The sequence below is a fragment of the Argopecten irradians genome, chromosome 1 (assembly GCF_041381155.1).
Source record: "Argopecten irradians isolate NY chromosome 1, Ai_NY, whole genome shotgun sequence".
Classification (NCBI taxonomy): Eukaryota; Metazoa; Mollusca; class Bivalvia; order Pectinida; family Pectinidae; genus Argopecten; species Argopecten irradians.
The window spans coordinates 12,059,886-12,182,271 of NC_091134.1; the positions used below are offsets into that span (position 1 = coordinate 12,059,886).

The window sequence follows — 122,386 nt, forward strand, 5'->3', positions numbered from 1 at the left end:
ATAACGTTTACTAAATAGCAGAAATACATCAATGATATTTCTGATATAAGTTTTTAAATTACAGTATAAGTGTAGATTTAAATTCATTATTTAAAAATGTTACTAAATCGATCCTTTTGTATGACCTACCGAGATTTAAATAGTGTGATATATGAACATACTTCGGATATTTAAATAAGTATATTTAGTGTGGTAATGCTGTAACCTTTCTTGTATGACTATACATGTAGTTTTGAAACGGTGAAAATACATGCTCAGATTTTTTTACTAATACTTTATAAATTACGGGAGATTGCTATATGCCACGATTTTGTTATTGCAGTACTTGACTGGAATATTTTTAAGGTTAAACCTTTAGTTGAAATAGTTCTTAGAACCATTTTTGTTTCTGAATAAGTACACCTTCCATTTTTGTTTTACCTGTGTACCACACATATATATGTGTATGTAATATATATTCCTAGGTATGATCAGGTATATTTTATTTCCTTTTGCTTTTTACATCTTGGAGGTGACAATAAAACCTAGAGCATAGATGTACGGGGTTTACATAATTCAAATCACAACCCAATTAACGGATGTCCTGACCTGATTGACAGTAAGACAATACCAAATACCCGATATAGTCCACCGAATAGCAAATTGCCCGCGGCCAAGTAATTACAGGTGAGTTCGATGGATGGCTTTGTGTACGGGTAAACAACATCCTGGTCCAGGTATAACATAACCATCAAACCGAAGGCATGGCTAATTATATATCTATATCGGTGTATCCATTCGCATATCGATTAAAAATTGGAAGCGACCGCATTGTCTAAAACTAGTTTGTTTTGCTTAATATCTCAATATTTTGACATGTGATAGAAAGAATTTATTTTTGATATTATAAAATATCAAAAATGAATTCTTTCTACCACATGTTGAAACGTATTACGGTATTGTAATAAGTGCATCCCAATTTATTTGGTTAGCAACACAAAACACAATGATTGTAATGATCAATCAAGGATTTCTTTAATTGTTACGTAAAAATTTCATTTTACAGTCACAAACTTTGTAATTCACAATGAATTAAAGATACAGCTACAGGAAAATATTATCTAATTAAAGCTTATTCGTTGCTGAACTCCTCGACAAAACAAAAATCCGAAACTTTTATTTCTGAGTGGATTTTCTTTCATAATTACACGAAGATACCTGCTATTAGAGCATAAATTAGAGTATTTGAAACATCGATTTTCACTCTTTTAGTTATTTACATTCGAGCCAAAGTTATAGTACGATTAACTTCACTCAAAAGTAATCATAAAAAATCGTTGATCGGCTTTTCATGTGACCGTCGATATAAGCAGAGACTTAGATATTATATCTTAAGTCTCTGGTATCATTTATATCTAAGTCTCTGCTAATGATTATAAGGCATCTGAAGCAATTGGAGTGGTTTCTACAGCTTAATTCATCAAACCTTATGGTTTTTAAAAGATTTATGAAAAAAATAGCATGTCGAAATTTTCACCCAGTTACGGCACATATAACTTTAAAGCTTGTAATTGGTGCCGAGTAAAATGATGTAGTGGGGCGAAATTGTTCGCCGCTTGCATGTAGCCTACTGTATTGTACGATACGATTAAAACAGTACAATTAGCTGGCTTACTTATCGTAGAAACTTGTCTTGATTCATAGATATATATCACAATATGGAGAAAGATGAATTTCCCTGATATGAATGATGAATTTTGTACTGTATACTGAAAATATAAGGTTATGCTTATGCTTGCAATTTATTAGTCAATTCGATCAGTGCAGGATCTGTTGTGATCGTATTGACCGTCTAAGTGTACGCGTCTCAATCTATTCAACAACACACATGTGGCGAAGTACACATGGGATATCATCGGAAACACATTGACTGTCGTGGTGTGCTTATCCAATACGATGGAACTTAAATAGACCTAATGGCTTAATTAGATAACTTTAAACTGAAAGACAATGATCTGTAAGAAAGGTATGGTTTTTTATTTTCGCCGATAATGATTATGTGTACATCACTGTGACTGCAGACGCCAAACTGTTTGTGTACATTTTGTGAATTTTGTTATTGTTTGGTGTGAAACTTGTAGATATGTCGACATGCGCATGCTATCTCCAACTCTACATCATAAAACAACTTATATAGGTTTGGGAACAAGGTAAAGTGTAGTCTGAGACACTAAATGGCCCCAGACACCAGACTTTGACATTATTACAATAGATGTCTGGTGGAGGGCCAGAGCGCAGTGCTATATCAAAAGGTGGAACTCGATCGCTGACACTGTTTGTTATTGGGCCAGGTCATCTCCCATTCAGACTTCATGACCTCCGAGAAGCCCCACTTTCCTTGGTCTTTTCAACAAATGAATAATTTTACTAGATCATATAGAGGTATTATCAACCCCTTAAAGATGCTCCACCGCCGACAGACCAAAAATGATATTCATCATTTGAACAATAATTGGTGTTTAATCGTGTATATAACAGTCTAATTGACACAAAAAATAATTTAAGATAATTTACTTTGCCTTTGGTACATGCGCATTCAGTAGTTCATTTCATAAAGGATATAGTGGTACAGATTTTTTTCGGGATGCAATTCATTATTTTTCATATTTTTAACTTGAAGTAAAATTAGAAGCTCAAACTTTTCAATTGTGGTAATGGTGTAAAGTGAGTATAACTTTTGCAGAAAAATAGTAAATCGTCTGCTCCTGTTTTTAATAGTGAAAAAATACCATTTGTCAGCGGTGGAGCATCTTTAACTATGGCAAGCCAAGTTACTTTTTATTCTTTTATTCAGATATCGGATATCGGAAATTTCCGATATCGGAATTAGAATTCTCAATATCAGAAATTCAATTCTGATATCGGAAATTCTAATTCCGATATCGGAAATTCTAATTCCGATATCGGAAATTCTAATTCTGATATCGGAATTAGAACAAAAATTCTTGATATCAGAAATTCTAATTCTGATATCGGAAATTCTAATTCCGATATCGGGAATTAGAAAACAATATCAGATATGGGAAATTCAATTTCCGATATGGGAAATTCCATTCCCGATATGGGAAATTCAATTCCCGATATCGGAAATTCTCTCTCATTTTCTTGCAATAACTACTCCCTGATAGTCGATGCGCAGACTTTCCACCAACCACATGGGCCGAAGTATGAGGCAAGTATGAGCCTGGAAGTATTAAGAAACGTGGGTAGGGCTGTGCGTGAAATATCCGAATATGTTCGAAATAACAATCAGCCAGATCTATGTACTAGACCAGTGTTTGGTTAATATACCTGCATAGGGTTCGTGAATCAATTGACCAAACGAGGTATGAGGCAGTGATTTTCACGCTTTTAATTCTGTTTCCAGTTCCGGTAAATTGGGAGCACTCATTATTTGCATTGCAGATTATACTTCATTTCCGATATCGGAAATTGAATTCTCGATATCGGAAATTGAAATACCGATATCGGAAATAGAATTACCCATATCAGAATTTGTTGTCTTATTTCCGATATGGGAATTAGAATTTCAGATATCGAAATTAGAATTTGTGATATCGGAATTAGAATTTCCGATATCGGAATTAGAATTTCCGATATCAAAAATTAATATGAATTCCCGATATCGGAAATTAGAATTCCCAATATCGGGAATTGGAATAAAAAGTAACTTGGCTTGCCATACTTAACAATGTTTATTTTATAGGGGAAGAATGCAATCGAAAATTTCTAGAGTGTCACACAAAACACAAAAGCTTTAAATTGGGCTTCGTACTAGTGTTTTAGCGTTGTTTGGCTATGCAATAAGGTCTTTATAATTTTGGAGAAACAGGTTCTTATATAGACCTGTCACCATCTATCACATGTACTGTATTATCGACCCCTTTGATCTATTATCAAACAACCCCCCCCCCCCCCCCCCCCCCACCTCCAACTAAATATTCAAAAGAAACATGTTTAATCAAATATGAAGAGAACATTGTCAAGCAAATCCCATTTGAAAATGATCAACCCGCTTTATAATTGTATTTTCCACAGAATATTGCAATAACTGAATCATGTATTATCCATGAAAAAGGGGTAAGAAATGTTTGTGACCTCACTACTGAAAATGGTACTTTTTGAATTCAAAGAATTCAAAAACACTTTTGAAATATTGTCAGATAATTTCTTATTATTTATATATAAGGGACTTTGTTGATCGATTCAACATTGTAGACATAACAACATCAAAATGCAACTAAAAACACCTTTTATAGACCGTTTATACCTCACCACATTCAGATTATACTTAAAAACACAAAAGTAACCAAAGATATGTATGATAAACTAAATAAAGTGAATACATTGAGGAGCACAGCAGAGATAAAATGTGAAAATGTGACACGTCTATACACATTGCAGAAAGTTTGGCAACATTATTACAAGATTCCTTTTGAAATAACAAACGACAAAAATATTCACTGGTTCCAATACAGATTACAAAACAAAATACTTCCAATCAATCCTACTTAAAAATGATAAATAAAGTAGCAAATGACACATGCAACCTTTGTAATGAAAAGATAGAGTCAATTTAACATATGTTTTGGAATAACCTACAAGTTAAACCAATATGGGATAATATTACACAGTGGGTTTTTGATACATCGCATACAACTTTGAATTTAGACATTATAAAGAGGGTATTATTTGGTTTTGCAGATGTAGAAATAAAAGAAAACTTTATTCCAATCAACTTTATTATACTTAACTCAAAATACTTTATATATTTAATGTCAATAAAGAAGACAAACTTATAAATATAATATATATTTAATGTCAAGAAAGAAGACAAACTTAAACATATAACCAAATTGAAAACATACCTTTTAGAAATGCACAAAATACATAAAACAATTGCCTAAAAACAAAAATACATACAGGAATTTACTTTAATATGGCAGGACATCAAACAAATATTTAATGTTTAAAACAGAATTGATAAATCTATCTTCTACAAATATATGTACATACAGTATATATGATGAGAAACATTTAATTATTTTTATATAGACTACATTATATTTATGCTGATCTGTTTTTGTTTATCTCTTTAATCATAGTTAGACTATGAATGATCATGGTTGAATGTGATCATGATGAGTCATCTAGTTCATGTATGGAAGTGGTGTGGTGATCGAATGAGAGCCCTCCTGTGTGGGGACACTTGTTTATATTTTTGAAGGCTGATCTCAAGGCCCCAACCTTGGCAGCCGTCAGATGTATAACATGTCTGGGGTATAAAATGTTTTTGTGTAAAAAAAAATTTGTTTCCGCTATTTTTCAGAAAATAACTGAAGGGATATGTCTCAAATTCCATATGTAGATTTCCCAAAGACCCTAGTTGTGCATATTGGATTTTGGGACTGATCAGTTAACAAGATTGCCACCCGACCGCCATCTTGAATATTGATAGTTAAAGTTTATTACCGCTATTTCTCAGAAATTACATTCTGTATTAAAGGGATCTTACTCAAATTCCATATGCAGGTTCCCCTAGAACCCTAGTTGTACATATTGCATTTTGGGACCAATCGGTCAACAAGATGGCCAACCTGCCGCCATCTTGAATTTTGGCAGTTGAAGTTTGAAAAGAAGAGAAAAGATACCTCTGTCATATGTCAGACAATTAGATCATTCTTTGGTGGGCACCAGGATCCCTCTGAGATCTCTTGTTAGTCTTAGTTTTAATTGTTTCCGATAATTGTCAGCTATATGATGAAGCTAGTACAATACATGACATGTACATTTTAGTGTATCTAGCTCATGGGTTAAATGAAAATAAAAACAACCGAAGAAAGTCATATATATATGCAATGAATATCACAAATCTAACCCAATGTAAATAAATGAAATAGCCAATGCCATATAGGAAAATGTAATGTGAATGTCTTCAAAAAAGACAAATCTAATCAATGAAGATAAAACAAATATGTTTCTGATTCAGGTGTATAATGTTGTACGTGGAAAAGGTGCTGGAAAAGAAAGTAATTTGACTATTGATGAATCAACATTCATGATATTACTATGGTACAGCAGATGTTTTAAACCCTGTACAAAGTATACTAATCAGAAGATAGAAATGGTTATTTACTTGCTTTCCTTTAGCTACGGCATACAAACCAGACAATGGAGAATTCAATGTCAGATTTGTTAGCACTGAAGACTTTCATGTCATCTTCAAATATTATGCTTATTTACAAAGCGAGTTCAATATAATTATAAAATTACATTTGTATGTAGTTATGGAATTAAAGAAACAATCAACATTTTACATGATATAATTTATTTAAATACTTGCTCATGTCTCGTAGTGTAATCACAATTACATTTTATTCTAAACTTCAGACTTCACATTATAATTCTCTAACAGAATAACCAAAGGGTCAGAGTGTGTTGTGTGTAAACTTGCCTGAAATGATCCTGACATGGTCCTGACAAAGTGATATTATTTTTTCGGGTTGATCTGAAATCCAAGATGGTCGCCACAGCAGCCATCTTGAAAACACATTTTCAACTTCTACTCAAGTTCTACCGGTGCGATTTAGCTGAAACTTGCCTGAAAAGATCTATATAGACATGGTCCCGACAAAGTTTTGTTATTTTTCGGGTCAATCCAAAATTAAGATGGCCGCCACAGCTAAAAACCTCCCTAAAAAATCATGACATGATCATGACAACGTGTTGTTACATATCTGATTGATCCTAAATTGTACATGTAGATGGTTACAATGACACCATATCTAATTAATTTCCTATTCGACTATTGTCAAATGACTGTTAAGGCCCTTTGGTCTCTTGTTTCATTGCCTGACCTTTGAATACAACAGGTTAATATACTGCATTGTTTGCTGTGAACAGGTGACAAGAGTGGGAGTTATGTGACTGGACCCCCAGTTATGGACCCCAACAAAGAGTATGTAAACCCTGGCACTGAAGACCAGATGGTAAGCAATCTCCTCACACAAAATTTCACTGGAATTTCTTTTTTTCAGCTTGAAATTCTGTGTTTTCCACTTGAATTTATAGTTGCACTGAACATTTCACTGGAAATTTCAATAAAAAATTTCACTTGCACTGGCAATTCCAGTGGCTTAATATAAATTTCCAGTAGAAATTCCATGGCAATAACTTAACATGACCAATTCCACTGGCACTGGAAATTCCAGTGACTCTTACATTTCCAATGGAAATTAGTTCTTGCACTAACAATGAAAATTTCAGTCATTCAAAATACAAAAGTAAAAATAGAATTTCCTCTTTTTAAATTAAATCATATATATAATCATAAAGCTATATACTCATATTTTTGAACTTCAAAAGTTATTAGATTACAAAAATCAAAAATGATTTTGAATACTGATGGAAAAAACTACTTTTCAAAGCATAAAGAAAAGCAATATTTCTTATTAAATATTTCAACTTAACATTAAAGTTACATTGGTGTTGATGAGAAAACCTTTGCTATTGAATTATCTTACCGGTATGATTTTATTATGTCACTTGACCATAGGTCATGGTGATCTAGCTAATGCGAAAACTTACGTAAATTATAAACCAAGCTTAATGAAACTTTGTTATGTATTCTAACGTTGGAAAGATCTCGGACGAGTTCGAAAATCAGCTTGATTTGACAGTAATTTACGGAGTTATTGCCCTTTGCACTAATAATTATTATTGGACCATGTGAACGAGATAACTTTAGTAAATAAAAACAGAGCTTAATGAAACTTTGTGTAAAAGAACAAGTTAGAAAATTTGCATTATTCACCGATAATTTACAGAGTTATTGTCCTGTATCATAAAGTCCTTAACCAACATTGTGAATTACATGACCCTAGGGTCTTGCGTTACCCCCTATAGTTTATACATGTATAGGAAAAATACATTTATGAGCATTATTTGCTCAATTTTCGAAGGAAATGGATAAAACTCAGTTGGAATTATCAGCCTGAGATATAGAATTTCAATATATCCTCATAAGTCCTTGCTGACCCCTAGGGACCAGAGGGGCGGGCCAATCAATGACAAATATTCCAAAAAAAATTCTGCTGAATTCACAGATCTGATGGAACCAATTACTCTTCATAGATTAAAAAGTCAAATTTATAAAATCAATGACTTTGACTTCAAGGGCCTAATCGGCCAATTATAGTGTTTAATTATATGTCTTTGTGTGACATTCTGTATCTGAACTCAGGTGACCGTTAAAGACCTCTTGGTAAATTTATTCTAGTTGTATTAATATTCCTACATTTTGTATTACTTGTAGGCTATAGAGGGATACAAACTCAACAGGTGGAAGCGAATGTTTACATATCTGGCGTGTGTGGTGACCTGTGGATTCCTTAGACTTGTGTTCTACTGGTGTCCACACTGGCTGTTACAGTGGACACATTCCCCCTGTCCACTGGGTGAGGCAGAGTCCATACTTCTCTTGGTGAGTACGTGTTCCGCCATTAGTCACAAATAAGTACAGTTTTCGATGCTGGTTTTTTTCCCATTAAATTTTTCCTTCAAACTCTGGTTTTAGTTTTTGTCCATGTATTAGTTGCACTGGTGAATAAGCCACTCTCACGATTTTCAGGGGAAAAAAGTTGCAATTTATATTCCGAAATAAAGGTCCAATTTTTTAATACAACGCAAAGAGCATATATTATAGCTATCTGATATACTATATGTGTAGGACTTAATTGCCCTATAAAGACATCTAGTGGCGACTTCTTGAACCATTTCATTCATAAACTTCCATTCGTAGATTCTCTATTCATTGAATAACATTCCTTTGTACCAATCAGAAAGCGGCATTTCCATTACTGCATTTACTGTAAGGCATTCATGGGAAGACTGCCATTTGATTGGAACATATAACCCCTGCGAATCAATCATGAATAATTCATGAACATTCATGAACTATTCATCAAAAGTAACATTCATGAATGTTCTTGAACATAAAATGGCCTAATGGAAATAATACACAGCATTTATCATGCACAGTTCATGAACCTGTTCATGAATATTTAGTTCATGAAGAAGTTCATGAACAGATTTATGAACATTTGATGAACTGTTCATGAAAGTTCATGAATTATTCATGAACATTAAATGGCCAAATGAAAACAGTAAACAATGCTTCATGATCTGAACTGTTCATGAACAAATTGATGACAGTTCATTAATCATTTGTTCATGAACAGTTCATGAATAAGTGGTCATGAACAGTTCGTGAACTGCATCATAACCAGTTTAATACTGAATCAAAACTCGTAATGCATTACAACTGTAGCAATCATACTTTAATATTGAAAAAAAAAATCATTAAAATGTCTCCACTGACATGTTTATTTTTCAAGCAATGAATTTCCTTTTAAGGAGAAAATGTCAAACTCATAGTATAAATTATAATTAGATGTCATAATGACATACATCATATACAATATATGAAATTATTATTATGCGTTTGTTTTGTTTTTAAAGAGAGTTGAAAATAAATTTCCTTTGATAGCAAATATTTTGAAGAAAACTGCAGTCTATTGTAGTTTAGTACTGAAGTTTACAATGACAGTATATAAGTGCAAGGGCCCTTTGTGTCAACAGTCGTCCATAACAAATTGACATAAAAAGTACTTTATTTTTTCTGGTATGATTAAGCAGCTTTTCTATTCAGGAAAATATCGCTTTCAGCTTTTAAAAGCATGCAATTGAATGAAATAATGACTTACTAACTTTGATAACCGTTTTAGACAAGACAGTATCATGTCTGAAATAAGTTATTTATCAATATCTGAGAAAATGAAGGGCTACCAAGTTTGTTAAAATGAATAACCTTGACCTTCATATAAGATCACCGAGATCAAAAAGGCTAAAATCTTTAAACGACTTCTTGTAAGAGGCCTAGAGACTGGATATTGGATTTGTAGCACTGTGGGGATCAAGGGACCTTCATTCATGGTCTTAATCATCAAATATATCAGAACCTGAACTTCTTCTAATAAAAGAGTTCTTTGTTTTGCCACCACTATATTCTTTGAGGTATTGTATTGTGCCAATAGTCAGACGACCGTTAAGGCCAATGGGCCCTTTTGTTTATTTAACAATTTCTTTCTTATTTTCCGACTGATCCTTAAATGCCATACACCAAAATGAAGATGGGATTATTCCCTTTCCAATACTGTTAACCAACTTTAATTCACGGCTACTAAATTTCGCGAATTCCGCTTCAAAACAAGTTCGCGGAGATTAACTTTCGCGGATCAGACTATTGTTCTACTTTCATTACTTTTTCTGACATAATGAAATATTACTAAGGTATTAAAGGTCTTTTTTTTATGAAACATACTAGTCGTGTACCTGTGTTTGTATAAGGTACGTGTTTCTCATTCGTAATAGGCCTAAGGGTTAATACCTATACAAACATACAGTACGAGAGAATAGAATTCACGATCACACACAAATAAACAAAGGAAACTGCCAGTATTGGCGACGATCAGTATGCCTTCAATTGTGTTTGGGTAAACATGTCTGTATTAGTATAGTTAAAACAAAACAAAACAACATCTAATACATGTAGCTAAAAAATGTACCAAACCTCAATGGTGTTTATATTTAAAGTCTGTGTGAGAACACTCTAATACCCCGACTCCTGTGTTTATATTTAAAGTCTGTGTGGGAACACTCTAATACCCCAACTCCTGTGTTTATATTAAGAGTCTATGTGAGAACACTCTAATACCCCAACTCCTGTGTTTATATTAAGAGTCTGTGTGAGAACACTCTAATACCCCAACTCCTGTGTTTATATTAAGAGTCTGTGTGAGAACACTCTAATACCCCAACTCCTGTGTCTACATTTAGAGTGTGTGTGAGAACAATCTAATACCCCAACTCCTGTGTCTACATTTAGAGTGTGTGTGAGAACAATCTTATACCCCAACTTTTGTGTCTACATTTAGAGTGTGTGTGAGAACAATCTTATACCCCAACTCCTGTGTTTATATTTAGAGTGTGTGTGAGAACACTCTAATACCCCAACTCCTGTGTTTACATTTAGAGTGTGTGTGAGAACACTCTAATACCCCAACTCCTGTGTTTATATTTAGAGTGTGTGTGAGAACACTCTGATACCCCAACTCCTGTGTCTACATTTAGAGTGTGTGTGAGAACACTCTAATACCCCAACTCCTGTGTTTATATTTAGAGTGTGTGTGAGAACACTCTGATACCCCAACTCCTGTGTTTACATTTAGAGTGTGTATGAGAACAATCTAATACCCCAATTCCTGTGTTTATATTTAGAGTGTGTGTGAGAACAATCTAATACCCCAACTCCTGTGTTTACATTTAGAGTGTGTGTGAGAACAATCTAATACCCCAACTCCTGTGTTTATATTTAGAGTGTGTGTGAGAACAATCTAATACCCCAACTCCTGTGTTTATATTTAGAGTGTGTGTGAGAACAATCTAATACCCCAACTCCTGTGTTTATATTTAGAGTGTGTGTGAGAACAATCTAATACCCCAACTCCTGTGTTTACATTTAGAGTGTGTGTGAGAACAATCTAATACCCCAACTCCTGTGTCTACATTTAGAGTGTGTGTGAGAACACTCTGATACCCCAACTCCTGTGTCTACATTTAGAGTGTGTGTGAGAACAATCTAATACCCCAACTCCTGTGTTTACATTTAGAGTGTGTGTGAGAACAATCTAATACCCCAACTCCTGTGTCTACATTTAGAGTGTGTGTGAGAACAATCTAATACCCCAACTCCTGTGTCTACATTTAGAGTGTGTGTGAGAACACTCTGATACCCCAACTCCTGTGTCTACATTTAGAGTGTGTGTGAGAACACTCTGATACCCCAACTCCTGTGTCTACATTTAGAGTGTGTGTGAGAACAATCTAATACCCCAACTCCTGTGTTTATATTTAGAGTGTGTGTGAGAACAATCTGATACCCCAACTCCTGTGTCTACATTTAGAGTGTGTGTGAGAACAATCTAATACCCCAACTCCTGTGTCTACATTTAGAGTGTGTGTGAGAACAATCTAATACCCCAATTCCTGTGTTTATATTTAGAGTGTGTGTGAGAACAATCTAATACCCCAACTCCTGTGTTTACATTTAGAGTGTGTGTGAGAACAATCTAATACCCCAATTCCTGTGTTTATATTTAGAGTGTGTGTGAGAACAATCTAATACCCCAACTCCTGTGTTTACATTTAGAGTGTGTGTGAGAACAATCTAATACCCCAACTCCTGTGTTTACATTTAGAGAGTGTGTTAGAAGCCATCTGCTGTGTTTAAAAACTGCTGTTACAATAGAATTAGGTATTGAGTTGATGCCACACTTACTGATAGAGTAATTGATATTAGAATCAATAGCCTGATCACATTACTATCTATTATACTGATATCAAATTGGAATGAGAGAAATGTGCTGTATAATTAATGTCATAGATGTATAAAAGTGAAGTTATACTTTATGCGTCATATGGTACAATGGAAATTTCACCCTGAAGCTGATTACATTGGTAGCATCCTGTTATAGGGATTATATGAATAAAGCAGGTGGAGCTGAGAGAGGAAGCAGTGTAGAACTTCATTTAGTCATCAGCTCGGCACCTGCATGAATAGAAAAAAAAACAAAAAAACCTTAAAACAATAGACATGTGTTTCATGTTTTGTACTAAATATAGAAGATAATTGAATAATAACTTCAGTATACTGAAATTGATACCGTACACAAATTGATACCCTAATTGAGAAAGCAGTTGAAACTGAGTGTGTGTATCTACCTGAACTATTATAATTACACTTCGTTTTATGCAAATGTTTGCGGTAATTGGTAACTTGGCGGCTGTGCAACAAGTACTGTCAAACCTCAATGTTTAGAAGTTCAAAGGACTGACTGGAAAACTCCGATACATCAAGACTTTGAATTATTCATGATCGAAATAGGATCAATGTTTTTTTTTACTATGACCAACCGTGGCAGTTGTGTACATGTAGTCTTTGTCCTGTAAACTTTATATTCATTTTAATTACCCAAAATAAAACAAAATAAAAATGAAGTATAATACATTGATTTAAAATGATCAATTTACGGTCGGGTTATTATGGCAAAGTTTGAAATGCAACACTTTGAGTATGAGTATAAAGACTTTACTAATATATGTGGTTCACTATTTTTACACACCACTAGCAATGGTGGTGGTAACATCACAAAGTAGTGGGAGGGGTGACAGAAGTATAGGATGGTAAAAGTAGTGAACAAGTGAAAATGAGGTAAAGTGTAGAATAACATCTGAACTGTAATGATAACAATAACAAGAAAAGAAAACAAGTTGAACACTCGATCAGTGTTGTCCTCCATAATGCTCCTCATCAACCGAAAATTATGACAAAACATAAACTCAACAGGTCTGTTTTCATATCCAGAAATTAATTAGCTTGGTCCTATTTCCATTACACATTGTATCAATGTTTAGGTAATATGTTGTAGGACCAGTATAAACGATGGTTCGTGTCCAAAGTCCTCCTCACAACCAAGCATGGCACCAGGTAGGTCTTTTTAATACACTCATTTCTGGTACATTGTACTGTATTTCTCATATTAATTTAAATTGTTGGAAATTTCTCAGAATTTTACAATACATTTTCTTAACCCTGTTATATAAAACTCACAAATTTTAGCATTCTCATTACTGTAAACTTACCTATTTTTTTAGGAAGTTTTATTTTAGCACTTCTTGCATTGTTTTTGAAGTGTTTATTCATGTACACCACTAAGTTTTGTAAATGGATAAATCTGGTATTGAACCAATTGTGCTTATTTGTATCAGCGATTATAAGTCATTATTTACAGTTTGCTGTATTTACTGCAAACTGACTGCACAAAAATGAGTATGTTTGCAGTTTATCGGTTGAAGTAAAATCATGTGCTAATTTTTCATTGTACAGGATCAAAGAGGTGAAGTTATCCCCATCGATTTCCTTCCAGGCACGGCGTCGTAATCATCCAGCACACACAACAGTTCAGGATGCAGCGGTGCGTATTTATGTGGAAACAGAATATAAACTTAATGCTTTTACGTAATATGATCTCATTAAGACTTATATGACCTATAGTCGTCATGTTTCGTACGTCATTGTGAGCCGTCCGCCGTGCGTTAACTTTTCACATTTTGAACTTCTTCTCAAGTTCTACCACTGATATTTGGCTGAAACTTACATGAAATGATCCTGACATGGTTCTGAATGTGTTGTTATTTTACGGGTCGATCCGAAATCCAAGATGGCAGCCACAGCCGCCATCTTAAAAGCACATTTTGTACTTCTTCTCAAGTTCTACCGGTGCAATTTGGCTGAAACTTGCATGAAATGATCCTGACATGGTCCTGACAAAGTGTTGTTATTTTTTGAGTCGATCCAAAATCCAAAATGGCAGCCACAGCCGCTATCTTGAAAACACATTTTGAACTTCTTCTCAAGTTCTGGCTAAAACATGCATGAAATGATCCTGACATGGTCCCGACAAAGTATTGTTACATCTCTGGTTGATCCCAAATCGAAGATGGCTACCATGAAACTATATCTAGTTAATTTCCTATATGTTAAGGTCCTTAGCCTCTTGTTTGAAATAAAATTTGTTGAAAAAAATTGAAAATGATCCTGACATGGTCCTGACAAAATGACATCTTATATTATTAATTTTACTTTTGCCCAGGTAGTCAGATGACCGTTAAGGCCCTTTGGGCCTCTTGTTCTGTATTATCAATGCATAAATATTTGCTTACACATCTGGAGCTCTGGATCTGAGTTATGCTTTTGCAGCAAAATGTAAATGAAAATAATTAAGATTTAAATAAAAAATAAGTGTTGAACATATCAATATTTCAGATGGATGACAGTATTATACGGTATTTTATCGTGAAGAAAGTAAAATACCTGTGGAATCGCCATCATCAAACTTTTGAAAAGCTCAGGTAAATGTCTAATAGAGATTCTGTGGCTAGGTGTTTGTCCATAGGTATGTGTCTAATGTCTATATATAGAATTGTATTGCTAGGTGTGTTTCCATAGATATGTGTCAAATGTCTATATATAGAAATTGGGTTGCTAGATGTATGTCCATAGGTATGTGTCTAATGTCTATATACATAATGTATAGAGATTGTATGGCTAGGTGTGTGTCCAAAGACATGAGTTATTGCCCTTTGCACTAATAATTATTATTGGACTATGATTCGACTCTAACTTATTTACAAAGTAATTTTCCCTTTGCAATAATAATTATTGAACCTTGTGAATGTGGTAATGTGCATAAATAAGCACCAAGCTTAATGAAACTTTGTATGTAGACCTATTGTATGTTCCTATTTCGTGAACAAAGGACATCAGTTGGCTAGTAAATTGCATAACTAATTTATTAGGTGACCGTTAAGGCCCATTGGGCCTCTTTTTATATATAACACGATATATAAAGTCCCTAGAATTATTAAAACACAAAGTGAATATCAGTATCCACTAACCCTGGTTTTTAGGTCAGGATGACCTATAGTCATCATGCTTCATCCATTGTCCTACGCCGTGCACCATCCGTGGTGCGCTGTGAGCCGTTCTACTAGTGCAATCTAGCTGAAACTTGTATGAAATGATTCTGACATGGTCCCGACCAAGTGTTGTTGGCCGCCTCAGCAGCCATTTTGAAAACACATTTTGAACTTCTCAAGTTCTACCGGTGCAATTTAGCTGAAATGATCCCAACCAAGTGTTCTTATTTTTCGGGTCGATCAGAAATCCAAGATGGCCACCACAGCCTCCATCTTGAAAACACATTTTTAACTTCCTAAGTTCTACCAGTGTAATTTTGCTGAAACTTGTATGAAATGATCCTGACATGGTTCCAACCAAGTGTTGTTATTTTTCGGGTTTATCTGAAATCAAAGATGGCCACCACAGCCACAATTTTTAAAATACATTTTTAATTCCTTTTCATGCTCTACCAGTGCAATTTGGCTGAAACTTTCATGAAATGATCCTGATATCCCAACTATGTGTTGTTATTTTTCGGGTCGATCAAAAATCAAAGATGGTCGCCACAGCCGCCATCTTGAAAACACATTTTTAACTTCTTTCTACCAGTGCAATTTTGCTGAAACTTGCATGAAATGATCCTAACGCAGTTCCAAAGAAGTGTAGTTACTTTTCGGGTTTATCTGAAATCCAAAATGGCCACCACAGTGGCCATCTTGAAATAACATTTTAAACTTTTTCTCAAGTTTTACCAGTGTGATTTAGCTGAAACTTGACATATCTTATTAATTTCCTATATGACTTTTGCCAAGGTAGTCAGATGACCGTTAAGGCCCTTGGGCCTCTTGTTAATCTGTCTGATAGCATCTCCTGGAATTTATATACCACTGTGATTTTGTGGTTGCTGCATGTTTATAGACAGGATTTGTTTTGATTACAGAGGATATGATGCATAAAGGCACATCATGTTCCTACTTCCATGCAAAACCCATGGGGACTGACTCCTGAGGAACAGGCCGAAAGGTAGGTTTTGGATTGATCTTAGGAGCATAATTAAGAGACATTGCTGGTAAAAAGTGGTTAATATGCTACAATGAGTATGAAGCCCATACATGAGGCAGCTAGTTGCTAATTTAGAGATAGGTTCTCCCTTACACTCACAGTAGCATTAATTACTAAAACCTCACATGCCCCTTGGTATTTCAGCTGTTAAAGACCCAACACTATCAAAGAATAGTAAATTTTATCTATTCAAAACATGACCAGATGAATTAATGTTTTTCTTCAGTAACTTCACCGAAAAGTTTTCTATTTTACTTTAATACAAAAATCCAAAATGGTAGCCATATATATAGCCACCATATTAAAAACACATTTTGAACTTCATCTCAAGTTCTATAAGTGCGATTTTGCTGAAACTTACCTGAAACGATCCTGACATGGTACTGACTAAATGTTGTTATTTTTCGGGTCGATCCAAATTCCAAGATGGCTGCCACAGTCACCATCTTGAAATCAGATTTTGAAGTTCAAACATTGAAATTTTGTGGTTTATCCACAGGAGTATATATAATTACTGTAACTAATACTGGTTTATCCACAGGAGAGTATAATAATATAACTATACTGGTTTTAGGAGTATATAATTACTGTAACTAATACTGGTTTTATCCACAGGAGTATACATAATTACTATAACTATACTGGTTTATCCACAGGAGTATATATAAAATTACTATAACTGATACTGGTTTTATCCACAGGAGTATATTATAATTACTGTTAAACTGATACTGGTTTATCCACAGGAGTATATATAATTACTATAACTAATACTGGTTTATCCACAGGAGTATATATAATTTCTATAACTGATACTGGTTTATCCACAGGAGTATATATAATTGACTATAACTGATACTGGCTTTATCCACAGGCTGGTTTATCCACAGGAGTATATATAATTACTATAAACTGATACTGGTTTATCCACAGGTTTAATCCACAGGAGTATATTTAGATTACTTATAACTGATACTGGTTTTATCCACAGAGTATTATATAATTACTATAAACTGATACTGGTTTATCCACAGGAGTAATATATAATTACTATAACTGATACTGGTTTTATCCACAGGAGTATATATAATTACTATAACTGATACTGGTTTATCCACAGCTGGTTTATCCACAGGAGTATATATAATTACTATAAACTGATACTGGTTTATCCACAGGAGTTTATATAAATTACTATAACTGATACTGGTTTATCCACAGGAGTATTTTATTACTTTAGCTGATGGTTTATCACAGGAGTATAGATAATTACTATAACTGATACTGGTTTATCCACAGATAAAACTGATATATATCCACAGGGTTTATATAATTACTATAACTGATACTGGTTTATCCACAGGAGTATATATAATTACTATAACTGATACTGGTTTATCCACAGGAGTATATATAATTACTGTAACTGATACTGGTTTATCCACAGGAGTATATATAAATTATCTATAACATAATTGATACTGGTTTATCCACAGGAGTATATATAGTTATTCTATAACTGATACTGGTTTACTGGTTTATCCACAGGATGAGTATATATAATTACTATAACTGATACTGTTTTATCCACAGGAGTATATATACATTTATAACTGATACTGGTTTATCCACAGGAGTATATATAATTACTATAACTGATACTGATTTATCCACAGGAGTAATATATAATTACTAATAACTGATACTGGTTTATCCACAGGAGTATATATAATTACTGTAACTGATAACTGGTTTATCCACAGGAGTATATATAATTACTACTATAACTGATACTGGTTTATCCACAGGAGTATATATAATTACTATAACTATACTGATTTATCCACAGGAGTATATATAATTACTGTAACTGATACTGGTTTATCCACAGGAGTATATATAATTACTATAACTGATACTGGTTTATCCACAGGAGTATATATAATTACTATGTAACTGATACTGGTTTATCCACAGGAGTATATATAATTACTGTAACTGATACTGGTTTATCCACAGGAGTATATATAATTACTATATAACTGATACTGGTTTATCCACAGGAGTATATATAATTACTATAACTGATACTGGTTTATCCACAGGAGTATATATATAATTACTATAACTGATACTGGTTTATCCACAGGAGTATATATAATTACTATAACTGATACTGTTTATCCACAGGAGTATATTATAATTACTGTAACTGATACTGGTTTATCCACAGGAGTATAATATATTACTATAACTGATACTGATTTATCCCACAGGAGTATATATAATTACTGTAACTGATACTGGTTTATCCACAGGAGTATATATAGTTATTATAACTGATACTGGTTTATCCACAGGAGTATATATAATTACTGTAACTGATACTGGTTTATCCACAGGAGTATATATAATTACCAAACGGATACTGGTTTATCCACAGGAGTATATATATAATTACTGTTAACTGATACTGGTTTATCCACAGGAGTATATATAATTACTATAACTGATACTGGTTTTATGCCACTTATAATTACTGTAACTGATACTGGTTTATCCACAGGAGTATAAATTAATATTATCCAACTACTATAACTGGCTACTGGTTATCCACAGCTGGTTTATCCACAGGAGTATATATAGTTATTATAACTGATACTGGTTTATCCACAGGAGTATATATTAATTACTATAACTGATACTGGTTTATCCACAGGAGTATATATAATTACTATAACTGATACTGGTTTATCCACAGGAGTATATATAATTACTATAACTGATACTGATTTATCCACAGGGAGTATATAAACTATAATGTTTACTGTTAACTGATACTGGTTTATCCACAGGAGTATATATAAATTACTTATAACTGAAACTGGTTTATCCACAGGAGTATATATAATTACTATAACTGATACTGGTTTATCCACAGGAGTATATATAATTACTATAACTGATACTGGTTTATCCACAGGAGTATATATAATTACTATAACTGATACTGGTTTATCCACAGGAGTATATATAATTACTGTAACTGATACTGGTTTATCCACAGGAGTATATATAATTACTGTAACTGATACTGGTTTATCCACAGGAGTATATATAATTACTATAACTGATACTGGTTTATCCACAGGAGTATATATAATTACTATAACTGATACTGGTTTATCCACAGGAGTATATATAATTACTATAACTGATACTGGTTTATCCACAGGAGTATATATAATTACTGTAACTGATACATGGTTTATCCACAGGAGTATATATAATTACTGTAACTGATACTGGTTTATCCACAGGAGTATATATAATTACTGTAACTGATACTGGTTTATCCACAGGAGTATATATAATTACTATAACTGATACTGGTTTATCCACAGGAGTATATATAATTACTATAACTGATACTGGTTTATCCACAGGAGTATATATAATTACTATAACTGATACTGGTTTATCCACAGGAGTATATATAATTACTATAACTGATACTGGGTTTATCCACAGAGTATATAAAGTTACTATAACTGATACTGGTTTATCCACAGGAGTATATATATTACTATTACTGATACTGGTTTATCCACAGGAGTATATATAATTACTATAACTGATACTGGTTTATCCACAGGAGTATATATAAATTACTAATAACTGATACTGGTTTATCCACAGGTGTATATATAATTACTATAACTGATACTGGTTTATCCACAGGAGTATATAGTATATATAATTACTGTAACTGATACTGGTTTATCCACAGGAGTATATATAATTACTGTAACTGATACTGGTTTATCCACAGGGAGTATATATAATTACTATAACTGATACTGGTTTATCCACAGGAGTATATATAATTACTGTAACTGATACTGGTTTATCCACAGGAGTATATATAATTACTGTAACTGATACTGGTTTATCCACAGGAGTATATATAATTACTATAACTGATACTGGTTTATCCACAGGAGTATATATAATTTACTATAACTGATACTGGTTTATCCACAGGAGTATATATAATTACTATAACTGATACTGGTTTATCCACAGGAGTATATATAATTACTGTAACTGATACTGGTTTATCCACAGGAGTATATATAATTACTGTATAACTGATACTGGTTTATCCACAGGAGTATATATAATTACTATAACTGATACTGGTTTATCCACAGGAGTATATATAATTACTATAACTGATACTGGTTTATCCACAGGAGTATATATAGTTATTATAACTGATACTGGTTTATCCACAGGAGTATATATAATTACTATAACTGATACTGATTTATCCACAGGAGTATATATAATTACTGTAACTGATACTGGTTTATCCACAGGAGTATATATAGTTATTATAACTGATACTGGTTTATCCACAGGAGTATATATATAATTACTGTAACTGATACTGGTTTATCCACAGGTGTATATATAGTTATTATAACTGATACTGGTTTATCCACAGGAGTATATATAATTACTGTAACTGATACTGGTTTATCCACAGGAGTATATATAATTACTGTAACTGATACTGGTTTATCCACAGGAGTATATATAATTACTATAACTGATACTGGTTTATCCACAGGAGTATATATAATTACTATAACTGATACTGGTTTATCCACAGGAGTATATATAATTACTATAACTGATACTGGTTTATCCACAGGAGTATATATAATTACTATAACTGATACTGGTTTATCCACAGGAGTCTACTTTATGGGATGAATTCTATCCAAGTCAGTGTTACACCTGTTGTTCAACTTCTTATCAAAGAGGTAAGTTTGAAGTAGGTTAAGTGTGAAAAATTGGTTAAGTGTGAAAAATTGGTTGGACATATCATATTGTATACTGTACCATCTTTTGAAATGGTTCTATTAGATACAGAAGTGTGAGCATGCATATGTTACTCAAATATGGTGGCCAGCTGTGGTTGATTAGCCTACGGTACTCGGTCAGCTTTCAAGCCAATATCTTGGACATAATTAAATCTAAATGCCTATCAGATACACATTAGACTTGAATAATACATCTTGGAATTACACCAGGTATGATTTATTAAATGATTTTATTTTAAAAACATCGTTGATGAGATCCCCATTACAGTGTCACCGGCAATTTACAAGCTAACTAGGCCTGTCGCTAGTGCTGTGTAAACAAAGTGTCAATTATAGTGTTAAACTTACTCTCTCCAGTTAATTTTAATGACCAGAAGGTTGTTTTAAGTACTGATAAACAAAAGGAACCGTCTGATTTTGTGGTTTAATAGTGTTTGGAAGCCATGCAAAACGTTTTGAATGAAGATGCAAAAACTGAGATTTTTCTTGTAAATTTTTTTTTTTTTCCAAAATAAAACTGTAAAACGTACCTGCGCACTATACGCGGGAGCGCACTTAAATACGCGCAAATATATGGTATATAACAACCACCTGTCTCTAACGATTGGTTCTTAGACTCCCCATGCGTTTTTACTATGTAATGACTTTGTGTATAACAATCCCACCTGTCGACTTGAGGATGGAAGTTCTAACAACTGTTTAAGGATGAACACCTCTCAGAAGTCAAAATTTTCTTGTATTAAACTTTTTAGATGACGCATTGCGCCATCTGCGGTGCGTAAACTTTCCATTCGAACGACTTCTTCTCAATAACCCAAAGGCCCAGGATACTTATATTTGGCCTGTAGCATGCTGGGATGAAGGGCTACCAAGTTGGTTCAAATGAATGACTTTGAATTTCATTCAAGGTCATAGGGTTTAAAAAGGCTAAAATCTTTAAACAATTTCTTCTCAAGAACCAAAGGCCCAGGGTACTCACATTGGGCTTGCTGCATACGTGAATGAAGGGCTACCAAGTTTGTTCAAATAAATGACCTTGACTGTCATTTAATGTCACAGGGGTCAAAAGGGTTGAAATATTTAAGTGGATTCTTGTGAATGACTAAGAGGCCTAGAGAGGCAAAAACTTCAAAAATCTTCTAAAATTCTGGAAATGGTAGAAGCAGAAATACTCTTTATAGTTGGAAAGGTCTTAAGGCGTTTTATAAAAAGTGTGAATCATATGACCTTGGGGTCTCACGTTACCCCATGGGGAGGGGGTCAAGTTTTTCTTTAGTTTATACAGGAAAAACACATTTATGAACATTCTTTGCTCAATTTTCATGGTAACGAGTCAAGTTTGATTAGAATTATTAACCTGAGATATAGCATTTTAACATCTATATCGGATAAATTCCCACTGACCCCATGGGGGACAAGAGAGGCAGAACCAAAAAGGGTCAAAATGGCTGAAGTTTAAAAAAATCTTCTTCTGAATTAATCACAGGATTGATGGATACAAATACTCTTCATACCTGTAGATTAAAAAGTCAAATTTATAAAATTACTGACTGACTTCAGGGGCCAGTATAGAGTGTTTATATGTGTTTGTTAGAGGTGTAACGATTCAACGATGCATCAATGTATTGCATATTGCTTGGCGGTGCATCGATGCATCTTGTGGAGTTAAATGTAATTAGTATCGCAATACCTAAAAATAAAAATTGAACATTGGACTATCTCCTTTGGTCAATGTCAGCCGATATTTGTTTGTAACAAAATTGCGGAATCCCAGGAATAGCTTAAGACTAAACTTGTGTCAGCGCCTGTGGTCTATAGGCCATTTGCTGGTCTTATTTCGAGTTTCTATCTACTATATCTAGAAACGGAACATGGGAAATGAATAAAAGTGGCATCTTTTGTAATGTGTGTAAGCAAAAGCTAAAATATTCCGAAAATACAACCAATCTAACAATACATTTACAACGACTACACTACATTCGAAGAATCTATCAAAATATCGGGTACGCCTCATATCGCGAACCCTGTATCGTGATAAGTATCATATCGTCACATACCTCGTGATACACAGTACTTATAATGTTTGTTTTATTCTATATCTGAACTCAAGTGACCATTAAGGCCCATGGGCCTCTTGTTGCAGTGTTATTAGTAATTGTTGTGTGAATTCTCCAGGTATGATAATAGAAATACAGAATATACAGAATATAGCAATATTCCATCTGAACTTACATATGGCATGAAAACATGAATTTGACAGTGCATAAATATTATGTTGTAACTAACATTCTATAAGGCATAATACATATTTGTCTTTGCATTTGAATGATTTTTATTGTTTTATTCACCAATTAAAACTGGATAATTTTCTAAAGATTACTGAGGAAAAACTAACGTATCAAAATTGCCCAGTTATGGCACATATTCCTTAAATGTTTTTGTGGTTTATGAATGTTTTACCAGGTGCTGTCGCCATTCTATGTGTTCCAAGTCTTCAGTATGTGTGTCTGGTACTCTGATGAATATTATATCTACGCCACATGTATCCTCCTCATCACGACTGTATCCATCACCACTTCTATCTACCAAACTAGATCTGTGAGTATTTATCATCACGACTGTATCCATCACCACTTCTATCTACCAAACTAGATCTGTGAGTATTTATCATCACGACCGTATCCATCACCACTTCTATCTACCAAACTAGATCTGTGAGTATTTATCATCACGACTGTATCCATCACCACTTCTATCTACCAAACTAGATCTGTGAGTATTTATCATCACGACTGTATCCATCACCACTTCTATCTACCAAACTAGATCTGTGAGTATTTATCATCACGACTGTATCCATCACCACTTCTATCTACCAAACTAGATCTGTGAGTATTTATCATCACGACTGTATCCATCACCACTTCTATCTACCAAACTAGATCTGTGAGTATTTATCATCACGACTGTATCCATCACCACTTCTATCTACCAAACTAGATCTGTGAGTATTTATCATCACGACTGTATCCATCACCACTTCTATCTACCAAACTAGATCTGTTAGTATTTATCATCACGACCGTATCCATCACCACTTCTATCTACCAAACTAGATCTAGTACCTCACACTTATCTACATCTGTGAGTATTTATCATCACGACTGTATCCATCACCACTTCTATCTACCAAACTAGATCTGTGAGTATTTATCATCACGACTGTATCCATCACCACTTCTATCTACCAAACTAGATCTGTGAGTATTTATCATCACGACTGTATCCATCACCACTTCTATCTACCAAACTAGATCTGATTTTGAGTATTTATCATCACGACTGTGAGTATCCATCACCACTTCTATCTACCAAACTAGATCTGTGAGTATTTATCATCACGACTGTATCCATCACCACTTCTATCTACCAAACTAGATCTGTGAGTATTTATCATCACGACTGTATCCATCACCACTCTATCTACAACTAGATCTTGAGTATTTATCATCACGACTGTATCCATCACCACTTCTATCTACCAAACTAGATCTGTGAGTATTTATCATCACGACTGTATCCATCACCACACTTCTATCTACCAAACTAGATCTGTGAGTATTTATCATCACGACTGTATCCATCACCACTTCTATCTACCAAACTAGATCTGTGAGTATTTATCATCACGACTGTATCCATCACCACCACATCTATCTACCAAACTAGATCTGTGAGTATTTATCATCACGACTGTATCCTTCACCACTTCTATCTACCAAACTAGATCTGTGAGTATTTATCATCACGACTGTATCCATCACCACTTCTATCTACCAAACTAGATCTGTGAGTATTTATCATCACGACTGTATCCATCACCACTTCTATCTACCAAACTAGATCTGTGAGTATTTATCATCACGACTGTATCCATCACCACCACATCTATCTACCAAACTAGATCTGTGAGTATTTATCATCACGACTGTATCCTTCACCACTTCTATCTACCCAACTAGATCTGTGAGTATTTATCATCACGACTGTATCCATCACCACTTCTATCTACCAAACTAGATCTGTGAGTATTTATCATCAAGATTGTATCCATCACCACGTCTATCTATCAAACTAGATCTGTGAGTATTTATCATCACGACTGTATCCATCACCACTTCTATCTACCAAACTAGATCTGTGAGTATTTATCATCACGACTGTATCCATCACCACTTCTATCTACCAAACTAGATCTGTGAGTATTTATCATCACGACTGTATCCATCACCACTTCTATCTACCAAACTAGATCTGTGAGTATTTATCATCACGACTGTATCCATCACCACTTCTATCTACCAAACTAGATCTGTGAGTATTTATCATCACGACTGTATCCATCACCACTTCTATCTACCAAACTAGATCTGTGAGTATTTATCATCACGACTGTATCCATCACCACGTCTATCTACCAAACTAGATCTGTGAGTATTTATCATCACGACTGTATCCATCACCACTTCTATCTACCAAACTAGATCTGTGAGTATTTATCATCACGACTGTATCCATCACCACTTCTATCTACCAAACTAGATCTGTGAGTATTTATCATCACGACTGTATCCATCACCACTTCTATCTACCAAACTAGATCTGTGAGTATTTATCATCACGACTGTATCCATCACCACTTCTATCTACCAAACTAGATCTGTGAGTATTTATCATCACGACTGTATCCATCACCACTTCTATCTACCAAACTAGATCTGTGAGTATTTATCATCACGACTGTATCCATCACCACTTCTATCTACCAAACTAGATCTGTGAGTATTTATCATCACGACTGTATCCATCACCACTTCTATCTACCAAACTAGATCTGTGAGTATTTATCATCACGACTGTATCCATCACCACTTCTATCTACCAAACTAGATCTGTGAGTATTTATCATCACGACTGTATCCATCACCACTTCTATCTACCAAACTAGATCTGTGAGTATTTATCATCACGACTGTATCCATCACCACTTCTATCTACCAAACTAGATCTGTGAGTATTTATCATCACGACTGTATCCATCACCACTTCTATCTACCAAACTAGATCTGTGAGTATTTATCATCACGACTGTATCCATCACCACGTCTATCTACCAAACTAGATCTGTGAGTATTTATCATCACGACTGTATCCATCACCACTTCTATCTACCAAACTAGATCTGTGAGTATTTATCATCACTGACTGTATCATCACCACATCTATCTACCAAACTAGATCTGTGAGTATTTATCATCACGACTGTATCCATCACCACTTCTATCTACCAAACTAGATCTGTGAGTATTTATCATCACGACTGTATCCATCACCACTTCTATCTACCAAACTAGATCTGTGAGTATTTATCATCACGACTGTATCCATCACCACTTCTATCTACCAAACTAGATCTGTGAGTATTTATCATCACGACTGTATCCATCACCACGTCTATCTACCAAACTAGATCTGTGAGTATTTATCATCACGACTGTATCCATCACCACTTCTATCTACCAAACTAGATCTGTGAGTATTTATCATCACGACTGTATCCATCACCACTCTATCTACCAAACTAGATCTGTGAGTATTTATCATCACGACTGTATCCATCACCACTCTATCTACCAAACGATCTGTGAGTATTTATCATCACGACTGTATCCATCACCACTTCTATCTACCAAACTAGATCTGTGAGTATTTATCATCACGACTGTATCCATCACCACATCTATCTACCAAACTAGATCTGTGAGTATTTATCATCACGACTGTATCCATCACCACTTCTATCTACCAAACTAGATCTGTGAGTATTTATCATCACGACTGTATCCATCACCACTTCTATCTACCAAACTAGATCTGTGAGTATTTATCATCACGACTGTATCCATCACCACATCTATCTACCAAACTAGATCTGTGAGTATTATATTATCATCACCACTTCTATCTATCACCATATCTTCTATCTACCAAACTAGATCTGTGAGTATTTATCATCACGACTGTATCCATCACCACATCTATCTACCAAACTAGATCTGTGAGTATTTATCATCACGACTGTATCCACACCACTGTATCTATCTACCAAACTAGATCTGTGAGTATTTATCATCACGACTGTATCCATCACCACTTCTATCTACCAAACTAGATCTGTGAGTATTTATCATCACGACTGTATCCATCACCACTTCTATCTACAAACTAGATCTGTGAGTATTTATCATCACGACTGTATCCATCACCACTTCTATCTACCAAACTAGATCTGTGAGTATTTATCATCACGACTGTATCCATCACCACTTCTATCTTAAACCAAACTAGATCTGTGAGTATTTATCATCATGACTGTATCCATCACCACTTCTATCTTAAACCAAACTAGATCTGTGAGTATTTATCATCACGACTGTATCCATCACCACTTCTATCTACCAAACTAGATCTGTGAGTATTTATCATCACGACTGTATCCATCACCACATCTATCTACCAAACTAGATCTGTGAGTATTTATCATCACGACCGTATCCATCACCACTTCTATCTACCAAACTAGATCTGTGAGTATTTATCATCATGACTGTTTGCATAACAATGGATCGATTATACATGTTGATTCTAAAAAAAGTTTTGTAGCAAATCAACCAGTATTATACTTATATTGAAAAGTGAACCCAGGTAACTAGAAAATTAACAAAGATTTTTAAAGTTGATTAACAAGACTTTTAATACAATTGTATTAAATCTCTGTTCTTTTGATTCCAAATATGTCCTATTCCGTCTTTGAATAGAGTTGCAGAGTTAGCTCCCTTGTGGGTAGGTATCGATTGTTATGTCATTATTTTGTGAGCGCAATGCACATCATTTTCTCAGACAATTATGACATTGTGCTTGCAAACAAATGACGTCACAATCAATGCCTACCCTCAAGGGCAGATTACTCTGTAATGTGCAAATGTAGAATATATATATATATCAGATGTATACAAGTTAAACTTTATGGCCTTTATGTTTGTGAGTTAGCCACCTGAGCTACTACACATCTCAGAATGAACTTTCTTATTAGATACTAGACATGGTAACAGTATTTGATTTAATGTATTGCAATAATAATTGAAAGATGATTATGTACAAATATAATTTATTTAGCTCACCAGGCCGAAAGGGCTGGTGAGCTTATGTCATTGTGCTTTATCCGTCCGTCAACATATCCTTTAAATCACTACTAGTCATAGAGTTCTACATGGATTGTAGCCAAATTTTGCCAGAAACATCATCTGGGGAAGTAGAATAGAGTTTGTATAAATGTTGGCTCTGACCCCAGGGGCAGGAGAAGAGGGGCCCAATATAGAAATAGAAGTAAGTCCTTTAAATCACTGCTAGTCATAGAGCTCTACATGGATTGTAACCAAATATGGCCAGAAATGAAACATCATTTAGGGAAAAGGGAATAGAATTTGTATAAATTTTGGCTCTGACTCAGTTCAGCAGAAAGAGTCAGGGCCCAATAGGAAAATTAGAAGTTAATATTTAAATCCCTTTAGAAAAGGAACAATGAACCCGTATTTACTTTAAGTGACGTTACAATTCAGCCAGGTGAGCGATTCAGGCCCTTTGGGCCTCTTGTTTTGTGTAATATTGATATCTTCATGATTTGTTGTCAACATAAGTCTGTGATTAGTTCTGATGATTATATGTGCACAAGCTTTGCCTCTAAGAGTCAAACATGATTAAGAACTGATCATGACTGGATTTATTTGGCTACTTTGCATATTTAATTTATTTTTCTACATACCTTGGCTACATATCCATGCCAAGGGCAGAACCACTGGTATATATATGTTATTCTCTCCGATTTACAGATGCAGCGAGCATTGCGTAATACCATTCAATCATCAACCATAGTAACAGTTTTCCGTGGTGATAATGAACGTAAGTGAAGCATTTCCATTTATTTACAACAAATAGTATCTATACAATAAGACTCTACAATGATCAGGCATATTTAGATTGCGGCCAATCAGCCATTCCTGTTGTTTTGGTAACAATTTCTTTGGGTCAGGATCATCTATAATCAACATGTAATTTTTTGAACTATTCTCAAGTTGTACCAGTGAAATTTAGCTGAAACCTGCGTGAAATGATCCTGACATGGTCCCGACCATCTGTTGTTATTTTTCTTGTCAATCCAAAATCCAAGAGGGCCGCCACAGCTGCTATCTTGAACACACATTTTGTACTTCTTCTTATATTCTATCGAAGTAATTTAGCTGAAATGTACCTTAAATGATCCAGATATTGGTTCTGACCTGACCAAGTGTTGTTATTTTTTGGGTCGTTTCCAAATCCAAGATGACCACTATGGCACCATGAATTTTTTATAAGACTTTTGCTTAGATTGTCAGATGACCCATTGGGCCTCTTGTTCCTATGAATGACCTTGACCTTCATTCAATGTCACACAGGTTAAACATGCTACAATCTTTGGTCATAAATGGGAGCAGGGGAACAGAATTTGTATAAATCTTGTCTCCGACACCCCCCCCCCTCCCCTCGCTATTAGTCATATAATATCTTTAATATCCTTGAGAAAATAAACAATGCCCGTATATTCAGAACATATCTTGACATAAGATCCCATGTGAGTGATTCAAGCCCTATGAGCCATCCATGCCATCAGAAGTGATTTGCTTAAGTTTTATAACTTGTTTTGCAATTGATGTAAAATAACCCACTGATTTGAATTTGGTTGGTAGAATGGGGCCAAGATTTACAATTGTACAAATGGTTGGGCGGACCCACTGGGGGCCTTAATTATAAAGGGATGGAGCCAAACGGGTGTTCTCTGAAAGTTATAAATGGATTTAAAGCATCCAATGAGATGACTTAATTGATAGAATATTGATTTGTTTACAGCAAGTAATATCCAATCAGAAGATCTTATTCCTGGGGATGTCATTGAGATCCCACGCCATGGATGTATTATGCAATGTGACGCTGTCCTCGTTGCTGGTAATTGTATAGTTGATGAGAGTATGCTTACAGGTAAGTTTTACCTTTGTCATTTTTGATTACCTATAGAATATGTATCTATGTACAAGGTAATAAAATCGATTGGTTTAAAATGGAGTGAAATATATATTAGCATTTAGGAATGCAATAAATAACTGCACAACTTTCTGTGAAAATGTATATCCTTATTTTTTGTGCATTTATATCTGAATCCAAAATGTAGTGTAATTTATACATAAATAAAGGCAGGAAATTTAAAAAAGATTAAATATATGATTAAATGAAATAGCTATTGGGAACAGGTCCTTCATGTACACACAATTGTTGTCTACCTATTTCAGCCATTAAAGCCCAATTGGAAGCAATCATATTGTATTTGCAAACTAAGAAATTGAATGAACAAAGTACTCAAGGTATTTCATCTCCGGAAAATATATATTTTATTTGTGTTTTCAGGAGAGAGTGTTCCAGTTACTAAGACGCCTCTCCCCAACCCGAGGTTGGTTAAACCTGGGGATCAGTTAACAACGACATTTGATGTCAAGGAGCATGCGCGGCATGTTTTATTTTGTGGCACACATATCATACAGACACGTTACTACGGTAACAAGAGAGTTCGTGCAGTGGTGGTTAGAACAGGTATAATAGAGTCTAATCAATGATATTTCATATGCGAGCACTGGTAATATTTTCTCAAACTGGAGAATTGCATAGCATCAGTAAATGTGTATAAAGCATATTAAAATTATTTGCATCCTTGGCATTGCTTAAGTTGCATTAAAGGGACATGAGCCTAAATAAACCTTGAAAGTTTGGGTAAAGTACGTATTGATGACATGCCAGATACCTTACTAAATAATGTATTACAATTAAGTTGCACCTAAATGGAAGGCGATTTAGAAAGGAAGTAAATATAAATGGATTGCAGAAATGCAAGAGACAGGAGCAACTTACCGCTTTATAGGTGCATCATCCGATGTACATGTATCGTTAAGATAAGAACCTCCCTTCGCGGTGCCCTGTCGAAATGAAAACTTTTTTTTTTGAGTTTTGTGTTATATCATTGTTAGGGGTGAAACGGTATACTGCGGTGTAGTAGAACCGCAGTATTACGAGCTCGGTTTGGTACAGGGTATTGTTAACACAAAGTACAGTACATGCACCGTGGGTGGAAAAGTTTTCTATGGATGTCTTTTTCACTGTACGCCGGTTACACAAGTCCGATAACAACGAGTCTCTGATTCACTTCATATGTCAACAGTAAATTTTGCAACTTTTTTGTTTATTTTAGCCTCGTTTTTGACCAGCTTCCTTTTGTGTTCCAAAAATAGAATAAGATGGTCTGTTTTTAAAATATTTGGGGTTGGTATTCCCCACGTTTTCCTGGCGTTTTAGATAACCAATAATGGAACGAAACCATGTATAAACATCTGAAAATCATATCTAAAACTACAAAACAACTTATTGTGGGTTCATGTCCCTTTAAAATAAAAATTGAATGAGTTTGTTACTTGCATATCTTTAACAATATTTGTGTCTATTAATTTGAAAATTCTTCTTGAAGTTGTGTTTAGTTCAATCTGTTAATGTAGATGATTAAACACCAAATCAAAATTCAAATGCAGCACAATTTTTCAGGTTAAAGGTAAAAATATACTAATAAATAAATTTTATGTGATTTCTGTTCTCTCTAGGTTTTTCTACAGCCAAAGGTGAACTGGTACGCTCAATCCTTTACCCTAAACCTGTTGACTTCAAGTTTGAGCGAGACACCTATATCTTTGTAGGAGTACTGGCACTGATTGCAGCTTTGGGCTTCATATATACCATTATATTAGAGGTGGGAAATTCATTTATGTGATTTTATTACATTACGCTCAACACATTTTGAACTCGAAATTATTCAAAATATTGCTTGCTGTAGTTTGTGTGTAAAGGTACTATAAACCAAATTCTTTTGCGGTTACTAAATTCAAAATATTTTCGTGGTTATTAAGTTTCCTGGATTTAAAATGGGATGGAAATACCTTTGAGATTATTTGGGAAAGAATTATGGAAGATATTAATTTGTGGAGATCAACTTTTGCAAATTTACCTTGATTGTGAAAAATCATGAAATAAATTGCACGCAAAAGTTAATTTGTTTACAGTATCTCAATTTTTAGCTCACCTGGCCCGAAGTGCTGGTGAGCTTATGTCATGGTGCTGCGTCTGTCCGCCGTCCGTCTTCCGTACTTCAACCTTTCCTTTAAACGGTTACCAATCATGGAGTTCTGCATGGATTGTAACCAAATTTGGCCAGAAGCATCCTTGGGGGAAGGGGAACAGAGTTGGTATGAATTTTGGCTCTGACCCCTGGGGGCAGGAGGGACAGGGCCCAATAGGGGAAATAGAGGTAAATCTTTTAAATCGCTACTTTTCATAGAGTTTTACATGGATTGTAACAAAATTTGGCCAGAAACATCCTTGGGGAAAGAGAAATAGTTTGTATAAATTTTAGCTCTGATCCTCCAGGGGCAGGAGGGGCGGGGCAAAATAGGTAAAATGAAGGTAAATCCTTTAAATCGTTACTGGTCATAGAGTTTTTCATGGACTGTAACCAAATTTGACCAGAAACATCCTTGGTGGAAAGGGAATAGAGTTTGTATAAATGTTTGCTCGGACACCCAGGGGCAGGAGGGGTAGGGCTCAATAGGGAAAATAGAGGTAAATTATTTAAATTGCTACTAGTCTAAGAGTTCTGCATGGATCACAACCAATTTTGGCCAGAAACATCCTTGATGTGTTGTAGATAAGGACCACTATATCTGTTTGATGTGTTGTGGAGTTGTACCACTATATCTCTTTGATGTGTTGTAGATAAGGATGACTATATCTGTTTGATATGTTGTAGAGTTGGCCCACTATATCTGTTTGATGTGTTGTAGATAAGGATGACTATATCTGTTTGATATGTTGTAGAGTTGGCCCACTATATCTGTTTGATGTGTTGTAGATAAGGACGACTATATCTGTTTGATGTGTTGTAGATGTGGACCACTAAACCTGTTTGATATGTTGCAGATCCAGCACGGTGAAGATGGACAGGATATTGCCCTCCACTCCCTCGACATCATCACTATCACTGTTCCACCAGCACTCCCTGCTGCCCTCACAGTGGGTATCATCTTTGCTCAGCGTAGATTAAAATCTCACAGTATCTACTGCATCAGTCCGCGGGCCATCAACATTGCTGGGAGTCTGAACGCAGTCTGTTTTGACAAGGTAGATTAAAGTAACATATCACTGGGGAAATGCTCTTTATTTTGGAGATAGTCTTTTGTCTGTCATCGTCCGTTTTGTGCCGTTAGTTGTGTGCTGTCTGTTGACTTTTCCTTGTGGACATAACTTGAATAAATATTCATCAAGCTTTCAAATGAAACTTTGTATGCAGACTTATATTTGAATGTATTGGATGAATTAAAAGATTGGACTTAATCAACAATAGCTTACAGAGTTATTGCCCTTTGCATCCCCTAGGGATCTGTGGAGCAGGGCCAAAAAGGTCAATTTGGCTATTTTCATATAAACAACTTCTCTGATACTAAGTATGGCATTGCACTCATAATGCAATGGTAGCATCCTTATAGGGTGGGTATTCAAAAATGTACAAATGGTGGGGCTGACCCCTGGGGGCCCAAGGGGTGTGGCCAAAAGGGGTCAATTTGGCTATTTTCATATAATCAGACTTCTTCTCTGATACTAAACATGGGATAGCACTCATAATGCAATGGTAGCATCCTTATAGGGTAGGAATTCAAAATTGTACAAATCGTGGGGCTAACCCCTTGGGGCCTGAGGGGTGGGGCCAAAAGGGGTCAATTTAGGGACTGTCATGTAAACAACTTCTTCTTTCAAACTTAGCATTGAATGACATCATAGTCATATGGTATTGATAACATCATTATGTGGTTGGGATTCAGAATTAAATAAGTAAAAAATTAATATCATGGCACGGCTTCCGCCGTCTGTCCATCGTCCATCCGTCCGTCCGTCAAGATTTACTTTTAAACTCTACTAGTCATAGAGTTCTGCATGGATTCTAACCAAATTTGGCCAGAAACATTCTTAGGGGAAGGGAAACAGAGTCTGTATAAATTTTAGCTCTGACCCCCTGGAGGCAGGAGGAACAGGGCCCAATAGGGGATATTCTGGCCAGGATCCGGAGCTTATGTCATGGCGCTGCGTCCATCGTCCGTCTGTCAACACTTGCTTTAAATCGCTACTAGTCATAGAGTTCTGCATGGAATGTAACCAAATTTTACCAGAAACATCCTTGAGGGAAGGGAAATAGAGTTTGTATAAATTTTGGCTCTAACCCTGAGGAGGCAAGAGGGGTGGGGCCTAAAAAGGGAGATAGAGGTAAATCCTTTAAATCGCTACTCGCTTAATAATCCTTCATCCATTTCAGACTGGTACCCTGACAGAGGATGGACTCATGATGCAGGGTGTTGTACCCTCACAAGATGCCTGGTAAGTACAGTAAGTCATGATAAAGGGTGTTGTACTCTCACAAGATGCCTGGTAAGTACAGTAAGTCATGATGAAGGGTGTCATACACTCCTAAGATGCCTGGTAAGTTGTACCCTCACAAGACGCCTGGTAAGTACAGTAAGTCATGATGGAGGGTGTTGTACCCTCACAAGATGCCTGGTAAGTACAGTAAGTCATGATGGAGGGTGTTGTACCCTCACAAGATGCCTGGTAAGTAAGTCATGATGCAGGGTGTTGTACCCTCACAAGATGCCTGGTAAGTACAGTTAGTCATGATGGAGGTTGTAATACTCTCACTAGATTGCAGGTTTTGATAGGGCCGTAATGTTGAGCATACAGTAAAACCCCTATAACTCGAACAGCAGGGGACCAGGTCAATAGTTCGAGGAATACAGGGGTGTTCGACTCATCCGAGCTAAGTTTGTCACGATTGACCGTCAAAATGTCCGGTCTCAAACTATGAAAAACAATGCATGGCAATGACATTTTAATTACCCTTTTACCTTCAGAAAATAGCTTACCTGGCCAATTACAATAGCTCCTTCAAATCTATTAGGCCTCTTTGACACACAAGTTCTAAAATAGGTTATCCCAAGGATTCACCTAACAGGGGAACCACTTCCTGTATGTCACTTCCTGTTTGGCCAAACACCTGTTTGATGAATTCATAGGTAAATACTATGCATTAGATGAAACAGGGACATATTTCTGTTCGAGGAATGAGGGGTATTTGACGAATAGCTGTTTGAGCTATACAGGATTTTGTTACATAGATTATATAGGGACATGGTCGGGACGGTACGACCAGTTCAACGAATAAAGTGTATTCGAGGAATCCCGGTTTGAGTTAGAGGGATTATACTGAATTGCATTTTTGGAACTATTGGTCAAGAAGGTAGGCAGACATTTTGGATTTTGATAATCGACTGTGTTTAACTTACTGCTAATTCTAACAAAGGACTGAGGGAAATTACTGAAATTTCTTACGTTGTTTATAGTTTAAATTTGAAAAGCAAAAATAAGATCCCTCTTTCCATTGTCCAATATCTGCATATATCATTCTTTGGTGGGTGCCAGTACTCCTCTGGGGTCTTTTATTCCTGTGTAGCTTTTGATTATGAACAAAATGATATGTTAATCTTATCTAAGGACCACTTTTTAGCCCACCTGCATCATCAGATGGTAGGCTATTCAAATCGCCTTTCATCCTTGGTCCATGGTCCGTCCTTCCTTCCGTCTGTCCCTCCTTCCTTGCATCCGTTATTTCTCATTGTTATTGTTTCACTTTTGTTTTTTTTTTCTTTTTTCTAGCTTCCACGATGAGATTAGGGATATGTCGGATGTTTCCAAGGGACAATTACTTGCGTGTATGGCAACATGTCACTCCCTCACAAAGATTGATGGCAGGCTTAGTGGTGATCCCCTAGACCTCATCATGTTCTCTTCTGTCGGCTGGGTAAGGTTTGATCTTGTTTTCTCCCATACTTCACAGGGATATCCCGTGGTTGCTAGGGAAAAGATATCTCTATCTTACACAGGGGGGGTGTAAGACAGCTCACACACGCTAGACAATAACGTGACGTCATCAATACATGCGGTGTAACTGTGGCGCGCATTGTAGATGACATCATCAATTTTGATACATAACGACGTTCCTGCTATAATAACCCGACGAAAAAGCTGGAAACCAAGTGGAATTTCATCATTTTTTCTACTAAGCATGAGTGAAAAAGAATTAAACATGGGTCTGTGAAGTGGACAGGGATATCCCAACCCTCCTGAAAGATTTTGGCCGTCAACCCTTGGCAAGCCTCGGGTTGACTGGCCAAAATCTTTCATTGGGTTGAGATATCCCTGTCTACTTCACAGACCCATGTAAGATCCTATTAATCCTCTGTCGACTTGGTAAGGTTTGATCGTGTTTTTGTCTGTCGACTGGGTAACGTTTGATCATGAAATGAAAAGAGGCTGAAGAAAAGACAAAATTATTGCAAATCTATACAGTTTTGTGTAGTTTTGGTCTTTATTTATGCCTTGCCAACTGAAATTGAGGCCTCAAAAAGGGTGAGGGGCACTTAAAGAAACATGAGCGCTTTTTAGGTCGAATGTAGTAAGTTAATTAAAGTAATATTTTATCATATATAATCATTAATATATAACTATAAATACATGCTGAATTATATATACATATGTATACCTAGTATATATTATACATTTACTTATATACTTTCACCTCTTGCAACCTACACAGATACAAGTGTAGATAGTTACATACAATGAAAAGAAAGAGATAGAATTTCATATTATCAAGTTTTAATAGCCATCATAATGTTAGGTTTTATTTTAAAAACTATCATATTGTCATGTTTTATTTTAATAACTGTTATATTGTCATATTTTTAAAAACATGAACACCTAAAACATTGTGATGAATATGAGGCCATTGTTAATAGGATCTAGAAGAGCCGGGCCTGGAGGAGTCGAGTAGGTTTGATATGATGGTACCTACCATTGTGTATCCTTCCAAGTCACCTGATGTTGTCAAGGAAACCATAGACTTTGCTGATAAGGTAAATACTTAGGTATTAGTGATATATACTTACCCACAGAGGTAAATACTTAGGTATTAGTAATATGTACTTACCCACAGAGGTAAATACTTAGGTATTAGTAATATGTACTTACCCACAGAGGTAAATATTTAGGTATTGGTGATATGTACTTACCCACAGAGGTAAATACTTAGGTATTGGTGATATATACTTACCCACAGAGGTAAATACTTAGGTATTAGTAATATGTACTTACCCACAGAGGTAAATACTTAGGTATTAGTGATATGTACTTATACACAGAGGTAAATACTTAGGTATTAGTAATATGTACTTACCGACAGAGGTAAATACTTAGGTATTAGTGATATATACTTACCCACAGAGGTAAATACTTAGGTATTAGTGATATGTACTTACCCACACAGGTGAATACTTAGGTATTAGTGATATGTACTTACCCACACAGGTGAATACTTAGGTATTAGTGATATGTACTTACCCACACAGGTGAATACTTAGGTATTAGTGATATGTACTTACCCACACAGGTGAATACTTAGGTATTAGTGATATGTACTTACCCACAGAGCTAAATACTTAGGTATTAGTGATTTGTACTTACCCACAGAGGTAAATACTAAGGTATTAGTGATATGTACTTACCCACAGAGCTAAATACTTAGGTATTAGTGATATGTACTTACCCACAGAGGTAAATACTAAGGTATTAGTGATATGTACTTACCCACACAGGTAAATACTTAGGTATCAGTGATATGTACTTACCCACAGAGGTAAATACTTAGGTATTAGTGATTTGTACTTATCCACACAGGTAAATACTTAGGTATTAGTGATTTGTACTTATCCACACAGGTAAATACTTAGGTATTGGTAATATGTACTTATCCACACAGGTAAATACTTAGGTATTGGTGATATGTACTTACCCACAGAGGTAAATACTTAGGTATTAGTAATATGTACTTACCCACAGAGGTAAATACTTAGGTATCAGTAATATGTACTTACCCACAGAGGTAAATACTTAGGTATTAGTAATATGTACTTACCCACAGAGGTAAATACTTAGGTATTAGTGATATATACTTACCCACAGAGGTAAATACTTAGGTATTGGTAATATGTACTTACCCACAGAGGTAAATACTTAGGTATTAGTGATATGTACTTACCCACAGAGGTAAATACTTAGGTATTGGTGATATATACTTACCCACAGAGGTAAATACTTAGGTATTGGTAATATGTACTTACCCACAGAGCTAAATACTTAGGTATTAGTGATATGTACTTACCCACAGAGGTAAATACTTAGGTATTGGTGATATGTACTTACCCACAGAGGTAAATACTTAGGTATTGGTGATATATACTTACCCACAGAGGTAAATACTTAGGTATTAGTAATATGTACTTACCCACAGAGGTAAATACTTAGGTATTAGTGATATGTACTTACCCACAGAGCTAAATACTTAGGTATTAGTGATTTGTACTTACCCACAGAGGTAAATACTTAGGTATTGGTGATATATACTTACCCACAGAGGTAAATACTTAGGTATTGGTGATATATACTTACCCACAGAGGTAAATACTTAGGTATTGGTAATATGTACTTACCCACAGAGGTAAATACTTAAGGTATTAGTGATATGAACTTACCCACAGAGCTAAATACTTAGGTATTAGTGATTTGTACTTACCCACAGAGGTAAATACTTAGGTATTGGTGATATATACTTACCCACAGAGGTAAATACTTAGGTATTGGTAATATGTACTTACCCACAGAGGTAAATACTAAGGTATTAGTGATATGTACTTACCCACAGAGCTAAATACTTAGGTATTAGTGATATTTGTACTTACCCACAGAGGTAAATACTTAGGTATTGGTGATATATACTTACCCACAGAGGTAAATACTTAGGTATTGGTGATATATACTTACCCACAGAGGTAAATACTAAGGTATTAGTGATATGTACTTACCCACAGAGGTAAATACTAAGGTATTAGTGATATGTACTTACCCACAGAGGTAAATACTTAGGTATTAGTGATTTGTACTTACCCACAGAGGTAAATACTTAGGTATTAGTGATATGTACTTACCCACAGAGGTAAATACTTAGGTATTAGTGATATGTACTTACCCACAGAGATAAATACTTAGGTATTAGTGATATGTACTTACCCACACAGGTGAATACTTAGGTATTAGTGATATGTACTTACCCACACAGGTGAATACTTAGGTATTAGTGATATGTACTTACCCACACAGGTGAATACTTAGGGTATTAGTAATACTTAGGTATTAGTGATTTGTACTTATCCACACAGGTAAATACTTAGGTATTAGTGATTTGTACTTATCCACACAGGTAAATACTTAGGTATTGGTAATATGTACTTATCCACACAGGTAAATACTTAGGTATTGGTGATATGTACTTACCCACAGAGCTAAATACTTAGGTATTAGTAATATGTACTTACCCACAGAGGTAAATACTTAGGTATCAGTAATATGTACTTACCCACAGAGGTAAATACTTAGGTATTAGTAATATGTACTTACCCACAGAGGTAAATACTTAGGTATTAGTAATATGTACTTACCCACACAGGTGAATACTTAGGTATTCATGATATGTACTTTACACACAGAGGTAAATACTTAGGTATTGGTGATATGTACTTACCCACAGAGGTAAATACTTAGGTATTAGTGATATGTACTTACCCACAGAGGTAAATACTTAGGTATTAGTGATATGTACTTACCCACAGAGGTAAATACTTAGGTATTAGTGATATGTACTTACCCACAGAGGTAAATACTTAGGTATTAGTGATATGTACTTACCCACAGAGGTAAATACTTAGGTATTATGGTAATATGTACTTACCCACAGAGCTAAATACTTAGGTATTAGTGATATGTACTTACCCACAGAGGTAAATACTTAGGTATTGGTGATATGTACTTACCCACAGAGGTAAATACTTAGGTATTAGTGATATGTACTTACCCACAGAGGTAAATACTTAGGTATTAGTAATATGTACTTACCCACAGAGGTAAATACTTAGGTATTAGTGATATGTACTTACCCACAGAGCTAAATACTTAGGTATTAGTGATTTGTACTTACCCACAGAGGTAAATACTTAGGTATTGGTGATATATACTTACCCACAGAGGTAAATACTTAGGTATTGGTAATATTTACTTACCCACAGAGGTAAATACTAAGGTATTAGTGATATGTACTTACCCACAGAGCTAAATACTTAGGTATTAGTGATTTGTACTTACCCACAGAGGTAAATACTTAGGTATTGGTGATATATACTTACCCACAGAGGTAAATACTTAGGTATTGGTAATATGTACTTACCCACAGAGGTAAATACTAAGGTATTAGTGATATGTACTTACCCACAGAGCTAAATACTTAGGTATTAGTGATTTGTACTTACCCACAGAGGTAAATACTTAGGTATTGGTGATATATACTTACCCACAGAGGTAAATACTTAGGTATTGGTAATATGTACTTACCCACAGAGGTAAATACTAAGGTATTAGTGATATGTACTTACCCACAGAGGTAAATACTTAGGTATTAGTGATATGTACTTACTCACAGAGGTAAATACTAAGGTATTAGTGATATGTACTTACCCACAGAGGTAAATACTTAGGTATTAGTGATTTGTACTTACCCACACAGATAAATACTTAGGTATTAGTGATATGTACTTACTCCCAGAGGTAAATACTTAGGTATTAGTGATATGTACTTATACCCACACAGGTAAATACTTAGGTATTAGTGATATGTACTTACACACAGAGGTAAAATACTTAGGTATTGGTAAATATGTACTTACTCCACAGAGGTAAATACTTAAGGTATTAGTGATATGTACTTCTTACCCACAGAGGTAAATACTTAGGTATTAGTGATATGTACTTACTCTACACAGAGGTAAATACTTAAGGTATTAGTGATATTGTACTTATCCCCACAGGTAAATACTTAGGTATTATGATTTGTACTTACCAAAACAAAGATAAATACTTAGGTATTAGTGATATGTACTTTACTCCAGAGTAAAGAATACTTAGGTAACCTGTGCATACTTACGAGTTCACAGTTTACATACTGTAGGTATTAGTGACATGCCATTACACACAGAGTAGGAATACTTAAGGTATTACTGTAACAGTACTTACCTCTGTTGCTCCAGAGACCACTGTTTACCTCTGTTGCTCCAGAGAACCACTGTTTACCTCTGTTGCTCCAGAGACCACTGTTTACCTCCACTGTTTACCTCCGTTGCTCCAGAGACCACTGTTTACCTCCGTTGCTCCAGAGACCACTGTTTACCTCCGTTGCTCCAGAGACCACTGTTTACCTCCGTTGCTCCAGAGACCACTGTTTACCTCTGTTACTCCAGAGACCACTGTTTACCTCTGTTGCTCCAGAGACCACTGTTTACCTCTGTTGCTCAAGTGACCACTGTTTACCTCTGTTGCTCCAGAGATCACTGTTTACCTCTGTTGCCCACATAGAGAGTTCCAGAGATCATTGTTTACCATTGTTGACCACATAGAGAGCTCCAGAGATCATTGTTTACCTCTTTTGACCACATAGAGTGCTCCAGAGATCACTGTTTACCTCTGTTGACCACATAGAGAGCTCCAGAGATCATTGTTTACCTCTGTCGTGGAGAAACAGATAGATGACCCTGGATAGAGAAACACAGCTGTATACCAAAACGAAAACCTTAGAAAGCTCTTTATTTTGACAGCTGGACCCACACCCAAGAAGGAGAGGTATCCTGCGCCAGTTTCAATCAGTTACGTTTACACGCGCATGTCTGTTATTGTTCGACAGCTCCAGTTACAAAGTTTGAACTGTTACTGCCAGGAGCTCCTGAGATGTTTAGGTCTCTGCGACCAACAACAGGTAAGATTTATATGTTTACCTCTGTAAACCACATAGAGAGCTTCAAGATCCAATGTTTTACCTCTGTTGCTCACAGACCATGAATTTAGAGTTGCTCCAGAGATGTTTACCTCTGTTGCTCCAATCACTGTTTACCTCTGTTGCTCCACGAGTCCACTGGGGACCTCAGTTGCTCAGATTGTTTACCTCTGTCATTGTTCCAGAGATCATTGTTTTTGTTGACCACATAGAGAGCTCCAGAGATCATCACTGTTTACCTCTGTTGACCACATAGAGAGCTCCAGAGATCACTGTTTACCTCTGTTGACCACATAAGAGAGCTCCAGAGATCATTGTTTACCTCTGTTGACCACATAGAGAGCTCCAGAGATCACTGTTTACCTCTGTTGACCACATAGAGGCTCCAGAGATCATTGTTTACCTCTGTCGACAACATAAGAGAGTTCCAGAGATCATTGTTTACCTCTGTCGACAACATAAGAGAGTTCCAGAGATCATTGTTTACCTCTGTCGACAACATAAGAGAGTTCCAGAGATCATTGTTTACCATTGTTGACCACATAGAGAGCTCCAGAGATCATTGTTTACCTCTGTTGACCACATAGAGAGCTCCAGAGATCACTGTTTACCTCTGTTGACCACATAGAGAGCTCCAGAGATCATTGTTTACCTCTGTCGACAACATAAGAGAGCTCCAGAGATCATTGTTTACCTCTGTTGACACATAGAGAGCTCCAGAGATCTGTTTACCTCTGTTGACCACATAGAGAGCTCCAGAGATCATTGTTTACCTCTGTTGACCACATAGAGAGCTCCAGAGATCATTGTTTACCTCTGTTGACCACATAGAGAGCTCCAGAGATCACTGTTTACCTCTGTTGACCACATAGAGAGCTCCAGAGATCACTGTTTACCTCTGTTGACCACATAGAGAGCTCCAGAGACCACTGTTTACCTCTGTTGACCACATAGAGAGCTCCAGAGATCACTGTTTACCTCTGTTGACCATCCCCATAGAGAGCTCCAGAGACCACTAATTACCTCTGTTGACCATTTAGAGAGCTCCAGAGATCATTGTGTATCTTTGTTGACCACATAGTGAGCTCTTGAGATCATTGTGTATCTCTGTTGATCCCATAGAGAGCTCCAGAGACCACTAATTATCTCTGTTGACCATTTAGAGAGCTCCAGAGATCATTGTGTATCTCTGTTGACCCATAGAGCTCCAGAGACCACTAATTACCTCTGTTGACCATTTAGAGAGCTCCAGAGATCATTGTGTATCTCTGTTGACCCCATAGAGCTCCAGAGATCACTGTTTACCTCTGTTGACCACATAAAGAGCTCTTGAAATACACAATGAAAAGAGGAATACCATAATTTTATCCTCTTCTTACAAAATCTTGGTGATTAGCAATGTCATGTCTTCTGTGTACCTCATCTCAAACAGGATCATTATAAAAACTAACATATAGTGTTTGGACAGTAAACAAAATGGTGTAAACAAAAAGCTCCAGACTAATTGAAAAAAGAAGAAGATATAATTGATAAACAGACTAATTTGGCAAAACTATTAAAAAATTAAAAAAAAGAGCAAGATTTGAAGCGTCTCTTCAAAAACGTGTATTGTCTCCTATTGTTCTGATTCTTACTTCTGTGTGAAATGCCAAATATCTAAACTATTGTTTAGCTAACAACGTTGTTAATTCAATGAAAGAACAATCAAGCCCTTGGCCAGGTTGTACACAGTGCCATATATGATCAGTAATGCAAAAGCAACATATAGCATCATAACGTATGAAGCAAGTAGAAATTGATAACCAAAAAGTAAAGGCATCCATGTCATATATGAAAACTATGGTATGTTTACCGACTTTGAAATATCCTTGTTTCTTTTCAGTGCCAGACGACTTCCTTAGTGTATTGTGCTCCTACACTCAACATGGCTACCGTGTGATCGCTTTGGCCTGGAAACCTCTCTCTTCTAAAATAAACTATGTCAAAATACAAAGAATGCAAAGGTGTGTATATTTCTTTTTAATTTTTAGCTCACCTGGCCCGAAGGGCCGGTGAGCTTATGTCATGGCGCGGCGTCCGTCGTCCGTCCGTCGTCGTCCGTCTGTCAACATTTCCTTTAAATCGCTACTAGTCATAGAGTTCTGCATGGATTGTACCCAAATTTGGCCACAAACATCCTTAGGGGAAGGGGAACAGAACTTGTATAACTTTTGGATCTGACCCCCCAGGGGCAGGAGGGGCGGGGCCCAATAGGGGAAATAGAGGTAAGTCCAATAAATCGCTACTTGTCCTAGAATTCTGCATTGATTATAACCAAATTTGGCCAGAAACATCCTTGGGGGGAGGGGAACAGAACCTGTGTATAAATTTTGGCTCTGACCCCCCCGGGGGCAGGAGGGGCAGGGCCCAATAGGGGAAATAGAGGTTAATCCTGTAAATCGCTACTTGTCCTAGAGTTATGCATGGATTGTAACCAAATTTGGCCAGAAATATCCTTGGGGGAAGGGGAACAGAAATTGCATAAAGTTTGCCTCTGACCCCCCGGGGGCAGGAGTGGCGGGGCCCAATAAGGGAAAAGGAGGTAAATCCTATAAGTCGCTACTTGTCCTAGAGTTCTGCATGGATTGTAACCAAATTTGGCCAGAAACATCCTTGGTGGAAATGAAACAGAACTTGTATAAATTTTGGCTCTGACTCCCCCGGGGGCAGGAGGGGTGGGGCCCAATATGGGAAATAGAGGTAAATCTGATAAATCGCTACTTGTCCTAGAGTTCTGCATGGATTGAAACCAAATGTGACCACAAACATCCATGGGGAAAGGGGAATAGAGTTTGTATAAATTTTGGCTCTGACACCTGGGGGCAGGAAGGGCAAGGCCCAATATGGGAAATAGCGGTAAATCCTATAACTTGCTACTAGTCATATAGTTCTGCTTGGATTTTAACCAAATTTGGCCCAGAAACATCCTAGGGGTTAACAGAATTTGTATAAATTTTGGCTTTGACCCCCTGGAGCAGAAAGAGTGGGGCACAATAGGGTAATTAGAGGTAAATATTCAAATTCCTTCAGAAAAAGAAACAATGAACCTGTATTCAGAACATTACTAGGCATCACAAACCAGGTGAGTGATACAGGCCTCTGGGCCTCTTGTTTTCTGGGCCATAATTGATATTTTAGTTGTGTAAAAGCAGATTTTACAAGTTGGCTTGACAGGGATTTGAAAGTTGTTTAGCGCTGATTCATGGCCATTAGACCATAGGTCACTTAACTGTCTTGTCACTGAATACTCGGGTATTAAATAAGTCTTTCAAATGACCTTTCACCTCTCAGCAGAATTGTAATGTTTGCTGTTTTCTTTTTCAGAGAACAAGTAGAGAAAGACTTGCTGTTTCTTGGTCTTCTCATTATGGAAAACAAATTAAAAAATGAAACCTCACCTGTCATTAGTCAACTGCGTGAGGCAAATATCCGCACCATCATGGTCACTGGTTTGTAAATCATGGTTTCCTTTTCACCCCTTACATGTTATATTTGTCCCATTAGAAGACAAAAGTGCTTAAAGTTTGAATTTATCTGAGTTTTATAAAAGAATGTCTTTATTATCGCTTTTTCTCAGAAATACTGGAGGGATCTACCTCAAATTTCATACGTAGATTCCCCTAGGACCTTAGTTGTGCGTATTGCTTTTTGGGACCAATAAGTTAACAAGATAGTAGACAGGCAGCCATCTTGGATTTTGATAGTTGAAAGGACAATATCCACTATTAGGCATATATGGCTCCAAATTGCAGCATTCCATGTATCAACTGGAAGTTATTTTTATGTAACACTGGATACATATGATTACAAAGTACATGCACCAAAATTGTGTATGACATCACACTTTTATATGATTATGTCATCAAAATAGGGGTTCTGCCATTTTACCCTAAAATAATGACAAAATGTATGATTTTGGACTGTTTTCACTGAAAATGAATATGAGCGCATGCATGTGCCATCATGAAATTTTTCAAGAATGTGTTTATCACCATAACACACATTTGGACAAAATTTTGTGATGGCACATGCATGCGCTCATACTTCTAATGAAGCATTTTTGCTGAAAAAGGTGGGCAAGTTAACAAAAAATGGCAGGATATTGGAATTTGGCCATATTTGTGATGTCATATTGCCAAAAATAATGTCAAGAATTTAGAAGGAGTATATTCTCACAATTAAACCCTTAAGATTTTGTTATTTCATTCTAAAATTATTTATTTTTTCTTTGTATGGATAACTAAAATTCAGTGAATTTCAGAACCAAAAGGCCCAATAGTGAATATAGTCCGTTGTTATCGCTATTTCCCAGAAAGCATTGAAGGAATTAGTCTCAAATTTCAAAATGTGCCCCTTTTTATGCATATTGCATTTTGGGACTGATCGGTCAACAAGACAGGCAGCCATCTTGGATTTTGTTAGTTAAAGTTTGTTACCACTATTTCTCAGAAAGCACTGAAGGGATCTTTCTCAAATTTCATTTTTAGGAACCCCTAGGGACCTAGTTATGCATATTGCATTTTGGGACCAATCGGTCAACAAAATGACCGACCGGCCGTCTTAGATTTTGGTAGTTTAGGTTTATTACAGCTATTTCTCAGAAAGCACTGAAGGGATATTTCTTTAATTTCATATGTAGGTACCCCAAGGACCCTAGTTGTGCATATGATATTTTGACACTCATCGATCAAGAAGATAGCTGATGGCTGCCACCTTAGATTTTGGTAGTTTAAGTATGTTACCGCTATTTCTCATATCGTATACGTAGTTTGTTAAAAAGTTTGAAAAGCAGAGACAAGATCCCTCTTTCCATTGTCAGACATAGATCATTCTTTGGTGGGCGCCAAGATTCCTCTGGGATCTCTGGTTTTGTACTTTATTTCGGTATAGGTATGCTCCACATAGGTCTTATTTGTGAATATTACCATTTAGGGCTGACAGGCAGCCATGATTTGATAACTTGAAGTTTGAAAAGCAGAGTATATATATGCTTGTTATACTTAGGCTTGTATCTTGTGTGTAAGTGATAATATACTGACACATACGGTATGTGTGTTTTGTATAGGTGATAATATACTGACACATATGTGTGTTTTGTGTAGGTAATAATATACTGACACATGTAGGTGATAATATACTGACACATTTGTGTGTTTTGTGTAGGTGATAATATACTGACACATATGTGTGTTTTGTGTAGGTGATAATATACTGACACATATGTGTGTTTTGTTTAGGTGATACTATACTGACACATAAGTGTGTTTTGTGTAGGTGATAATATACTGACACAAATATGTGTTTTGTGTAGGTGATAATATACTGACAGCCCTGAGTGTGGCTCGAGAATGTGGGATGGTGGACCCTCCAGATAAAATCATCCTAGCCGAGGCTTTTTACCTTCCTGGTGACTACTCGCAGTCCAACCCTCAACTTGAATTTGTGTACACTGATGACCGCAATAGGAAAGTAGAAGAAATTTCTACTGGAGAGGTGAGTTTTAGGTGTTCAGTATGCAGTTAAACCTGACTTAGATGTACAACTGCAGACTTCACCTATATGTCTGTATACAACTAATTTCTTTAGACGTATATGACTATAATGCTAGTTTAATTTACACTATCTCTCCCTGCAGCCACACGAAAGTCACGTTTCAGGCCACCGAAGACAAACAGGTTGACTGTGAGACATCATTAGACAATTCTATAGGGCTTGATAGACAAACGTGAGCGGCCCTGATAACCGGGGATGCTGTGCCAGATTTCCGAAGCCACTAATGGTTAAGTCAAGTGATGTCCGGGAGATGCATGCACATCAGCTGGCTTCCACTATTGATAGTTTGCAGGATAAACATGCAATAAGGAAGTCGCCATCTTGAAAACACATTTTAAAGTTCTACCAGTGCGATTTGACTGAAATTTGCATGAATGATCCTGACAAAGTGCTGTAACATCTCTGGTTGATCCCAAATCGAAGATGGCTACCATGACACTATATCTAATTAATTTCCTATACGATTATTGCCAAAGTAGTCAGATGACCATTTAGGCCCTTGGGCCTCTTTTCTAAGTTATATTATTTAATCTCAAACATCAAAGCATCAAACATGTGTTTATTTTTGTTGTCAGAACTTAACAATCCAGATAGATGATCCATATGACAAATTCCATTTTGCGGTGACAGGAAAATCCTGGAGTGTACTTCGCCAGCACTTCCCAGAGGTTCTACTCAAGGTAAAGTCCAAAACATCTGGTTCAGTCAATTGTTTGATATTTTTGTCCACCAGAACTTCCAAGAGGTTCTACCCAAGTTAAAGTAGAACTTCCAAGAGGTTCTACCCAAGTTAAAGTAGAACTTCCAAGAGGTTCTACCCAAGTGAACTTCCAAGAGGTTCTACCCAAGATAAAGTAGAACTTCCAAGAGGTTCTACCCAAAATAATGTCCACAACATCTGGTTCAGTCAATTGTTATGTATTTCAGTCCACCAGAACTAACAAACTTTGTATGTAGACTAACATTAGAATGATCTCGAACGAGTTCAAAAATCACCTTGATTTGACAGTAATTTACAGAGTTATTGCCCTTTCCACTGATAATAATTATTATTGGACCTTGTAACCACGATAAATTGAGTAAAAATGAACCGAGCTTTATGAAACTTTTTATGTAGACTAACATTAGAATGATCTTGAACAGTTCAAAAATCACCTTAATTCGACAGTAATTTAAGGACTTATTGCTCTTTCCACTGATAATTATTATTGGACCTCGTGATCATGATAACTTGGGTAAATATCCACAGAGCTTAATGAATCTTTGTTTGTAGACTAACATCGAACAAGACGAGTTTGAAAATCAGCTTGATTCGACAGAAATTTACAGAGTGAATGCCTTTTGCACTTATAATTATTATGAATGCCTTTTGCACTTATAATTATTATTATACCTTGTGAATATGAAAACTTGAATAAATATGAAACAAGCTTAATGAATTTTTGTTTGTAGACTAACATTCGAAAGGTCTCGGACGAGTTCAAAAATCAGCTTGATTTGACAGTAATTTATGGATTTATTGCCCTTTGCACAATTAATCATTATTTGACCTTGTGAACGCATTAACTTGAGTAAATATAAACCAAGCTAAATGAAACTTTGTATATATAGACTAACATTGGAAAGATCTTGGAAGAGGGTAAAAATCAGCTTGATTTGACAGTTATGTACAGAGTTATTGCCCTTTGTACTAATAATTATTATTTGACCTTGTGAACGTGATAACGTGAGTAAATATAAACCAAGCTTATTGAAACTTTTTATATAGACTAACATTGGAAAGATCTTGGACGAGTTTTAAAATCAGCTTGATTCGACTATAATTTATTGAGTTATTGCCCTTTGCACTAATAATTATTATTGGACCTTGTGAATGCGATAATTTGAGTAAATATAAACCAAGCTTAATGAAACTTTGTAAGTAGACTAACATTGGAGAGATCTTGGACAAGTTTGAAAATCAGCTTGATTCGACTCTTAACTTAATTTTGCAATTATTACCCTTTGTAATAATGATTATTGAACTTTGCGAACTGGATAATTTGAGTTAATATGCACCAAGCTTAATGAAACTTTGTATGTAGACCTATTAGATCTTTGTTCCTAATTCGTGAACAAAACTCATCTGTTGGCTAGTTAATGACATAACTAATTTGTATCAAATATCAGTTGACCATTTAGCTAGGCCAATGGGCCTCTTGTTTAAAAATAAATTATCTTGTCAATTCTGAAAATAAGATTGCTGAGTGAATTTACGACCTGCCAAAATGCAGAACAAGAATATTCAGATGAGCATTAAGATTGACAGACTTCTTATTTCAGATGAATTTTATATCTGTTGCAGATTGTAGTGAGAGGCACAGTGTTTGCCCGCATGTCCCCTAGTCAGAAGGCACAGCTCATCGAAGTACTGCAGGAAGTAGGGTAAGACCAGAAACATCATAGAGATTAGAAACTCTTTCTTTGTCTTTGTTGACAGGCAGAGGGACCTCCGGTTTATAAGCATTTTGCCTTGGCTAAATACTTTTAAGTGTATTCTTTTAAACATGATATTTTTGCATCAACACAAAGTTTAAACATTATATCATGGTTTGATGTGATCAGTTTTCCCGATTGATGTTATTTAATATAATTTTTGAAAGCATGAAAATAAGCAATTTTACCTGTTTTTTGGAAAATCAGGCATTCAAAACCGGAAGTGCATTTTGTTTTATTAATAAATAAGTTAAAATATTATTTTTTCTATCCAATATCGTACTCAAACCATCTGAAAATTACTGCACTTTCACAACATATCAAAGTTATTCTTTTATATTCAACTATTGAAGAGTTTATCTAAAAACCCCTAAGCACATACAGAGGTACATCTGCCAATTGTAAAGTTGGAGGAGTTGCCAATCTCTATATATATTTTTTTCTAGGTAAGACAAGCTGCAAACTCAGTACATGTACAGTAGTCTCACATTATCACATATAATAATAGTTGCTTTGATGTTTCAGACAATACATTACAGTACAAGATAATACCTTTGACATACAAAAATTCCTGTGTTACAGATACTACGTGGCAATGTGTGGTGATGGAGCCAACGACTGTGGGGCGCTAAAGACGGCCCACACTGGCATTTCTCTGTCTGAGGCCGAGGCATCAGTAGCCTCACCATTTACTTCGAAGACTCCTAACATCGAATGTGTTCCCACAGTTATAGCGTATGGAGTTTGTTATATTCTAATTTATTTTGAATTAATTTATTCAGACATTTTGATATTCTAATTTATTCAGACACAATACCACTTTACGTTGATTTATAACTTTTATTAAACATTTGATAAACTTGAATTTTTTCATTGTCCAAATTGATGTGTCCCTTCATTATTTGAAACCACTTTATACTACACCAACTTTTATTTTGCAGCTTCTAAATTTTATGTTTTCCATTTCAATAAATTGGCGAATTTAAAATTTGAATAGAAATTCATATCAATATAAACTAGAAATCATTCACAACAAGTTTGGTTACGAGCGCTTTGTTTCAACGTACAAGAAGTCAAAGCCAGGTCTTTCATTTCAGAACTTTATAAGAAGTTTGTTGAAGATTTGAGGTTTGGCAGCCCCAGTACCCTTGCATATAGATCAAGATCAATCATATTAACAAACTTAGTAGACATTTATTTCAACATTGTTCATGCTAAATATTAGGTATCTAGGCCTTCTAGAAATTGAGAAGAAGATTTTAAGGTCACCTAGCTGAGACAAAGTCTCAACTGACCTATTCTATTCGCCTTTTGTCTGTCAACATCTGTCGTGCGTTGTATGGCGATAAACAATTTACATTTTCGACTTCTTCTCCAAAACTGTGAAACCAAATTTGTTGAAATTTTGCAGAAACCTTCCATGGCCAAAGGTTAACCAAAATTGTGAATTATATTGTCCCAGCCCCCCAGGAGCCAAACGAGGTCATATAGGCTAAAATTTCAAAATTCTTCTTCTGAAATTCCAGAAATGGTAGAATCAAATGCTCTTCATAGATCATAGATGGAAAGGTTTAAAACTGTGAATTATATGACCCTGGGGTCTCATGTTTCCCCCTGGGGAGGGGATCAAGTTTAATATAGTTTATGTAGGAAAAACACATTTTTGAGCATAATTTTGTTATTTGTAATAAGAAATGAGTCAAGTGTCTGCGTAGTGGATTCTCAAAAAGTTTGCAAACAAAATTTATTTCATACCCCGATGAAATACAAAAATAGTGACTTCAATGCTTATAATTAATTTTTGAGGCTACTTTATCAAATGAAATACATTTATACGTGCGATTCCATTGATTTTTTATAAGGGATTATTTTTTCCAAATCAATACGCAACGTCAATGTTTCTATTGTGGCGTCACGCTAACGTCGGGTTTCGGCGCCATTCTCGGATTTGTTTTCATCGTGGAATGAAAAAAATGAATAGGCCAATCCGAAAGCCAGAAACAAAGAAAAATTAATTATATGCGAATGAAAGTTGGTTAACAGTATTCGTATGGTTGGTAGGGATATTTAAAACAGTAATTAAAGTTTATCATGAAAATAAGTGTTTATTCTACACCAGACATAACTTTTCTTAGTTTGAATTAGAGAATAGTATTATGTCCTATAGTTTAATTCCCCTTTCAGTGTATTCAAATCATCTTTTACTCCATGATGAAGTTCTCTTATCTCCGATGTCTTTGTTAACTTCTCAATATACGGTACAAGTGTTTAATTTTGTGATGAACTGCTATGTTTACAGTCAGGGCCGAGCCGCATTAGTAACCTCTTTTGGAATCTTCAAGTACATGGCCTGCTACAGTCTTACACAGTTCATATCTGTGTGTCTGCTCTATTGGGTAAGTAATTAATCGTTACCTGTAACAAAATTGTATAACTTTTAGGGTCTATGGTTGACAAGTAAATGTAAGGTCTAAGACGGTCAGGTGGTTAGTTATAAGTTTAAGGTTATGGTAGGCAGGTGTTTAGTTATTAATTTAAGGTTATGGTATTCAAGCGGTTATTTATAAATGTAGGGTCTATGATAGTCAGGTGGTTGTTATAAATGTAAGGATTATGGTATACAAGTGGTCAGTTATAAATTCAATGAAACTATTTTCATTTAAATTCAATAGTTCTATTTTCGCCAATATACAATATATGTATTGAAACATGAATTCAGTGTGTGACAGTGACTTTTAAGTCTGGATGTGACATAGTAATAATTTTTTTTTTTCAGATTGGGGCAAACATGACAGATTTTGAGTTTCTCTACATCGACTTAGTTTTAGTATCCACACTTAGTATAACCTGTAAGTACTCCTTGTAGTTTCTTGTCTCTGGTTGATATAGAAACATGCGGTTTTGTTAGTAGCCCCTCACCATCATTAGATGATGGGCTGTTCAAAACGCTTTTCGTCCATGGTCTGTCTTCCGTTTGCCTGTTAACAAATTTTGTTATTATTTTAAAGTGCTAAAGGGATCATTCTCAAATTTCATATGTAGGTTCCCCTCTGGCCCTCTTTTGCCCCTCTGGCCCTCTTTGTGCATATTGCACTTTGGGACCAATCAGTCAACAAGATGGCTACCAGGCAGCCATCTTGGATTTTGATAGTTATAAAAAACGCACCTGTGTAGGACATTGATAATGGTTCTCCAAACTAGCCATTTCAAACATTAGATATTTTTATGGGTCAATTAATTTCCATCCTTACAGTTGGTAGGACAGAAGCTCATCCAAAACTGGCTAAGGAGCCACCACCTTTTAGACTGACCAGCCTGTTGCCCATCATGTCCTTGGTTATACAGATAGGAATACAGATGTCTGTACAAGTCTTCTGCTTCTACCACATACAGACCCAGCCTTGGTAAGTATGTAAGTCCTCTATCACATACAGACCCAGCCTTGGTAAGTCTATAAGTCCTCTGACACATACAGACCGAGGCTTGGTATGTCTGTATTAGTAACTGCCACATACAGACCCAACCTTGGTAAGTCTGTCCAAGTCCTCTACAAGCTATAGAACCAACCTTGTTAAGTCTGTACAAGTCCTCTGCCAGGTATAGACCCAACCTTGGTAAGTCTGTACAAGTCCTCTGCCAGGTATAGAACCAACCTTGGTAAGTCTGTACAAGTCCTCTGCCAGGTATAGACCCAACCTTGGTAAGTCTGTACAAGTCCTGTATCGCATACAGATTCAGGCTTGATTAGTCTGTACAAGTCCTCTGCCAGTCATAGACCCAACCTTGGTAAGTCTGTACAAGTCCTCTGCCAGGTATAGACCCAACCTTGGTAAGTCTGTACAAGTCCTCTGCCAGGTATAGACCCAACCTTGGTAAGTCTGTACAAGTCCTCTGCCAGGTATAGACCCAACCTTGGTAAGTCTGTACAAGTCCTGTATCGCATACAGATTCAGGCTTGATTAGTCTGTACAAGTCCTCTGCCAGTCATAGACCCAACCTTTGTAAGTATATGTACAAGTCCTCTGCCAGGTATAGACCCAACCTTGGTAAGTCTGTACAAGTCCTCTGCCAGTCAAAGACCCAACCTTTGTAAGTATATGTACAAGTCCTCTACCAGTCATAGACCCAACCTTGGTAAGTCTGTACAAGTCCTCTTCCAGGTATAGACCCAACCTTGGTAAGTCTGTACAAGTCCTCTACCAGGTATAGACCCAACCTTGGTAAGTCTATACAAGTCCTCTGCCACATACAGACTGAGGCTTTGTAAGTGTGTACAAGTTCTTTGCCACATACAGACCCAGCGTTGGTAAGTCTAGCGTTGGTAAGTCTGTACAAGTCTCTGCCAGCTATAGACCCAACATTGATAAGTCTGTCCAAGTCTCTGCCAGCTATATACCCAACCTTGGTAAGTCTGTACAAGTCTCTGCTAGCTATAGACCCAACCTGGGTATGTCTGTACAAGTCTCCACCATGCAGCTATAGACCCAACATAAGTAAACCAAACACAACAAACCACTGCCTTTATCATTGGTTTTGGTGAGTTTCAATACGAATTAGCAATTTCTTTCTCTTTGCACTTCTTATGTTATTTACTTTTAAGCCTACTATCTTTTTTGTAAATAAATGTTGTCTTTTTTGTCCAGGTTTAAGCCATATGTGGAGAACCCTGATGATGACTACAGAAGTTTTGAGAATACTGCAGTATTCTATGGTTCAGCCTACCAGTACATCATTTTAGCCATTGTGTTTGCCAAGGGACCGCCCTACAGGAAGCAGCTGTTTTCTAACTGTGTGTGGCTTGTACTTGATTTAGAAAACACATATAAAAACATATTATAAATACCATAACCACAATAATTAGTGCCAATGCACTTAATGATTTAAACATTGGAGTACTAAATTAAGTTGTGTTGGAGATTATAACTCTTTTTAGTCTCCTGAGACGAAGTCTCAAGTGACCTATTTTAATCGCCTTTTGTCCTTCATTGTTCGTCGTTTGTTCGTAAACAATTTACCTTTTCGACTTATTCTCCAAAACTGCTGAAGCAATTTCAATGAAATTTTGCACAAACTTTCCAAGGCATAAGGCCAGGGGGCTGTGTGAGGGGCCAAAAGGAGTAAAATTGACTAAAATTTCAAAAATCTTCTTCTCCACTCAAAGTTGTGGTAGAATCATATACTCTTCATAGATAGAAAGATCTCAAGACCATGACCATAAATTGTGTGAATTATGACACTGGGGTCTCAGGTTTCCCTCTGGGGACGGGGTTAAGAGTTTACTATAGTTTATATAGTGAAGACACATTTTGGAGCATTTTTTGGTCATTTATAATAGGAAATTAGCTAAATTTTGTCAGCATTATCCGTATGAGATAGCCATGGAATCCTATTAACAAATTTTCCATGTCTGACCCCCAGGGGCCTTAGGGGTGGGGCCAAAAGGGGTCAAATAGGCCAAAACTTCAAAAAATCTTCTGAAATTCTGGAACTTGTAGAATCTTCATAGATTGAAAGGTCTTAAGGTCCTTTACAAACAATGTGGATTATATGACTCTGAAGATTAATGTTTTCCCCTGGGAAGGGGGTCAAGTTTACTCTAGTTTATTAGGTCATCTGACACACGATGACCTATCGTCGTAGTGGGCCGTCTGCCATGTGCCGTCCCCCATATGTAAACTTTTCATTCAATTAACTTCTTCTCAATAACCAAAAGGCCCAAGGTACTGATATTTGGCCTGTAGCATGCTGGGATGAAAGGCTACCAAGTTTGTTCAAATGAATGACCTTGATCTTCATTCAAAGTCACAGGGGTCAAAAAGGCTAAAATCTTCAAATGACTTCTTCTCAAGAACCAAAAGGCCCAGGGTACTGATATTGGATATGTAGCATTCTGCGATGAAGGGAGTATGTTCAAATGAATGACCTTTACTTTCAGTCAAGGTCACTGGGATCCAATAGGCTAAAATCTTTTAAGTGACTTCTTGTAATTACCTAAGAGGCCTAGAGAATGGATATTGGACATGTAACTTGGTGAGGATTATAAGGGATCGTCATTAAATTTCATGGTTTATTTCTTCAAATATATTAGATCCCAAACTTTTATTTAAAGAGTTCTTTTGTATTTCTTTAATGGCTTACAACTACTATATTCTTTGTGACGTGCCAATAGTCGGATGACCGTTAAGGCCCATGGGCCTCTTGTCTCATCACTAATCACTCTCAAAATGACTGTTCCAACTTATGGATTAAAGCATCGTTGATAAGCATTTTAGCTCACCTGGCCCATATGGCTGGTGATCTTATGTAATGGTGCAGCATCAGTCATCCTTCAGTCCGTCAAAATTTCCTTAAAATGGCTACTTGTCATAGAGTTCAACATTATACCGGCCAGAAACATCCTTGGGTGAAGGGGAACAGAGTTTGTATAAAGTTTGGCCTTGATCTCTCCGGGGGCTGGAGGGACGGGGCGCAATAGGGGAAATAGAGGGACGGGGCGCAATAGGGGAAATAGTGGTAAATCTTTTAAACTTCTACTACTATATACAACTTGTTCTTGGACTAACAACAACAACATTTATTTAAAGCAGATACCACAAAATTGGATAAATAAATAAATGTAAATGACTATGTATGGCTTGTGCCCTTTTTGGCCCCCAAATCCATTAAATTTTCTAAACTATTATTTAGTGATTAATTTATTGTATTTTAATTATTTAGTATATCCCTGTTTCAACAGTAATGACTGATTTCTAATTTTGCAGATGTAGTTGCCATGGTAACCATCCAAAATATGCACAAATTATGAAAATATGGAAATTTTGACAATTTTGGCCATTTTTGGCTACGTTTTTGTATATGAAACTATAGAACGCCTTCTTGAACAAACTTAATATTTGATATGTCTACAAGTCCAATACATCTTTAGGAGAAATACGAAAAAATTTCAAGGATGAGCTCTATGGCTTCATAGACAAAAAAGAACTATCAAAAAATGGCCAAAATTGTCCAAATTTCAACATTTTCATAATTTACACATATTTCGAGTGGTTACTATGGCAACTGAAGCTGTGAAAATTAGAAAACTATCATTACAATTAAATTAGGGATGTATTTAATATGTATCCAAAAAATCCAACAATTCAAATACTAAATAACACTTTTGAAAATTTGACGAATTTGGGGGCCACAAACGGCTCAAGCCATACATAGTCCTTTAGGCATTTTTAAATATCTTTTTGTAAAATCTATTTTCTATATATAGATTTCAGAGATTTGCTAGCATGCATTATGAAGATTAACTGCACAGCTTTGGCATCTAAATAGACCATTGATATGATAAATAGATATATAGTTTAATGCTGTAAGTGTGTAACAATGCACAATTTTGATAAAACGGTATTTATATAATATCCTTTTTATTGTTCCATGGCTTGATTGTGTATAAGTTTATGTGTGTTTACTTTTTAGACTTTTTCTTGGGCAACATCATCCTGGTTACACTATTGACCATGCTGCTAACCATTTATCCTCCCGAAGAAACGCTCGAGTTCCTGGAAGTAAGTACAACTGTTAGTGTTTGTTGACCTTCCAAGAAAGGTTCATTAGTAATATGGTACCAATTATGTACCCGGTATGAATCTGAATTTGCTTAAAATTAAAACCAAACTAACTTGTAGAGAAAGATGATTCATATATTTGTTATTTTGATATAATGTCTGGTATGCTCATATAATTTGATAAGTTATGATGTATTGACTTTTTCAAAGTTCGATTGTTAGTTACCATCCTCAGATAGTGATCTATTCAATAGGTCAGAGAAATCACTATATTATATTTCGGCCAATGGCATGAATGAGGTATAAGTATGTGACTCGTTTTTTACTACAAAAAACCATGTGTTTTGTACCATTTGGGGGAATATCCCCCGCGGATTGTGGTTTTAATTCCGAAGTTGGAACAGATTGAATTCCATAGATATATATTATCATCTATCACTTTTCACCAAAGCATTTGTTATATAAAGACATGATGATTTTTTTTTATTACGGTTTTAATAATCATGCACAATTATTATTGGTTCAATCTTTGTGGTGAAAATCCTTCCGGAGGGTGGTTTTACCTCCAAAGTCGGGAGCAACATTGAATTTCATAAATACATAATTGCATCTATCTTTTGTTATTGGTTTTGTTACCTGGAATTGGTATGTATCCTTTCCTTAAAGGTCGATAGTGTCAAATCTTTGTAGAGCGACTTCTTGTCAATAACCTAGACGCCTAAAGATTTAATATTAGACCTAACCCTTGCTGGGATGAAGGGCTACCAAGTTTGTTCAAATGAATTACCTTGTCTTCAGGTGAACAATTTGGGCACTTTAAACACTAACCTGGTCTTTAGCTCACCTGCCCAAAGGGTAATTTAGCTTATGCCATGGTGCGTCGTCCGTTGTCCATCAGTCCATCATCCTTTGTCCAGAGTCAACTTTTCCATTTGAACAACTTCGTCTCCAAAACATGGAGACCTAGAGTCCTTAAATTGTGACTCATAGCGTGCTGGGATGAAGGGCTACCAAGTTTGTTCAAATGAATGGCCTTGAACTTAATTCATTCAAGGTCACAGGATTGAAATAGGTAAAAACCTTTAATCCACTTCTTCTTAATAACCAAGCGGCCTAGAGATCTAATATTCGGCCTGTGATATGACGGGATGAAGGGCTATCAAGGTTGTGAAAATGAATGGTATTGACCTTCATTCAAGGTCACAGGGGTCAAATAGACTGAAATATCTTGATACAACTTCTTCTTAATAACCAAGAGGCCTAGGGACCTGATATTGGGCCTGTGACATGCTGGGAAGAAGGGCTACAAAGTTTGTTCAAAAGAATGACCTTGACCTTCATTCAAGGTCACAGGGGTCAAAAAGGCTAAAATCTTAAAACAACTTATTTATAACCAAGAGACCTAGGGACCTGATATTGGGCCTGTGACATGCTGGGAAGAAGGGCTACAAAGTTTGTTCAAAAGAATGACCTTGACCTTCATCCAAGGTCACAGGGGTCAAAAAGGCTAAAATCTTAAAACAACTTATTTATAACCAAGAGACTTAGGGACCTGATATTGGGCCTGTGACATGCTGGAAAGAAGGGCTACAAGGTTTCTCCAAATGGCCTTGGCCTTCATTCACAGGGTCACGGGGGTCAAATACCAGTAGGCAAAAATCTTTAAATGACTTCTTCTTAATACCAATGGGGCTTAGGGACCTGATATTGGGTCTGTGATATTCTGGGTTGACGGGCTACCAAGTTTGTTCAAATTGATGACCATTGACCTTCATTCAAGGTCACAGGGGTCAAATAGGCTAAAATCTTGAAATAACTTCTTCTTGATAACTGTGAGGCATAGAGACCTGATATTGGGCCTCTGATGTTAATTAAGTATGAACCATGATTACCAGATAGCAGGTGAGCGATTCGGGCCCATTGGGCCCTTGTTGTGTGTTTTGTCAAATTGTTATTGCTGTATGTTATACAAGAACATATTTGATATAACATGGTGAGACAACAGGCATTAACTCTTGTTTACTTTTGATAGCTGATGCCACCAGAATCCATTCCATATCGTCTGCTGTATGTTGGTGTGGCTGTAGCAAATCTCATACTGTCTTTATTACTGGAGGTAAGTAAGTCCCACTATGTTCCTGAAGTGTAAATAAATGTTCTACAAACTAAACATTAATATTCCTTATGACTTTTTCTTCAATTCTTCACAGTTTCAACAAAAATGAAAATTGAAAAATATATATAAAAATAGTATCTTTACAAATGCTAAAAATATCATATGTGTCTGTACATGCATCCATTGTCTGTCAACTTTTTCATTAAAGAGGTAGTGTAATGTATTAGCAAACCTTATATAAAATCATTAGAAAAAAAAACCCATAATGAATACTGAAGAAAATGTTTTTTCGATGCGTCATTTAATTTCACATACACAAGGCGTAATAATAATCTCCGTTCAAAAATATACCTTTAGAATACGTCAACTTTAGGGAATTCACCTTTTTAGGTCACCTGAGACTTACTATCTTAGGCTTATACACTTCAGAATTATAAAGTAAACTAAGAAGAGTTTCTTTCTGTGTACATTAAAATGTTTTGAAATGATTATTGATAAGGCTGCCCTCATATCTGCATGGTTTTACCTACATAAGTGTGCAACACAAGAGTCAAGAGTGTAGGTCAAAATCTCATTTAATGAATACAAGACTTAAATGCTTTCTTTATTTTGAAATTGTTTATTTTATGAAGGAATTTTAATAACAAAGTCGGCTACCCGGCCACCTAGCAGACATTAGACTGCCGAGAGATACTCAAAGCCTTCAATTAAGCTTAATTTTCAAGGATATGCTGTACCAGTAATTCATCAAGCTGTTAGGCAGATGTCCCATTTCCAAAAATACTGAGTATTTTTGGAAATGTGACATCTGCCTAACAGCTTGATGTTTTTATAATGGATTAGTCAGATATTCATCATATATTTAAATTTTTTCACAAAACCAGAATGTTGTATCAGATGTCATATAGAACACTATAATTACGGTAACAGAACTTGAAACTAAAAATCATTTTGAATTATATTGTTATTTGTGGCAGTACTGAATTCATTAAATTAATTTGATTTAATTCTAATTTTTCTGTTTCTGCTGCGTTGTATTTGCAGTACTTTGAATTCATTGATGTTTAAATTGTGTTCCTGGCACCCCAGGGGCCTGAGGGGCAGGGCTCAACATGGAAAATATAGCAAAGCCTTTCAAAATCCTTCTTCTGTAGAAATGAAACGATTTTGTTTTGATTTGGTCTGAAGCAGCTTGTGTGGAGGGGATCCATTTTGTACAAGTCTTGGTCTGGCGTCCCAGGGGTCTGAGGGGCTGAGCCCAATGAGAGAAAAGTTCTTTAAAGTCCTTCTTCTGAAGGAATGAAGGGAGTTCTAATATGGCCTAAAGCTTCCATGTGTTAAGGGAAACAATTTTTATAAACAGTGGTTCTGGCCCCCCAGGGGCCTGAGATGCAGAGCCAAATATTGGAAAATGTAGCAAAAATAATGAATAAATTAACTTCAAATCAAAAGTCTTGGTAGTTTATTATATTGGTTTCGAACAAATGAGCAATTTAGGCCTATTAGGCCTTTTTTATTTTCTTTTGAATGATTTATTTTTGTTTTTCACAGATGTTTGTCCTTGACAGTATATTTATAAGAAAGAGGTGTAACTATTACGCTAAGAAGTGGCTCACTTTGGGTGTTCACCGCTACACTCAAATTGAGGAGGAAATTGACGGCTGTCGAGACTGGCCACCGGTCAGCCCATCTTCCACCAGTCTGTCGACCGGATACAGCCAACTGGAGAACCAGCTGTCCCGCATTGATCCCAGAGATAATGACCATATCCTGCCACCAGACACTGACACCGACACACTCAGTGTCAAGTCACAGAGCTCATCTCCACTCAAGTCTGTATCTAGTGTAGATGATAATGATGAGGATAATATTCAGTTTGACGTTGTAAGTCCATTACTTCAGCCGACCGAGGGTTCCTAGCACAGGCGAGCTAGCTGCAACATTACTATTCTACTGCTGAGTGCCATACACATTTTCATAGGTCATGATATCGATTGTGCAGGCTACATATAATGGTACATATCTAGCCCCATTTTTGTTTGAAAAGATATTTTATAATAGTACACATTTGAGTGTATAATCATGTGATATAAGCAACTGAATGCAATCTTTGTACAGATTTCATGATATAAATGATGTAGGCTCATGTTAAACATTTTCTGTGCATGAAATATTTTGGAAATGTTTGAATACATGAATAGCTGACAAGCAGTTGATTTTACATGGATTTTAGCAGTTGAAGTTTGTTGCTGCAATTAATCAAAAAAAATACCGTTAGGATTTTACTCAAATTTATGTTTGGAACCTAGTGACGTTTTGCATATAGCACTATGGGACCGATAAGACAAAAATTGCTGCTTGGCCATTTTTAGATTTTGATAGTTGAAGATTGTTACCGCTACTCCTCACTAAAAAATGCTAATTGTAGGTCGTCTTAGTAAGTAAAAATCCACCTTGAACCCTTTTCATGCACATTAAGTATTGCAAAAAAGCATTTTCTCAAATTTCATATATAGTAATATGTAGTAAAAGTTTGAAAAGCAGAGAAAAGATCCCTCTGTCCTTTGCCAGACATATATCATTCTTTGGTGGGCCCTAAGATCCCTCTGGGATCTCTTGTTAAAATTTGCAAAAAAATGGATTTTTATCCCAAAAATTACATCCCCTCTAGATAGTACTTTTTTCATGAACAGTTTAAAACCAAATATCACTGTGGCAATATCAGAAATGGACCTATTTGGATATAGGTTACACATTTAACATTTAAGCAATCTTACCTGGTGATGTGGGTATCAATTTCTACTGCTACAATATTGAGGTTTTCTGTCTTAAATGCATACTCAAACAGATATCCTCTAAACCATTCATCTTTAACCAATTTTGTAGGATTTCTTTATGCAAATGTGAAGCCTGCATTAAACTCTTTATATTGTTATTTTTTTTGATGGCCATTCGGTCCTACTGTACACTGCTACCTGTATGTAATTTTTGTCCACATTGTGTATTTTAAGTCTGTCTGAGTTACTTGATTTGTATATGTTTAGATGACATGCATTGTTTATGATTCTATTTATCCCCCGCGAAACACTTTTACGGGGGATATTACATTGGGCTCCATCCATCTGTGTGTCCTTCCGAGATTCTTTTCCGGGCTACAGCTCAAAAACCATTCAACGCAGCCCCTTGAAACTTTTTGTATATATATCTAGTTTTGCCTTTTGCTATTGGGGAACTTCAATTTTTAGAATTTTTAGCTCACCTGGCCCGATATGTCCGTTTGTCCGTCTGTCAACATTTCCTTTAAATCGCTACTAGTCATTGAGTTCTGCATGGAATGTAACCATATTTGGCCGGAAACATCCTTGGGGGAAGGAGAACAAGTTTGGATGAAATTTGGCTCAGACTTAACCCCCCGGGGGCAGGAGGGGCAGGGCCCAATAGGGGAATTAGGGTAAATCCTTTAAATCGCTACTAGTCAAAGAGTTCTGTATGGCATGTAACCAAATTTGGCCAGAAACATTGGGGAAGGGAAACAGAGTTTGTATAAATTTTGGCTCTGACTCTCGGGGGCAGGAGGGACGGGGCCCAATAGGAGAATTAGGGTAAATTCTTTAAATAATGCTACTAGTCATAGAGTTCTGTATGGCATGTAACCAAATTTGGCAAGAAACATCGTTGGGGGAAGGGAAACAGAGTTTGTATAAATTTTGGCTCTGACTCTCGGGGGCAGGAGGGACGGGGCCCAATAGGCGAAATAGGGTAAATCCTTTAAATAATGCTACTAGTCATAGAGTTCTGCATGGAATGTAACCAAATTTGGCCAGAAACATTGGGGAAGGGAAACAGAGTTTGTATAAATTTGGGCTCTGACCCCCAAGGGCAGGAGGGGTGGGGCCCAATAGGCGAAATAGTGGTAAATCCTTTAAATTGCTACTAGTATCAAAGTTCTGCATGGAATGTAACCAAATTTTTAAAATTTTAAAATGCCAAAATCCGCAGAACAAGAAATCAAATTAGAATGGCCTTACTGCTTTTAATTTTTTCAGTTTCGGACTTTTCAGACTTGCATACATTTAAAGTTATACTTGAAAAGTTGTAACTTTGACCTTGATGTATTTGGGTTTTTATACCAACAGCATGGCGCAGGAGATAATGCCACGCTTTACAGCACCATGTTTTATTCTACCAACAGCATTAGTATATGTTGGTGGGATATTTTTTTAATATATATATAATACACTATTGTCCGTCTTATTTTTACTACAATTATTCTCATATCTTTATTTCAATTCCACGTTCAGTCTTCAATGATTCCAGCTTTGTAATTTCTTTCCAACCTTTTTCGCATTTTTTTTTTTTTTGTGATTGTGTTTTTCCCTCTTGACAATTTTTGTCTTTTTGTTTTTGTTTTACTCTGACCTGTTTCATGTTTTGTTTAAATTATCTAGATGCATTTACATACTTAAGACTTAATTTCAATTATTGATTTATCTCCCCTTTTTGTATCTTATAATAAAGACTTGTTTAAATCTGAATTGGTGCTTAAAGCCACAATAGGTTCCTCTTTGTTGTGCATATTGCATTTCGGGACTGATTAATCAACAAGATGGCCGACCAGCCACCATCTTGGATTTTGACAGTTGAAGGTTGTTACTGTTATTTCTAAGAAAATACTGAAGGTCTCATTCTCAAATGAAGAAATCTCATATGTATAGGGTCAACATAGGCCCTAGATTGGCATAATACATTTTCGGAGTGATTAGTCAACAAGATGGCCGACAGACCGCCATCTTGGATTTTGATAGTTGAAGTTTGAAAAGCAGAGAAAAGATCCCTCTTTCAATTGTCATACAAAGATCATTCTTTGGTGGACGCCAAAATCCCTCTGGGATCTCTTGTTTATCATTATTTTCCATTTTTGTGTTTCTTCATGGCAAACATATTTGCTTCTGGCTTACCACCCCTTGTATCATTTACTTTTTTGCTGAATTTTATGGCCCATTAAATCTGTCCCATTCTTCTAATGTAATGTGTTCTGATTAATTGGAAATATTTGATGTGTGAACTGTGGGCATTATAATTGTTGTAGAGGTATTTCATTTTTTGGTCATCTGACCCGAAGGGTCCGTTGTCGTGCGATGTGCGTTGTGTGCCTTGCATAGTGCGTAAACTTTTATATTTAAAACGCTACTCCTCCTTAACCCTTGAGTGGATTACTTCCATACTTGGTATGAAACATTATTGGGTAAGGACAATCATATTTGTATAAATGAGCCTGCTCCTACCCCTAGGGACTGAGGGGTGGAACCCCAAAAGGGGAAATTTTCTTAATTTTAGCTTTAAAATCCTACTCCTCCTTCATCCTTGGATGGATTTCATAAATATTTGGTGTGAAACATCGTTGGGAAAGGACAATCATATTTTAAATAAAAGAGTTAGATCCGACCCCTGGGGGCAGAGGGGCAGGGGCCCAAAAGGGGAAACTTTCATAATTTTAGCTTTAAAATCCTACTCCTCCTTCATCCATTGATGGATGCCAACCAAATTTGGTTTGAAACATTGTTGGGAAAGGGCAATCATATTTTATATAAATGAGCCTGGCCCGACCCCTAGGGGCTGAGGGGTGGGGCCCCAAAAGTTGAATTTTTCTTAATTTTAGCTTTAAAGTCCTACCTCTCCTTAACTCTTGTGTGGATTTCATCCATATTTGGTGTGAAACATCATTGGCAAAGGACAATCATATTTTATATAAAGATTTTCCAAGATTGACGCTGGCCCACTCCTGCTTCAAGGTTTCAGTCTCCGATCTCCATGAAAATTGATCTATAGGGGTGTTAAGGGATGCCTAACAACATGCAAACATTTTCATAAAGATTTTGGTATTCCAAGATGGCCGCTGGCCCACTTCCTGTTTTCAGGTTTCAGTCTCCAATCTCAATGAAAATGGGTCTATAGGGGTTTTAAGGGATGGCGAACAACATTGCAAACATTTTTGATAAGATTTTGGTATTCCAAGATGGCCACTGGCTCATTTCCTGTTCTTGAGGTTTCGGTCACCGATCTCAATGAAAATTGGTTATAGGGGTTCTACATTGTAAGGGATGGCAAACAACATGCAAATATTTTTGTAAAGATTTTTGGTATTCCAAGATGGCCACTGGGCCAACATCCTGTTTTTATATTTAAGTCTCTGATTTCAATGAAAATTAGTATAAAGGGGTATTAAGGGATGCTGATCAATAACATAAAAATTTTGAAAGATTGTCGCTGGGCCAACTTCCTGTTTTCAAATTTTCGACAGCAATTCATTGAATATAAAAGTACCTCAAAATTTCTTCCAAGATGTTCAAACACTGTGCAACTGCATTCTTGATTTGTTGCAGGTGGGGATGGGGAGGGGGAGGGAGAGGGCCGTTTGGGGGATTAAGTAATAGTGTCTATTACAATGAGTACATGTACATGTTTTATATAGCTTTAAAATCCTACTCCTCCTTAACCCTAGAGAGGGTATTTCATCCATATTTTGTGTGAAACATCACAGGGGAAGGACAATCATAATTAATATAAACGAGTTGGGTCTGACCCTTGGGGACAGAAGGGCGGGGCTCAGAAGGGGGAACTTTAGTTGAGGACAATCATATTTTATAAAGGACGAGGTAAGACCCATAAGGATAGAACGGTGGCGTCCAAAATGGGGGCTTTGCTGAAATTTGGCTTTAAAATCTGACTCCTCCTTAATTCTTGAATGGGTTACAACCATATTTGGATGAATTAAGAGCTACCAAGTTTGTTCAACAAATGACCTTTACCTATTACAGAAACTTACATATTCAACTAAGGAGTTCCTTGTATTGTTTATATTAATTCTTAACCACTACTTTATACTGCGACTTTGTTGTTTTGTGCCATGAGTCAGATGACCGTTTAAAGACCCATGGGCCTCTTGTAATATCTACTGTCATTCCTGAAATACTGTTAATTAAATGAACAATGGAAAGTAAGTTAACATAATGTGATTTGACTTTCCATTATTCATTTTTTATATTGAAGAGATGTCGTAACCTTGACTTGAAATGTCAAGATTTTAGTACTATTGTAAAATATCATTAAGATATTTCTACATTTAATCAGAAGAAAAAGAATCTCTAATACATTTATCTGCAATGTACCAGTTACATGAGAAAAAAATCACTGTTGAATATCTTAATTAATCTGCCCTTCAGTATTAAGTTTTGTTTCATTGTTTTCCTCCACATAATCTTGATATATTTCACCAATTGTTCTTCCATTTTATATATTATATCACTTTTGCTATTAAGTCCTTTGTTCATATTAACTAGAAAACAGATAATTTTACAAAACAGATTGTGAAACCTTTAACATTGATGATAATTCTACTAAAATGTATTCACATGTGTTATAGATCTGTAAGCATTAAGAGTAATAAAAGGTTTATATTGAACAGATGTTGTAAGTATGAGAAATCCTAAGTTTTTACTTCTGAAAAATGCTCATTTTAAACATTTAATCTTTTATACATGTACAAAGGTTCTGAATTATGGTCAGTGCTACATTCTGAGTCACGGGTCAGTGCTACACTCTGATTTAGGTGTCAGTGTTAGAGTCAGAGTTAGGGGTCAGTGTTAGAGTCAGAGTTAGGGGTCCCAGTGCTACACTCAGATTCAGGGGTCAGTGCTAGAATCAGAGTTAGGGGTCAGTGCTACACTCAGAATCAGGGGTCAGATGAATGAAAAGGAAACAACATGATAGATAAATAAGCAGCTACATCTTGGATTTTGTCACTTTCTCAGAAAATACTGAAGAGCTTTCTTAAATGAAACCTGTAGGGTCTTCTTGGTCTTAAATTTGACAGTGTGCTTTTCTAAGCAGCTAAGATGTTTAACTTTGTGTATTCAAGATAACAAACGGAAGAGGGAAAACAGGGAAAAGATCCTTTTTTCCCCATTGTCTGACATATTACGCGAAGATCCCTCTTTGATCTCTTGTTTTGATGTATTTTATATTTCATAATTCGTTTTTCAAGATTCAAGAAATTTTGTTTTACCTCACATATCAGAAACAAATACAACATTAGCACTGTAGTACTATTCTTCGCAACAAACATAAGTATATTGTAATTTAACAATGAAAAGGCTGACAAAATATCACAGACATAATTATACACTGATAGACTTTACAATGACAATGAAACAGAATATATTATAACATTGGAAATAAGCATAGTCGCATGGAGTAAAAATGTCAGGTAATATTGAACACTAGTATACATGTATCACACTGGTGTCACTATGGAGTATATACATATATGCCAATATGGCAAAAAGTAAAAATTGACAGAATAAACACTAACATAGTGTAAATTAAAATTAATATCAATCAAAGAGATATATAAAAAGTTTAGCTAAAGATAACAGATAAAATTAATGTGTTGAAAAAATCATGTTTCAATCATACAATGGATAGTGACTATGACTGGAAGGAAAGATGTCAAAGGGGGACAACTCAACTGGCAGGGTTAGAACAAATGGTACATGAACTGATTTAGGTGCTAATTATATATAAGCTATCCACGGAACGACCCATAGTTATCAACTAGTGTAAGGTCATTTGGCACACCTGAGATGCCACAAACCTAAAAGATCTCTTCCCATGTGTTGAGGTGTTCACCTTGGGAATATTCACAGTATTGTCATTCCTGAGGTTGTAAAATACTTCTTTCTTATCAATTAAATCATTTAATATAGATGGAGAAATACCATTTAGAATCTTAAAAACTTCAACAGCTATATATATTCTTATATTTTATATACATGTACAGCATGTATTGAATTTGTATGTTTAGATTTTCCAAAAAATTATATATTAATCTTAAGATGCACTGTTATGATTATTCATTTAATCTGATTGCATTTTTATATATATCTGAGAAGTGCTTGCTTCTTTTTCCTGCACTTTAACTAAGACATAAAAGTCTCTAAAATCTCATGGCATGCCTGCTTTGTGTTCAATATTATAAGACAGGAAGTGATTCTGTATGTATAAATATACACCATTTTGGTAATCGACTGCAAGGTAATACTACACATGTATGCTGTCCCACAAGAGAAACTATTATTGGTAGACCTTAAGACATTAGCAAAATATTAATCCAATCTTAAAACCAATATTGTTACCACAAACTCTAATGCAGCTGTACTTTCAACGATGTATGTTGGGGGCGAGTTGGAGGGAATGAATGCAGTCCCACAAGAGAAACTATTATTGGTAGACCTTAAGACATTCTCAAAATATTAATCCAATCTTAAAACCAATATTGTTACCACAAACTCTAATGCAGCTGTACTTTCAATGATGTATGTTGGGGGCGAGTTGGAGGGAATGAATGCAGTCCCACAAGAGAAACTATTATTGGTAGACCTTAAGACATTCTCAAAATATTAATCCAATCTTAAAACCAATATTGTTACCACAAACTCTAATGCAGCTGTACTTTCAATGATGTATGTTGGGGGCGAGTTGGAGGGAATGAAGGTACTAACATAAGGTATATGTTATTGATCTGTATTAGTCATTTCACAATCTCAACAAGTTATTTATAACTCTACTCATCCAGTTACTAACATTGCTTTGATTGAGGTGATTTTGGTGTGTGTGTGTGTGTTTTATAGTGTGTGTAATGGTAAATATAGCAGCTTATTTGATGACAGTTTTAAGTTATTATGTAATTATAATCTTTAAATATAATCAGGATGCTATTCCGTCTTTGCATATTATAGTGTTAGCTCCCTTGTGGGTAGGTATCGATTGTTGTTACGTCATTATTTTGAGAGCACAATTCACATCGGTTTCTCTGAAACGTATGACGTTACGCTCGCAAACACATGACGTCACAATCAATACCTACTCGTAAGGGCAGATAACTCTGTAATATGCAAATACGGAATAGGTTTGCAAAAGTAAAATATCCTTAATCTCATTTGTAATATTACATATGAAATGATTCAAATGAACACAGAATTTAGATACTGTAAACTGGGATAATTAGTCACCAGGAAATTTTTGCGTATTTGGATCAAAACACTTATCTAAACGTTAATATATCAGAATTGTACAATTAACAACTTTTTCATCAGTCCTTTTATTACATGGATCCCTTAACAATGAAAAAAACTGACGTGTTTTGGTTTGAAGCCATATACAATGTAGATATTTACATCTAGATAATCCTTTGAAATATTGGTCTTCAATAGAAATGATCACTAATCTCCCACACCTTTACATTAAGTGTTTTCGCAAAAGAAAGATTATTTGCAAAGGTATTGTTTTTCTCGTTGGCAGAACATACATTTGTACCTTAAATATATGTTTCCATAGTACGTGTGATAGAGTTACTTACATGTTAATTCATATAAGTGAGTGTGTAGATGTATCGATCCTAATATAAAAACAATTTTGAATTATGACGCTTTCATGCCAAACGCAAAATAAGCCAAAATATGACCACTTCTTTAATATCCCAATTTATGGTATATAAGATAGTATTACATGAAACTGCATTCACAAGGATTTTAAAGTAAATATCTGAGAAGTGCTTGCTTCTTTTTCCTGCACTTTAACTAAGACATAAAAGTCTCTAAAATCCCATCGCATGCCTGCTTTGTGTTCAATAGTTATAAGACAGGAAGTGATTCTGTATGTATAAATACACCATTTTGGTAATCGACTGCAAGGTAATACTACACGTGTATGCTGTCCCACAAGAGAAACTATTATTGGTACCCCTTAAGACATTCTCAAAATATTAATCCAATCTTAAAACCAATATTGTTACCACAAACTCTAATGCAGCTGTACTTTCAACAATGTATGTTGGGGGCGAGTTGGAGGGAATGAAGGTACTAACATAAGGTATATGTTATTGATCTGTATTAGTCATTTCACAATCTCAACAAGTTATTTATAACTCTACTCATCCAGTTACTAACATTGCTTTGATTGAGGTGATTTTGGTGTGTGTGTGTGTTTTTTAGTGTGTGTAATGGTAAATATAGCAGCTTATTTGATGACAGTTTTAAGTTATTATGTAATTATAATCTTTAAATATAATCAGGATGCTATTCCGTCTTTGCATATTACAGAGTTAGCTCCCTTGTGGGTAGGTATCGATTGTTACGTCATTATTTTGAGAGCACAATTCACATCGTTTTCTCTGAAACGTATGACGTTACGCTCGCAAACACATGACGTCACAATCAATACCTACTCGTAAGGGCAGATAACTCTGTAATATGCAAATACGGAATAGGTTTGCAAAAGTAAAATATCCTTAATCTCATTTGTAATTTTACATATGAAATGATTCAAATGAACACAGAATTTAGATACTGTAAACTGGGATAATTAGTCACCAGGAAATTTTTGCATATTTGGATCAAAACACTTATCTAAACGTTAATATATCAGAATTATACAATTAACAAGTGTTTCATCAGTCCTTTTATTACATGGATCCCTTAACAATGAAAAAATAACGTGTTATGGTTTGAAGCCATATACAATGTAGATATTTACATCTAGATAATCCTTTGAAATGTTGGTCTTCAATAGAAGTGATCACTAATCTCCCACACATTTACATTGAGTGTTTTCACAAAAGAAAGAAGAATTTGCAAAGGTATTGTTTTTTTCTGGTTGGCAGAACATACATTTGTACCTTAAATATATGTTTCCATAGTAAGTGTGATAGAGTTACTTACATGTTAATTCATATAAGTGAGTGTGTAGATGTATCGATCCTAATATAAAAACAATTTTGAATTATGGCACTTTCATGCTAAAACGCCAAATAAGCCAAAATATGACCATATCCAAAATATCCCAATTTATGGTATGTAAGATATTTTTACACGAAACACAAGGATTTTTTTAAACACGAAACTGCTATGCATCATTGTGCATATCATGACATCTCATTTAATTGGTTTCACAGCCAACGAAAAGTACTCCTAAACTAACGAGATACACATTAAATACTACATGCACAAAGTCACTTGGTGATGGGCAGATTATGCATGATTATTACAGAGTTTAATCCAAAAGACAGCCTTTAATAACTATTGGGACTAGATTGGTAGCTTTTAATTATGTAGACAAAAAATCTGGACATCCAAACATTTACTTGCTGTTTCTTCCAATCCATTGACAATTTTGTTACATTTGATAAGAAATTTGAAATAAAGTGTATTTATATCAGTTAATTATTTTTGCCTATCATGTACACGTATTCCCAATAGAAAATATTAAACAGTATTTGTTGATAATTCACAGGTGTCATATGATTTTGTTTTGTGTTCATTTGATTGATTCATGACAAAATGAAGTGTTGATGATATGTGAATATGACTTGTTTTTTGTGTACCAAGTACATGTAGTGTTATTTATAATCATGTGATGTAGGCTTATTAAAGGTTTCCTAACAAAGCTGTATAATAATTTAAGTATAAAATTGGTACTTTTTTAGATTTGTTATTTTTTAAAACAATAATACTATTTGCAACAATAGAAAGTTTGAGGTTTCCGATTGCTTTCATTTTTAGCTCACCTTAGGGCCGAGAGATTATGTCATAGCTTGGCGTCGGTCTTTCCATCAACATTTCCTATGGGTTGTTCTGCATGGATTGTAACCAGATCTGGCCAGACACATCCCTGGGGGAAGGGGAACAGAGTTTGTATATTTTTTTTGCTCTGATCACCGGGGCAGCAGGAGGGGTCAGACCCAAGGAAAATAACGGTAAATCCTTCAAATCACTACTAGTCATAGAGATCTGCATGGATTATAATCGGACAGAAACATCCTTGGAAACAGAGTTTGTAGAAAGGAGGTATTGTATGGCTGCCCCGATCGATTTTAATTAATAATTGGCTTTACAAACCATGTGAGCAAAGCAGGCCCTCAGGGCCGCTTATTATCAAATATTGTTTGATAAGGTACCAATTAGGATTTCAGCTGATTACTAGGCCTAGGGTGTAGGGAGAAGTTTTACTTGATAGCTGAGAGCAGGCGGCCATATAGAAATAAATAACTTATTTGAGCCTTTAACCGGTGGGTCAAGATTGAATAAAAATATCAATCTGTTGGCTTTGTTGTTAGCTTATTATTTTACACATATATTTATGATATTTGGTAATTGATAGCTGATCTACCGTAAATTTCATTGGAATTCCAGTGGTATTGCCAGTGCAGTCGTTAAATTCGCCGGGATTTTCATTTGAAGTGGAATTCCAGTGGAACAGTCTTAATATTCAGTGTGATTTTCATTGGAATGCCAGTGTTATTTCCAGTGGAACAGTGGTAAAATTCACCGGAATTTTCATTGGAATTTCTCTGGAAATACCACTGGAATTCCTGTGGAACAATGGTAAAATTTGCCAGAATTTTCATTGGGAATCCATTGGATTCCATTTATATTTACACCAGTATTCAACTGGTGTTTCTCATGATATTTCCAGGTGTTATTTCTATGGAGTTTCTACCAAACCAATGGTAATTCTATTAGAGTCCTGAAATTCTTACTCAATTCAATATTTGATGAAGGCATAATACAAATATTAATAATATATAACAACAGAAAAGTTTAACCTACAAGCACCAACAGTTTACCCCACAGAAAATTCCACTGAAATTTCCACTGAAATTTATTTTTCCAGTGATATTCCATTTGAATTTTAGGTTTTCTACTGGACATTGTAGTTGCACTAGAAATGCCAGTGGAAATTTCAATATAAAAAAATCCACTGGCACAGGAAATTCCAGTGACTTAACTTTCCGGTGGAAATTCCGATTAAGAATTCCACTGACACTAGAAATTCTAGTGATTTTTACTTTCAAGTGGACTTTCCGAATGAAAAATTCCACTGGCACTGGAAATTCCAGATAACTTTCCAGTGGGAATTCCAAATAAAAAATTTTCACTGGCACTGGAAATTCCAGTGACTCAACTTTCCAGTGGAAGTACTAATTAATAAATCCACTGACACTGGAAATTCCAATGATTTAACTTTCTAGTGGAAATTCCATGGCAATGAAAAATTCAACTGGCAATGAAATTTTCACTCATGCAAAATACAAAAGTAATTGAAACAGAATTTCTTGTTGAATTATGGGATCATCATATTTTTAAGCTTCAAAAGTTTTAAAAATAATTTTATAAATTTAAACTTTATTTATTTTTCATCGATTGTGAAACAAGTTATACAACTTCCTCTAATCACTTTCGATGACCTGGATGAAAACGCACAAAGGATCTTAGAGAGGAAACTGGATAATTTGTAATACTGATAGAAAAAACTGTACTATTCAAAGCATAAAATAAAAAGAAAAACAATATGTCATATTAAATATTTCAACTAAACATTATAACAATGATGGAAGGCTTTTGTCATTGATTTATTTATTGTGTGTACCTTAATGACCTATATATATATATAGATGTCTGATGTGTAACACAATGACCTATATATAGATGACTGATGTGTACCTTAATGACCTATATATATATATAGATGTCTGATGTGTAACACAATGACCTATATATAGATGTCTGATGTGTAACACAATGACCTATATATAGATGTCTGATGTGTAACACAATGACCTATATATAGATGTCTGATGTGTAACACAATGACCTATATATAGATGTCTGATGTGTAACACAATGACCTATATATAGATGTCTGATGTGTAACACACTGACCTATATATAGATGTCTGATGTGTTACACAATGACCTATATATAGATGTCTGATGTGTAACACAATGACCTATATATAGATGTCTGATGTGTAACACAATGACCTATATATAGATGTCTGATGTGTAACACAATGACCTATATATAGATGTCTGATGTGTAACACAATGACCTATATATAGATGTCTGATGTGTAACACAATGACCTATATATAGATGTCTGATGTGTAACACACTGACCTATATATAGATGTCTGATATATAACACAATGACCTATATACAGATGTCTGATGTGTAACACAATGGCCTATATATAGATGTCTGATGTGTTACACAATGACCTATATATAGACGTCTGATGTGTAACACACTGACCTATATATAGAAGTCTGATGTGTAACAGAATGACCTATATATTGATGTCTGATGTGTAACACAACAACCTATAAATAGATGTCTGATATGTTAATCAATGATCTCTATAAGGATATCTAATGTAGCCTCGTAATGGAGAGATTGTGGAAGAATTCTATACACCTTACCCATTCAGACACTCATTACAGGACTGATGCTATATATACATATGATGATCGTTTCCTTTAATCACTAGTAGAGCGAGATTGACTTATCTCTTCCGTTTTATCAGATGTTCGCTTTGATATCAGACTTCTACTTGAACTGTAATTATGATTAAATTTGACGGATTACCTTGGGATTACGCTACGCCTTGGCGTAATACTCCTAATCTTAACAAATCTTGTAATACTTCCCGACTACTATGGCCTAGCTAAGTTTTGCCTATGAAGAAAAGGGCGAGTTTTCAGGAACCTCACAAAATGTATTCATGTTACTTATAAATATTCTTAGTTCTTAAAAGTTTTAAACAAAATTATAAGAGGGTTCAGTTTGCTTTATCAATAACAGCTAAACCTACAGTCCATGTTTTTCTGTCATTTTCTCAGACCAATAACTGTAAATTAACTTTTTTTTCGGCGACCTAATTTCGCGATTCTGTGTCAATCATTTTTTTTTTTCAAGGGAATTTGTTTAATATTGATAAACTGTTCATGTGCTTAAAAGTTTTATGTGCCGTAATTTTCATACTCACAAATCGAGAAGAGCTTTTTAAGTCACCTGACCATAGGGAATGGTGACCTATTGCGATAGTCTTTTGTCCGTCGTCGTGCGTCGTCAGTTGTCCGTCGTCGTCCGTTGTCCGTCGTGCGATGTCCATTAACATTTTTCTTGTGGACGCGACAACTTAAGTAGATATTCACCGAGCTTAATGAAACTTTATATGTAGACTAACATTGAAAAGATCTCGGACGAGTTCGAAACCGGCTAGATTCGACTATAAATTACGAAGTTATTGCCCTTTACAATGGTTATTATTATTGGGCCTTGTGAACGCGATATCTTAAGTAAATATAAACCGAGCTTACATTGGACACTGACATTGGAAAGATCTGGGACTAGTTCAAAAATCATTCATGATTCAACGGTAATTTACGGAGTTATTGCCCTTTGCACTAGTAATTACCATTGGACCTTGTGAACGCGATAACTTTATAGTAAATTTGAACCGAGCTTAATGAAACTTTGTATGTAGACTAACATTGGGAATATGGACGATTGTGAAAATCAGCTTGATTTGACGGTATTAACGGAGTTATTGCCCTTTGCACTAATAATTATTATTGGACATTGTGAAAACGATAATCTGAGTAAATATAAACCGAGATTAATGAAATTTTGTATGTAGACTAAAAATAGAAATATCTCGGACGAGTTAGAAAATCAGCTTGATTTAAGGATAATTTACGGAGTTATTGCCCGTTGCACTAATAATTATTATTGGACCTTGTACATACTCTAACTTGAATAAATATTCAACTTCATGAAACTTTGTATTTAGACTAATATTGGAAAGATCTCGGACAAGTTTGATAAGCGACCTGATTAGATCGTAACTTATGAAATTATTGCCCTTTGCTAATATAATAATTGAATCTTGTGAACATGATAACTTGAATAAATATGAACTCAGCTTCATGAAACTTTGTATTTAGACTAAAATTAGAAAGACCGCTGACAACTTCAGCTTGATTCAATTGTAACTAACGAAGTTATTGCTCCTTGCAATAATAATTCTTGAACCTTGCAAACACGGTAATGCGAGTAAATATACACCAAGCTTAATGAAACATAGTAGGTAGACCTATTAGATCTATTTTCATATTTCGTGAACAAAAGAATCAGTTTGCTAGTAAATTACATTTTACTAATGTATATCAAATATCAGGTGACCGTTAAAGCCCATGGGCCTCTTGTAATATTTTATATACCACCAAAATTTACCAAAATTTTGAGAATTACAATATTTACAATGCATAGGTTTTAATTTTATTGGTAAAATAACAGACATAAATGAGTTTTTGCAATACTGCAATAGATAATTAGGTTTATATCTACAGTGACTTGTAAACATGTACGTCAGGAAGATGACGGCAAGGTGTGGTTTATAATTTCATTTAGCATTTTTTACAGAGTTATTAGTAATTTTTAAGTGATTTCTGCTATTATTTTTCCGTCTAAACATACATAAAGCATAAAATTTTTTACAGCGCATAATGTATGTGTTGTAACTAATCTTTATAAGGCATCTAACACACGGAAACTTCTGCACGTTTTGTCAGAGTGTCGAGATGACGTAAGATGATGTTGGAATTTAACTTTGAAATAACAAGTTGGACTTGACGGAGGGATATTCCGGAGTATCCAGAATATACCCGATATGTTCCGTACAAATTCTGAGACCTAACTGATTTACAAATAAAATATATCACGCTTCTATAATGTGTTACAGACAATATAATTATAGAATTGTGATAAATCTCTCATTTGGAGATTAATTAGCCGTTGTCAGAGTCCTTGAGGCAATTAGGATGGTCGTGACATTAATTCGGTTACGTAATAGAATGGAAAATACGATCTTCCATAAAAGGTATCGACGTAGGTAGCCAGAGGATATACACAAATATCACACATTTTTTTTATCTAAAATGCCACAAACGTATACAAAAGGTACATGATCAAGCCTACGGAATGTCAAATTCTTCCTAAATATAAAAATGGTAAATTGATAATTGATGTTTAGCAACTATTCACAAAAGTTCAAAGCACTTTTAATTTTATCACAAAATTCTTCGTTATACACCATACATGCTTGTCTGTCCGTTAGAAGCTTCATTAATCAAACCTGATGGTTTTCAATAGATAAATGAAAAAAATTGTCAAAATTTTCCCCAGTCATTGCACATAAAACTTTGAAACACTTTCACAGCAAAACCCTTTTTGTTCATTTTTAGCCCACCATCATCAGATGGTGGGCTATTCAAATCGCCTTTCGTCCGTGGTCCGTCCGTCCTTCCGTCCGTCCGTCCGTTAACAATTCTTGTTACCGCTATTTCTCAGAAAGTACAAAAGGGATCTTTTTCAAATTTCATATGTAGGTTCCCCTAGGGCCCTAGTTGTGCATATTGCAATTTGAGACTGATCGGTCAACAAGATGGCCGACCGGCGGCCATCTTGGATTTTGATTGTTAAAGTTTGTTACCGCTATTTCTCAGAAAGTACTGAAGGGATCTTTCTCAAATTTTATATGTAGGTTCCCCTAGGGCCCTAGTTGTGCATATTGCAATTTGAGACTGATCGGTCAACAAGATGGCCGACCGGCGGCCATCTTGGATTTTGATTGTTAAAGTTTGTTACCGCTATTTCTCAGAAAGTACTGAAGGGATCTTTTTCAAATTTCATATGTAGGTTCCCCTAGGGCCCTAGTTGTGCATATTGCAATTTGAGACTGATCGGTCAACAAGATGGCCGACCGGTGGCCATCTTGGATTTTGATAGTTAAAGTTTGTTACCGCTATTTCTCAGAAAGTACTGAAGGGATCTTTCTCAAATTTCATATGTAGGTTCTCCAAGGGCCTTAGTTGTGCATATAGCAATTTGAGATTGATGGGTCAACAAGATGGCCGACCGGCCGCCATCTTGGATTTTGATAGTTAAAGTTTGTTACCGCTATTTCTCAGAAAGTATTGAAGAGATCTCTCTCAAATTCAATAAGTAGGTTTCCCTTAGCCCCTAGTTGGGCATAAAGATTTTGGGACTGATAGGTCAACAAGATGGCCGACAGCCCGCTTCTTGGATTTAGATAACTAAAGTTTGTTACCGCTATTTCTCAGAAAGTACCTTAAGGGATCATTCTCAAATTTCACAAGTAGGTTCCCCTAGGGCCCTAGTTGTGCATATTGCATTTATCGGTCAACAAGATGGCCACCTGGCCGCCATCTTGGATTTTGATAGTTACCGCTATTTGTCAGAAATCACTGAAGGGATATCTCTCAAATTCCATGCATAGGTTCCCCTTGGGCCCTAGTTGTGCATAGTACCTTTGGGACTAGTCTGTCAACAAGATGGCCAAGCGGCCACCATCTTGGATTTCACCACTGTTTCTCAGAAAGTAATGAAGCGATCTGTCTTAAATTTCATATGTAGTATGTTTGAAAAAGTTTAAAAAGCAGGGAAAAGATCCCTCTTTCCATTATCAAACATAGATCATTCTTTGGTGGGCGCCAAGATCCCTCTGGGATCTCTTGTTTATTTGTGAAATTTAGTGGTAACTCGCATACATAACTTTTTATATAAGGGAAGTCATAGTGGTATCCCACTGGAGTATATAATGGCAAAAATACAGAGTATTATTTATGAGTTGAATTCGTAAAAAACATCCTTGCCTTCGGTTTGTCTTTCAGAGAGAAAGTCTATTCACGACGACTTTCTCTTGTAAATATGATAATATGATTTACCCATATGTGTGTCATTGGTGATGCATCAATCCCGACCGGAAATATCGACATACAAATGTAATGATCATAAAAACAGCAATTATATTTTGTAATACAAGGACAAGGTTGTGTCGATTCCTGCCTTAATTGAATATTTTTTGGACATGACAGAATATAGAAACTTTATTTTCGGAAGAGCGACAAATGATCTGTAAGGTATATGTAGAAACGAAGCATTTGACCTCATTTCACATTTGAAATCGATTTTTTAAATATCTTTTCACGTTTCCAGCATTATCTTGTTTATAAGATTAAGTAGTTACATGAGCTAACTTCATTTGAATAATCTGAATAGCACACTTCTTCAAAAGAAGCACGATGAAAGTTTTATTACATAAATAACTATCGAGACGAAGATGTATTTGCCTACAACCTGCTGTGTTGACATATCGTGTCGCTGTAAAGCCAGGCATATCGCGCAGCCGTAAGCTTTGACGTATAACTAGAACAGTAACCGATGTTTACGTTCAGTTCCTTACTCATCGTAAATACATTGATGAAGAAAATCGGCATATCATCCACAGCAATCCTAGTTAGGCTTGGGAACGATGTCAATTTAAAGTTCTCCTTCAGTTCGGGTTTGACCATGTCATCCACTCGAGATAGATTCGTCAGGCATATCACAAAGGGGGATTTTCCTTTGACTGCCTGTTGGTTCATTTCATTCGCTGCTTCCTCCTTCATTATCTCGACAGGTTTTCCTGAAGATACAATATAAGAAATTTTGTCTGAACATTGTTGGGAAAGATTCCAGAAATTCATTGCTGATGATCTATTACAGGGACGTCGTAAAGGGACGGCAATTGTGACAGGGATATGAATGGCGGCACATCCGGGATAGTCCTCGAACATTGTCTTGTCTGTGACATAGCGCCTAAGGTTGACCATGATTTCTACTGGAACTATCAAGTGATCAACATTAGAGGGAATACCTGGTTCTAACAACCGAGCAAGGGACAGACATGCGGCTGTCACACAGGACGCTGTTACAGTGCCGTGTTTCTCCTTGGTGTTCAGTAAGAATGTTCTGGAATATCCTTCTGTAAACTTGAATCTAATTACGCCTGTTGATTGTCTGTGTGTCTTGTTAAGACTGACTATTTCAGAAGCATATATATTGCTATACGCATCTAAAGCGCCAATGTGCTTTCCACGTTTTGCTAACACATTGGTTTTGGTACCTGTTGGCATCAGTAGGCCACTATTTCTCCTCGGTTTATAACGCTGTTCACCTTCACTGTCAGGGAATATCACAGGCAAAATGTTTTCAATTGGCGGTAAAAACATGGATTTTTTCATGGCAGATAAGGTACAGAAATGTTCTTTTTGAATAAGGTGAATGATTTCAATAAAGTCCGTGTAAATCTTCTGTAGGTAAATACCATCAGCAATAGCATGATGACAACTAAATGCAAACACAAAGCTATGGCGAAGTTGAGGACATGGAGAAAGCATTGTGTTCACTTGTCCAACATCTGATTCAACACAGATAATTCTCCAAAGTGGTCCATGTTCATAATCAAATGTTAAACATAAGGCCTCAGCGAGGATTTCTTCGTGGTTGGTATTTTCAGTCACTCTCAGATCCATTGCACATTTATCCATTTCTTGGAAATGATACCCGATATAACCTCGGCAGTTCGTTCGTTTGATGCACATTCGAAGGATAGGATGTTTTCTCATTAGGAAAACAAGCGCTTGTCTGATGACAAGTTGAGTAACGGGTGTGCTTGTTTTTAGTGACATGAGTTGTACTATAAGGTCCATTCCTCGCTGGTGGTAGAGATGGTACATGGTTTCCAGAGGCCCGAGAGGACGTGATAACTGACACATAGACCCAGCATCACGTGATATATCGGGTATGTCATCCATAGTCTTTATGTAACCTGAAAATAAAAATAAATTATAATAATAATTTGTATGAATTATGTAGAATGAAAAATATTGCAAAAAGTGACATATCGCAAAAATAATTTAAAAACAAAAAATCTGCATTTACTAAATTTGAAAATACCAAATGTGCAATAATAGAATCAATTCCTAATTTGTAATAATTTGCAAGTGATTTTGAGCTCATGTAAGATACGATACCGCGGCGTCCGTCCGTCTTCTCTGAAACTAAGCATCGATTGCACTCATTCTGCAACGGGAACATCCTCATAGGTTTGGGATTGAAAAATTGTACTAATGGTGGGGCTGACCTCTCGGGTGCCTTAGGGGCGGGGCCAAAAGTGTCTATTTGGCTACTGGTTATTCCCTTCTCCGAGACTAAACATGGGAGAGTACCCATATTGCAATAGTAGCATTCTTATTGGATGCGGGTTCAAAACTGTACAAATGGTGGGGCTGACCCCCGGGGAATCTGAGGGGCGGGACCAAAAGTGTACATTTGGCTATTTCCATAAAATGAGATATGCTAAGAAGGGGATTGCACTCATATTACATAGGTAGCATCCTAATGTGGTGAGGATTTAAAATTGAACAAACGGTGGGGCTTACCCCTTGGGTTCGGAGATTCGGGACCAAAACTCAATTTGGCCATTTCCATTCTGAACCTATTTAGCATCAGATAACACTAATATTGCTATGTCTAACATCCGTATTGGTCTAGTATAGAAATTGAACAAATAATTGAGGTGATCTCCCAGGGGCGGGACAATAAGCGTTCATTTGACTATTTTCGTATAAACCATTTCTTTTCTGAAACAAAGCATGGGATAACGCTCATATTGCAATTGTAGTATCCTTCTAGGGTGCTGATTAAAAATTGTACAAATGGTGGGGCTGGCCTTCAGGGAGCCTGTGGGATTGGGCCAAAAGTGTCTATTTTGTTATTTTTATATAAATGACTTCTTCTCTGAAACTAAGCATGAGATAGCACTAATATTGTATATTAGTTCATACATATCACGACGCCTATAGACCCGCCCCCTTTTCGACACAAACATCAAAAGTTTCTTAAAAACAATAATAGCATAAGAACATTTATATCGATGTATTAATTAAGTAGTTCAGAGTGTGATGATAAATGTACATTATTAATGAGGTCAGTCAACTGTAAAGATACTCCATCGCTGACAAATGACATATTTTCGCTATCAAAAGCAGGAACAGACGAATTAGTATTTTTCTTCAGTTACAAAAGTTACTTATTTACACCATTACCAACATTGAAAAAATTGAGCTTCTTATTTTCAAAAATATTAAAACTAATAAATTGAATCCCGAAGAAATTTTGTGGCACTATGTCCTATATGGAATTAATTATTGATTGCGCATGCACCAAAATGCAAAATAAAATATTTCATATTAATTTTTGTTTCAATTAGACATGTTGATACACGATTAAACACCAATAGTTTTTAAATGGATGAGTATCGTTTATACTCGGCGGTGGAACATCTTTAAGCTAGACACTTTGCGAATCTACCTGATTATCCATGATAGTTTCTATTTTAAAAGTAAAGTCATTTCGGAAAGGTAGTGAGCCTTTACGCATTTGTAATTTGGATTTTTACAAGCTGTTTTAAATGCGATTATAAGCCATAACTTTACTGGTTAAAACTTCGTTGACACACAATTAGTTCGCCTACACTATTAAAGAGGCAAAATAATGATGAACAACTCTAGAGTGTAGAGGTACTGTTACATATTTGTTACTCAAAAGAAAAAAAATAATAAATAAGGATATGCATAAAAATCACTACACTTTTGATGTTTCATTTTATCTTTTAAACTGCAGGTGGTCAGGTTTAATAACGCCAATATCTAGATATACGTCATCGAGTCGTAAAAAACCGATAACATAAAATCTTTCACAAAAACATGCGTTCGTGAACCTTTCATTCGCGGGATCTTCCGTCTAAACTTGCGATGGAGGTCAGCGAACGTTATCCGTAATACGAGCCTACAACCATGATAATAATTGGTCAAAACCCCAACAAACCACGTCACGTTCTTGTTATGTTGACGTTGTCCAATGAGATTCTAACTTTCATGTAATAATGACGCTATCCAATGAAATTCTAGCTTTCTTGTAATGTTGGCGCTATCCAATGATATTCCAACTTTCTTGTGATCATGGCGCTATCTGAGGTTCTAGCCTTTTTGCTATGATGTTGCTGTTCAATGATATTCTTGCAATTTCAGTATACAGATGTAATTTAGGAAAAAGTTTCACCACATGTTTCAATCAAAGAAGATGATATAGCGACGACTAATTTACGTAACCAATGTCATTTATATGGGTTTATATACTTTATCGGTGGTTTAGGACATCATTGCACAAAAAAAAGAGAAGACAAGCTCAGTTCCCTTCAGTTCCCCAGTGGTGCAAACATCCCTCGGGTACTAATCATATATTCAAACTCATACTTATTTTTATATAGTTATCATATAGTCTATGGGTATACCCATTTAGTATAATTATATATACCCAAGCATTCATTGGTCCACATCGCTCCAAATATAGCCTCTTACCTGGTCAAATCACTTAATAATCCCAAATACTACTATCTATTCCATACAACATAGTACAGGAGGCATGCTGCCTTTTCAGCAGAAAAAAATCTCAACATAATGCAGACCCTAGGTGTGGTTAGTCTTTTTATATCATGCCTGTAGTTTGACCCTGACTTGCGCGTGCATCACACATCATCATGTTTAAGAAGACCAGTGGTCCGTTCTTTTGTATTCTAAATTCGGGATTAGATAGACAAGTCGTAAACAACTACCTCAAACAAGTTTACGGCATAAATGCTGCTCTTTTCTACAGCTCCGTAATTTCAAAGTGTGTTTTCGTGCGCATAACGATGTTAATCACTAAGCTTAATACCTCAAAGAAAAAAATCAATGAGATGCGGTTTGTCAAACATTTTGCAGCCAAGAACTTCCACGTTGGTTAGTTTCTGCACAGAACTACACCTACAATAAACAATCGCCCGCTTGTCAATCACGAAGCAGGACACTCCCACACTTATCAGGGTCAAAGGTTGCCGTTGATTTCTGATAGTGTACCTCAAAACACCTGACACTGAACCGTGACTTTAGAAATGTAAACCATTGAATGGCCATTTTCTGTCCGAATCAGTATAAATGCAGTTTAATTAATCAATATATTAAATTCAATTCATTAATAATAGCTCTAAAGTTTAACTTAAGATTTAGTGACGCAAGATGGCCATACAAATTAAATTATCAATACATTAAAAAAGTTAATTACTTTTAAAATCATCGAACCAGCTGCCTTAACATTTGTATGTATTCTGTCTCGACCTTGTAACATTAAGATACTATTTAGATATAAAACATTTAATAGTATTTTATCCTTTTATGATATATGTGGCTTGCTTTTAAGAAGTTTTATCGAAATATAATCTTCCCAAAAATAGGATCATGTCAGATACACAAGACGCTGAGTATGAACATGTTAGAAGATATAGCTAGGATCTATGTCATCAAGTCGGGAACTGTCAGCTTAATAACTTTGATACCAATAGGTAAATGATTGAAATAACCCTATATACTTCACGTCTTTCCAATTGTATCAATAATTTTACGTATTGTTTTGCATACACCCATGAACCTTAATGATAGATGTTTTTTTGTTTATTTGATTCATTAACGTCCTATTAACAGCTATGGTCATGTAAGGACGGCCTCCCATGTATGTGGTGTGGTGCGTGTATGTTGTGTGAGGTGAGTCTTTTTGGGAGACAGCGGTATATTCATGTTATGTCTTCTTGTATAGTGGAAATGTTGCCATTTTTATAGTGCTAAAAGCCGAAGACACCAAGCAATACACCCCATCGGTCACATTAATGGTAGCAACGCAACAAAACAAATAGTTTCGTCCAAAACACTAACTATGACGTCACGAGTTATCTAGCGATATGAAATTCGTTTGAGGAACCAATATATAATTTGTATCAGGTACTCCATGGGTGCATTAATTAAGAGAGATACGCGACTAGAGATATGTACAAAAATTACAAAGGGATTATCTCTTCAAACATGATAATTAAGCATAATGAGATAAAAACGGTATAAAGCTAGTACAATAATAATCCGAAATGAAAGGCCAAAATAAATTCAAAGTAAAATAAAAAATATTCAATTAAGGTATAACAGATTACAACTGACACTTCAAATGTTACACGTATTCAGTACTAGTGTTGAAGGCGGTTTTATGTGTGTATAGGTTGATAACATAATTGGTACAGAAAAGTCTACAGTCAATCAAAGCAGTTATACGAACAGGAAGCTATGTACCCAGTTGTTGTACATATTGTTTTGAAGTATCTGTTTGTGAGAAATAGGAAGTAGATTCATATTTTACTATAAAGATCATTTTGTTTTTATATTTCACACATAAAGCATCGCTATTGTTATAAAGCGTTTTTTTGTGTTTTTGATTACGATATTTTCAAATGTTATTAATACCTTTTCTTTCTCCTCACTTATCGACTTAACTTTTTAGATTCTACAAAACAATTGGGAAGTAATTAGAATAAGAAAACAATGGCGTGCACTTAAATGATACAAGGCAATGTCAAAGAAATATATAAACTATTTCTGTTTTTAATATTTGCAATGTCGTTCCTCGCCCGTGTTTGAACGCCTCCCATACATGTGATATATTTCCTTGCCATTACCGTAATGCAGCTTTATCGTTTAATAACCTTATTAAAAGCATGCTTTGATCTTAAGATAGAGTCTCGGCAAAAAAACTTACAAATAGTTCAGAGAGACTGATTATCTATGAGAAGATGAATTTCAGATCAATGAATAAACGTTATCACATTGCATCTGTGAAGATGGTAGCCGTTCTATTTTTCATAGCCAATACAACATACACTGTATGAATAGCATCTAAGCTATCTACATAGCATCCCAGGAGCGTTAACGCGCTACACGGGATATGTAGATAGCTTCTGCTATTCATAGCCGCTATGAAAATTAGAAAAATACATTCAATCCCTATATGGTAACGAGATGCGGACCCGGTCGTTTGGTATCTACTTCCGGAAATATTGTGCCCAAAAATAAGACGGGTACGTGCTAAATCGCTTCAAAAATTCGATATTATTTGATTTGTTTATCGAAACCTATAAAAAAATACGTAGTACAGTGAAAGCTTAAAATTCAAATAATTGTAACAATTGTATGTGAAAATGAAGTCTCGTTTTTGTATTCAAACAGGTAACTTGGATACATTTTCGTACAAAACAGAGAAACATGCTTGAAAATATAAAAATATATCAAATTCAATTGTTGAATGAAAAATTAGGATAGAACATAAACTATCTACTACTTCAAATGTATCGTAAATACGTCGTTTGTGCAATAATCGGTGAGCATGTTATGACTATATATATAGTGTACGTGTTTGGTACGCACAAAATTCAGGTTTGTTAGTTATTCGTATACTTTTTTTTCACCAGGAAGACCAAAAGAAGATAATGTTATTTGCCGACATGTGCAAATAAGGTTTAGTGATATCATACTAGGCAAATAAGCACTCATTGATAAGAGCGCAGCTCTCTGCGCGGCCGAAGGCCGCGTAGAGCGAAGCTCTATTAACCATGACACGTGTGTGAGCATATAGATTCCAATACACTCCAGTACCCCTTGGACTTTGAAATTGTGTCCCGCGGGAAAAGTTTCGCGCCTCCATGTAGGCAGCCATGTTTTAATTCTCGTTATCAGCACGACGAGATTTGAAATTTCTGTACTAGACTAAATGTGTTATCAGTATACACTTTAAGATTACTGTAAGTAGTTTTAATTTACACATGTACAAGAACAACGCAATAAATGTAGTTGTCCAATATGTACTGTGTATGTTCTCAAGCGCACGACACCGTCAGCAGTGACGTCACAAAACCTGACGCCAAAGATGACGGCACAGATTCGCGCGTATTTTTGATAGCATGGCATGTTGCCAAGTTTTCTCTGCGTCTGATAAAAACAAGATTGAAGTACGTGTATATTGAACTATTTCATTTGAATCGTTTTCAATTCTTTCTAACTATCGATAGTATTTGCATGTCAGTGAAATATTTTATTGTTAATCTCATAGAAAAATATAGACAATATAAAGTTATGATGTTATAATCTTTTACATGTAGCTGCGCTCTTCTGAGGCTTTGCCTTAAATTCATATTAAGAGCGCAGCTCTCTGCGCGGCCGAAGGCCGCGTAGAGCGAAGCTCTACTAACCATAACACGTGTGTGAGCATATAGATTCCAATACATTCCAGTACCCCTTGGACTTTGAAATCGTGTCCCGCGGGAAAAGTCTCGCGCCTCCATGTAGGCAGCCATGTTTTAATTCTCGTTATCAGCACGGCGAGATTTGAGATTTTCTGTACTAGACGAAACGTGTCATCGGGATACGCTTTAAAATTACTTTAACTTACATATATACAAGAACAACGCAACAAATGTATTGGCCAAATATAATAATAGGGTACTCTGTATGTTCTCAAGCGCACTGCACCGTCAGCAGTGACGTCACAAAACCTGACGCCAAAGATGACGGCACTGTTTCCCGCGTATTTTTGATAACATGTGTGGCATATTTCCAAGTTTTCTCCGCATCTGATGAAAAGTAAATTGAACTATTGCATTTGGATTATATCGAATTCTTTCCAACTATTGATATCCTGTGCATGTCAGTGAAATATATTTTATTGTTAATCTCGTAGAAAAATGTAAACAATATAAAGTTATGATGTTATATAATCCTGTATTTACATGACATGGAGCTGCGCTCTTGTGAGGCTTTGCCTTAAATTCATATTATTTAAACATCTTTATTGTTTGAATGATTTAATAATAACAAATCATTTTAATTTTGAACAACTATTCCATGCATTCCTACTTACCGAACATTTTTTTTTTGAATCGAGATTTCTAAATGAACTTGAACAATAACCTAATCGTTGTCAAACCATATTTGGACATAGAAACCGTAGACGGACCGGAGTTATCTCCCTTGTCAGAGCTCGTTGCGGAAAAAGGTAATAAAGTTTCGAAACTTGAAAAAAACGAAAGTAGGCATATTTTGCAATAGGTCCCTATTTTAATTTTGTTTTGGTAGTCTTAGCTATCAACATGCTAAGTTTAATACGTTTATCAAAACATTCAGCGTATTTTTTCATTACTTCTCATAATATTCCGCCTATTCAATCGTCGGCCATCTTGTAATTACCGGAAGTAGGTATATTTTTCAATAGCTCCCGCTTTTAATATTGTTTTGGTAGTCTTGGCTACTAACATGCCAAGATTCATGTTTCTATTGAAATGTGCAGCATGTAATTTCATTTCTTTGTTAAGTTTTACCAACGAAAATGTCGGAATAACCTTAAGTAGGTTTTTTTTCCCAATGTCTCCCGCTTTTGATATTATTTTGGTAGTCTTGGTTAGAAACATGCCAAGTTTCATGTTTTTATTATGATGTGCAGCATTCTATTTCATTACTTTGTACAGTTTTACCCACGAAAATAGCGACCATCTTGAAAAAAATCCGGAAGTAGGCACATTTTGCAATGGCTCCCGGTTTAAATATTATTTTGGTAGTCTAGGCTACTCGCATGCCGAATTTCATGAAGTTTCATGCTTGTATCAAAAATGCATGATTTTTTCCTATACCGCTCTACTATATTGATATATGGATCGGAAAAATGACGGCGTACTTTGAAAAAGATGTATGCTACAGACACAACAAGTATGTTTGTGAAATATTTGTTCCTTAGTTCTGACATCAGTTTTGTGTTTTCCTGCTTTAGGATGTCTCGTATAGTAGTTTTGGAAACCGTCTGAATTTGACGATGTTAGACATGAATGATACAGGAGGTGAAAGATAAATATGTTCCGAATACATTCGTGTATAGTTTGTAAAATGTTATTTGGAATACATATGATTTGAGGCAATTAATGATGAACGTGTATTTCCACGTGACGGTCTTGTCAGCCTTATGTCATGCAGTTAACCAGTAGCCCTATACCATTATACTTTTGGTCGGCGGAACATAACCGCATACAATGAGAATTTGAATTTGAGGACATTGATTAATTTTGACACGAGATCCACGAAGGGCTTCAGAGCGATAATCGTACTGACCATTAGTTAGCGTACCATTGGAAGCGAATAAGTTTAAAATGTTTTTTTTTTTTTTTTTTTTTTTTTTATTTTATTTTATTTTTTTATTTCAGGATGACGACTGTAGTGACCTTTTTGTACTTTAGACCTACCAAGAAATAACAAAGTGTAGCGGTTCAGCATTCAGCTAGAGTTCAGAGGTTCGGGGTTCGAATCTCGGTCTGGTCGCTACCTACATTTTATCTCTCCTGTTTCAGGCTCGTTTCAGTTCTATCCCACTCGTGGAACTTCAGAAATTTGGTGCTGCAAAATTGTACAATACGACAACTGCGGCTGCCAGTCTGGCCGAAACGTTTTACGAGATCAAGAAATTAAACAAGGGCTTTTTCCGTTTCTATAAGTCCTTTCTAATTTTAGTGCAATCGAACAAGCGATGTTATAAAATTTTAGAAATTTTCCGAGGTCTTAAATAACATCGGGTCAATTCAATATTCATTTCTTTCCTTTCATGTGTGGGAACAGTGATCAGCTTAAAATAAAAACAAATATATGCAAGTGAATCAAACCACTCTTCTGAAGCATTTGATATACAGAATGTAAGTAAAATGAAAAAAGAAAACCTTATATCATAACGACAGGACACTGACTTTCACGACTTAAAAATTATACTCATTATCATTATGATGGAATTCCTCAAAACGTGCATGACACGGGTAAATTGGTGGACAATAAAACCTGTAATTCAGATCAATGATCCATCTAGAGTGTATTATCAAATCATTTGATCAATATTGTAGTCTCAGAAATCTGTAATTATATAAACAGCTTACAATTTGTAGAAAATCAAACTATACTTAGTCATCTACTGTAGCCCTATGATATAATAAGCACCCAAAACATTATCAGTATATCCATTTACTTCATTAGAAGAAAATTAAGAAAACATGTCTAAAAAGATCAAATGTCATAGTAGACGTTGTAATCTTACTGATTTATGTTTTGTTTTATATGATGATTCAAAGCAGACAGAACAAACAGGGGGCGAACTGATTTTGGAATGGTGCGTCGTGTTATAATCTGCATGTCCATTCAAATTGATGTGACATGTTTAATTTTACTAAACTCTGACATTTAAAGCTAGAAATAATATGATATGACGGATGCCGTGGTCAGTTTAACGGCAACTCGCCAATCCATGACCGTTTAGAGTCGACAACGAAAACGGAATCATTTATCTAGGTCATCTGACCATATGGAGTTGGCGTGATACCATCAGATATGGGCGAAAGACCACCATAAGGCAATACTCATGTCTAAGATTAACATACTATTTATCTAAACGTGTATAGGCTCATTGAATGCAACTGTGCATTAGCATCTCCTTTACTGACAAAGATTACTGTAAACTACAATATACAGTCTCATCGTGTTTTTTTCCAACATATTTAAGCATTGTTCTCAATATCTTTTTGGTTCATGAAGTCATAGACAAAGCAATGGAAGGACGTTCTTCGCGTTTATGAAAAAAATGGCCGGCTTTGTCTGACGTCACAAACCCAAAATATATTGAGAGTGATGCTTATAATATAATTTTTATAACTCAGTGACGTACTTAATAAATTTACTTTAACCATAAAAGAAAATTGAGTTGTGGTGCATTACCATCAGAGCTAATCGTTTAATTTGGCCAATAACTATGTCGCCTTTAAAACAAACCACAAAGTATGACGTCATAATACTCGAAATACATTTGTTTTGGTCTAAGCAAAGTTACCCTCAAACGTCTTACCAATAGAAATTACTATAACATATCTAATGAAATTATTCGCGTATACATCAATTCGAAATCAATGACTCTTACTGATAAACTTCCATTCATTTTAAATTTTCTACATTCTCAATACTCCATGGGTTACAATCACTCTTGTTATATCCATTCCTGGACTATGCCACGAATGGTCTTTGACAAAATAGTAATGCATTGCCGTCTTTGAAGGCAAAACAAAATATAGATCTCTTTAGGGTTACATTGGCAAAAAAATAGGGTCGGTAGGTCAGGATTTGTTTCCCTTTTTGTCTTTCACTCTAAAGTAATGGCCGGGTGTAACGTTGAAAATGGAACCCCGTTGAAAACTGACCTCTGGTCATTTCTTAACGTTGAAAAATGACCCCGAAACCGTTGAAAACTGAACTTTAAAGCGCACTTTCCATACCGACCCGTTGAAAATGGACCCCGTTGAAAAGTGACCCCATAAGAACTCGTTTTTACACCACAACACAACACACGACACCACAACACCACACAACCACACAGCATCACACAGCACAACAACACGCCAACAACACATCAAAATAACACATCACACATCATCACACAACACCACATCACACACAACACAACATTACACAACACACAAATACTCTACAACAGAACCAAACAGCAACAACACAACACACGACAACACCATACAACACACAACACAACATAACAAAACATCACACAACAACACATCACACAACACACAACCACCCAACAACAACACAACACAACAACACAACATACATCACCATACAACACAACATCACACAACACAACACACGACAACACCATACAACAACACAACACATCATAACAAAACATCACACAACAACACATCACACAACACACAACCATCAAGCAACAACACAACACAACAACACAACATACATACCATACAACACAACATCACACAACACAACAGCACACAACAACACACCAAACAACACACAATCACGCAACAATAACACAACATCACAAAAAACAACACAACACAACAACAAACAACAACACACCAATAACACATAACACAACAAGACACATCAACACACAACAACACCACACATCACAACGCACAGCAACACAACACACAACGACACAACACCACACAACATAACAATACAACAACACGACAACACGACACAACACAACATCACATCACACCAGAGAACGAATATACGTACCCGTCCTACTATACCTTTCTAAAGAGGACACCATTTTCTGTCAAAAAGTCTTTTGAGCTACAATATTGCAGCTTATCACACCACACAACAACACACAATACCACACAACAACACACAACATTTTTCGCGTTGGGAAAATGCGAAGAAGCGAAAATCCAACGTTTGCTTTTTCGCGTTTTTTCTAACACGAAAAAGCGAAAAAATCTGAACACTTGAGTGGTCTTCTTAAACTTGTAGCTATACTAAACATCTCCTGAAGAGCAGCGATAGCTACGGAAGCGTAGAGATTGCAGACTTGTTTTGATTTTTGTTTTTGTTTTAATGCTTACAAATTGTGTTCCTGTACGCAACCATCATAAGGCGGGTTATAATTATAGTTTTGTAACACTATCCACTGGTACTCGGAAGTGAGCATCACATAGTACAAACTTTGCATGCAGTTGATAACAACATTTCCTTTTATTTACTGCGTTACCACAGTGTTATATAGCAATTCCTCAGTTTGAAAACAATTTAATAATCAGTATATCTACACGGACGGACAAAATGACTATAGAAAAATTAAAGTTTTATGGTTCCGTATTCTCCATAATAAATATACAGACACCTTAAATGTTTAATTGAGGTATTTTTTACGATGATAACAATACCAAATTTCAATTCAAATCGTGATGATTACGTAATTTAAATAACAGCACAGAAGGGGCGCTTATATTAGGAATGGCGATAACAGAATTCGAGAATTATGTTTGTGCAACAGCTATATATGTGAATGTACTTAGGTCATTTTCAACAGAAGATCCTTTGAGAGTTTGCTAAGGTCATTTTTCAACGGTCATTTTTCAACAGACCTGCCGTTGAGAATTGACCCTCGGCGCTGTCAATTTTCAACGGCATTCGGGGTCCGTTTTCACGGTTGAAAAATGACCCGAGGTCAATTTTCAACGGAGGTCCATTTTCAACGTTACACTGTAGGAACCGGAGTCTGAGATCAAAATTCCGATTTTATTTTCTCGTAGAAAAGTGGAAAAAAATTAGGGCCGGGGGTAAAAGTTAGGGTCGGTCGGGTAACCTTAAAGTGAATAGTCGGGCAAAGGAAGGCTTACGTCGGTTAAAATGGTGTTAATAAATCCAGTATAATTTCTTATAAAACAGAAAAATAAAATATCCTGTCAAAATCGCTCTGCACGCGAGGAAATATATGTATAGTAAAGGAATCCTAAAACGTCCTCCCGGCTGCCTATATCCGTGTTGACATTCCCACACAGCCTCGCTTTCAGAATTTATTTTTAGAACATTGGTAAATTTATATGGGGCTTTCCATAATTTCAGTGGTCTAAACTGGACAAAGTAGGCACAATTTGATCGTCATTTTGATATGTAAGGACTTTTGGAAAGCCATTGAACGCATTTATACTGGTTTTCATTGCCCGACTATGCACTTTAAACATGCCTATTCTTACCGGTTGTGGTAGTTTGGAAGAAGGCATTGTATACTGTCTAATACCTAGACTAGCTACCAGAACCTAAGGTATTGATAAAATTTTCTGAACAGAATTCTTAAACATGCAAAAGATTATCTCAAGTCAAATTTTAGCGATGTTTCTAACATTCTAGAGATTGATGGCCAGTCTCACCAATACCATATATTCAGTCATTTGATTATCAATTCAACCTATAATAGAGGTGTGGTATATATATAACTTTCGATGACATTTCCAACAATGAAATCAAAGATAATTCTACAGAAAAAAGGCTCAAAATACATATATATTCTATATTCTTAATTGCATTATTTCGCCTGTGTACGTTAATAACTAAAGGGAATGTACATCAATTAATATAAAATAGATAAACATCTTACCTTGATTTAAACTGTCCTCAACACCTAATTTTCCATTCATGTTAAAAACCTAAGTAATATTTTGATGGAATGTTCATGACATTTCTTTCAGGAATGGAATCATTGGGCGACCACGCCGTTAATCTGGGCACTCCGTTGCTGACAGAGTTAGTGATATATGGTGGAAACTCCTTTGCCTTACCCATTGGACCACTAGGAAGACAGCGGGAGGTATATAAAATCTCAAAGAATATCCCTATGTTGACGCTGTGGCTACTGTAGTACGTGGTAATTACGTCTCTGAATATCGCCGAGCCAGTAATGATCGTCATCTCCCCACCCTCCAGGCTTTATAGCCAAACCACTTTGGACTATCAAGATCATCTCTCTCATCCTTCTAGATTAACCGAGAGGTCAATCAACATATATTACCAGTTATATGAACTCAAAACAACCTGATGAAATTTTAGGGTAAAATCATTTAAGTATTTGTTATTCGTACGTCAGTATGAAATACATGTACCTAGATAATACAGATGATGGAAAAAAGATGACTATAATGACGACATTTAATTAGTTTACTAATCGATACACAAAATGATTATAAATAGCATTACGATAAGCAGATACAATTTTGAAGCATACATTTTACATAATTTCAGATTTAAAAATTAAACATATTCATTGTATCTAAAAGGTTTTCAGATGTCATAAAAATATAAGAAATATTAGTAAAAGCCTTGGATGTATTATTATTTGATATTTGAAGATATATTTATAAGTGTTCATAATTGTTAAATCTTAACATCAATTATAAATTCATTTTATTTATATTTTGAAAAAATCTAATTAAGAAATTAAGCTTGATTATATTTACTATGAATGTATATCCTTAGTGAAGTTTGAGATAAAACTCATATGTGAAAATATTGTGTACCCACTGGCAATTTACTAGACTGGCCACAAGTCTCTAGAATATCAAAAATCACTTAACTTTGGCTTGATTATTTTTGTCTCTACTACATCTCTGATTCTAAGTTTCAAACTAGGGGGAGATAATCTTTTAAAGAACTCTGCTGAGAAAATCGTATTGATACCTTAGGGTTTGGTGGCCAGTCTAGCAATTTACATCAATACGTTTTTATGAAATATTGTAATGTCTAGTCAATTGCGTAACAGGACTGATATTATAGCCTTCTTAATTGGCCTTTGGATCTCCTCCCTGGTTAGAGATTTACAGGTAGGGACAGATCATATCATTCTATTACAATCACACTTCATTTTCTAGGTTTATCATTCTCTTACTTACTCTCTCTCATTTAATACTATTAACTTGTGAAATGTGTTATTGCATTCAAACACTGTAAACGCCTGAAAAAAATGTAAATTAGTGCATTTGTTTTTTGTCGTTAATTTGACATAACAAGTGCTACAGTTGTTGAACACACCATAGTGTATATAACTGGTTTGATATAAACTTTACTGAGGCAACATTATCATTTCATCTTGGATTGATGGTTCTGCACTGAAATTCACCATGCGTGTATACATAAAATAATAGGAGATTTTAAAAATGTGTGAGAAAAATCAATGTGTTAAATTGCTAAGTCGAATAAAAACAATTATTACTTGCATTAATGTGTTCTTTTATTTTAGGCATAGTTTATGTCGTTGGATCGTTTACGAATTTGCAATCATTCTTATACTATAGCAACTGACTTAACCATTTTAACACTCGAATCAACTCCTATCACCCAGAGGTTTTACTGATTCAGTACTTTCAGATCTTTGATTGTACTAGCAAATGTGATACTATCGATATTTTGAAATAACACCACTTCTGAAACCTTCCACTGCCCAATGCAATGGTTTTCGGGGGACTGAAAGTAACCGCACTTCAGAACTATTCATCACTTTCTCCATTCATTGTACGTATATATACACATACAATGTATTTCTCATTCCATTACAATCACACTTCATTTTCCAATATTATAACCTATTTCCCCATCCAATCCAAATATGTTTGTTGTTCTGATTAAATTATTTTAGTGTACAATGTACAATTTTGGTTTATGTTAGCTTGTAATGAAAATAAATTATCAAGCCGTATATATAGATCGATGTACTCACTTCATGAAACGGGACAAATGCAATTTAAATGGATCATGCTTATCAAAAATACTTTAGATAATGTAGGTTTATGTTATGTCTGGTTATATCGGAAAAGTTGCATACCAAATATCACACTGTGGGTACCCGTATACCGAATATTGGTATCGACGAGGCGCTGGCCTGTCACAACAAGTTTTGCAATATTTTCACAGTTGTAATGAAATTAATGTATCTGTAACTATTGTCCAGTTCAAGCTTATTATATAATGCGTCCGTATGCGATCTGTCAATCCGCAGCGTCATATATTTATCACCTGTAGGGGGTTTCGCAATGAAATGGGTTATGATAGAGAAGTTAATATTTAGGTCAATTTCATACTCTCGTGGCCATAGATGACTCAAAATTTAGCTTGTGTACGGGGGCTTTCTAAACGCGACTACGGGGGCTTGGTTTATGTGATAAAAATGGTGTACTAGGGCTTGGCATCACTAAAATGACAACCTTTACAATATGTTTAAAACAGATAGCGTCTAGTCGTCCTAAAGACAGATGTGAAGTTTTCTTGTGACGTCTGTGTGTTCATGTAAAGATGTCAATGGATAGTAGACCTACCAGACGAAGATGATGAATGTTGGTTAGTCTGTAGATTTTGTATTCAAGATCAGTTTGTTTGTTTGCTGGGAGGAATTTACTCGTATTACACAACCATTTAGCGCTGATAACTCAATTTCGATAAGAAATACAACTTCACTTGGCGAGATGTAAGTGAAAATGTCATAATAAAAGAAATTTTACTTTTGCATAGCAAACCATGGCTACGAATATGTATTTCCATTGACCCATTTCTTTTTTTTGTTTGCAGGTGATGGCCGTTTAATTTGTTTTCTACTGCTCGGGAAATAAATCTTTAACCAAGCTACCGTGCAATCAGCATCCAGGCCCCGTTCACAACGTGATTTTCACTGACTTATTTCGTAATCTTCATGACCTCGAAATTTGTCATCGGGTCGTGAGATGCTTTCATATGTCGTAAATTAGCCATCGTTATCAGGAAAAAAATAATATCCATATCAGTAATTTATTTTGACTCTTTTCACTGCGGTACCCCACTGCATGTGACCTTGGATTCCTGTCAATTCCTCAATAAATATATGACGCTTGGGGTTGACAGATCGCATACGGACGCATTATATAAGCTTGAACTGGACAATAGTTACTACATTATCAATATATCGAAGTATAAAGAAAAGACCAACCTCATTGAATTGTCAGATTTAATTAATCAGAATGGTAAAATAACATTTTTTACAAGTATTAAAGTTCACTACCGTAGGTCAGGGTTGACTTTGAGAGAGAGAGAGAGAGAGAGAGAGTGTGTGTGTGTGTGTGTGAGGGTATGTGGTTGTGTGTATGTGTGTCTTTGTACAGTGCTTCTTGCATTATGCTTCTATTACATGAATAATAATCATAAATTTAAAATCTAATGGAAAATACTAAACTTTTTCATATATTGTATATTCACATAAGATCTTTTGTGAAATTTTCAACTCAGGTGCGCAAACGCAAATGCACAGAACTTGACCAATCATTTCCATATTGGATCCTTGTAAATGGTGTTTGATACCCCATCAAATATTCATTTGAGATGTACAGAGGAGGCAATTGAAAAATAAATATAATCTATCCGGGGGAAGAACTAGTAATTCTAATCTCCAAAGGAAAGCAGCGTAGGCTTTATCCATTGAAGTCGCAAAATCCTATGTGGAATTAGCCATAGCGTTTTTTGTTAGTACGTACATGTACCACATGTAAAACATGCAGACAGCGCGGCTTAATACCCTACTATAAACTCATTTTAATACGAACATGTTTACATCGGGAGATACTTATACTAATATCATAATGTTAAGATGGAAGTCCTGTGAAGTCCCCCCGACGGGAAACCCGCGATTCATATCTTTCATATGTGACCTCTACATAAACTTTGAGTTATACGCAAACCGATATATTTAATGTTTTTTGAATAGTCTTGAAAAATGAAGGCCGTTGCTTACGGTTGGCGAATCTCTATATACAGTGTATGGAATGATAATATGGTTTCCACCTTTGCATTGATTTTATTGAATATTTTCTGTGGACAAAGTGTCCATTGTCAATTTAGGTTAATGATCATGACCAACTTGTACATTGCATATAAATCAAAAATGGTAACTTTTCAGACATACATTTTTTCGACAGGGCCACAAATATAGTGTACAGATTTGTATGTAGAACTGAAACATAAGGAACCAGCTTGTGAATGTGAGAGAAAGTAAATCAATATGTTCTTAAAAATAATGATAAGAAACTTCTATAGTCAAAATCCTAGATGGTATTCTGCACGACATGTTTTAGGGCTTTTCACATATGGATGAAAGGACTTATTGTTTTTGTTCTGTTTTTAGGTCATCTGAAGGGTCATGATGACCTATAGTCATCGTGCTTCGTCCATCGTCGTGCGCCTTCCGTCGTGTATTAACTTTTGCATTTAAAACGCTACTCCTCCTTAAAAACCCATTATGCTTTTACTAAACTTTGTTCAAATATACATTGACATCCCTTATGAAATGTTCTTCATTTGATTTCTTTCCAATGAAGATATTTACGTAATAATCAATTAGTAAAGAATTCTTAGAATAGAACGGTATGATTTCCATAGTTAAAAAATTCCTCGTGTGTACGTATACATGTGTTTGTTCGATACTCGGATAGTAAACAAAACAAGCATGACCGAAAGAGAGGGCAGATTCGAGCAAACGGAGAGTAATACAATGTTATATGATTGTTTTAGTATATGATACATATTAGATTTCACATATTATAATAGCATTACAGCAATTGCACCAAAACCTTAACCTGGAATTTCTAATCCCAACGCCAGAGTGATTCCATAAGAATGCATTAAGTCCTACTCTCTATTTTGGTATTATGAGCATATATGTACAGCTTAATGTAGGGAATTTTACTAGAGCTCTAAGCCTTTTTTTAACTACAGATTTTTGTAATTTAATCACCATATTTGTTTTATTAAATTATATTGTTGAGCTGAAACCAAACTAGAAACTTCATGTACCAAAAATTGACATAGTGGTGAAGTGTCCCTCGAAAACGAACATTCATCATAACATCTGTAAGTGCCATATGGACTACACTACCAGGCTCCAACCACTTTGTGTTGTCATCACTTAATAGTCCGTGTTCACATTGGGGTTCTATAACTTCATCACCATGAGCTAGTCATTTGTTACGTGGTGTAACAATCCCTTCCAATTTGCCTACATGTACAACATAATTGAATTTTCCCGCGTTTCGTTATTATAAGCCGGGAAAATATTGTTTAAACGGCTCCTGCTACTCGCTTCGTACGTGAATCGGATCACGTGATAGGGGTAGAGTATCGGGTAGAATTATCATTATCTAGCTGCCACTCATACAGGCAACAACCTTTAAGTCATAATAGTACTCTGCAATGCACTTGGTTTCTTTTTTCCTTTTTGTTTAATAGAATAAAGTTCGTTTCCATGTTGTATATCTTAGAGTCATGAACGTTAACGGTTAATTATGGTTCATGTACTTTGTCCATTTTGATCAATCCATGATTTTCCAGAGTTTTCATATTTACATATACAAAATGAAGCAATTCTAATATCAAAGGGTAATGTTTTACCTCTGCTTTGTATCCCAGGACTGATCTTAATTAATTAATTTCAATTTGTATGTGAGAAAAAGGGAGAAGGGAGAAGCAGCGTTATACATTTGTACAATATATGTCACTTATAATAAACTCTGGCTACTGTACGCGGCAGGCTAGTCGGCAAAAGAACTATTTGTGATTGAGTTGTTATATAGAAGTACATGTACAAAATGTAGATAGTGAAATATATAATATACCATTGACACTATAGACTTGGGAACTAAAGATTTTCAAAGATTTTTGAAGAAATTTATTGAAATAATTTTCCCTTAGTTTTATTATCTCTTTTGCAACCCAAAAGAACACGTATAAATTTAGATATTTATTCATAGACAAATTTGACACTGGTCAAATGTATGGTTAAAAATAGTTTAATACTGACACTTATAGTCATCCTCATAACATTTATAAATTAAAGAAGTAAAATTTAAATGGGCAGCCGTCAGCTGTGCTGTACACCGAAGGCCACAGAATTACATGGAGACATGTTTGAAATCTGTAATCGAACTCTATTAGCAAGAGTGAGTTATTTTCTTAAACACATAGAACAGTTATGTATTTTAAGATTGATAAAGTATGGTGTATTAGTTATATACACCTGTATTTGTATTACTTGTATGTTACAACTTCTTATTATGTTCTGATATAGCTGATTATATATGTTATATGATATAACATTGAATATACATTTATATAACTGCTACATGTATTTGTTCAATCTATTTGTGCAAATTATTTAAAAAGTGTTCAAGTTCTATTGAAGGTGATAGTGTAAACTTAAGTAAAATTGAAATATATCTATTGATTATGCAATTGTATTACATCGCCATGGCTACGCTAAAAGTCGATGATATGAAGTATTGAGCATATATCATTAAAACACCAAAATATTGATATATTATTACAATCATGCATAACTAACGATTGCTATAATTATAACACTGTCTTATGTAAGTAAAACATTTAATATACGAATATGTAAGCTTGAATGTATTGTGTTTATACTGTACTATCAATCACCTTGTTTGCCATGTATTTTTTCTATAAATTGACCTCTTGTGGCACACAGAGGTTTGCCCAGAGTGTAATAATAAAAAACTGAAATCCGTAAACGTTGTCGTATCAGTGATTCCTATTGGTTGAGGAACCAAAAACCGATCCCATTGACCTGCCAAGTTTACTTCCTGCTAAATCTATCATGGGATCGTCGATCTGGCTGTCAGCTGTCGATAAATCCTGCAGGGTAGTCAATCAATCATATTTATTTGTGTACAGCATGTAAACTCTATCCGGCCCCTCTAGACTTTCTTCATTTTTCTTGAAAGTCTTCACCATTGCTGCTGTTTTGACTTACTTTGTAGGTTTAGTTTTATAATGCAATTCGTGCAAATGCAATAACTACCCATGGGCCTTAACGGTCACCTGAGTTCAGAAACGGGATGAAACAAAGACATATAAACACGATATATTGGTCCTTCAGAAGTCAGTGAATGATATTATAACTTTTTCTCCTTATATAACTTATGTTAACTTAAGTCAGTTTTTGACTGAAGTTTGTTTTGAGAAATGGAGGCCGGATCTCTAAAACGGTTTCAATTTCAAGACATGAAGAGAAAGAAGATGAGATATAAGTGTTGTATCAATTAAAATAATAAAAGAAGGCCAAGATCCTTGATCCAAGATACATGCGACACAAAATAAAATATCGTATTATCATATGATTATTTTTGAAAGCATTGAATTACCCTAGTTTTGGAATATATCAATTATTTAAAAATAAATGACAATTAAATATCTTATTAACATATGACTACAAAAATTTCATATTCTGCTTAACTAGTGCTTCTATTAATTACTATATATAAAATATATGCGACACTTGAGTGAATGTTGTACTGTATGTATCATCATAATTATGCTGATTTTGAAAAAAATACTTCAAAATAGTGCTTAAACTGTTACACAGTAGTATACCTTTTGATACGTATTATCATAGTTAAGTAACTTAAGTATAGAAAAATACCTGGATGAAAAGTTACCCGAGTTGGTGTTAGATTTTGAAACAGACTATAACTAAACTTCAAAGGGTTTCCTAAATGTACAAAATCTGAATTCTAAACGTGAAATACAGTTATATATAGCTGTTAACTTCTAGAATGACAAGTATAAAGATATACATGTATGATTAAAATAAGGGTCAAAGAAGTAATATCAACAGGAATTTCCAGATGACACGGGATCCAATCAAATGTAAGTCTGTTGGATACGAATTATTTCAAATGCTAGATATGGGGCAAGGAAGTAATTCCAACCGTGTGGACAAAAATAATTAAAGAATAAATAAATGGTAAGATCAAACAAAGAATTAATTAATTACACGAAATAAAGTAAAATAAATATAGATATTTATTTATCCCATAACTATGCATGTTTCACAATGGAAAACCCATGTGATAAATTCCATAGCAGTTGGTTATCATTTATGTTTACACACTCAAATGTGTAAACACCAACCGCGCCTCTGATTGGTCAACTCTAAAATTTCTCGATTCTGATTAGCTCTCAACTTCGGGCTACTTTTCAAAGCGCATTTTCTTTTAAGTAATATTGTATTTACTTAATAACAGTTAAATGCTTATTCAAAGTATAAAACAATATAATATTGGCTTTCTATTTAGGCACTATATTTTATGGCGGAAAGATATCACTACACATTGTTTGATGGTAAGTTTCCCTGAATAAAGTCGAGAAATGGTCACCGCTGTACATATAGTTCAAGTTATGGGATAAATAAGTTCCCCCAACGCGTGGCTGTTGTTTATCATTTTTATCTAAACTCTCATTAGTTAATTTTCATGTTTTTAAAGACATTCGCTAAAGCTCGTGAAAATTAAGTAACTCGAATTTGATAAACATGATAAACAACAGTCACTTGTTGGGGAACCTGTATATCTAGAATACCTTATATTTGATCTAAATACTAAATAATATCTATTAATTAATGTATTATAACAAGTGTAAAATATTAGATCCTAAATAAATTAATAAATAAATAATTTAATTTATTTTCCGAACCAAAAAAATATCTAAAGAAAAGTTGTATGTGGTCAAGCCATATGGCGGCTTACATTCTTTAGTATTAAAACTCATACTAGGTCAGAACTCAATTAGTCAGAATGGAATAAAATTGCCCAGATTAAACTCATATATGTACACCAATAAATTAAGTAATTATTCTGCTTCTTGGTTATGTAACAGAATTAGCCTCACTGAATTGTCCCTTTAATTAATGACTTATTTACATATTAATTTAGTTATGTTAACTTTTAAATACAGAGTACATTTGGTAATTCATCTGAAATAATGAAGATATCAAAAAACAAAATCCAATGAAATATATACATGAACAGTATGTACAAGTACAATGTATGCAATAAGTAGGATGTGACCTCTAGTGCACTACGATGTTAACTCTAGTTCACTTGCTAGTCCACTTTACTTGTGCACTTCACTACCAAGTTTAGCTTTAACTGTACGCACAAAAAACGTGCATTGCGACATTATGTCATGACGTCGTTCACAACGACGTCACAATACATGTTATACATATCACTACACCAATGAGAATTATAGGAGATTTATGATGTCATAAATTCCATTTTTGGTAGGTATTAGGTTATATAGTGTCAGTCCCGACCAAATGGAAATATTTTTTATCTGGTTCCATTTTAAAAACAATTAATGTAGGAACATTAGCAAGAATTGTGATTTAATTGAAAAGAATAAGGAAGAAAAGAGGGAGAGAACATATATTGTTACTTTCACTTATGTTTATTCAATATTCAAAAAGTGTATCTCTTTCGATGATATATAACATATATAAATGCAAATGTAGCAACAAACACACATACACAACATCCAATCAGTGCTTTCTCTCATTCACAAATGTTTTCGAAATCGAAAGTAAGCTCTTAACAACTTTATTTTTTTTGCCTGTTTATCACCGACAAGAACTCAAGAATGCACAGCAAACACAGTTCAATTTCTACACGGGTATTATTAAAACATGATCCAAAGTTCTTTTTCAGCATTCCGATGAACTCCAGAAAATGTTTTAACATATGGATTTTTTCAACAATAAATAAATAAATAAATAAATATATCACAATATAGTTTTTGAAATACTTCAATATAGCTGACATAATTGCAAATTTCCCAGGAACATTATATGTCCACTTGCCGCTTTGAGGAGAAAGCTTCATTCAAAATTCTTGGGTAAATCGTAATTATTTTCGGTCTACTTGCATATTGTACATAAAAATATAGGTGCTCTAAGATGTTCTCTTTGTAATCTTGTTTATGTATGTTATTCTTTAGCGACTGTTTTTCGAATACATATCGCATATTTAACAATTTGAAAATGCAGGGAATTTGATCTTTCCTTCTATTTCAGGAATGATAAAAGCCAATCTCTCAAGGTTTAAATTTTTCAAATCGTGTTGATCCTGCGACAATTTCCGATTTTTAAAAATATACATATAACCTGGAAATCAATCAGTTTTCATACACTATGCTACAACGGCAGTTTGTATACTTAAGGGTCATTAACTAGGACATTAACTAATTGTATGAAGTGTTCCGATGAACAAATCCTGTAATAAAACACCAATTTTTATATACTGATGTTACAGTGATACCTATATTCATGATGGAGCAAACAAATGCTCATTATGTGTTTTATGACAGTGTTTTAACCCTGGGAAGAACATGCCACTGCATTATGTCAGGTTTTCGTTGTCGTTTAAATACTTCAAAGCAAGGAAACCAATATACTTCCAAAAGTAACAATTACAGCACTAGTGTAAGAGATGGCTGATAAGGCGCTTGCACCATTTGAACCATTGTCTGTTTTCTCACTTGATTGTAATTGACGTGCAGATCTAGCATAATTGTTCTCGTTACACACAGATGCCACAGCGTTTCTCTGTATTCCAATACACCGGTCCTGGATTAAGGAACATTCAAACTCTGTCTTCAGACCCATCACAGCCTTTGAACATTTGGACTTCATGCCGTTCAAGTCGCACTGAAGTTGTTCCATTTTTATCCTACAAAATTGAAAAGAGGTGAAATTGATGTCTTATCGTAAATTGTAGTTCTATCTAGATGTTTTATATTTGAATAAGAATATAAAAAAATAAAGCAAGGTGTCAAAAGATTTGCGGTAGAATGCATTCAATTCGGTGGATGGAGAAAGTGATCAAAACGGTATCGTACATGGAAATTGTGCTGTAATCAACGATTTACCGTTGCGCTAATTGTTTTGCGGCTTACCCGTACCGCAATGTCATTCTGTATATCAACAATGAGTTTTTTAAAGAGGTTGACCAACCCTGATGCCATGAATACAACAGTAAGATAATGTACACATCAGAACTGATAATCTACATTAGAATGATGTTGGCCACAAAACTTGACTACACTATCTAGAAAACAGTGTTGCAAGTAACACACGTCCACTGCCTTCAATTAGATTTTCTTATCTATGGTATGTATATAAGTAATTATTATTGCTTATTTATATGCTATCATTGTATGGAGTGTGAACAAATTCTGTTGATGTCTTCTCAAGTTATCGTCGTGAAACTCTAAAGATATGAAATGGTTGAAAAATAAAGTATTTTCAATTAGGTAAACACGAAATTAAGATTCCAAATTTAGTGGCGTTTTACAATCATGCAGTCGGGCAGCAGGCATATTTCTAACATCCTACCTTCAGTGAAATTGTTGCTTGAATTTTTTTCATAAAACAAGCCTAAATAATTTAAACACGTTCTTTAAATATGGGGAAGCAGCGGATGCTTAGTGGAAAGACGATATCATTCCTTGAATATGACCTAATTTATGCATGTGACCTAGCCAATGTGACCCTAGGATGTATTCATCTTAGTTCAGTACTAAACATCAATCTCAAGCTATCAAATCGTTGAAAATTCTTAGTTTACAGCACAGATATTAAAATATTTAATACTAAAATAGCACATACTTAATTAGTTTACTGTGACCTACTTCTTTAATTGGTCATCGGTTTTCTAAACTAAAGTACACAAACCAAATATTTACAAATGCAACCATTGTGTGAAGTTTGTTCAAAATCCATCAATTCGTTCTCAAGTTATCATCTTCATTCCTAGTACGTACAGACATGTTGCAGACAGACAGACAGACAGACAAGTTTTATATAAATGCTATTGCGGGTATTGTCATTAAAGCACAAAACAATAGATACAATAAATCATTAGTTGCAGCACATTTTCTTACATGAAATGGTCCAAAATTTGACGTGGACAATACTATCGATGGCATGACCTCCCCACACTCTTTTTTGTCATTTGCAAAAATCGCTCGGAGGAGTTTCACAACATTATGTCGAACTCAGTATACCTTAATTGTCAAAAGTAAGGCGGTGTTGTAATTCATTTCTAAATATTCTCTATATTCCAGTTATATTAGAAATCATGAAGCTTACGAGCAGAAGGGTTGGTAGAAAGCAGCATCTTTCAGGTTTTCATTCCCGCCAAACTTCGCCATCAGCTGTGTCATTCTATTTTCAGAGTTGCTGATACAAGATTGGACAGCCGAACGGGCTTCTGCCGAGCAGTCCATACCAGCAGAATAGCCTAAACAAATAAAGTAAATGTCACAAATACACACTATTATTGATTGACATTGATTGCAAACAAACGTATTTTTTTGTAATTAATCATTTTAATTCTTTCTTTTTGTAAAGTTGACAAATTGAGTTAAAAATGAAATTTCATTCATGTCAAAATTCATAGACAATGCATCTATATGAATGGTTCACATTTTTCTTTGTTATCGATTTATTTTAAGAACATATTCTACTAATTAAAAAATAGGTGTACACCTCGGTGTTAAGTTTTAGTGACAGTGGTATGCTAGTATTAAAATTCAATGATTTAAAAAATTAATTATGTATGTACTGATTTAATAAGAGTAAGTTACAACTATATATATAGATGACTCACTGTCAAGGTTATCACACAGCAGATCAATTCCATTCTGCACTTTGTCTTGCTGGTGACCCCAGTGTTCGAGAAGCTCTATTGCGCCTGCACATTTGTCCAAAGTTTCATGCATGCAACTGTATACCTGAGCTTTGTTCCTAGGGACAATAAAAGAGTTGTACTGTTACACAATCAGTTACCACAACAAACAATTACCAAGTTGTATGTTAGCACGAAGCAGTTGATTCATACAAACAAATTGCATATGCTTTAAAGCACCAAACATCTGACAAAAAAGCATAAAGTTAATATGAAACACTTTTGAAAAATATGTGAGCACTGCACCGAAATCTAAGCTTTCTCTTTCCAACGGGCTTAAATTTGATCATTAATCTGAATATTCTGTTTTTATTCAATGAAATCTGGCATTTAGGAAATAGATGCTTTACTAACCAGGATCCAATAAAATGGCAAGATCAATGTAACCATTCTTGATATCAAAACCATTATCGTAGACTGATGCGTTCATGTATTTTCAACTTACTGGCATAATTTCCTAGCGTTGGATGGGTCTCCAATCATTTTGCTCCTATCATGGGTTACATTCACCAGAAACACATCCGGGTCAAGATTATATTGGGAAATACATTGCCTGATGCCATCCTTCATATCGTCAACACAAAGGTGGGGCTTCACTTGAGCTGTGAAAAATAAACATGTTTACAATTGTTAAAACTAAAATATAGAAATACCAATATAGTTTTTAACTTTTGACCATTTTAGCATCTTTTGAGCTTCATAAGCACATCAATGAATATTGCAACATGAAGATCAACAACTAAAAATATCATTCTGGTAATTACGAAGAAAGCATAATGGCATTTTGCTTTTATCGTAAGCGTATCTACATGTTGATATGATACAATCATTTGACCACTTTATTATTCTGTGACTCAAGCACTTAATCAGTTTTGCTAAAAAAGCGATTCCAGAGGGATCTTTGGGCCCACTAAAGATGGAACTATGTCTAACAAGTTAAAGAGAGAAATTTTCTGTGCTTTTCAAACTTAAACAATTAAAATACAAGACCAATCACTCCCAAAATGCAATATGCAATACTAGAGCTCAAGGGAAACCTATGTATGGACTTTGAGAGAGATCCCCTCAGTACTTTCTCAGAAATAGTGGTTACAGACTTCAACTACCAAAATCCAAGATGGCGGCCAGTTGGCTATCTAATTTACCGATCAGTTCCGAAATGCAATATACACAACTAGGGCAAAAGGGGAACCTATTTATGAAATTTGAGAGAGATCCATTTAGTGCTTTCTGAGAAATAATGCTAACAAACATCAAATACTGATATTTTTTATGTTGCATACATTGCATTCAGCTGCATATTTTTGAAATACACGTATCATTCTTTGCCTTTGCTAATCTGTTTGAAACTTAGGTTAATATTTCGTTAACTGCTGGGCATATGACTTCCATTTTTTAATATGTTATGTTGATTAAAAAAGATATAAACACTTTTCTGTAAAACGTCAACTTTCAAGGCCACATGGGCCAAAATCCTAACAAATGTAATTACTTTTTGTCATGTTCCGAAAGGCCTAGAGCTAAAGGACTGCCAAGTTTGATAATATGAAATACCTTGAACGTACTTCCTTGCTGGTGAAAAGTCTGTCAAAATGTCCACTGACAATTTCCAGTAATATATTTAAGTTAATACTGAAGTTCAAGGCATCCAGTTGACCATGGCCAGTTAGAGTATGTTTTTGACTCCCAAAAATCATATTTGACTTTTGGGTTTGAAGCACATGTCTGTGTTTGATATGCTTTGGCTTTTCAGATTTTTGAGAAAAGGTTATTTGACTCCTAAATATGTCAAAACTCAAGGGTCAACTAGATATCCTGAAGTTTATTTAACCTGAATTGAGAGTTATTTGAAGTTTACCGATGTTTCTGCTCACTTCGATTAAACGATGTTCGACTTATCTAAAATAGACAAAACTTACAGGTAACAGGACACACGTCGTCAACTCCCTTTGAATGAATCTGATGACACTTGGTGGGGATAAGGTGACATTCAAATTTCCTCTTTAGTTCTATAGCTTTTGGGTCACAGTCATCCCAGGCACTGGTGTCACATTGGACATGTTTTATACGGACCCTAAAACGAGAAATGTGTCAATATAAATGTTATGAACAGGTATTAACGTAAATATAAAACTCAATGCGTAAAGTATTGCCTAATAGTAGTTTATCATCTCAAATGGTTAATGCACCAAAATATAACCGTACTCTCTATAACATGTATATACATTGTAATGTATTAAATATTTCTGGTGAAAAAGGCGAAAATGGACGATTATCACAGTATTCACCAGCATACTGCTAATGCACCTATTTTGAGGGTCACTACTTTAAGCGCTTATCAGTACAACGACTAATGCGTACAACCAAAATTACAAAAGTGAATTGTGTACTATATTGACTAAAGAATAATTACATTTGTACATTTGTATATACATTTTTTTCAGTGTAAAGGTTTAAGTAATATCCAAACTAAGGTATGGAATAATAGGTATGGAATAAATACAAAAATGTCGGAGGGAGAACTTACTCGCAAAATGTACTGAAGAAGTTGTTGAGAGAAAGGCCACGTGACATTTCTCTTTGAGAGAGAGATGTGATAGAATTTCCCATATCCTCCATACACTTAACTGACTGAGGTGTTGGTTTAGCGAAACACTTCAATCCAATTAGATACTCTACAAAATATAAGAGATAAATTCAACTATGTACACATGGTATATCTTGTGATCAAAGTTTTACTAACCATTACTGTTTTCGTTGTGATGATATACGATATCACTTAATTTCATTGTTTACAACGTGAATATTTTTAAAAGTAGTAGAATTTTTTTAGATCGACTCATTTACTCATTAATTGGTGACACGTGAGTGTGGGGTTAGTTTGACACATGAATGATGTGTCTATGACACATGTGTGTTGTGTTAGTTTTACACATGAGTGTGGTGTTAGTGTGACACATGAGTGTGGGGTTAGTTTGACACATGAATGATGTGTCTATGACACATGTGTGTTGTGTTAGTTTTACACATGAGTGTGGTGTTAGTGTGACACATGAGTGTGGAGGTAGTGTGACACATATAAAGTATACACACCATCAATGTCATTACACAGCACATTCACCGCTCTCTCCATAGAGGCAATGTCGAAACCGGTCAAGGCCATAGTTTGTTCAGCTCCAGGACATTGATGCATCACTTTCTTCATACACACATACAAGTCCTTTCTCTTTCTGCAACAAAACATGATAAATGTTACCAAATATATACAGTATAACTTTTCTAAACCTGATGTTATCGTGACCAGTCTATTTGTTCGGTTTATAAAGATGTCCGGTTTATAGAGGATAGAACGTTTATCTGTTAGGTTAGCACATAACGACGGGCAGAATAATTCTGACAGATGGTCACGATTGTCGTCAGAGTTACGATTCTGACCAGTTTACCGTATATGAAATGAGCTATAAATATTTACTATGACAGAAATATAATGTTGAATACTGCAAGGTATGACGATGTCATTAAAAGGTTTTGTTTTTTTAAAATTAATGTAACAAGTATATAATGTGCATAGTGATTCAGTCGCCTTCTAGCTTCGTGCTACAGAGAATTTTCCTTCAGCTCAGTAGGTAGAGCGGCGTTTTAGCCTGGCTGGAGGCACACAACTCTCGTCCTGTTATATACATATATATATAATATTGCATTTATATGTCTTATACAGGTCTTTTATTGCATTGATATATCTTAAGGTTTAGAAAAATTTCACGTTCACTGAAAGTACTAAATACCCGCAATATCTGTTAGCTGATTCTCGTGTGGTACCGAGGAGGGCTCCCTTGTGGGCAGTCACGTTACCAACATACTGAGCTTCATCCAGACCAACCTCACTAAAGCATTTGGCGAATTGGGATTGGAGAGTAAGCATACAGGCTCCGGGCACTGAAAACAAAAGAAAATATCCGTAAAATAAATTAATACTGAAATTGCTCATGATATGGATTTCCTTAATGATAATATGAAATACTCATTAAGGTATGTTTACTGTTAATGCTTACGTACAGGAAGTGTCGTGACAGTAGGCTCCGATAGTGATGAAGATGTTGGCGAAAGTCCCTTCCGTAATGAGCAGATCTCTGCCTTTACAAGTAGTTTTCTTTATTGCGTTTTTTCCACAGTTCTCAAATGCCTTGTGATTTCTGAAATACGTCCATGACATCTTTATGTATCTGTTCTTAAAACTTATTTTGTTTACTAATAAATTACAAACTATTAATATTTTTTTTCAAAATGTGAGAATGTAGTTATCTTTATCTATTTCAAGAGGAAATGTCAAAGTAACAAGATCCAGTATAATGGAAAAAAAACCATTTTATAATGTAATATGAGTCCAATCTGGGATATTTTTTCTGAACGACGTGGTCTGATGGCATGCAGTTTCGTTTCTTAAATCTATTCTTACTTGCAGATGGTTGCGTTCATTTGGTTGGGGTCCTTGCCGGCCGGAACTGTTCCTTGGGTTAAAAGCATCATCAGATCGTTCATTTGAAGGGTAGTGGCATCCGTCGCACATTTGTTCAAGTCTGTCTCAAAATCAATAAGGCACTGTGGTGGCGGAGGTGGTCCTGGCCTGAGAGGACGACCGGCACCTGTTTACATACAACACAAATGATAGAAGAATTCAGGTAAACGTTACTTGGCTGACATAAATTTAAGCTGAGTATATTTTGTAACACTTTTTCAATGAAGACAAAACTACATATTATGCTTTATATAATATATATATATATATATATAGTCTGAATTAATCAGACTTCTTATATCTAATTTGAACACAGCTCATTCAAACTGATTGCTGAACAACTCTTTGTTGTATGTGACATATAATTTGATCTTGACTTCATTATACTTGTTTTGTATTGCCTTGAAGATATGTGTAGCTGTAGCTTAATCGGTTAATGGGTTTTCGATTATTTTTATTTGTTTGTTTTGTGAGGAACCTCGGGGGAACCCAACCCCTGGGGCCCTATTGACGGGAAAAATAAAATTATTTTTATCCTTGAAAAAAAAAGTTTTTTTCTTTTGCTCAGCACATGGTGTGTTCGAATCCAGACCTCATTGTTTGATTGTAAAAGTCGCTCAGTAAATTAGATCATAAACTATGATGTCTTAAAATACATGTCTTCAATACAAGAATTCCACGGAAGTGAATGTGTCGCCTGCATAGCATCACAAAAAAATGTTATTTACAGTTGAAAATATTGTTAATAAGTAGGTGAAGTTATCAATTGGTGGATTTTTATTGGTGGATTTTTACCAGTATCAAGCCACTCCGATACCAAATTTGGTTGAAATTGAACAATAAATACTAAAGTTATCGAGCGGAAACCATAAATCTTTATTGACGATTTTAAAGTCCCGTAATCTATTCAAATTAATCCTTATAATTCAATTTACTAAATATAATCTCTTCAATATTCAAAATACATTTTGGGACTCTTTTGTCTATGAAATCATTACGCCGTCATCTCAGCCAATCAGAAGCAACGTTACAAACGGCGACGCCATATTTTCCTTTATGGGCTGATAAAGTAAATTTTTAAGCCAATGAAAATGCTCGAAGCAAGCAAAATTGAATTATAACTATATGTATATAACATTTCTTCATAATCTAAAATAATTTGAAAAAGAAATGTACATACAGACTCCCTGATAGGAAGACATCATGTTCTGTAGCGTCTGTCCCACCATATACTGTTCCTGCTGGGTACACTCGCCATTCAGCTGTTGCAGTGACGTAGATGCACACTGTACAATGGTTTTCTGGGTATTGAGGCTGTAAGTACGATTTAAACATATATATTCACGACTAGAAATAGTTATATAATGTGTAAAACGCGCTTTCATATTTCTACGTGAATCTGGGAGTTGAAAAATATTGCAGAGATAAAGTAATATGTGAACCTATTCAGCATGATTGAGAAGTTTTTATTTTAGTACACACTTACACGCAGGTGACATTTTTTAGCTGGTCGTATGTCATCTGAAGACCTTCAGTGGTGTTTCCCAATAGTTTAAAGAAGTAATCCTGGTTGATCTGGTTTGAAGTCATGCAGCTCTTAAATCGTGTATCAAATTTACCAAGACATGCTGGCATCTCAGCTGTAGATAGATAAAATAATCATTAGATACCACCAGTGATTGTATGATATATTGGCATTCATTTAGCATAATAAATTACATATATAGTTATTAGTCTTCAATAAGTTCCAAATGTTCCGTTAATAATCATGAAAAAAAATTTAACGATGGATTCAGCTAGCGGTTGCACTATGTTATGGCTGCAACTGTTTTGCAGTTAACAAAAACCAGGCGTGCATCTTGTTTATAGAAATAAATGGCATTGTATATTGAAATCATTAATATTTTTTAAGCATAATCCCAAAAAATGCATTTGATTATATAATAACGTTTAACCGATCTTACGGCATGTTTAGTGAGATAAATCATTATACACTTTCTTCTAACTTACGTTCAACTCCACAAAGAGACGAAACAGCACGGACTGTGGACTGAATAGTTGAATCCATCATAAGCTTTTCCCTGTCCGTGCATTGCTGTTGTTTAGCATTTGTTTCCGGAAGTGGCTTTACACATGTTTCAGCCGTGGCTCGTACCCTTAATAATAATGATCAAGAGTTCAATTTAGCACAGGTTTAGTTTTTTTTATTAGTTTCTACTAATAAAACCAAAAGCGGACACCGCTAAAAATCAGTTCTGATACTAAGTAAAAAATTGTTTTAAACTGATTTGAAAAAATAGGCTTGAAATGTTTTTATTGTTTCTGTGTTAAATTCATTTTTAATGGAAAAAAATCATGAATTTTTAGTTTTAAAGGTATAAGGTTCTGGCATAAAATCAGGAGAAAATACAACTTACTGTCATAAGCTTGAGAGAAAGCACAGCTTTTTGGCATAATCTCGGGAGAAAGCATAGTTTATTGGCATAATATGGGGATATCACTTGCATATATAATCTCGGAAGAATTAATAACTTACTGGCATAATCTTGGAAGAAGTGATGCCCTGGTCATTCCCTGTGGGAGAGGTCCACTAGTACCATTGGTGATAAGGGAGAAGATGGCGTCTAGCTGGAAATTTCCATTGTCTATAAAACATTTCCTGAAAAGTTGATCGAAGGACGCTAGACAAGGGGAGTTAAATTGTTGCTGACCTTGTTGACCTTGACCCTGTCTTTGCCCTGGCTGTACCTGCGCACTGACGAAAGCGATACCTGCAAGAAAAGTTTGTATGCCAAAATGAAATGAAACATACAGCAATAGAGAGCATAACATTTGGAGACTTCTTCTGGTAAGGTAAATAAACCAATGAAAACAAGGATAAAAGAAAGAAAGAAAAAAAGAAAGAAAAAAAGAAAGAAAGAAAAAGAAAGAAAGAAAGGAAGGAAGAAAAAGTAGGAAGAAAAAATGGTGGCATGAAGTTAGATTTTTTAAAGTTTTTTTCTAATAGTAACATTGAACTAAAAATTGCTCAACATCCCAATTAAATGCAAGCATGGCACATGTATGTAAGACAACAAATAAATATATATTCTATTCTAATAAAGAGTATGTGCAACTGTCAGGTATTTACAAGTTCTATCAGCTTTAATAATTTTTCCAATCTTTAGTAATTTTTTGCTGTAGCTAATTTCTATAGATATTTTTGTTACATAATCATATAAAGTACGGCAATATCTACAAGAGGTGGCATGAGTGATTTTCCTATCACGGTTGACACTCGAAGAGGAACTTTCGACGCCCTATTTGCTTCGCATACCAAATTACCCCTTCATATACAAAGACACGTTCGACCCCCTGATATTGGTCTTTTATGTTATGGAGATAAGCCGAAAACTGCACAATATGTGATATAGAGAACTGTATTAAGGCCCGTCAGGCCCGTTAGCTTATCTCTGACTTAAAATATAGCAAGTATTTGTGTTAATAAAGTACACTTTTATTCATTGTGTGGGATTTTTTGTAAATTTGATTATTATTTTTAGATCTGGGTTTTCCCCTCGTGTCCTGGTCACAGTCTTGCATAGTTCCGATTTTCAAGAAAGGATGTGTGAATGAGACAAACAAATATCGAGGTATATCTATTGTTAGTTGTTTCGGTGAATTATTTACTACTATTTTGAATAACAGAATTATGAAATAGTAGAGAGAAAAATGTATTTTAACAGATGCACAATTTGGATTCAGAAGGGGGTGTTCAACATTAGACGGCATATTCGTATTACAAACTTTAATTAATAAGAAACTAAGAAATAAGGAAAGACATTATTATTGTTTTATAGATTTTCGAATTATACAGACTACACAAAGCACCGGATATAGAAAGGGTACACTTGAATTTTTGTAAGAGAATTATAAAAATTAGAAAAACGAGCAACGATATAGAATATTGTGAATTAGGTCGTTAAGCTATGTATGTAGTTAGAAAAATAAGAGCGGTTACATATTGGTTAAAGCTCATGAAATCGGATAACTTAATTGTGATTTTTGTTGTTGAAAATCACATGAACGACAATGACGAGTGGATAGGCAATATTAAGAATGAACTAGCATTATTAGGACTCGGTTATAATGTTGACACTTACATTCCTGACAACGTTACTTTTCAAATAATAAAACAGAGACTGGTTGATAGCACAACATATAAGCAAAATTATCTGACTCGCCAAAAGGTTCATTATACCAATATTTGATAAATCATCATCGTGTCCAATTTTATCTACGTAAATCTATTGAGGTCAAATACAAACATGTGATAACCAAATTTAGATTATCATGTCACCACTTAAATATTGAGGTAGGTAGACACCATATCATTCTACGTAGAAATAGAATATGTAATAATTGTAACCTAAGATATATAGAAAATGAATTTCATTTTATTCTGACGTGTCCTTTTTATTATGATTTAAGGTTGAAATTTATGAAAAAATACTATTATAAAAGACCATCTGAATCTTATCATAAGGAATCTTATTATTACTATTATGAATCTATGTAATATTCAAATATTTGTTGATCACTCTCCTTTAATATATGGATTTGTACGTTGCAATGATATATACATGCTGTTATTTTAACCTATTGGCCGAAAGGCCTACGGAATGAAATGAATGAATGAATGAATAGATAAATGGTTGTATCTATATATCCTTACATCTCACAATTCGCTTCCAGCTATACCAGAGACTTAGATATAATATATAATATTTACGTCGCTGGTTATACTATCCCGACACTTCCGTATTTAATATTGCGGAAGGAGAGATAAACTTTAGTTACCAACATAAGTCATCGTCATCGTTTATCATAATCTTACAAAACACCATGTTTGCATTATATAATAAGCAAACACGTACTTTTGTGCCGGGCAACATTAGTTTTCAGTTTTCACTCGCTCGGCTGAGAGGATATGACACAACATGTTGTAATCTTCCAAGAAAGCGAGAGTCACTACACACGTTGCCGCCAGTGGTCTATCTTTTGTTCTTTTCTTTTTACAACTAATTTCAAAATCAAAACTTCCGGTTCATCCAAAATCCAGATTACACTAATATAACATGGAAAGGAGATAACCCGTACGACATTATTACATAATCATCCATCCTGCCATACCATAACAGCAATCAACATTACTAATCACTACATGTGTTTTATTTGTTAGTGAGTTGACTTGGTGTAGATATTCAGTAATAAGAAGAATACGACACTTTAAGCTGAATTTTTACCACGCATCAGAATTTTCAAGGATTTTAAAAACTACGTAATCTGTTGAAACGCTTTTGCGGCTGCTAAGAGGTTTCTCGTGCCGCGCCACCTTAAATATCACAGCTAATGAAAAAAACTAACACAAAAAACCCCCAAAAAACAACAGAGATCCTCTCACACCGCCGGGCCTGGTATAATTATCGCTCGTTGTACGTAAGATACTCGGGCGATTTTCTTACATTGTCCGGTGAATAGGCCGGTTATCGCCCGGACATCATATGATAATCGCCCGATTAGCATTATATGTTCGGTCGATATTCACTGCCTCATCGGCCCCAAAAAACTCTTTCGAAACAGAAGCCGTCTTCACTAAAGCCGTCTTCACTATTAGTGAAGAGGAACTGAATAATTTCAGAATAAAACTTGTTGTCTATGTGCAGAAGATGTGTAAATTATATTATGCTTAATCATGTATTAACTGAAAAGAAGAGTTGGTATACTTATAAAGTATAACCCTTTAATTTGAATTATATGCTGTGTCCTTAAAATTATAGAATAGATGTGCGAGCCCGTAACGCCTCATATAACAAAAAATAATGGGTAAGTAATAATAATTAAGATAATAAAAAGCATCGGGTTGTACAATTTATCATACAATCCTTTATTTAACACATAAATGACTATTTATAAGATATATATTTTGTATATACTTATACATGTACTTATATTATTGAACAAATAACTATTTATTAATGAAATGTTTACTTTGTATTACTCTTATTTAAAAATGATTTGTATATATGTGTTTATTATTCATGCTTTTGTTATCTTCAAATTTGGAATCAATAAAGAGAATAATAATAATAATTCTTATTCTTTTAAAACTATATTATGTAATTTTATTGCACTTATTATTTTTAAATACATGTAAAAAGTATTAGTTTTAATAATATGTAATTGTAGCACACATATATCAAACGTTTTATGACGCGATTAACTTTGAGACGACCCCCGTCCGAGTTCACATTCACAGCTCATTCTCACAGTCGTTCAGTTGATGAAAATGTCTTTCTATGTTTATGATATGTGACAATTTTTTGACCGGTGTTGTCCGATGTTGGAAAAATGACAAAACCAACTGTGTACTCCCGATTACCCTCTACCCCCATATACTGGCCGATCATTGTGACCTAAGCATTAGCGGACTACTAGAGAGCCAAAAACAGAAGAGCTATCTCAAACCAAAGGGAAGTGACAGCGTGTTATCTTAATGTGTATACATAGTATTCCACTCATGGTATATGCACGTTAAGGTGTAGAATTAATATATCTCTATAGATATACCAGAGACATATATTAGAGAGATTGGCAACTCCGCCATTTTTACGATCGGCAGATGTACCTGTACGTTCTTAGGGGTTTTAAGATAAACTATTGAATAGTTAAATATAGGATAATTACTTACGATATGTTACAACAGTTCAGTACTTTTAAGATGGTTTGAGTACGTTTTTGGAAAAAAAAAACCCTTATATATTAATAAAACAAAATGCACTTCCGGTTTTGAATGTGTGATTTTCGAAAACCCAAATTGCTTATTTTCATGTTCTCAAACATCCTTACATCAATTGGGAACACTGGTCACATCAATTCATGATATCATGTTTAAACTTTGTATTGATACAAAAATATCATGTTTAAAAGAAAACACTTAAAAGAAGGTAGTCAAGGGGAAAAGCCTTAAACCGGTGGTCCCTCTGCCTGTCAACAAAAAAGGAGTTTCCAATCTCTATGTATGTTTCTAGATATACCATCAATATGCTGGTGAAACATGATGTCTCTACAAGTGAGTGCGATATCCGTGAGCGAATTATGGCCAGACAGTAATATTGAAAAAATGTTATTATAATATTAATTTCACAATGTCCATTTTGTACAAACAGACCTTTTTCTACTTGTTATATATGATTTGATACGCTTTTCTAATGCTAATGCATATTGATATGTAAGAACAAACCATTTCAATTTATCAATATCAAAGTTGTCTGGCCACTTATTAAGAATATTTCTATTTTATGTTAATATATGATTATCTACTTATGCTTACGCTTTGTATGAGATTTTGATATTAGAAAAGCGGGCTTGCTGAATGCATAAATTGTTCTCGTTTTATTATTATTGTGTTATACATGTAATGCTATCTTTGTAATTTGCTATCGATCCTTGTTTGTGAAGTAATCATGCAAATCAATGAATTGTATTTGGCTGAACTTTGGCTGAACTTCACATCATAGGAAGCTAGTAATCGATTGTGGTGACGGCTCTTGATTGTTATGACTTGTTATATAATTTTGGTAAATTGATAATGACATGAAGACGCAAAAATTGGTCCGATCTTATTGGTGGTAATTAAAAAATGAATAACGAGTCGGAAAAGACGTTCGGCTCCGCGATTGCATTCTCCAATATTCCAGTATGTATAACAATCGTGTATATCTAAAACTTTTGAGGAAAAAAAAAGTTAAAAAGATACCCATAAACAATAACTACAATTTATCAAGGCACCTTCGTCTATGAATATCTGAATCCTAATCCGTAGTTCACAGTCCAATGTTGAAAAAAGGATTATATTACGTAAACCAACTTTCTCTCACGGCTTCTTATGTTCACGCTCTCCAATTCAACACTAGTTTGCGACGATTATTATCTACGGATTTAAATTTGAACGGACAATTCTGTCAATACAAATTCTAAAGATATTCATTCGCAGAGATAAACTTTCACTTACACTTGGATCGGGAATTCGCGAAAGTAAATAACACGGGAAAGGAAATTGGTTTACCGTATTTTGACGTTTTGTATGTCGAGAAATAAAATGTGATAATACGAACCATCGGTATGAAGATATATTATTGTGCAAAACAATTATAATATTCTTGTAGACATGTAGATGAACATGTTGTGTTATTTTGGACTGAAGAAGGCCGTATTGTGGCTGAATATATATTCCATAGAAATTGTTTTTTTTTTTTTAAATTTTATTTAGAATTTATTTTGGCCTTTTAATTCGGTTTATTAATGTACTACCTTTACACAGTTTTCATCTCATTATGAAACAATTATGAAAATAGCGAAATAAGCCTATATTCAACAAAGATCAAAAAGATCTTTCGACCAACCTTAAGTTGTCAGATTCCCACAAACATTATCCATAAGCAATGGTATGATATTAAACTATAAATATAGTCTGGTATGATATGGACAATACAATATAACTACCTGCATTAAAATATCGAAGGAGAAGAAACTTACCGATAAGAAAAAATATGGTCCACATGTTGGTTAAATTCCGTAATATTATCCTGTTTTTCGGTGTGCGCAGTTCTTATCGGTTTTTGGATGTTACTTCTTGGGTAGATTAAGTTCAAAGTGGCCGAAACATTGAAGAGTGTCGTATTTATCTGGGGTTAGCCACAGGAAGTATGTGCTGGTCATGAGCCGGTGACAAATCCTTCAGGCGGAACCAGTCGACCAAAATCAACGAGGCGTATCACATGATAGATGACTACTTACAAGTGGGAAGTGATGCGCCTAATAACGACTCGCGTATCGATAACGCTTTTATGACCTCACAACAAATGACACCAACAGCTATTGTCCTTGGTATGCATATTTGTTTGTTTACAGGTGTCATATTAACCCGGAAAATGGCCACCAGCAATTGCTTGACGACGCGCAGATTATCATTAAATCTTATTTAAATAAATTAATTATAATCGTCTTATCCAAAACGGTGACGATCAACGTAGTATGTATTACATTGTTATTTTTTTTTCTAATTTTATTTTTTTACTGCAAGGAATAAAACAAGAGGCCCGTGCCGTGGGCCTTAAGGTCACATGAGTTCGGGTATATAAAAAGAAGCAAACACATATAAACAAATGATCAAATAATGCTAAAGAATGTGTCTCCCTATATAAACTATAGAAAACTTAACCCCCTTCCCATTGTTTAATGGTATTACATCTGAGCCAGTCAAGATGGAGAGATGTATTTTACAAGGAGGGTCCCTCTCCGCAAAAAAACCCCATATCTTGTTTTCATTAATAACCTATTGAATTAAGTCGAAAACTGTGGTAGAGGTGTACCTACATGTATATAATCGATATACCTGCAAATATAACTACGTAGGCAGACGATATATGTCTTGTTAGTACAAATAGTACGAGCCTCCAAAAATGCTAAGTATATGTGAATAATACAGTAGAGATTTTTGTATTCAAGCTCAAAAAGTAAAATATGGTATTTTCTGATAAGAGAACTTTAAACATCAACTGTACATTTAGTCTTTATAGTAATGTTTTACCTATTGTTTTAGAAACTAATCATCTTGGTTTTATTATGAATAGTAAACATAAATCCTTTGAAAGGATTAAACAGGCATGTAACAAATTAAAAAGTGGTACT

General features: G+C 35.1%; 2 protein-coding genes and 1 pseudogene across 3 annotated transcripts; 1 reads left to right on the forward strand and 2 right to left on the reverse strand.

Annotated features, from left to right (window-relative positions):
• The first annotated feature begins 1,872 nt into the window (after nucleotides 1-1,872).
• Nucleotides 1,873-71,132, forward strand: LOC138317697 (polyamine-transporting ATPase 13A3-like; annotated as a pseudogene).
• Nucleotides 71,133-80,581: 9,449 nt separating this feature from the next.
• On the reverse strand, nucleotides 80,582-82,080 carry LOC138305471 (uncharacterized). Its single transcript, XM_069246028.1, has one exon. The coding sequence runs from the start codon at nucleotides 82,046-82,048 to the stop codon at nucleotides 80,582-80,584; it is 1,467 nt and encodes a 488-aa protein (XP_069102129.1). The 5' UTR covers nucleotides 82,049-82,080.
• A 22,743-nt stretch (nucleotides 82,081-104,823) lies between these two features.
• On the reverse strand, nucleotides 104,824-121,374 carry LOC138317706 (uncharacterized). 2 transcript variants are annotated; one of them, XM_069259567.1, is made up of 15 exons: nucleotides 121,232-121,374; nucleotides 115,191-115,425; nucleotides 114,665-114,810; nucleotides 114,141-114,294; nucleotides 113,835-113,968; nucleotides 112,595-112,781; nucleotides 112,195-112,331; nucleotides 111,924-112,074; nucleotides 111,232-111,368; nucleotides 110,666-110,813; nucleotides 110,058-110,212; nucleotides 108,584-108,740; nucleotides 108,061-108,197; nucleotides 107,541-107,691; nucleotides 104,824-106,119 (listed from the first exon to the last, which is right to left on the reverse strand). In XM_069259567.1, exons 1-15 carry the CDS (start codon nucleotides 121,254-121,256, stop codon nucleotides 105,822-105,824), a joined length of 2,352 nt encoding a protein of 783 aa, XP_069115668.1. In that variant the 5' UTR covers nucleotides 121,257-121,374; the 3' UTR covers nucleotides 104,824-105,821. The 2 variants fall into 2 exon arrangements, with proteins under 2 accessions (XP_069115668.1, XP_069115658.1); XM_069259557.1 differs by lacking the exon at nucleotides 121,232-121,374 and having other exon boundaries at nucleotides 115,191-115,800.
• Between the last annotated feature and the right edge of the window lie 1,012 nt (nucleotides 121,375-122,386).

Bases quoted from the DNA above. Each gene is read 5' to 3' on its own strand.
- LOC138317706 (XM_069259557.1), bottom strand. From the start codon at position 115,486: ATGTTATGCTCTCTATTGCTGTATGTTTCATTTCATTTTGGCATACAA. The intron at 110,213-110,665 runs GTAAGTTCTCCC...TTCTCGTTTTAG, and splicing joins TTCTTCAGTACATTTTGCGA to GGTCCGTATAAAACATGTCC. The intron at 108,741-110,057 runs GTAAGTTTTGTC...TATTTTTCACAG, and splicing joins CGACGTGTGTCCTGTTACCT to CTCAAGTGAAGCCCCACCTT.
- LOC138305471 (XM_069246028.1), bottom strand. From the start codon at position 82,048: ATGTGTCAGTTATCACGTCCTCTCGGGCCTCTGGAAACCATGTACCAT.